The sequence below is a fragment of the Euprymna scolopes genome, chromosome 10 (genome assembly GCF_053919585.1).
Source record: "Euprymna scolopes isolate OS-2025 chromosome 10, ASM5391958v1, whole genome shotgun sequence".
Taxonomy (NCBI): domain Eukaryota; kingdom Metazoa; phylum Mollusca; class Cephalopoda; order Sepiida; family Sepiolidae; genus Euprymna; species Euprymna scolopes.
The window spans coordinates 69,899,148-70,021,043 of NC_136491.1; the positions used below are offsets into that span (position 1 = coordinate 69,899,148).

At 34.0% G+C, this 121,896-nt stretch overlaps 2 protein-coding genes across 3 annotated transcripts in view; one reads left to right on the top strand and one right to left on the bottom strand.

The window, feature by feature from the left end:
• The window catches only part of LOC145286080 (lysosomal alpha-glucosidase-like), a 141,848-nt gene extending 127,671 nt beyond the window's left edge, over positions 1-14,177 (bottom strand). Inside the window, exon 1 of the mRNA XM_080134751.1 lies at positions 14,048-14,177. The gene's annotated coding sequence lies outside the window, so the exon portion shown is untranslated. The remainder of the gene's footprint in view (positions 1-14,047) is intronic.
• A 33,436-nt stretch (positions 14,178-47,613) lies between these two features.
• Positions 47,614-121,236, top strand: LOC145286082 (CTP synthase 2-like). Of its 2 annotated transcripts, none has more exons than XM_080134753.1 (16): positions 47,614-47,764; positions 59,786-59,978; positions 63,440-63,610; positions 66,514-66,614; positions 69,945-70,061; positions 71,187-71,270; positions 74,154-74,240; positions 85,717-85,871; positions 88,985-89,117; positions 89,902-89,990; positions 92,115-92,209; positions 92,330-92,436; positions 95,119-95,215; positions 95,864-95,919; positions 96,762-96,858; positions 120,001-120,607. In XM_080134753.1, exons 2-16 carry the CDS (start codon positions 59,813-59,815, stop codon positions 120,264-120,266), a joined length of 1,821 nt encoding a protein of 606 aa, XP_079990879.1. In that variant the 5' UTR covers positions 47,614-47,764; positions 59,786-59,812; the 3' UTR covers positions 120,267-120,607. The 2 variants fall into 2 exon arrangements, with proteins under 2 accessions (XP_079990879.1, XP_079990880.1); XM_080134754.1 differs by having other exon boundaries at positions 47,631-47,764; positions 74,154-74,234; positions 120,001-121,236.
• Positions 121,237-121,896: the final 660 nt, after the last annotated feature.

The following is a 121,896-nucleotide window of genomic DNA, read 5'->3' on the forward strand; positions in this document are numbered from 1 at the left end:
GTAAACTGCATAAACACTTTTTTTTGCCTACTCCTTTTTAACTCTGTGTGGTATGGAGATGTTGACTTTAATCAATTAAAAGTAAAATATTGAATCTTTCTATTGCACTTGCGAATTGTCAACTGCTGCAATTTTATTGACTAAATGTTTTGGCACCTTTCAATAGTTTACATAACCTGCCGGAATGTACTAACGAAACATTGGTTTTAGCACACTCCATATTTTGCCTAAGTACCTAAAAGAAAAATTAAGACCCTATTTGGAAATGGCGAGAAATGTAGAAATAAGTGAACATCCTGTATTGTCCGCTATTTCTTCATAAAATACTTTAAAACAGCAAAACTATCAATCCTTGTGATGGGATATGGTTTTATCTACTTGCTTCCCAATGCAGCAAAATGTAGTACAATGTAGGGAAAACCATCTCTCCACAAGCACAATTTGTTAGTTGAATGCAAAAATAGCCGCAAGTGGACTCCTCTGCATTTCCTGATAGGGCTGCCTATGGCAATTGGTGATACCCTTTTTGAAAGAAGAGGTATTGCCTAAGAGGATGCATCTCTTAGAACCAAGCCAAACCCTATCCTATTCTACTAAAAAAAATGTCTGTTAATAAGTGAGACAGTCCATATTTGCCAGAATGATGCCAAAGACGTATTTTTGGATGGTATGAAAAACTGGCTAGCATAGAAAGTAGGCCTTGCATTTACTTTTGACAATCGTATAACTCTCACTTCCCTTATTTTGTCCTTTAGTTTTCACATCTCATGAGCAAGGTTTCTGACAAAGGGGGGAAGGATTGCTGTTTTCCATCTTAGACTTATCATTGAATAGTTTTCACCTTGATGTAATATATATATATATATATATATATATATATATATATATATATATATATATGTACTTCAAAATAAAATTATCTAACAATCAACTGGTATGGAAACTTGTGATTATATGTTTTACAAGATATTACTGGCAGTAAAATCCAAAGTGAATGTCTTTGATAGCAGTGTGGTAAAATGATCCAAACTGTATTTTGAGTAATCCACATCACAATGTAATGGTCCGAAGTAGGCATTTTCCAGCAAAATTCCATTATAACTATTTGCTAATATTTTCTTCTCTGAAGAGATGGTAGACATCGAAATCCTATAGGATAAGGAGTTATAATATTTCAAATGTATTCTTTTTCTTACATAGAATAATAAAAATCTCTTGATTTGAAATTCAAACATTTCACATTATAAATTTTTAAATTCATTGAATGACTAAAATTTGATATATTATTTTAGCATCAATTGGCTTGTCGGTCTGGAGCGATTTCCATAAAAATTAAAATAACTGGCCAATGGCCATAAACTAAAAGAGAAATACGAGGGGTGGGCAATAAGTAATGCCCCTGACCCACTTCCAGTTGTCTGATCTAGCTGAAATTTTGCATGTGCAATGGTTTATATCTCTACGGGTAATGTGACAAATTACAGCTCTGAACTAATTGTGGTTTCTGTTTTACAGATGTTTGAACTGAGTCAGGTGTGAAATGGAACCTGTTGAATGTCGAGCAGTGATCCGGTTTTTGTATTTGAAAGGATGCACACCACAGGAGACTTTTGATGAAATGAAAGAAACTTATGGTAATAATGCCCCATCATATGACCTTGTAAAATGCTGGCATTGTGAATTCAAACATGGCTAGAAGTCTGTGGAAACAGTTCCCAGACCTGGTCGCCCCCCCCCCCACCCCACCTTCTGCCATTGATGAGGCATCTGTTCGTCAAGTTGAGGCTGCCATTTTGGAAGATTGGCGCATTACTATTTGCCAAATAGCCCAAGATGTCAAGATTAGTACAGAGTCTGTGGAAACTATCATTCATGGCCATTTGCATATGCATAAGGTGTCTGTCAGATGGATTCCCAGGTTGCTTACACCATTCCAGAAGTGAGAACGCTTCGAGTGCTCGAGGATGAATTTGGAGATGTGCCAAGAAGATGAGTCAAAGTTTTTCAAAAGACTGATTACACAGGATGAAACCTGGGTCCATCACTATGATCCAGAGACCAAAGCCCAGTCAATGCTGTGGAAGCACTTGGACTCACCACCTCCAAAGAAGGCAAGGGTTCAGCCCTCCGCTGGCAAGATCATGCTCAAAGTCTTCTGGGACCAGGACGGAGTAGTGATGACAGATTTCCTGGCAAAGGGTACCACAATTACAGGAGCCTATTATGCTTCACTTTTAAGGAAATTAAGGGAAGCTATCAAAATCAAGAGGCGGGGCAAGATCAACAAAGGTACCCTCCTCCTGCAGGACAACGCTCCAGTCCACAACTCGCATGTCACCAGATCAGAAGCACGGGCGTGTGGTTATGAAATCCTCCCCCATCCTCCCTACTCTCCTGACTTTGCACCCTCTGACTTTCACCTCTTCCCAGCCATGAAGTTGTTTTTGAAAGGAAAGCGTTTCCCAGATGATGCAGCCTTGATTTCTGAAGTCACGCCGTGGTTGGAGGACCAACCTGGAGTTTTCTATAAAAGCGGTCTCCAGAGCTGCATCAAACGATGGGAGAAATGCATAACTCTGTGTGGTTCCTATGTAGAGAAAGACTAATAACTGTGCCAAATTTCGTTGCTCTACTGCTATGGGAAGTGGGTCAGGGGCATTACTTATTGCACACCCCTCGTAATTGCCATGGTATAATTAGCATATTTTTTTATGAATAAAATCAATGAATCATCCAAGACAATAAATATTTTATGATTTACTTTGTTATAAGGAATTTTGCCAATGACGCATATATACTTATTACCAGTTCTTGTTTTGAAAATTATAGGAAATAAACTGTTAATTTGAAGACTTGTCCTTTACTCAATCTGAAAACCATGCTAATAATATGTAATATTTACTTACTCAGTATTAAAAATTTATATTTGGGGAAATATGTTAACTTAAAATTCATTCATTTTCTTTTCCATATTTTATTAAATTTATGTAAAAAATTAATGCTACATTCAATGTTCATTATTTCCATGAAAATGTTTCTGTAGATAAACATATTAAACAAATGTAAATATAAATGTAAATATTTAGTTTTAAAAAGTAATTTTTGGATATTCTTATTTATTATATTTAAAAACAATATTTTATTTTTGCTTTACATTCCTGAAATTGTAAAAAAATATCGAGTTATCTTTTTACATTTAAAGATTAACCTTTTCTTTTATTAAAATTTTAAATTAAAGAAATAATTTTGTATGCAATAAAAATAATAAAAATAATTTTAGTGCAACAAAAACAAGAAAAAGAATGTCTGCTAGCGATTACAGCATTAAATTAAAGTTTGGTTTTTGAAGTAAATGAACATTTTGTTTCAGAATATAATTTCAGACATTTATTTACTAATCAATTATTATTAATTTTATTCTTATTAAAAAATTGTGGAAAAAAATGAGTGAAATGATGAAATGATTAAGCTTATTTTGAAAATTTTTAATTAAAGAAATTGTTTTTGTTTGTAATTAAATTAAAAACAAGAATAAAATTTTGGTGCAAAAAAAAAAAAGAAATCAGGAAACATAATTTGTTACGGTCTTCAAATTAACTAAGACCATTTACTTCCAAGGACTTTCAAAACAGGAAATGGTTCAGATAAGGAAATATACGTCATTGCCAGAATATTTTAATTTACAAATTTTTTCTAACAGAATTTAAAATTCAATAATTATGTTATTAACATAAAAGGAACTTTTTGTTTGTTTGTTTTTTTTTTACATTTACAGTTATGCTTCATCATCATCATCATCATGACGGGCCCCTTGCCCGGACCAATGTGACTCTTCCTCTCCAGAGTGTCCTGTCTTCCATCAGTTGCCTCAGATCTTCAGGTTCACAGTTGGCGTTGTGTGCTATTTGTTGGTGGATGTATGCGCGTCCGTGTCATGGAGTCCATAGCAATACATCACTCACCAATTCATGTTTGCTCCTCAGACAATGACCGGCAAATCGTCGGCGTCTTTCTCTGATGGTATTAGATATGGCAGGTAAATTGCCATAAAGTTGCTGCTTCGTGGGATGATTTTGCCAAGATATATTTAATATTGTTCTTAGCATACGGGTGTATGTGCCATCTAGTTTTCTTTCCAATCTTTTGGTGAGTGTCCAAGTTGTAGCACCGTAAACAAGGACAGACTCTACCACTGCCCTGAAGAACTGCCTTTTCAGTTTGTCAGCCAGTCTCGAAGTCTATACTGAATGTAGCCCATCCAATGTGGTCCATGCTTTTCAGATGCAAATTCCGATATCTCTCTCTGTGGAAACTATGTTGCTGCCCAGATACGTAAACTCAGCGACTTCTTTCAGTGTCGATCCAACCAAAGCCCTGATCTCTCCCTTCACATTGAAAGTCATAAACTTTGTCTTATCCGCATTTATGTGGAGACCAATGTCATTTGCAGACTTTTCTAGCTTACGTGACAGTGTTTGCGCATCAGCAGTGTTGTTCGCGAACAAAGCAATATTGTCTGCGTAATCTGCATCAGTTATGTGTGCTGATTGATGACGTCTGTTTTTGGATTCATTTAGGGTGAAGCCTAGCATGTTGTGTATATCAACAGAGGTGTGAAGTACGAAGTACAGACAGACAATGAAAAGAAAAGGGGCAAGAGTATCTCCTTGTAGAACCCCAGTGCGGATGTCGCAAAAATTCAGTGTCCCCATCTGGGGACCTGACCATTGCTCGAGTGTGCTCATATAGCATCATGATAGCATTAATGACTTCATTTGGAATGCCATATGCTTTTAATATGCTGGCCATTTTTCCTTTATGTACAGAGTCGAATGCTTTGGAGAAATCTACAAAGATCATGACTGCCTCAATGTTTTTTGCTTTGACTCCTTCAATTAGTCTTCTAACAGTAAGTATTTGACTAGTAGTAGAGCGATTCTTTCTAAATCCATTCTGGTTATTCCTGAGCACTTCTTCGATCTTTGGTTGATGAGATCTTTGGTGAGAAGCATGGCATTGTAGATTTTTGCTGCAATTGGAGTAAGTGTTATTCCTCTGTAGTTGCTTGGTATGCTTAGGTCACCCTTCTTGGGGAAGGGAAGTATGCATCCTTCCCTCCATATATTAATAATTTTTTGATTATATACAGAATTGCATGAATTAAGAAATATGTCATTGAAACCACCTGTCTTCCATACTTCAGGAGGTATGTTATCTAAGCCTGCAGCTTTACAATTCTTGGTCTTCTTTAGTACATTTAGAAGTTCCTCCATTGTAAAATCACCCTTCTCAATATCAAGTTCCTGTACAACAATCGGCTGAATTAGTTGGTCTGTTACTTCTGGTTTGTTTCCGAGTAGCTTTTCAAAATGTGCTTTCCATTTCTAACATGCATTTTCTGGAGTGTTTGCCTTTAACTTAGCTTTGGTAGGTCGTTTGCATCCAGATATCTCATTTACTACTTGCCAAGCCAGATAGGATTGTTTGTTATCTGCTACATTCTGGATTCGATCTATTTGTTCTTGAACATACTCCTGTTGTTCTGATAGGTACATCATACTAAGCTCTTGAAGTGCCTGTTTCCTTAATTTTGTATTCTGTCAAGTGAGGTATTTATGTTGCTTTTTGATTATGTTTTTAACTTTTCTCGTTTTAATATTATTTTATCATTTTCCCACGGTACTTTTCACTTTACCTTAGGCTTCAGAAGTATACACTTCTTTGCTGCTTCTTGGTGCGATCTAACAAAGTTTTCATAGGTGGTATTAGCAGTTGGTTCCTGCTCTTGTGCTTGTAAAGCATCAAATCTGTTTCGCAGTCCGAAGATGAATCTCTGTTTGATCTGATTGTCATGTGACAACGGTGACCAGTTGTAGGGCTATCTAGATGGTTTTTTTAGTTTTGTTCGCTCATAGGCTTAACTTCAACTTGGAGGTTACAATTCTATGATCAGTAGACACACCATAGAAACTGCTATAAGCTTCACAGTTATGACAGCTATTGATCCACTTCTTATTCATAAAAAGATAGTCCAGTTGTGCCTTGTCTCCATTTGGGGATTGATGGGTCCAGAGCTTACCGGGTCTTTTCTGAAAATGGGTATTCATGCATTGTAGGTTGTTTTCAAGGAGAAAAGTTAATAGATACTCTCCATTTCGGTTTGTTCCATGATGGAAAGATAACTTATGCTTGTTGTCTTCCCATCCTATATGTGCATTCATGTCACCCCCGATAACCAATAAATTATGTTTGGGGATTGTGCGCACTATTGCTGAGAGTTCATCATAGAAATTCAGGATCTCTTGCTTATCACTGACGTTGGTAAGGCTGTAGCAACAAATAACAGTAGTAGCAGGATTACCACTGAAGGTAGCAAGAATTATCCTTTGTATTATCTTCTCAGCACTGTTCAATGATTTCAATGCTCGAGGGCTAAGCAGAAGTCCTACTCCCCCAATGGTACTATTTGTTGAATTTTTCCATGCTGATGCTGATACTAGTGTCCAGATCTAACCAATTTCATGGTACTTTATGTCCATGTCGTTGTGGAAGAGACGGTGCTCTTGAATACACACAATATCGATATTGTGTTCTTTGGATGAAGCAACAAGTTCTGATATTTGAGATGTGGGTTGAAGTGTCCGTACATTAAAGGTGGATATTTTGATGGTATGTCTACATTTTGCTAGCTTAAGTTTTCGTGCTGTAGTAAACTTGTCGGTAGCTGTGGGTAGTGCCGGCACACCAAGTAGCGACCCTTGGTTACCCATGTGGCGGTCGATGCGGTATGGAATTCTGGTTTGATTTAGAGTCATATTGAATCTTTCGATAGCTCGGATAATATCACTTGTGTAAGTTACGTCTACAGTTATGCTTAATAAACAGATTTTGCATTTTAAAACATTACAAGAAATCAACAATTACTTTTCAAATTGAAATGATTTTCTTTTTGTTTTGTATTTTGTAATGCAAGTGTTGTTACGTTTTTGTTTTGTATTTTGTAATGCAAGTGTTGTTACGTTTTTGTTTTGTATTTTGTAATGCAAGTGTTGTTACGTTTTTGTTTTGTATTTTGTAATGCAAGTGTTGTTACGTTTCTGAATTTTTGAGATGAGGATTGTTTATTCATATTATTTGGATTCATCGGAATACTGTTCTCATCTTGAGTGTCATTTTTACAATGTTTCGGTTGATGTATCTTGTCAGACTCGGGAATCTGCGTAGAATTTCAAACAGAACTCTTTATATAATTCACAGGGGTAGGTAACATGTTCTCATTCTGTCAGCCTTGACTGAATAGAAGTCTTAGGTAATTCCCAATTGTATTTTTGGTCACCCACACTGAGGATTGAACCTTCAACCGTTAGAAAAATGTCACTTTTACAACTGAATTGTTCCAAGTACTCTAGCCAAATAAATAAATAAAGAGTTCCGTTCAAAATTCTATGCAGATTTCTGAGTTCAACAGAAAGATTCTTGAGTCCAACAAGGTACACCTGAAGATGGTCAGAGGTTACATCGACTGAAGCATTATGAAAATGACATTCAAGATGAGAACAGTAGTCCGAAGAATCCAAATAATATACAAGAGTTGTTAATCCTAATTTACATGAATAAAATTTACCAATATTTTTCAAGAAATCCTTCCATTTTAATTTTATTTCTAAAAAATATATTTTAAAATCCATACTCTTAGTTTAATAAAAAACATTGTAATCGTTACTTCCATCATTATCGTAGGGTGGTTCTGAGGCTTCTAGAAAATTATAAAGAAAAGCTAGCAATGCCTGCAAGAGAACAATTTCTGAGGTTAAGTCTTGCTACTCTCAAAGGATTTGTGACTATCTCATCTAAAAAGTTTTGGCTCTCATGATTTTTGGAGAATCTACAATTGTGATAAGTTTGCTATTCCACGTCTTTTTAATGGTATCCATGTTATTTCATCTGCTAAGGATAACGTTGATCTCTTTGTTTGTATTTTTGCTGACAATTCTTCTATTGATGATTCTGGTGTTGTTATTCTTGATTTTCCTTTGAAAACTGATGTCTCTTGATTCTCACTCCAAAGATGGTTGCTAGGGTTCTTTCTGATCTTTTGGTCCTGATTCAATTCCTGTTGTCATTCTCAAACATGGTGCTCCTGAACTTTCTTCTACCCTCTCAAAAGTTATTCCATCTCTGTTTATCAAAATCATGTTTTCTTTTTGGTTGTAAAGAGTGCTCTGTTGTCCGTATCTTTAAAAATGCTGGTGATCGATCTGATCCAACTAAGTATCATTCTGTTAGTCTTTTCTCTGTTATTAACAAAGTTTTTCTAAGGTTAGTCAACGACCAGCTTGTTGATTATCTGGAAAATCTGAGCCTCTTTCGTGACATTCAGTATAGCTTTCGTGGTTTTTGTTCAACTGCTGATTTTTTAACTATTGTACCTGAGCAGATCTCTTGGTTTATGGATAATTCAGGAGAGGGTAATGCTATTGAACTCGACATTTTGAAGGCATTTAACAGTGTGGCATTCTGGTCTTTTACATAAACTTTGAAGTTATTGTATTGGTGGTAAAGTTCTTTTCTTTCTGATCAAAGCTTGTAACTCGGTATGGTGTCTCTTTATTTTATTTTCCTCTCAATGCTGGTGTCCCTCAGGACTCTATTCTAGGCCCAAATCTGTTTCTTCTCTATATTAATGATCTAGAATATTGTCAAAAAATTAGTCTCTATGCTGACAATACAACTCTCTATGTTGGTGTCCATCTCCCTCCAATCAGTTGAAATATGCATAAGTTGACTTGGGTTTAGTTGCAGATTGAGATACAAAATGGCTTGTTTTATTTAATCCTGTTAAGACTCCACTTGTGTCTTTCAATCGTAGGTGTGTCCCTTTTCTTCCTGAGATTCTCATGATGGCTCTGCTCTTGAGGAAAAATCGTCTCTGTAACATCTTGGTCTTTATTTCTCGTTAAACCTTTCTTGGAGTACATATATTAGATCCATTATTATTTCTGCTTCTCATAAAGTGATTCATTTTATTGTTCTAAACACTTTCTCTCACATGAGTCTATTCTCTATTTCTACAAATCTACTAGCAGACCATGTATGGAGTATTGTTATATTTGAGCTGGTGAATCTCTGCCCCATTTGAGTGTTCTTGATAAGGTGTAGAAACGTATCAGTAATTTAATTGGCCCCACTTTATCTTTTTTCTACTTCTTTCTCACAGATGTGATGTTTCTAGTATCAGTCTTTTCTATAAATATTATGATATGTGTTCTTCAAAATTGTCTGATCTATTTCCTGCTTCTTTTGTTCCGGCTCGTTTGACTTGTTGGTCTAGTGATCTTCATCAAGTCGCTGTTTTGATACCCCATTGTAATACACCTTCCTATTCCGGTAGTTTCTTTCCAAGAATCACAGGCTTGTGAAACTCTCTTCCTGCTGACTGTTTTCCCCTTAATTTTAAACTTGAAACAACACTTTTCAATAGCATCTTCTGTCTTTGTGATAATTATTTTTCGTTCTTGTTAACTCCTTACATCAAGTGGTTTCATGCCCTGTCTGGAGCGATTTCCATAAAAAAAACCAATAATGCTTTATTATATTGATTAAATATATAACAGATTCCATGAAATAAATATTAAATTAATGTAACAATATTGATGAAAACTTACCAACTTTAAAGCGTGTCAAATATTTTGTGTGTTGGGCAGCCATTTTCTAGAGAAATGTTGGCTCATAATCGTAGATTTTTATTAACAATGCTCACAAAAAAATTAAATTTTGCTATGTACATAGGATATAAAATATAAATTGGTTGGAGACTTAGTTTTCAAATCACCAAAATTCGTCTATAACTTTTTGAAATATAAGCATTTTAAGTTGAAAAATAATTAAAAAAAACATTTTGAGTCTGTATTTGTTTTTCATTGATAAAATTCTGTCAAAAAATATTTACGATAAAACAATGAAATTTGGCATGTATGTGTAAAATTTGTTAGTGAATATCATGAAACCTTTATAAAAATAAGCTAGCTCAGCATTTTAACATTTCATAGAAGTTTTAACAAATTGACTCCCTAATTAAATGTGTTTACTTTGCAATCGTTCTTACCTAATCTCCCAAAATGAAGTGTTTATCAGGTTTATCATCTACACAAGTGTTTTTTTGATGATGGCGAGGAAAATCTTTTTCTTTTTTTTTTTTTTTTTTTAAGATGGTTATGTGTTGAAAGGGTTAATTTTAGGATGAGGTTTACCACTCGGACCTAAAATTAGCGGTAGACTTAAGTAAGAATTAGACGCAGGGTTAAGAGAGTCTTCTTTTCTTTTTTTTTAGGATTGTAATTTGTCACTCGGGTTTAGTTATAGGATAAGTGATTATAAATTTTTTATAGAATTTTTCAACATGAAAAAATTTCAAAATAATTTTGAGGGCTAACTGCCTTAAAAAGTTAGAATAGTTTGAAACCTGGGGATCATTTTATGTTAAATTTATATGTAACATTCATCCTCCTACTCTAACTTTTATATAATTTTTTTTTGCCAAGTTTTTTAGAATGTTTATGCGTAACCGTCTAAAAAGATAGAATTTTTTTTAAATAGTGGCCAGAAATTAATTTATGATTAGAATTAAAGTTTAAAAATCTAAGCAAAAAAAACAAAAAACAAACAAACAGTATTTTGCAAAAAAAAACACTACTTTATAAAAGGGCCACCAAACTTTTTGATAGTGAATTTATATGAAGAAGGACACTTGAATGCCAAGGAAAAGAAAAGCAGATTTAAGAAGCTTAACTTGTAATTATATGGTGATCTTATTTTGAACTACAATCTCCTCAATGGCCTATTATTCACTCCAGCACCAAAAAGTGGTTTGCACAGGCATAATCAGAAAGTGTTTCACTGACATTTTTGATTGGTTCGGAAGAGAATTGCTTTCTCATTCCTGAACCTTGTAATAGACTTCCAGGAGATACAGTAAATGCAGCAACGATTCAGCAATTTAAGGCAAAATGGGATACGTGTTAGGCTATTGTATCTTTTTCTTTTTTTTTGTATAAATTTTTACCACTGTGTTCCTACATTGTATTTGAAGCTTGTTTTATTTTTACTAAATTTATTGAATTGAACATATTGTCCAAATAATTCCAGCAATCATGTATGGAAATTTCTTAAATGAATATCTGAAACAATTTCAATGTGATAACTTTCCTTTCTTCCTCTGCATGCCTAGTATCAGGCGAAATTCCCATGTGGCAATATGCCTTTTTAGGGATGAATGTGAGTAAAAAAAAAAATGAAACTCATGGGATGGAGACATGGCACATCAAATACACGTGACACAAACGTATTTAGAAATCTGGAGTCTGTTATTTTTTAGGTTATTCATGTCGCTACACGAAGGAGAGAGCGCCAGAAAAAAATGTATATATATATATATATATATATATATATATATATATATATATATATATATATATATACTTGTTTTCACAAGTGATGGCATGGTCCTTAATAAATTCATCCACGCAATTTCAACCACCACCGCCAAATCGACACGCCACAAACAAATACCATTGAATCGACACACACGTTCCCAAGCAGGACCGAACAATCTTGCCTAATCGACACACCATGATACGAAAATGCATACGAATTGTTCTTTTCGTAACTGTTGGGCGAAACCAAACCGTTACTTTGGGGTAAGATGGGTGTAGTTCATTAGTGGACTTGATCTGTAATCGAAAGGTCCCGGGTTCGCTTTTCACTGCAAGTAGGCCCGACTCCTACACTTGTGCGTTTCCACAGATGCTCAGCACAATTCATATTATACTTCTCTTTGTCTGTCCATCCATTTCACTTTTTCTCAGAAAATACTGGACTGATTTAGCTAAAATTTTGTATGGACCTTTGCTATGATAAGGTGCAGTAAATTGTTATGGTATACTTTCGCTGCATAGTTAAGGATTAATAGGGATTAGTTACCACAATACCACAATTACTCTAGAAGTTTGACATAAAGCACTCATTTGGAGTCAACGGGCTATAACTTTTCCCATTTTTAATGCACTTAAAAGTCTAGTTAATGCACAGTTTTTATTTTATTTTGTTTTATTTTTCAGATAAAATGTGGCCTTTGTTTTCAAATGATGCTCACTTTTGTACAATTTGATTGCTCTGAATATCTCTGGCTAATGCTCTCAGGTTGGGAGATGTCAATTTAGTAGATTTAGTCAGCAGTATAAAAATATTATAGATATAATTTGTAAAATATGAGGTCAATGAACGTTGCATATTTGCCGTCTCGTTGTGGTCGCTAAAATGTAGAAATGGAAGACAAGAAGTCTAAAAAAAGCTTTATTGACCATTTTCGTTAGTAAAAATAAGGAAACGGCTAAGTTATGGAAAATGTTCTTGTGTTGCGACGTAGATTAAAGAGTAGAGGCTTGTTGAATGAGAGAGAAAGTTTGTGTGTGTGTGTGTGTGTGTGTGTGTGTGTGTGTGTGTGTGTGTGTGTGTGTGTGTGTGTGTGTGTTGAAGTTATGGTGTGTAGCCATGATATATTATTTGTCTCCTAGAAGTCAGTAGTAGAAACATGCATCACAAAAGATTACAGACAGTACTGTAGGATGGTAAAAGTGTTTGTGTATGTACCGCATTGAAATTCGTGCGCAAAAGTAGCCAAGTTATCTTGTTTGTATTCACGTCTTAGTCAAATCCCAAGCCAAAACACCGGGTGAGTTCTGTTGAGTCCTAAGAAAGAAGTTGGGAGGGTGACAAGTCTCTTTCAAGTGTAGTTGTTGTCAGTCCAAAATCAAGGAAGAAAAAGAGAGTATGTTACCGGTTTAATCTTTTATAAACTCAGTTACGTGACTGAGAGCTGGCTTATGATTGGACAAGCCAGGATGGAAGCATATTCAAAATCTTCAGTCGCAAGAATTTGCTTCTGCTTGTATTCACTGCAATTTGATCTGCTACAAATTTCTTGCTTATAAAAATATAAAAGATATAATTTCTTGCTTATAAAAATATTATAGATATAATTTCTTGTTAATAAAAATATATTAGATATAATTTCTTGCTTATAAAATATAATACATATAATTTCTTGCTAATAAAATATCATAAATATAATTCTTGCTTATAAAAATATAATAGGTATCATTTCTTGCTTAAAGAATATAATAGATATAATTTCTTGCTTATAAAATATAATATATATAATTTCTTGCTTATAAAATATAATAGATATAATTTCTTGCTTATAAAATGTAATAGATATAATTTCTTGCTTATAAAATATAAAAGATATAATTTCTTGCTTATAAAATATAATAAATATAATTTCTTACTTATAAAATATAATAAATATAATTTCTTGCTTATAAAATATAATAAATACAATTTCTTGCTTATAAAAATATAATAGGTATCATTTCTTGCTTAAAGAATATATTAGATATAATTTCTTGCTTATAAAATATAATATATATAATTTCTTGCTTATAAAAATATAATAGATATGTCTTGCTTATAAAAGTATAACAGAATTTCTTGCTTATAAAAATATAATAGACATAAATTCATCTGACAAATTAAGTAATATTCCTTGAATTTAAATTTCTTTTTAAATTTAGGCCTTCAATTCTAGGCATTTTTTTTAGAATAAAAATCATGCAATTGAGGGTTTAGTAGCATTATACCTTGATATCAATCTTCATAAAGAGAAATGAAAAACACTATTCTAGTTTGCTAATATAAACTTAGCGTAAAATGATTTTAATTTCACTTTGATCAGCTTTTTGTCCAACAGCCCTCCCCACGAGGTTGAAAGTCCACATTTAGTGTATGCAGATAATATTTATTTCTTTGACACATGGCTGCTTTTGAGAAGCCAGCAGACTAGAATAAGCACAGTGGCTTTCAAAAAATGCCTAAGTTCTGTTTCTATTCTCCGATAGGAATGTCTCAAACGATTAACAATAAACTAACCCTTTCTCAGAGAAGGTAAAGCCAGGGAGGATGGATATTCTAGAAATAAACAGGACCATACCCCAGTCCGAGATCAGCAAAGCCACTGTCAGTTTGAAGCACTTGATTGCAAGAGGAGAAGGAAAAAAACTCCATTAAGAAAATGAAGCATTTTCATCAAATGATAGTTTTTGGAATTCCAAGTATTTTCTCAGCTGATGTCTCTTTTTATTATTTTATGACTTGTTTTTTTTTTTTTTATTGTTATTTCTCATGAAGTAAGATTGCATTTATAAATATTTAGTATATAAATTTCATGAGTGTAGGCATACGATTAAATTTCCATAGGAATACACAGCTTAACATGCAAGTGATTATTAGACCGTGAAACTATAATTTATAATACGAATTTAGTGCATTATGCATCCTGACTAGATTTATACTTTCCCTTGAAAAATAGAAAGAAATATATAATATACAAAAAGAAACAGAAGCGATGAATGCTAAATGCATTTTTTTTCTAGCTTGATGGCTGATCTTTTTATATGAAGTGATGAAAGCCTTTTCAAGAAAACTGATATTTCAACATTTTGAATATCATGACGACATATGTGTCTGAGATAGCCGAAACAATTGTATGCCAACAACAAACCTCACTTTAACAAATCTGATATTAATTTGCTCGCTAAGTTAACTTGTCGAATGTCATTGTCTCAGTGAGTGTAAAAAGCCTACTTGTGAGACATCGGCCTGGGTTCTTAGTCGTTGGAAGACTATACTTTTTATTGTTGAGAAGAGTAAGTAAATCCCACAGTTAGCCTTCACCACAGTTTGCATGATGCATGTTAGTTAACAAACTTCTTGTATATAATGTGATGGTTTAGATGGCAGACTACTTGTCTCGCATGCAAATGATTTAGGTTTTAAATTTTGAGTCCAGATGTGTCCTATGATAAGACCAAATATTTTATATATATATATATATATATATATATATATATATATATATATATATATATATATATATATATATATATACAATTTAGAACTGTAAATTATAATTTATAAGAATTTATTATTCAACAGGATACTAAAAAAGAAATATTAAGATTTCCTTAGTCTGCTAAGTTTCAAAGAATGCGTTCTTTTCATCAGAGGAAAGATATTCTTTGACTTCTGTGGACTAAGGAAATCTTAATACTTCATTTTGAGTATCCTGTCAGACAATAAATTCTTGTAAAGTATAATTTACAGTAATTTGCAGTCTTAAATTGTGTTCTTTTATGACAAGCTCTATTTCCTATTTTGGTTGTATTGAGCTTTTATTTGGTTGGGATTACTATATAAATATTAATATTTATATTCGCTTTAAGTTTGACCAAACAGATAAAACGGTAATAAAATATATATGAAAAATGAGGAATAAAAGTTATATATAAACAATGACAATAAGAAAAATAAAAAAAATTAAGAAAAATTAAATTGGCCTAAAGAGGTTTTTCCTTAATTTTCACCTTAATTTTTATTTATTGTTCTGATGCTATAATAAAGTTATATATAAATTTTATTTATCATATTTCATTTTAATATTATTTTTTGCTCCTCTTTATAGTGTTGAGCATTTCTTATCTTGATAAGTTTTGCTTTGTTAAAGATTTACTATTTGATAACATTCTATATATATATATATATATATATATATATATATATATATATATATATATATATATATACACTAGCAGTGAAATCTGGTGTTGCTCGGGGGGGATTGAATGATGATCAACAAATATTAAATATTTCACACTCCTATATTTTTATTGTCATTGAAATCGGCGAAATCGCCCAGGAGGAAGCTTCACATGCTTCCATGCAGTAACTTAGTCTAAAATATATGTTATTCTACATTTCACTCTCGAGAACCTACTGTTTCTTTTATAAAATGATTTTATATAAACTTCTTAGTAGTTAATGAAAAAAAATATTAAGAAATTTATGTGTGAGGTTTGAACCTACAGACCACGTCATGCAGAAAAAAACAAAAATACTTGTTATCAACTTACCCACAGTAGAATTTTCACGGCCCGTTATTCTATCATTGTTGCTAAGCGATGACATGGAAAAAATGGCTTTACCGATGATAAATAAATTAAAATAACGATTTCAATTATCGATTATCGGTAATTGTGGGGAGTATTCTGAAACAAAACTTAACTAAGATCACTCCCAGACTTATACACTAAAATTCTGTAAATTTTAAAGAAAATCTGTTCAGCCGTTTCAGAGTCTATAAGAAACGAACTCACAGACAAAGTTGCATTGTTTCGGATATCGTAGATCATTGTTAAACGTTTTCAAATTAATAACTGAAGCCAAAACGTTTATTGCTAAATAATTGCTTTTTCCTCTCAAATGAGAAGATTTGTTTCTTTTGAAAAATCTAGTTTTAACGGATTTTTCTATATTTTATCCTATTCTTTTTGGTACTGCATGAAATTATTAAATTTTTAAAGTATGTAAACTTTCATTTTTATAATTGTTTATTTTCGCTTTCACTTTATTATATATATATATATATATATATATATATATATATATATATATATATATATATATGTATTAGGTTGATTAGAAAGTTCTAGCGGAATTTTTAATTTGGATTTCAAAGGATGTATTTTCAAATAACTTTTTGTTATAATACCTTTATTTTACATATCATTTTAAAGAACGTTTTTCACTCTATCTAATTGTTTAAATTACAATCGTTTTAAAATAATTATGTCTTCTTTTCAGAACGTTGAATACAAGATGGAAAAAAAAGCAAATTCGCACAATTTTCTTATTTCAATTCAAGCTAGCCCGAAAAGCTGCTGAAACAGCTCGCAATGTCAATGAAGCGTTTGGTCCAAGAACCACTACTGAACGCACAACACAATGGTGGTTTAAGAAATTTTGTGGCGGCAACGAGAGTCTTGAAGATGATGAGGATTGTGGTCGGCCATTGGATGTTGACAACGATCAATTAAGAGCCTTAGTCGAAGCCAATCCACACACAACTGTTTGAAAACTTACTTCTGCATTAGACATAATGTACACGACGATTTCCAACCCCTTGAGGAAGATTGGAAAGATGAAAAAACTTGATAAATGAGTGCCTCACGAATTAAACGACAACCAAAAAAAACTCCGTTATGAAGTATCATCTTCCCATCTTTTATGCAACAAGAATGACCCGTTTTTCAACCGGGTTGTGACTTGTGATGAAAAGTGGATTCATTATGACAACTGGCGACACTCAGCTCAGTGGTTAAATACCAACGAAGCTCCATGACACTTCCCGAAGCCAGACTTTCATCAAAAGAAGGTCATGCTGACTGTTTGGTGGTCTGCGACCAGTCTCATCCATTACAGTTTTTTGAATGCAGGCGAAACCATTATCGCAGGGAAGTACTATCAACAAATGGATGAAACGCATCAGGAACTCAGACAACAACACCCAGCATTAGTCAACAGAAAAGGCCCAATACTTCTCCACAACAATGCCCAACCGCACGTTGCTAAACCGACCCTGCAGAAGTTGAATGAATTGGGCTACGAAACTCTGCCTCATCCACCATACTCTCCAGACCTCTCACCTACCGACTACCACTTTTTCAAGCATCACAACAACTTTCTGCATGAGAAATACTTCAAAACCCTAAGCGATATCAAAAACGTCTTCAGCGACTTGATCACCACTAGAACACAAGATTTTTACGTTACTGGCATAAATACATTTGTTTTGTGTTGGCAACAGTGTGTTGATTCTGATGGTGCTTATTTTGATCAATAAATTTTTGTTTGAGCCGAGAAATATTCGTCTGAATTTAAGAATTAAACATCGCAAGAACTTTTGTGTCAACCTGATATATATATATGAAGTTGAAGCAAAGTAAATTTATCAAGATAATGAAAGTTCTACACGGTTAAGGAGAACAATTCATATAATAAATAAAAGATGAGAAATATAAGAGATAGAATTTTACTATATCATCAGATCAATAAGGAAGGAAGAGGATAAAGAAAGAAACCCCACTTTAGGCGATGGTATTTTGAAGCTAAATGCTTCTCATCAGAAGAGGAGAAAAGTTAGGATTATAGATACAAAGACAAAAACTGGCTGAAGAATATTTAAATTGGGAATGGAAAAATATATAAAAAAATATATGAGTATATTAAGGTATTTTTCTGTTTATTGCTACCTTTAACTTTTCTCATTCTTTATTTATGTACTTACATCTTTTTTCTTATCCACCTTCCCCCCCCCAATTATTTTTTTTTTACTCTATTTTAGTAGTCCCATTTTCCTTATTTGCTGTTCCTACTAATATATATCTATAGTTTTAAAAATAATAGAAATAAAAAATAAAAATAGCACCTGCTTTATGTGCTAGATGTTTTTCGAGGAAAATTATGTCAGAGTTTTAAAGAATAGTTCACGTTACTTTAAAATGAATAGATTTTATACCCGAAGTTTTTGCTTAGTAATAAGAATGATTAAAGTGGTAATCAAAATAAAATACTTACACTATTAATTAAAGCATTTGCCTGCTATCCTGATACTTTTAAGTCATATCAAATTAATCAAAGTAGATTAATAGAGAAAATCCAAAACTACATTAGTAAGTCAATATAAAATGTATAACATATATAAATAATACATAGAACATAATATAATATTATATATAAAACAATAGTAAATATATTCATATATATTTTTATATATTTCTATAAATATAAAGATATTATGTAAGTACATGATAATGTAAATATATTAATAACTAAAAAGGGTGTCATAAGTAGTATAATGGATTAATCCGAACCCTATAAAATACAGCGGTTTTGTAAACAACAAACACTACCTTTTAGGGGGCTAAGACGAATAGCACAGGTAAAGAAGACATTTTTTTAATAGCATGACCAAATCTATCTGGAGCTAAAAACTTTTTGTTCTTTTTTTTATGTTTATGATGGTGTTTGATCAACGCTACTGGGGAATCATGATTTAATATACTGTTTTGTCTTTAGATCCCTGAAACAGTATTTCATAGTTCCTTAAAATAATATTATGACTAGTGTGAATTTTTGAAAGCAAACTAATGCAGTCATTGCAAGAGATTAATTGACTTACAAGCAAAATAATTTTCCAATGAAGGACTTCAAACTTTGTTTTTTAATATAGTGTTAAAGGTAAAAAAACTTCCAAGTGTATATATATATATATATATATATATATATATATATATATATATATATATATATATATATATATATATATACTCAAGGAGTTTACTGAGAAAGATGTCCTCTTTAGCCTTTATTAAGGTAGGCATCTAGGAGAAGGAAAACTCCAATATATTATATCTTTGTATGAAGTGACTTCTGGTCATCAGACATTTTATCACTGGGTTCATAGTTATTGATACCTAGAAAATGGTCGTCTTGTCCTTCATGTGTCAGTCACTATAATCCTATTGCTGGTACTTTTTGCATATGTTATCTTTATTTAGATATCAACTATGTGTGCAGCTCATTGTATCATAAATCTTTGAGAAATAAGGCAGTAGGAATGTTGTAACTACAGCCAACATGTAACTAAGTTTGCAGTTTGATAATCCTGTCATATACCAGCTTGATGAATGACCAATGAGTGCATGTTAAGCAAAATCAAATGTAGGCAAAAAGTGGCTTCAATTAGGGCATCCCATACGATGATCACGACACCTGCCACGTATCTGTGATATTATCAGTAAAAGTTTAGTAGAGGATTAACTTCAGCGGATAGTATGAACTCGGTAGTTTATTTGAACCATATGTTTGTGCAGGTTTATGTAACACTAAATAGTCCTAATATAACTTGGTTGGTCGTTCAAAATTCAACACCTCATTGTTTTTGGTGAACGATTTCTGGGAACAATTTTTTACTAACAATTTTTGAGAGTTGATGGAGACTGTGTTTGGGAATACTGATGGAAAAACTTTAAATCTTAAATTGTGTTCTTTATTGCTAAACTCAACTCAGATTAGCAGTGCAAAGGAGACTAGAATCGATTGGAATATATTAAGAATGTTGTTATAGCTTTTAGGCCAATTCATGAATACCATTTTTACAATGTTTTAGCCATAAATAGGGCTAGGACAACAGCATATTCTTTTCATTGTTTTGACTCTTGCGTGTGTATCCGTTGACATCTTATATGCTTTTATATAGAGTGATGTGGTTCTCGGTTGATTAACTGTGTTTAACTGTGTCAGATATGTACTCGAGGGTCAAAACAAGGAAAAGAATATGCTGTTGTCATAGCCCCAGTCATAAAACAATATTGATTATTAATTTTTGCTTTTAAACTTCATTGAAACTTACTTCTTTTTGTATAAAAAGAATGTTCAAAGTTTATTTTTGTATGAAAAAATTCTTTGTGGGCAATAAAATTCTAAAATAGTTAAAATATGGTTAATGCTAGATAAAAAAAAAAGAGGCAATGGCTATTAAATTAAAGTTACATTCTGAACACTTTAAAAATAATTTATTTCAAGACAAAAATAAAAAAAAAAAACAATTTAAATTTAAACCAAGAGAAATAGCCAATAAAATAACTTATGTTTATTTCCAAATTATTTAGAATTTTTTGTATCAACAAGTTTATTACTAGCATTTTCGAAGGTAAGAAAAAAGTTAATTGCAAGGTAAATGATTGGTTATTTAGTTGAAAGCTGGCTACTTTAACTCTGTAATTTAACTGCAAGTAATCATACAGTACAATTGCAGTCCTCTTAAATTTTACAGACGGTATATATGAATGTATATTCAGAATTTGTTTTTCAAGTTTTGCTTGATCATTCATTTAATTGTGTTAATCATCAATTTATATTCATCAAGAGCTGCAATATCCTGTGAGGCTTCAGTTAAATGAATTTTCTTCTACCTATGTGGCGAATACAAAAATGTTACAAGAAAGAGAGAATAGTATTCAAATGAGATGCTAAATGAGATGCTTCAAGGTTCGATACTTTATAAAAGATAAGGAAATCGATCTCAAATAAATTATAGGTTATTCAAAAAGAATTGTTTAGCCCTATATGACCTGAATTATGATGTAGATGATTAAAAAAATATTTATTGTTAATTTTAGTTAGTTTAAAGGGTAATGATACTATGATTGTCTTCAAACTGGAAAAATTATGAAGTTCAATAGTTAAACTACCACTGAGAATTTTGCATCTTATAAACTTACCTTGATTATTATCCATAGTGCTTGAAAAAAGCGTGTTTCTGACAACAAACAAAATCCTCCACTCTTTGAGACAGATGGCAGCATCCTGAATGTAAGCAATGGGCAGTTGCAATCTGGAGATATCTGACTTCTACCCAGATACTGAACTAATACATACTAGGCATGTTTGAATCAATTCCCACTTTATTTATGCTGTTTTATTCATTTATATACGACTGATCATAAAGGGGTAAAATAAAATGTCGACAAGAGTAAATTCATTTTAATTGGGTTTTGTTGTAACCTCTGACCTTTTTTAGATGCAGCTTCTTAATTTCAGGAATCTTTAAGTCGAAATCAGCAATCTGTATGGAATTTCCAATGGAATCCTTTATTTAATCTATGGGGGTAGCTTGCGCTCATTTCGTCATCCATGACTGGGTAGGAGTATTAAGTAATTGTATTCTTAGTATTACCCATACTGATGATTGAACCATCAACCTCCAGAAGACTGTCACTGAGAATTGATTATTACTTAGCACTTATATCCGTTGCACCATGAGTCCTTGCATGGGTTATAAAAAAGGCTGCCATTCAAAATTATGTTCACATTCCTGAGTTTGACATGAAGATTCCATAGTTCAACAAGACATACCTGGAGAAGGGTAGAGGTTATACCGACCGAAACATTTTCAGAATAATATCCAAGAGGAGAACAGTAGTTTGAAAAATCCAAATAATACAAATGCTGCAATATCTTCTTTCTAAAATGTTTATTGTCATGTTGATTAATGATCTTTTCTTTGTGTTTGCCATGTATTAAATATTTCAACTTGGTTTGTAACCCAAGATCAAAGATTATTTGCTGCAATTGAATATCGAAGAACACACATTCTCAAATAACATATGGCATTTATTTTGTTACTAGCAGGTTGAGCAACATTGCCTGGTCATAAGATATGCTAAATGTGATATTTTAATTCATGCAGATTACATATTTATTATTATAGAGACAATTCTCTATCGATTATTATATTGAAAGTAATATATAGTAGTGAGATCAAAACTATATATATATATATATATATATATATATATATAACTTGGGTGTCATCAGCTAGAATCGAAACCAAAACATACAACTTTGTACTCTCATTTCTTAGCCTCTGAGCCACACCTCTATATATATATATATATATATATATATATATATATATATATATATATATATATATATATATATATATATTAGCAAAAGTACCCGTCGTTGACTGGGTTCAAAAGTAGCCTACAGAAAATGGACTCTGATTTATGAAAGTATGATAGGTTATGTAAAGGAAGGGTTGTAATGAGATAGTTTCGAATTTGAGGGTATCAAAACAAAAGCAAAATATGATGAAAGTAAAAATAAAATAGATAAACCCCATAATTTATTATACCATACCTGTTCACACTGAAACACTTATCACAATATTCTGTGGATCTATATTAAAAAACCTTGTTAAACTTTGTGACATATTTCCATTCTATGGAGGTCAGGCGCGACCGAACACCCCATAATTTTATTATACCATATTTCTTCAAACTGAAACATAACTATCAAAGTATACTTACGCAGATAGATATGAAAAGTCTTTATTAAAGTTTGTGCTTATTTCCATTCTATGGCGGCCAGGCGCAAACACAGACCCCACAGTTTTATTATACCATCCCTATTTAAGTTAAAACATACTTATCAAAGTATTCTTATGTACATCTATATCAAAAACACTTGTAAACTTTTTTTTTAATTTTTAATTTTTTTATTTCCATACTTCGTAGACCAGGCACAAATGCAGACCCACAATTTTAATGAACCACTGTTCTGCCAGATCAAACATACCCATTCCTGTGTCTCGATACATCTTCTATCATTATATGTAATCAGTTTTTTTAAAATAGTCAACCACATAGGAGCCTATTCGTGACAAAACACACACACACACACATTCAGCTTTATATATATATATATATATATATATATATATATATATATATATATATATATATATATATATATATATATAGACTTGTTTGTAATATACTGAATTTTACTGGGTTCATATAATTCAGTAAATTTTCATATACCAATGAATTTTAAGCCAAAAAGAGATGACTTAAAATGTAAGCTACAAAATTATATTTCATAATTGAGCATTAATATACTGTATTAACAAAACCAAGATTTCAAAAAAGGAATTTATAGTTTGGTTGCTATCAATTCCTTTTTTGAAGTCTTGGTTTTGTTAATACAATATATTGATGTAAATTATGCATATTACTTTTACTTCGGCGTACCTTATTTTCTCCTTTTTATGTTGATATATATATAGATAATTTTTAACATTTCATCGAAATTTTTAACTACTTATTTCAATCATTAATTAATCATCTCATTTTATTTTATTGATTTTAAACGTTAATCACTTGTTTTAAATGTAATTAGTTTAATGAGTTAAATGATTTATATCTTCGTAGTCGGGTAATATAAATAAAATAATGCATTGTACTTATACAAAACGTAACTTTCTAAACTATGTAATTCCTAATTATTCACTAAAGGTAAGCTAAGCGTTGAATGCCATCATAAGTATCCTTAAAAAAAAGCGCATACATATTCTAAACTGAGTAAAATTAGTATAGTTAACTGAAAGTCATTTTTAATTTTTAATGTTTTTTTACTCGTAAATTAACCATCTCATAGATATTTTATTTACTACTTATTTCAATCGTTAATCAATCATCTCATAGTAATTTTATTTCAAACATTTAATCACCTGTTTTAAATGTAATGTTATGCTTTAAACGTGTATTATCTATTTTAAACACAACTAGTCTAATGAATAAAGAAAGGGATTAAAAATCTCAACCGATGAATGTAAATATTGAATAGTACTTGTATATAATGTACTGAATAGAAAAGAATATGGTCGATTAAATCACTGGGTTTTGTTTCGTACAACTTGCCTGCTAATATGAAAAGATTGCTGGCCAATGGTAACTTTAGCTCAGAAAAAAAATCACTGGGTTTTGTTTCGTACAACTTGCCTGCTAATATGAAAAGATTGCTGGCCAATGGTAACTTTAGCTCAGAAAAAAGAAAATATGTCGTATTTAACTAGACTTGTATGTATGTGTGTGTGTGTGTGTGTGTGTATATATATATATATATATATATATATATATATATATATATGTATGTGTGCGTTTTATATTTATATATGTATAATTTTATCTCAACTTAAATGTTAAAAACGTTAATAATCAATTGAAATGTAAAAAACGTTAATAATTGTTTTTTTTGCACTGGTATAAGACTTATTCTTCTAAAATCTGTATTCCTTAAATAACCATTAAAAGTAGAGCCGGATGTTTAATGCTAACTAAAAAAGCATAACTATGAAATTATATTGGGAGATCCCACATCAATTTGTATAATGTGATCACTTGTAACCCCTTTTACCCTTGCCAATGATATAATCCGATAGATTGGTTTAAATATAAAAAGGTAATGTTTTTGACTGATACTTTCGGAGATATTTTTGGCCTGCCTGGTGATGTGATTTTCCCTAGCAGGGTGGTCACTGAAACATATTTGCATATGTGTAGCCACTAGTTTTCATATTCAACATATTCATATCGCTCTGTCTAAACATTGAGCACTCTTTGGTTGACACATTGTGTTTTGTTAAAACTAAAAAATATTACCACTGATATATATATATATATATATATATATATATATATATATATATATAAAACCTAAATTTTTAATATATTTAAATTTCAGTTATGTCCATATACAAATAAAATCAAAGTCATAATTAATTGACTCAATTAAACTTCATGATTCAAAATCTTCATAATCGAGCATGCATATAATATTTTCGAAAAATCAAGGCAACTAAATATAAAATGAGAACATCATATGTTGTATTTCCTTATGCATTACAATTGTTTTGTAACCATTTGGACAATTTCTAAGTATTATATCATTTAAAAAATATTCCAAAATAGTTACTCTTCAGGCAGCAAAATACATTTCTGATGCATATATGAATACATTCACAATCCCTATTTTAAGTGATTATGCAGTTGGACCCACCTCTATCCCAATTTGTATATTTTATTTATGTTTTTTTTAATTTTTTCATTGACTGCGAATTGATTATTTAACCCACTTTCATATTTCTTTTTTTTTATATGAAACTTCAACAATTCCCTATTTTTATACTCAATTAATCTTTTAAAGTTTTTTTTTTAATTTTTATAATTGTTTTTTTCCAATTTATTTATTTTATTGATTTATTTCTCAAATGCTAATCTTCACCTTAAAATTCTAGTTTCTATTTATATGTTTAACTATTCTTTTTTAATCCGCCATAGTTTTGTATAAATGTTATTTACATGTTACGATCTAGTAGTTGATGTTTTTTTCATCATACGTTATTTCTTAAGAAGGAATTATAATGAAAAAGTTTATTTAAATAATATTAATTAAAATTTATTCTCATACCTTACCGTTTATGTCAATATCCAATTAAATTACATGCATTCTTACTTTAATATCTTGACTTCAGTATTTATTAATCGTCTTTGCTTAATTTTAAATATAGGTCTAATCTTATCCTCTTTATATCAATTTAGGTTCAATTTCTCCTTTAGCTTCGACTTTATATTTTGATCCATATCTCACAATTACTTAATGTTCACTTTTTTATTTTCTTTTGTGTTATCGAGATTACTCAGGTGTTGGTTTATTACCAATAACGATTATCAAATATAAATATATTTTTATTTCCCTTATTTATGTTATAATTAGTTTAGTCTATGTATGTTAATTTGGTAATCTGTTAATTTATTTATTGTACTATTCTAAAATCTTCATATTAAATTTAACATTTCTTTACCCTACTTACATTTCACTCTGAACCTATTCCTTAATTTTTTATTTTTTATTATAAAATGTTATTTTAATCAGGTTTTAGGCATGATAATAGGAATTTATTTCTATGAAGACAGCTTTGTATAACACCTAACTTTTTGTTTAAAATTTCCTCTTTAGAATTTAGTATACCTCAAGTAAGCATAGATTGCATCTTTTTGATCTACTCGGTTTATATTTTCTAGCTTTATCAACTATTGACCATTTTAATTAAATTCTATTTTATTCCTACATAGTTTTCTAACCCAGTCACCTAATGCAATCGTGTTCCTCTTCTTATTTTTAATAATTATTTTTTTCTATCCTTATTTCTTTCATTATCCTCAACTCGATTTGCTTCCTTCTCTGGTCCAATGTTAAATGATGCAAAATGGTTTCGGTATCTGTTTTTAAAAAAACATTCAGACCCCCTAAGTATATCTTTTTACTATTATGCACCTTAACTTCGCATTTGTATACATTTTCAGAAATTAAGCAATTTTCCTCCAATGGACATTCGTTAGTTATTCTACAGTTACATTTTTCTCACTATTTAATTCACCTGATTCAATCCTACTATTATTCACTATTTTGTTTATTTTACCATTATTAGAATATTATAGTTTTACTGAGATTGGCAGTGGTTGAGAATGAAAGTTTAACTGTATTATTATTAATTATTTTGCTTAATTTATTCTCTGAAGGGAAGTTCTTAATCAATTATTTTGCAAAATTCTTTAGGGATATTATTTTGTATATGTTCACTTAATGGTGGATTAAACCACACCTTTTTTTTGCATTTATTTCTCTTATTCTTAATAGCATTATTACTATTATAAGCTTCTTCACTATTTTTAATTTTATTCTTTTTATTCTTCTTGTTATTTTTATACTCATTTTTATTCTTTACATTTCCTCTTCCTTTCATGGATATTGTGTAGTTTGTCCTGCTATCTTTAATACTCCTTTATGTATTTGATCTTTCCTTTATATTCCGATCTAGTTAAAGCTTTATTATTGTAGTTTTTATTCTTATTGATTATATTCTCATTCTGTAATATCCTAGATATTCTTTTTGATATACTGGGGATAGTTGATTTATAGTCTATATAGAATAGTGTTTGGTTCGGTTTGTGATACGGTTCATATGTATTATTGTTAAGATTCAGGGTTATATCCAAAATATACACCACTTTACAATTGCAATTTAGTGTTATTTCTAACTTAATGAACTTTGTTCATTAAAGAATAGTTTAATTTTCTTCCTAGTTTTTTTCTATTATTCGATCGCTTAAATTAACTACAAATAATACATCACGCCTACATAATCCTCCATCTAAGCCTGGTATTTTTTATACATCACCTTTAGTATCTACAGACCTACTAGGTCAGTTATAACAGAGTCCGGACATCCCATCATGACATCAAAATGGTTTTCTCTATCTTTCCTTATTCATAATTAATTATCATATTTTATTAAAGTTTTTCTCGCTAGTTTTCTAATCTCTATTTCTAATCTAGTTACATCTGTTTCAATTTACGATAGTTTAAGTGCTTTCTCAAATAGTTCAGGAGTTATAGATAGATAATATAAGTCAATATCAAACATAATGAATTTACTGTTTTTGTATTTAGGAATTTTCTGGAACCAATCTATCCCCTCCCCATATATATATATATATATATATATATATATATATATATATATATATATATATATATATATATATATATGTCATGTCATGCACATTTTTCATATCTATTTATTGTTATTTTCGAGAACTCCAATCTCTGGTTCCTCCTCACAAGATATTTGAAGCAAGAACTCTTTCTTCTATCACGACTGAAAAAATACTTTCCCTTCTTCCTCCATATGCTTAGCCTCAGGCAGAATTTCTATCAACAAAGCTTCTTTACTGTGAAACTGCTCTCCTGCAGATTACAACATTTCATCTTATTTGCCTTATGTTCTGGATGATTGTTAGGGCACTAAAAATGCCCTGGAAACCAGCTTTCTCGAACCCTCTCGATTTTATGGCTCTCTAAACATCAACACTACCCACTTTCCTTCTTCCTTGTACTATTCTTTGCAAAATTGTCTTTGCAAGATTGTCTAATGATAGTCTTACAAAGCTGTACCACTTCATTTTCCTCTTCTCCACAGTCGTTAGCAGATTTTCATACAGCCCAACTGCTTGTCAGTCTGTTCTTCACCTCCTTATTTATAATGTGGTCTCTGTATGAGATGCTGAGGATCTTTCGGCAGCATCTCCTCTTTGTGGCATGTATCCCTCTCTCCAAGTCTGCAGTTAAGGTCCACAACTAAAATGCATATAGAAATCTGGTAATGACAAAGAAAATAACTACAATATAGTTGTCTTCAAATCTAATATTAACAAATACTTGTCATGACTAATTAAACTTAGTTTGTTGCATTGATCAATTTCAGCTGAAAATCGTTTCATCTCATTAATCCTTATCCTCAAATGGTTTTTGGCCTTGATAAGTGACACCAGTGAAAAATTCCAAAAAGTACATTGCCCTCCTCACCTTTTTAACAACGATACTCTTTGAATATGCTCTAAATTTTCATTGGTGTCTTGTTAATTTAACAATTCAAGTATGATTGCTTTAAATGGGCGCAACAAGTCAATATTTTGGCAATGTAGTTGACAGTATTTAACAAAACCTGTTTTTATTTTCACACTTCTCTTTCTATAAAAAATGTTTATTGTAAATATTACATACTGACGTTCCTAAATCACAAACTGTAACAACAACTCAGCCTTGAATTTTGCAGGTGATCATCTACATTCCATTTGAACATCTTTTGAATAATTCACTTTTATAACAAAACACCCATCATCATCATCATCATCATCATCATCATCATCATCATCATCATCATCATCATCATCTATTACTAATTATCACTTTAATATTATTATACATTTTCTCCCTATTCTTCTTGTTATTATTTGTATTACTTTTTCTTTCTTTGTCTTAAAAACAGGAAGGGTCCTGGATATGACCTTAAACTATATCCAGTGGTGAGGCCCCAGCTTGCGGGCTTTGAGAAGTGTGGAGCCACCCTTTAATTGCCATTGCTCCCATGTCCACTCTGACCCGGAGTGGTAGTACCTGTTAGGGTCCCAACTATGGGTTAAACAGAAACCGACTTGAAAACAACAAATATATTTTATTAAAAAAAAAATTTCTTTAAAGTCTTTGGATTCGGCATTAAATAACCTGAAAAGAGTTGATATGCCGTAAAACAAAAACAACCACCCAACCTAAAAACAGGAAGATTAAATCTAGACAGTATAGTCAGATAAGTGCAGAAGAATATATTTTGATGGCCACGTTAAAAGAATGAATGAGAGCTTTTGTTAACAGGGGAAAGCCAAAGAGAACATGTAAAAAAGTTATGCCCGAGAGAAAGAGGAATAAAGAGCTGAACAGAGATAGGTTACTTTAGAAATCAATTTCTTAAAGCTATCTAATTCATGCTAGCATGGAAAACAGGTGTTAAACTGATGATCTTGATGATGATGATGACGCATAGTATTGTTACAGTTCACGTTTAATAAAATTTTTTTACTTCACATCATAAGATGTCAATGAACGTTGCATGTTCAGAATCACGTCGGGAGTCGCCAAAATGTAGAATAAAAAGACATGAAATCTCTTTCTAACATTTAATCAACAGCTTTATTGATTATCTTTGTTAGTAGGTTGCATCGTAAAAGTGTTAGGCATGGAAAGTGTTCCTGTGTGGAGATGCAGAATAAAGAATAGGCAGGCCTGTTGAACGTGAAAAGAGTTCATCTGTGTGTGCTGAAGCCGTAGCCATGATGGATTATTTGTCTCCTTAAAGTTAGTAGTAAAAACATGCATCACGAAAGATTAGAGACAGTAATGTAGGATGAGAAAGAGAGTCTGTGTGTCGAGATAGCCATGTTGGCTTGTTTTTATTCACGTCTTAGTTGAACCACATGTCCAAAGGCCGGATGAGTCCTGTTGAGTCCTAAGAGAGAAGTTGGGAGTGACAGGTCCGTTCCATGTGGAATTGTTATTAGTCCAAGATCTAGGAAGAAAAAGAGAGAGTGTGTTGCCAGTTTAATCTTTTATAAACTCAGTCTCATAACTGAGAGCTGGCTTCTGATTGGACAAGCCAGGAAGGAAGTGTATTCAAAATCTCCAGCCGCGAGAATTCGCTCCTGCTTGTGTTTGCTTCATTTCATCTGCTATACATTCTTTTCAACAGGATTCACATTGTTCCTCTTCAGTAAATATTTCTATTGGTGAATAATTCCTCATGGCATAGCGGAAGACTAATTATCCCTAAGTTTAACTTTTGCAACTCCGTATATCACTTGGCTGTTAGCTGATCTTAATGATGTGGATTGATGCATTCATCCTTCCATCTAGCGGTTTCATGACCATACATATCATCACAGGTAGATCCAATTGAAATTCAAACATGGGTTTCAAGTTTCTTTGCAACTCTATGTGTGCTATGCAGAAAACTCTGCAATCAGCTTTGCCTTTTTTTCTCTCAGGTGAATTGACTTGGGTGAATGGCGCTGGAGTTTGTTATGCCATATATTCGCATAAAGTGCGGTTGATAAGATGCTAGACCTTTTGCATCCTCTCCATACGCTGGCTACCTTGAATGAATCTTCTTTTAGGCACCGTGTCCTTTTCTCCTTATTTTTGGGAAGTGGGATGGCAAATATATATATATATATATATATATATATATATATATATATATATATATATATATATATATATATATATATATATATATATATATATATCGAGACTTCCGCTGGATGAATGAAATAAAGACGAAACTTTGATGAACACATAACTTGGTTTGTTCCTTTTTATTTTTCTATTTTGTCGAAATACTATTTCCATTATTCTCATCATATATATATATTTACAGAAAGAGGGAGAGAGAGAGAGAGAGAGAGAGAGAGAGAGAGAGAGAGAGAGAGGTGAGGGCGGGGAGACTGTGACTGTGTGTAGGTGGGGGTATCCATCTGGATCATTTTCACTAAGATTTAGGCTGTGGGTGTCCAGAAGCCGGGGGTGGGGTGGGGGTTGTCTGTCTAGTATTTAAAAAAGAACGAGAGGCGTCTGGTTTTTCCATTATTATAATTCAGTCGTGATTTTATGCGACAATATTTGCACTGTAAAACTTATATCTCATTTATACTGATGATTTTTGATAATGTATGTCGCATGAACCATATGATAAGAGGCTGCATAAAAAAAGTTTTAAAATTCCAAATTGTAAATGTATCAAACTATCGGTGAAAGGAACTATCTCTAGATCAATGTGACTTTTGTTATTTGTTTTTTATGCATATTTAGTACTGGTGGTATTATTATTATTATTATTATTATTATTATTAATATAATAATAATAATAATAATAATAATAATAATAATAATAATAATAATAATATATGCATATATAACTATGTATAAAAATATCAGTAAAAGCTGTAAACAATTGTACACTTATGTAGTAAATAAATCTGAACCTTTTTGAAATGAGCATAAAAATGAGTATCTGTTCCCAGTGAAGCAGTATCTTATAAAAGAATTTTTAGCTCTAGTATTGTCCTATTGAGCTATCTAAATGAACTTTGTATTATTAATATCTCTATTTGAATACAAAATTGGAAGCGTTTTATTTCAATAGCATAAATATGTGTGTGTATGTGTGCATATATATATATATATATATATATATATATATATATATATATATATATATATATATTTATTTATTTATTTAATAGTATAGAAGTTCAGAAAAACATTGGTACCGTCGGTTTTAAGCCCAAGATAAAGGGGACCAGTTAATAGTAAAACGTAAATGATGTTAGGCTCTCGTCAGCCATGTTGTTTCTGTCTGAGGAAAGAATTTCAGGCCCGACGGTACCAATGTTTTTCTGAACTTCTGTACTATTAAATAAATAAATATTAAGCTCTTATATCGAAAAAGTTTTTCTTTGTAATCGAGCACTTTGTTGGAATTCTTTCCCCAAAAAACAATAAACATATATATATATATATATATATATATATATATATATATATATATATATATATATATATATATATATATATATATATATATATGCACACATACACACACATATTTATACTATTGAAATAAAGCGTTTCCAATTTTGTATTCAAATAGAGATATTAATAATGCAAAGTTCATTTATATATATATATATATATATATATATATATATATATATATATATATATATATACTAGCATGGGTGCCCGGCGTTGCCCGGGTGTTTGGAGGTGTATGCTGAGCAAAAAAAAACAAAAACAAAAACAAAAAAACGGTCAATTTTTTTAACTTTGACCCTTATTATGACCCTTTAACATTTATTGTTTTGGGCTCAAATCAAGTTATTAAGGTAGATCCATGCCCAAGGAATCTATATATAAAATTTCAAGTGTTTAGACCCAAAATTGGCGGAGGAATTTGGTAGAGTTCTCAAAGGTCAAATCGTTGAACTTTGACCCCTTAACAGCCAACTTTCTGGCCAAAACCCAGTCACATAGATTTTCCCAAATCTCAGTACCCTGTATATCAAATTTCGAGTCTGTAGACTGAAAATTGACAGAGTTATTGCATAGGGAAATGTACACAGACACACAGATACACAGACAGACACATACACAGACACGTTCACTTTTATATATATATATATGAGAGAGAGAGAGAGAGAGAGAGAGAGAGAGAGAGAGAGAATGATTCTTTTCTGAGGCTTTTCTGGTGATGAAATGTAAATGTTAAGAAATCTTAATGGTGAAAACTCCGCTTCCACGCATGCATGCGCACACACAAGAAGATCTCTATCATTCCAGTAATTATAGAAGCAACTAGACCCACGAAAAATAATTTCAAAAACTGCCTGGAAAATATACCTGATGAACCAAGTGCAAGAGAGATTCAAATAATTGCACTTAAAGGGACGATCAGAATTTTAATTAAGATCTCTCAGTTGGTATACATAATATAACGGGTGAATATTTGGCCTCCAACAATTAGATAAGAAAAATAAATGTCAAACCAACTACAAAGTACAAAGTGTAATTCTTTAAATGAATAACTATAAGCTGAAGTTCTGCACCTGCTGCTGCTGCTGCTGCTCTACTTCCTCTTCTATTCTAGTTGCCTGCCTCCTCTGCTCTCATAGTCTCTTCAATATTTAAAGTTGAATACTTTTAAGTTTTAAGTTGTAATGTAGAAACATTAGACTTTCTCTATTCTCATGATGCAGCCTGTTCCTCATAGGTTCATACACATTACCATCTGTACTAAAGAGCCTCTCGCCCTCCAAGATGAAGCTGGTACGCTTAAATATTTTGAAGCCAGTTTACTCAGCAGTAATAAGGTCTCCTAGGTCTACTTCTACCACTGAGATGGATCATTACCACTTGTGAGTCATTGTAAAGTTACGTAATGGTCAAGTTTTTTTGTGCACTTAGCCATAAGAGATTTACTCCTTTTGAGTTTAGATTGTGATTCTTGCATTTCTATTGTAGTTGCAGTTTCCAGGTTTAACTTATCTTCTACCTGCTCTAATTTTTCATTTGTTACCGTAGGCTTATTCGAAGCAAATTCATCAAACAGGCTTGAAAGAGATACAGTTTTACTTTCACTTTGATCTTCTTGACCCTCAACAAAGCTTGAAGAAGTGTATCCTATTGATTCTGCTTCATTATCATCAGTAGAAAGTAGAAGATGTAGAATCCAATTTTTAGTGTTTTCCATGTCATTCTTTTGAAATTTGAATTTGAATATTGGGTCTAGGAAAGTAGACACAAGTTTTTATCATTTAGATAGGATGACAATCTTGTTTCTATTGATTCATTGAATTGTTCAACAGTGGTAAGGATTCCACTCAAGTCAGAAATATCAGAATTAGATTGGATAGCTTTTGAAAGCTAAAATTGTATTATTATCATTGATATGGTTGAAGTTGTTAAGGTAAGAATTTTATAGCATTGCTAATTCTCATATGAAAAAATGAACAAATCTCTTATTAAAAACTTCTGGTTTGTGCGAATCATTCCGCTTCACCTATATGTTAAGAAAAAGTCCTTTCTGATTAATGTTTACCTGATAAAAAATATTCTGTTATTATGAAAAACAGCCAAGTTTGTTTGCTTATTTTAAAACTGGTAAACATTAATCAGAAGGGGCTTTTTCTGGGCATTCAGCATAAAGCAGAACGGTCCACACAAACCAGAAATAAATCATTTGTAAACAATCACATTGTTAACTTGAACAAAAATAAGATAAAGATGTTAAAACAATAAAAACCAATAGTACTTATGCAGAGAACTTTTTGGAAACCCATTTCTAACATGTGGAGGAGGGGGTGTTTTTATAACTAGTCTGTACTTTCACCTAACAATTTAATAAACAATGCAAAACAAGTGATTTGTGCCACAAATATTGAAGGACAACTGAAAATTTTATCTATATGTCTTTGACTGGGGAAGGAGTTGAGGGAATCACCTCAAATGGACGAATATGATCAGTGCCAAGCGAAGAATTCAACAGAATTGCAAAGAAATATCAATTGCATAAAGAACTCTATCGTTAATATTATATAGCTCTATCTTTTATTAAAATTAAATTGAACATGTACGTTTACTACATATCATCACGATGATAAACAAAGTGAAAAATGCTACATAAAATTATTACATTTTCTTGAACGAAGCAAACTGCAGCAGGAAATTGTGAAGGACGAAAAGCAGAGAGGACTGTGGCAGAGACCCAGGTTCTCTGGCAGATGCTACCGATGCCAAGGCCCCCATATGGCGAGGAAGTGCAGGGAGCCAAAACCACAAGTCATGTGTTACCGCTGTGGGGAAGTCGGCCACATCAGCAGATTCTGTTTCCAGGGAAGCCACTGCGCCGGTGGCTACCCCACTTATTCGATGAAGGCGCTTCAGGGTATGTCACCACAAGTAGAGGTGACCCTAAATGGACGAAGTGCAAAAGCCCTTGTCGACACGGGCCGTACTTCAACAATTGTCACCAAAGACATGGTTAACACATGCAATGGAACCAGCAGCATTACGGCAGTTGACGGCAGAGAGGTGAAGTGCAATGGCACAAGTATCGTTCGGTTGATGGTACGTGGGATGTCACTAACAATCCAGGCGATTGTTATTAACAAAATTGTCACTGGTGTCGATGTGGTGCTAGGGATGGACGCAATTGCTTGATTAGGGGGCGTTACGGTATATAGGAACTCCGTGAGATTTGGAGGACATCAAGGGGCTGCAGGTGTGCAATTCGAAAAAGGTGTCACAGGAACGGCCGGGTTAGACAAAAGTTGCACACTAGAGGACCAAGATTTCTCTGCACACTTTGATGGTGAGAAATGGACAGTCAAGTGGGCATGGAAGGGAGAACCTCCCATACTGAACAACAGAGTGGAATGCTACGAGCATACGTTGCGAGGAGGCAAAAGAGTTGAATTTGAGAAGGAGGTGGACCGATGGATCTCAGAGGGGATTTTAAGACCATGGACGGAGAAGGTGGAAGGTGTGCTGCCGTTAATGGCAGTTGTTCAGCCCACAAAACAAAAATTTCGGCCAGTACTGGACTTCAGGGAGCTGAACGTACACGTTGCGTGTCACATGGGAGGCGATGTGATGGACGTGTGCGGAAAGACCATGCGAGAGTGGAGGCAGATTCAGAAGGCTGCGACGATTGTGGATTTAAAATTTGCATACCTACAGATCCACATTTCACAGGAATTCTGGAAATACCAGCTGGTCAGATACAAAGGCCGAACATACTGCCTGACTAGGTTGGGTTTTGGCCTGAATTCTGCACCAAAAATCATGGCAGCGATCCTCAAAACGATGCTAAGCAAGGAGGACGCAGTCAGAAGAGCCACCAGTTCCTACATTGATGATATTTTGGTGGATGAGACGGTAACAACTGTGGAGGACGTAGTAAAACACCTCAACAGCTTTGGGCTAATTGCAAAACGCACGGAATCATTGGAGGGAGGAGCTGTGTTAGGGCTCCAACTAAGAAAGGACCAGATAGGACGGTTAGTGCTCCGGAGGGGAAATGAGATCCCGGAGGTGTCGGAAAAATTGAGCAGGCGAGAACTCTTCTCAATATGCGGAAGACTGGTGGGCCATTACCCTATTGCAGGATGGCTACAGACTGCATGTAGTTATATCAAAAGGCTAGCTAGTGGAGCGCAGTAGAAGGATGGAGTTGATAAAGAGACTGTGGACATTATGAGAGAGATTATTGAAGAGGTGAAGAGGGAGGATCCAGTAAGAGGTGTTTGGCATGTACCCAACAGTGCAGAAGGTGTTGTGTGGTGTGATGCAAGCTGTATAGCAGTGGGGGTCACCTTGGAGATAGGTGGTGTTACTGTAGAAGATGCTGCTTGGTTGCGGAAGAAGGACGACGTGGCTCACATAAATGTGGCGGAACTGGATGCGGTTATGAAGGGCATCAACTTAGCCTTGAAATGGGGGCTACAGAATGTTGAGGTGAGGACCGACTCAGCTACTGCGTTCTCTTGGATCCAGTCTGAAGCTACAGGAGAAAGGAAGGTGAAGACGAAAGGCGCTGCCGAGATGCTATTAAAGTGATGTTAAGGGAGCTGATTAGGGAATTTGATCTTCAACTTAGGGTCACTATCGTTCCTTCAGCGAAGAACAGAGCAGATGTGATGACGAAGGTGCGGAAGACCTGGCTAAAGGCGCCGAATGAGGCGGCTGTTGCAATATGTTGTTTGAATGAAGACACTCTGAAGGATTTGCATGATATGCACCATTATGGAGTGGATAGAACCTTGTTCTTGGCCAGGAAGGTGGACCCCAGAATCACAAAGGAGGCCATTAGGACAGTGGTTGAGAGATGCAGCCGGTGTCAATCAATCAACCCTGCGCCGAGTAGACACGAAGCTGGTGAGGTTCAGGTGGCAGAGAACTGGAGCAGGTTGACGATAGACATAACACACTATTGACAGAGGCCGTATCTGTCAATGGTCGACGGACCAGGAAGAGTAGCCATTTGGAGGGAAATCAAGGCGGAAAATGCACGTTAAATTGCAAAGGTCTTGGAAGAGGTGTTTTTGGAGAGGGGTCCAGTGACGGAAGTGCTAATGGACAATGGAACTGCCTTTCGCTCAGCTGCCATGGAGAATGTGTTGGATAAGTGGGGAGTGTGGCGCTATTTCAGGGCTGCATATAGACCAGGCGGAAACGGAATTGTGCAGCGGCATCACAGGACCATTAAGGCTATAGCTGAAAGGGGCCAGATTTCGCTGCCAGAAGCTGTCTTCTGGTATAATATGGCTCCAAAGTCAGGGCAAAAAGTGGAGTCAGTGCCGCAGAGGGCAGTCTTCAAGTACGAGTGGCGGCATCCCCGAACTGCACAGGTACCCGCGAAGGAAGGCGAGAAGCGAGCGGCTGTGCGAGTGGGAGAGGAAGTGTGGATCAAACCGCCTGATGCTCGCTGTACCACGCGCTGGGGGAGGGGCATTGTGACAATGTCCAGTCCCCGAACAATGTATCTATCGACGGCATCCCTCGACACATCCTTGATGTGCATCCAGTAGTGGCATCATCAGAGGAAGACAGTGACGTCGAACCAAGTAGCGACGTTCACGAAGAGGCTCCGCGGAGATCGCAGCGAGAGAGACGGCCGCCATGTTGGTCGAGCGACTACGTGATGGGTTGACATGTGATGATCGTGTAGATCAAGGGGGTGTGTGGTTTGAGTTGTCCCCCTTTGCAAATTGGCTGTTTGGAGAAATGGAAAACTAGATGGCTCTGTGTGGTTTGAGTTGTCCCCCTTTGCAAATTGGCTGTTTGGAGAAATGGAAAACTAGATGGCTCTGGTTGATAGTCAATTTGCATAAGTGGAGAAATGGGCAGCATATAAACGGTACTTTTTTTTTAAGCCGGCATGAAGAGCGCAGAGAGTGAAACGATGGTTGGAAGAAGTGACGGCGAATTCTTTTTGTGACGGTGAATTATTTTTGGATGTTGAAGAGCTCGACCTTTTGGAAGGAACAGCTGTGTCTTATATGTTTTTTTTTTAAATTTCTTTTTTTTTTACTTCACTACATTTAGTTAATTTTTTATGTATTTAAATTACTTATGTCTGATATCTAATGAGTAATTTATCAATAAAATATACATTATCAAACGAGAAAAATAAAAATATATATGTAATGGTAGCAAGAGTCTGAAAATGAGGAACAAGGACATGACTGATGAAGAATGCTTTATTTTTGGTTTGCACATCGTCACAATTTGAAAAACTAAAAGGTAAAGTAATTTTCTTTGACAATAATTTAAAGTACAAAATAATAATGTTAATGCGATAGGAAGAGAAAGGAGGGAAATTCTCCACATGTTTACATCTAGTTGCTTCAAATTCAGTTCACTTGTAAAAGTCTACATGTTAACAGCGCATCATGCCTGTTATTTAATAATACAGTTTAGACAATGCATGTCTCTTTGATAAATTTTCACTGGCAAGCAAAAGAGTGAGTTAACTTGTCTTTTTTTCCAATATAATTAACATAAGTATCATTTATGGCAACAAGATTTGCTAATAAATCGGCATTAGAAAACCTATTAATCGGCCGATTATCAAAAGCCGAATAATTGGTAATCGGCCAATTTGATAATCAATACATCTCTAGTCTAAATACACTATCTGAAGCCAAGAGTAACACCACAAATTCACGTCCCTGATATATCACAATTACATCTGGCTTCAGATAGTGTATTTTTTGTGATAGTAAAAAGTGCCAAGAACAACACTAACAATTAATGTACATGTAATTAAATAGGCAAATGAAAGAGATGGATAAAAACATGATTGTCATGAATAGGTCACCAGTTAGCAAGTACTAACTCAACAACTGGAATCTGGGAATAAAAGTAAGAAAACATGAATTAACAAACATATTTGTATCAGCAATTTTACAGAGATTTAAAATATACTTTGAAAGACCAAAATTTGTTGAGAAGTTTTAAAGTTTTAGAATAAGAAGTAGACAAAAGCGTTAGAAAGTTTGTTTCAAAGTTGCGTTGTGTGCATGTGTGTGTGTTTACTTTCTAGCTGGCTGTGTTCACTGGAGAAATAGCAGCAAACATGGCACATTCTAGTCTTTTAGGATGGGCGTTGTTGGTGTTGAGAGATGAGGCATGCTGCATTACATCACAGGTATCCCCCAGAAGAACTTTGATTTCAGTTGATCAAGTCACTGTCTTATAAGTTTCGTTAATTTCACACAGGATTTTTACATTTTGGGTTTGAAACGATTTTTATTGGTTGGAAAACATATTGAGTTCATACGTTTCTGTAAAAACCGACTTGATCTCAATAAAGTAAAGAAAGAAAAAGAGTAGCAATTAAAGACATCTGATTTTCAGCATTCATTCGAATTACATGTAAAAAATCCGATGCTAAACAGACATAAAGAAATGAAAAGGAATGAAGAAAGAACGAGCAAAGAAAAGGTGTGATTTATCATGCTTGTTCGTCTTGGACATCAATTTCTAATCTATCAGACATCAATTCAATTATGATATTATTTATATTGTAGCAGTTAACAAACTATTTACTATAAGCGGATCAATGCTCGGTGCCAAAGTGATTCGGCCACACTGACCAATCGGTTGGCAGGGCGCATTGATTTGAGCTGTCCCCTTAAGGACTTTTTAGCCCTTTGGGATCTCAGCTGCTATCGCCAGAGAGACGCCAGCAAGCGGCCTATACAGACCTCTCTCACTCACCCCTCCCACTGCTACTTGTTGACGACTGCAGTCTGATGGCAGACGACACCTTCAAATAGATATTTACACTTTCTTTCTTTCTCTCCAGTTTGAGATACAATCTCGACTTTTTAAATTTTTTTTTTTTTTTTAAATAAACACTTTATTATTGTTTTATTGGCCTTGTGTTTATTTAAGTAATTATTAGGAGAGAAATGTACAACATTTCCCTTCTTTAAAATGGTGACCTGAAATGAACACAGACCTTTTGATTAGAAAGCGGCATTTCTTTCTTTGAGCAAAATATAATAAAAACGACTAGGGACCAAATCACAAAGACAGAAAGACTGAAAGAGATTTTTTTTTTTTTTTTCACGAAAAGAACTTTGAAGAAAACAAGAAATTTATTAATTTTCCTTTTGTTGCCATCGCCAATACAAACAGCGACAGCGCGTTCAAAATCGAAGAAGAAAACAATAACAAAAAAACTTTGAAACGGGTTTCCTGTCTCTCTCTTCTAAAAATAAAAAAAATAATAAAAAAATAAATTAACAAAAAAAAAGAAGAAAAAATACTGAAGAATTTTGTTTTATAAAACCCCGGAGAACAAACAAAAAAACAAACCCAAAAAAAAACAGAAAGCGAAAAATATTTTGTTTACGAATAGTTTGTTTTTCTGTACGCACTCATCAACCATGGGCAGACGACATTTTGCCTTCCATTTTCTTAACTGAAGAGACCAGCTACTACATCCTTCAACGCAACAAACACAAACTATAAAAAAAAACCCCAAAAAACTGAAGAACTTTGTTCCAAAAATATTTATTTATTTATTTTTTAACGGACACCTACACTGTAAGTACAGTATTCACTTCGTTTTTCACACACACACACACACACACACACACACACACACACACACACACACACACACACACACACACACACACACACACACACACACAATTCTTAAATCTTTCCTTTCCCAATCCCTACTATTGCTGTTATTTATTTTTATCTTACTTGTAATTCTTCTGACTTATTTTCCTTCGTCTTTCTATCTCTCATTCATGTCTCTTTGAAGAAGTTTTTTTTTTTCACTTTTCGAGTTTTGATTTTTTGGTCTGTTCATTTTACTTATTAATCTAATGTCTACCACCTTGCCTGCTTATGCGGGTGACGTCCGAGTTTGGTTCGCTCAGCTCAAGTCATATTTTTCAGCAAACGACATTAAAGAGCATCGGCAATTGCAGATATTATTTAGTGCATTCCCTGCATCGTTGACGCCAGTGGTCAAAGACTTAATCACTGACACCCCTCCTAACTCCACATACGACTCGATAAAACGGGAGGTCCTGCTCCGCACATCAGTGTCAGCGGAAAAACACTTCCAAACGTTAGTCCACGACGAGCTCTTAGGAGACCGTTTGCCTAGTGAGCTACTCCGGTGAATGAGAGTTAGCTGAAGATGTCCCCACTGACAGTGCCCTTATAAAACAGCCACTACAAGAGCTGTTCGCCATCCCCACATCACCGCCGTCACTCTAGCAAGCCAGGACTATGCTTTTATCATAGTCGTTTTGGCAAGGACGCATGACACTGTACAATGTCTGGTTCATATTTGAACCAGGGAAACGATCATCTGGAGAACTGAGCACGGCACATTCTCCACAGACCTCCGACAACCGTGCCTATTTTATCACTGACTCCTTATCCCAAGCGTGTTGCTTGGTTGATACAGGAGCAGCTTGCAGCATTTGGCCACTGAAACTCCTCACTGAGAAGCCACCGGTTTCACCCAACACACTGCAAGCTGTAAATCACTTGTCTATTCCCGCGTACAGTCAAATTTCTCGTTCCCTTGATTGGAATTACGTAGAGACTTTACGTGGGTTTTTACGATAGCTGATTTGCCCTATCCCTTTATAGGCGTGGACTTTCTGCATCACTTCAACCTATTAGTTGACATACGCAGACAACAGCTGATAGATGCTAATACGAAACTTTCCGTCATGGGTTCAAAATCAAACTTCACATCTATCGGCCCTGTATTTTTCATCGCTTCTGCCGATGATCCATATCATACATTATTAAACTCCTACCCGGAGTTAACTAACTTGAATTTTGTTGTGAGTGAACCACTTCACTCAACAGCTTACCATATTGAGACCGCAGGTGCTCATGTATTCTCAAGACCTTGACGCCTCCTTGTTGACAAACTTAAAGCAGCGAAGGCAGAGTTCAACCATATGCTGTAACTGGGAATCATACGCCCCTCGTCCAGTAACATAAACTTCCAGACATTACATTGCCTTGTGGTCTGTATTTTTCTAAAGACTGCTACCTTTTTATTTTTCTTCATTGACTTTTCGCCTAAGCAGGGGGTGATGTAGCAGTTAACAAACTATTTACTATAAATGGATCAATGCCCGGTGCCAAAGTGATTCGGCCACACTGACCAATCGGTTGGCAGGGCGCATTGATTTGAACTGTCCCCTTAAGAACTATTTTTAGTCCTTTGGGATCTCAGCTGCTATCGCCAGAGAGACGCCAGCAAGCGACCTATACAGACCTCTCTCACTCACCCCCTCACCCCTCCCACTGCTACTTGTTGACGACTGCAGTCTGATGGCAGACGACATCTTCAAACAGACATTTACACTTTCTTTCTTTCTCTCCAGTTTGAGATACAATCTCGCCTTTTTTTAAATAAACCCTTTATTATTGTTTTGTTAAAAGCAATTTCGTTTGGCCTTGTGTTTATTTAAATAATTATTAGGAGAGAAATGCACTACATTTCCCTCCTATAATATAAAGAGAACACAGAGAGGGGTGAGGTCAATGCTTGAAACAAAACTAAGTAAAAGTTCATTTTGCTTTTTAAAATTTACAATAAACATTTATTTAAACAAAAGTGCTATTTTGTTATTTCATAAACTGAAGATTTTATTAAAATCTGTCCAATAGTGTATTATAACTGGATTTTTGATAAGTTCCTGCGATCCCCTAATTTTTTGGCATAGCCAATAATTGGTCTGGAAATTGGGCAGACTTAACTGTATAACTATGGGGCAAACATAATAAATAAACACAGAGACGAATAATTTAGAGTTAAGATTAGGAATCAAGATTATATACAGATAGAATAATAATCTATACTAGCTTGCCACCTGGCATTGCCTGGTCGTAAAATATGCTTACATATAGTATATTAATTTATGCAGATTTCGTATTTATTATTATAGAGTCAATTCTCTATCAATTATTATATATTATATTGCACCTAATATAAAGTAGTGATTTCAAAAGTTAAAAAAAAAAATATATGACTTGAATGCCATCAGCTAGAACCGAAATATATAGTGCTCCAGCCATTACCATTTGAACTATTGTCAGATGGATGAGTTAAAAAATAAACTGACTTTAATGTATATATTTGCGCAAACATACAAATAACATGTGTAGTCGCCTTACGCCTACCAAGTTCCAATTTTTTTTAATTTTGACCTCTTAGCATCTATTTTTACCGGCTAAAAACCAACAAAAGAATGGTTCACATTGTTGTGATATGGTGTGTAGTCACAAACTTGTAAGGGTGTGAATCGGCGTCCACCAATTTGTAATCGGGATTTATCAATTTTTAGGTTGCAGGTGCAGGAATCTCCAGAAGTCGAAAGTAGTAGAGTATCCGCAGGACCGTTAAAGGTAAATTTAACGAGATCTCCGATTAACCAAATCTCATCCTCACATACATTAAATAAAGATATGCATATATCAGGGAAATAACGACACTTAACAAAGAACTTTTAGGAAAGGTAATTTTTTACCTTCCTTATAAAATATATTTAAAGAACACCACACAAAAGAACAACAAACTTCTTTTTAACAATAACATTTGAAATATTTCTTTGTAGCAGGAACTGGCAGGTTGGGCTGCGAAAAAGGAAAAAGGAACAGAAAGTTCTTTTTGAGGTTAGTCGTCAGTCAGCCAGTACTGTGTCATCCCCAGCTAATAGCAGTTGTCTCCAGTGGAGGCCATCAATGCTAAAGCGAGATGTCCAGTGGACAGGGGACAAGAGAGGATAGGTGTTGCTTGGCTGAAGGTCCGATCCTGACTGACTGATATTTCCTCAAGACTTTTTAGGGAGCAGATAAATCAATGCACTCTATTAGCTGATAGGTCAGCCTGTGGCCAAAGAACTCAGAGGGAGGGCATTGATTCACCAGAGAAAATAGTTCTCTGTAACTGCTACAAACTCAAGATCGTTATATTGAAATGAAATAACATTTATTTACATGTTAGAGAAATGCTAATTCAAATCAACCCAACATTAGTTTTTACTTGTAACAAGTGTTCATTAAGCAGGCTTCACTAAATGTGTATCTCGTGAAAATGGCATGAAGCTTAAGATTACTGAGTGTCACATGTAGTTTGGATGTGGTTATTTTCTGAAGAAAAAAAAAAGCAGTCATTAAACCTGTGCGAGCCCTTTTCTAGTCTCACACAAAAACACGTGTTCACATCTCAAGCCATATTTCTTGTCATAAACATACGTGCACACGTACACACACGTACATATATTCACATTCATGTACATACACTCACATTCACATGCATACACACACACGCTAACGTACACACATGTACGCTCACATATACGCACACGTATGCACACATGGGCAATGTCATTTCCCCTTTGAAGGAAATCCACACATGCGCAAAAGACCACCAGAAACAACTATAAAAGCAAGAGCCATAAGCTGCTTCCTTCTTTTCGAAGTAGCTCCCAAGCTGAGCGGTCGACGGACCATTCGCCTCCTTTTCGGGGCCCACGCGCCTCACGTCACCTGCTACTATGTGTGGGGGCAAGACCCAACAGACAGTACGTACACCTTACCCGTTTTCTATCATGAACTGGATTGACTTTCTCACTCTTTTTTCTCTTTTGCTTTGGTCCATCAACCAGACAAGTTCGCGTCCACAGCTAGTGGCCTGAAGACATTTCCATGTGAACAAGTACCAACATGTGCGCACAGATTTACTGATGTCAACCCTCTATCTTTTTCTTTGTCTACACGCTGCACTGCCATTTCTCGTTCCACTACATTACTCACTCCTCTTTCCACGCGCGGACATGAACACGAGTTACACCTAAAACATTCATTTTCAACAGAAAATAAACGACATGTTTATTTTATCTAGCAATTGGGTTTTGTTTCCTTGTTTCCATTCGTTTCATTATTTTCTTTTGTAGCGAGTTAGGATATTTATATCTTGGCCCGCAACAAACCATATAAGCCTAATGCGGGTGTGTGTGTTCATCACATAAGAAAACAGTAGTTCAATAAAACATTGTTAAAAAGAAGATGGAAATTCTCATTCGATGTGGTAATTTTCCATGGTGAGAATTTAAGGTTCATTTGCTTGGCATGCATATTCAAGACAGGGAATTTTAACGCACTCCAAGGGCATAATTATTTTGAGATCCAGTCTCGGGAGAAAACAAGAGAAGAAACTGGAACAAAACTAAACTGGTGTAGCAACTCACCACAGACATTAAAAGTGGCTAGACAAAGAGCGTTCCAGTTGTGCATATATCTGTTATATACACTCACGCAAATCCTGCGAACATAAAAACTAAAGCCTTGTCTTTTCGCAATTGAAAGCACGCCACATGACAGAGGTCTTGACTTTTCATCCAATCAGCATTCAAAGAAAGCGAATTTCAAAAAGATTTTTCAAACAGCTTTCGCTGGGAGCTATAAAAAAGGGTACTGCGCATCAAACCCAGTCAGTCGAAGCTAGCCAGTGTAAACAACATTAGTGGCTCCATCGCGGTTTGATGTAAAACAACCAACATAATTTCACGCGAATCACGCATCTAAATTCTCCACATGGAAGTAGCAGATCAGTGAGAATTAATATTTTCCCTTCTTGCTTCTTTTTGTCACTCATTAACGTGCAAATCACCATGGATTAACAATACTGAACTAACATAACAGATTTTAATACCATTAAGAAAAGACAAGAAATAAATATTTTATACCAGAAAAACATTTTTGCATGCTTTGCAAAGAAAGGAAAAAAAATATATAACTTTAAATTGCATCAAAGATATTTGTGGAAATGTTTAAAGCACCAAACTAATCTTTTCTGTTTGGGTTAAAAAAAAAAAGAAAGAAACATTTTCTGCAAAAATGATATCCTGCCTCAGTCAGAGAAAGATTTCTCTCTCTTGCTTTTCATTACATATTTTAATTCAAATCCTATCAGACTATTTAAAACATATATGCAAAGCCCTAGAGCCTATATACACCAGTTACAAACATTGCTCTTGTGCTAGGACTCTTCCTTTTAAAAACATTTCCATATTTTCACAAACTTTGGTGATTTATTCATTAATTACTTTCTTGCCTCGTGTGTTGCATTGGCACACATGTTAAAAATATGACAACAGTAAAAACATGATTCATTATTTCTTTCTATTGTTAAATAAAGGCACATTATTAACTTTTATATTCAACTTCGTTTTGATGCTGATTTTGATAACCTTTTATTCTTTTTTTGTTAGGGGTTGGGAATCATTTACCTATGCTCATATCATGACTGTGATACCAGGCATCGGTCAATGTTGACCAAAACCCCTACACTGGTTTGATTTTCGCGGGCGAATCGTTATATACAAGTGTTCTCGAACATTCTAGCCTATTTGCTGTATCACAGCGCGTAGAATGTGTGGTGTGCGTTCCCATTTACGTGGGTGTTGAAATGGTGATTTCTATGGAATATTCCTGCTGGAGATTTGTTCCGGCTGTATGTATCGGCCGCTACAACATAATTATTTGACCAGCCTCATGCTGCTTTGCAATATTGCGTCTCAAAGAAGATGCACTTTGAAAAAAAAAACAGAGACAAACAGGCAGACATACTGAGTTTAATAAATTAAAGAAGATTATATTTCTCTTAGTGTGTCTATCTGTCCATTCCAATTTTTCTCGGAAACTACTGGGTTGAAATTTTGTATAGACTTTTGTTATACTAACATACAGCAAACTAAGTATTATGGTATCTGTTTGATGCACAGTAAGGGCTTAATAGGGATTAGTATTTGATGCAAAAAATAAGCACAAATTTAACCATATTCATTCATTAATTTGCCATATAAAGCAATAAAGCATTCATTTTAAGTCTGCAGGCTATAACTTTTGCGCGTTTTTAACGGACTAAAGTCTAGTTTTATTTATAATTTGATAAACTTTTTAATATCTTCCATCTTCCTTTTATGTATTGTATCCTAGATTGGATAAAAGCCATTGCGATCTTTTCATTTGTATTTCCCCATGTGCCATTTTTTTTTTTTTTTTTTTCTATTTACTACTTGTGCTATTTTTACCTGTGCCATTATTACCTAAATTCGCCGCAGTCGTATCAAAGCGAAACAAAAACAGTAAAAACAATAAACGAATTTGGCGGTAAAATGTTCATTTTTTTTTTTTTTTCTTTTTTCATTAGGGAGGGATACTAAAAGATAAGAAATGAACGTTGTGTCACGACTTTGTGTAACGACTTTGTTAGATTTTTGTTTCAAAAGTGAGTTAGGGTTCTTTGCATCCCATAATGCAATTTGCAAGAGCCATGTGTTTCTCTGTCGCTCCTTCTAAACAGTCGCTAAAATAACTGAAGCCTTTCCACTAACAGCGCCTTACTCTTGTCGGCGGCTTTCAAAACGATTTTTTTATTTATTTTTAGGTGAGTTTACGTTTAACAGTTGTATTTTAATTAGTCTTGAACAAAAATTATTTATCTGAAATGAAATTATATTTTTTAATATTTTTTTTCTCTTCGCAAAATGAAGTGCAAATATATCTTGTTCTAAAATGGCGCGAATATTATATCGAAATTATTTGCGGAGTTTATTATTTATTTATTTACTTTAGATATACAACTTAAATCAATTTACAATGGAACAATCATATTGAAGACTCCCAAGGTCTAAGTTACCGCTATTTAAAAAATGTTTTTCTAAAATGTAAAATTATTTCGAATAGCTAGTAAATGTTATCGACTTCCAGCCACCATGTGCACTAATGATTTCGTTTTTGTTTTTGTTTTTTTACATTACATATTAACAATTAAAAAAATACTTGTATTCTTCACAAACCAGCTGTTAATTGTGAGCGAAATATGATGGTCCGTGGTCCGATTGTTAATTTCACTACCGTCTCGTTTTATTACCTTTTTGCTTCTATTGTGTAACTTATCAAAAAAAGAAAACATGTTGATCTCCTACGTCGTATTTTTACCTTAAAAAAAAAAAAAAAAAAAAAAAAAAAGAATCTCGGCATTTTTTTTTTTTTTTTTTTAATTGTTTTACACGTGTTTCGGACAAAAAAAATCTCGGCATTTTTTTTTTTTTTTTTTTTTGTAATTTGTTTTACACGTGTTTCGTTTCGGACATGTCTGACCCAGCAACTTAATTCATTCGGACCCATTTAGTCATCAGGATCGAAACACTAAAAAAGAAATTCACTTTTGTAAATTAAATTTTTCAATAATTTACAAAAGTAAATTTCTTTTCTAGTGTTTCGGCACAAGGTTAACTTCCCTGATGACCGAGTCCGTCCTGTTAATTACGGTAATTTTCATTAGAATTCTTGAAATTGAATGTTTAGATGTGGCCGGACAACAGCCACGTTTTAGTGCGTGTTTTTCCTGTTCCCCAGTTTGTGCAAAGCTTCGGAACAAAGTCCGCATTTTTAAAAAAAGAAATATTAATTTTAAACTGTTAACGTTTCGAGCGCAATAAAAATATAAAAAGTAAAAGAATAACCGCCGTCTCCAGTCGAGTGCGTATGCGTTTTTTTTTTTTTTTTACGAGGGGAGGGGGTATAAATCGCTCTCTGCGCTCTTGAAAAATCTATAAAATCACCCAATTTAAGACTAGAGTGATTCTGTAAAATTACCTATAAAAATAAATAGAAAAATACTTCTACAGAATATGAACCATACTGTTTGTTTTAAACCTTAAGTGTTAGATTTAGTTCGACAAAAGTCTTCTTGAATCTGTTCCAATTCTGTATTAATCAATCGAAACGCTAAAATAAATAATGTTGCGCCCTTATATAAATGCCGTAAAAATGATAGTCCCATTTATTTGTCTCCCAACGATAGCAATTCAGACAGGATTGGTTAATGTGGAAATATCCGGCTGCTCACTTCAGAATGGGGGTAGAGGCACGCTGGATTGGGACAAAACTGAAAAATAAAAATAAAAATCTCCAGCCAAGAAGGGTTTCTTTTTCCATGTGTGAGGACAGTTGTACGTAAAGTCGGATAGAAAAATGGGCTCCCCCCCCCCAAAAAAAAATTTTTGGTGCTTGTGAACTTATTGAGCCGCGATATTTTTAAATAGTATTATCAAGTTACATTAAAGTTTTACGGTATGTTTTTTTTTTAATTAAATTGTTTAATGAACGCACAGAATAGTTACAAAATGCCCTCTCCCCATGTTAAGAATAGCTTTCTAAACGTTATTTCAGCACGGTCCAATGTACTTAACAATTATTTTGAGAAGGTAGCAAAACGATGTGCGTATTTAAAAACAATAAGATGATGCGCTTTGGTTAAACGTAAAGAACAAACAAATCGTCGGTCGGTAATGAACGCACATGAAAGCCAACGTGTAACGAAAACTTACGGAAATAATCAATCTTGATGTATAAACTGAAAAAAAAATACAGAAATATAAATTAGTTTAAAATATTAATTATTATAAACTATGTAATATTTTACAATTTAAATCGTATTTTTATAACATTTTTTTGTGCTCATCCATTTTGAACCAATATATGGAATATTGCGGTTAAAAAGAAAATAGCACGATAACCTATGGTGTAAGTTGTCTGTTATAGCAACAATTACAGGGTAAATTTTCATGGATTTTGTTGATCCATGAAAATTTATCCAGTACTTTTGTTGGTGCTTGTCCAGAATGTCTCCTATATGTTAAAAAAGAAAAATCTGACGTTTGTACTTGTGACTGAAAGAAAATATCGGATTCCAAAAATTATGTAAATTGATAAAGTAGTTTTATTTTTATAAAGAAAATCATTTGGTAATTTTTCCTCCTCTTTTTATTGGGGGGGGCGTATTCAATTATAGAACTTGTGTAGTTTAATTAACCGTTTTTCCGTAAGTAACGCGCCGACATTTATCGAATATACCGTTTAACATTTCACAAAAATTGTTTATATTGGGGTGCTGGTGGTGGCAGCGGACCCTCCACCGCCCCATCCCCAATGTAAACAGAATTTTTGTGAAATGTTAAACGACTCGGTAAATGTCGGCGCGTTACTTACGGAAAAACGAAGCAGTGAGTGCACCTCTGTTAAACTACACAAGTTCTATAATTGAATACTCCCCCCCCCCAAAAAAAAAAAGAATGGAGAACACAAATCTGACGTCACGGAAACATGCGGTCCATTTTTCACAATCGTTTGGCAATCCCTAGTGATCAGTAGGTATCACCAAAACAATGTTCCTGTAACGTCAGATTTTAACTATACAAACTATGAAAAAGCAGAAGCGACTTAATGATTTTTAAAAACCTTTGTTTATCTTCTTCAAACTGCAATTAATAATTAATCTTTGTTATAATTTTGTTAAGTTTTAAGATTTACAGTTTAACGATTAATAATAAACATTTGTATATTAAATATGAAATACGGTTTTACTGAGTGTTCTTTTGGTTACCTACGGGCTTCCATATTTTGTTTGGTAAAAAGAGACAAACAAAATATGAGGGAGGGGGGCTCTGACAAGAGCCATGTTTATGTAAAAACTTGATATTTAAAAAAAAAATTTCAACACAAAATCTATGTTGTAACGGAATATTTTGAAATAATGGAATTTTAATAGTTTTAATCTTTTAAAAATTAATTAATGCTTACAAAGTTTCTTTTTCTTGGCAATTCAACTGATTATAGTATATATTAATAAAAAAAACGCTATTTAAAAAAACCCCATTAAATTTATCTTTTTTTTTTTTTTTTTTTTTTTTTTTAATTGCAACTTCAAGGTATATTTTTGTTCAATACGTGTATTTAAACTTTTAAAAAATAAATATTTTTTACTTTTATGTTTCATAATAAATAGAAATTTCGATAGATTTAAATATATTTTGTTTGAATTTCAAAAAAAAAAAATAAATATGGGGGGTGGGAACACGCACTAAAAATATTTTCCCTCATATATTTTACGGAAACTGCATTTTATATGTAATTTCATTCTAAAATGGATAAGTATCGAAAATATCATGAAAATCTGACAATTGATTTTTGCTAGATTTATTAAACACGGGTATGTTTTCACATTCAGAATGTCTACTACATGGGAACGTTATTTTAAAGCACCAATTATGTAAACAGGATTTTCATCTCGCAATTTCATTATTTTAGTTCAATGAAAAATTTTTTTTAATTATTACTGGTTTATTTTGCCCTTCTTTTAAATGGTACAAAAGTTATACTGATAATATTAATTTATAATAAAGTTACATCGTGTTACATATAGGGTCGGGTATCCTGTGATGAATTTTGGCAGTCCCTAGTGATCAGTGTTCTGTTGTAGCGTAAGGTAACATTTATCTCTTTTTTTTTTTTTTTTTTTTTTTTTTTTTTTACAAGAGTACCCAGCGTAGTATAAACACCTCCAACTTCCCCATGTTAATAACGGCTTTCAGAATACCCCCCCCTCAACCTCGAAAGCCGTTAACATGGGAAGGTTGGGGTGTTTATACTATGCTGGGTACCTTGTAAAGAAAAAAAAAATGTTAATCATTTTAAGCGAATTTGAGTTTTTCCAATGTCCCCAAGTTATGAATGCCTTTTAAAGTCTCGGAAGTTTGAATTATTTTAAGTTCTCCTTTGTTTTTAGGGTGATGTCGCAATAGGTGTATCAGAATTTTTGGGCAAGTCGCCATTGCGAACATTTGATTAAATAGACTCTCCATGTCTACAAACTTATAACAATATGAAAATGTAATTTCAAACCCTAATTTTTATTTCCATAAAATGAGCAAAGACTAAATTTTAAAATCATAAAAGGTTTAATCGAAAAATATACAATTTTTTTTTTTTCTCATCGGTTTTCTTTAAGAAAGATTTCATGAAAAGCAACAAAATTAACTTAAATCGAGATCTAATATATATATATATATATATATATAACTGCCAAAAAATAACTTACCTGTTCCAAATTACTAAGCTATGGATGCTTCTATTCCTGTATAAGAATTTATCCATATTTATATTTTATATTCCATGTATTTTTTAAATGAAAGGATTTTTCAACCAAGAGCCACGGTAAGCCGTCTTTTCGACAATAGTTTATCTACCATTAGAGAACCCAGATGTTCTTCGATTTGTCAGTTTATGTACGGAAGCATCAAAGTGACAAAAATAATTATTTCAAAAACGTAAAAACAACACATTAGTAATCTCGATAGGGTAGATATGAAGAATTACTCCACCCTCAAAAATTCCTTTAAAATTTCCACTTTTATAGGTTTTCGGGGGCGCTGAGTTGTATTTTTGACATATTTCACTTCAACTACAATGTGGCCAGTATGTGTTACTATACTTTCAACATTTCATTCATGCATTTTGCCTGATTACTAAAAAGTGGCTCGACCAAATGTCGATTTTATTCTTTATTCTCTTAAAGAAATACATGAATTTTTGATTTAATATATTTTAATTCTACTTTATCGAGTGAATTTTTTTTTTTTTAATATCTAAAAAAAGAAAACATTGAATGAAATAGAAAAAATTGTTGTCAGTGTCTAATATTTAGTGGACAATATAAGCAGAACATAAGCTTTCACTTAAAAAAAAAAAAAAAAAAAAAAGGTTTTACACTTTGGACTTTACAAGTAAATTCCAAAAACACTTTTTTAAAATTACAATATATTATTTATTGGTCTTTTATCTTCAATTTGTGATATATAAAACTTTGAGTAAATGAATTATTTTAATAGACATTTCAAAATGGGGGAGGTGAATTTAAAAACGTTTGTCTAAAATATTATATTCAGTTTATTGGAAAGAGCATAAAATTTCACATTGACCCTGGAGATATCGTAAAAATTGAACCAATAGAAAAATTTTGATAGATTTTTAAAGTTTAAAAATTGAAAATTATTTAACTCGTAAAATTCAGTTGACTTCATTACGCAAAAAAAATGGTTGCATGAAGTCGCACCGGCACTTTGTAAACACTGGTTTTTAAAAAATAAAAAATATTTCTATTATTTTTTAAACAACTTTAATAGTTCATTTTGGAAGTATATTTCATAAAGAGAATAAACAACACACTTTAAAAAGAGAAATTACAAGTTTTTTATATTTTATTCGCAGTTTTGTGTTAGGAGAGTCAAAAATTCCTCCAAAATTCTGATACACCTAGTGTCGCGATATCGTCGGTTCGTTTAGCTGCAAAATTTGATTTTCTTACCTAAAAATAAAACTACTTGATCAATTACGTGATTTTTGGTGTACGATATTTTCTTTCTATTATGTGTACTAATGTCATACATTTTTTTTTCATTGTTTGTCTAATATGGGAGAATGTTAATCATGCTTTTGTTTTTAAAAAATAAATTGTCTTTTTATAAGTAGAAAATCGTCATTATTTTGCCATAAATGTCTGTGTATTAGGGGGGGAAAAAAAGTAAACATTACTATTGGCAACTTAAATTATTTAAAATATAATATCACAATTGTATGTATTTGCTAGGTTAAAGCAAGAAAAAAAAACATGCGGCTAAATTCTTGCAAATTCATCCAGTATTGATTTTTTTTTTTTTTTTTTTTTTTTTTTAATAAAATCAAATTTCACGGGTTTAAGTTCTTGGCTGCCATTTTCAGTATAATTAAAGTCAAGGGATATAACCCTAACTTTTAACTTCATTAATACCAAAAATGGTTCCACTGATAAAATTTTGTTTAAAAACAAAAATATTTGAATTTTCGTAAATTTTGGTGCATAGAAGAGCAAAAGATCTAGCTAATTTGCATATTCTTTTGAACATTCATTTTAATTAATTCCCTATTTTTCAGTTTTTCTTGATCACTTTTAGTTAATTATTACGTGTAATTATATTCATGCAGATATTCTACATGGTTTATACTTGTTTAAAAAGATTATAGTAAACAAAACTCTTTCTGTATATTTATGTATGCATATATATATATAATATATATATATATAGAGAGAGAGAGAGAGAGACTTATATGCAATATACTGAGTTTGTGTAATTCAGTAAATTTTCTGGGATAGAAACTAATAGAGATGGCGTAAACGGCAGCAGGAGAGTGGGCACAAAAATAAGCATTAGAAATAAAAACAAAAAGAAAAATACCACTGTATTAGGGGATTGGATTAGGGAACTTAACAGAAATAATGAAAATTTTGAATTAAAATGGTCAGTAGTGGACAGGGGGAGGAAGTACAGCCCTGGGAAATCAAAAAGGTGCAATCTGTTTATTGGAAGCCTTCTACATTGTTAATTCCAAAGAGGAAATTTTTAATAAAAGACTTGATGCCATACAGGGATGTTTTCATAGAAATAGATTCTGCTATCACGCCTTAAATGTAACTGAGGCATAACCTTTCTATAACAATAAGGATCATTGGATGCCAAAATTAAATTTTAATGTAGAGTTAAATAGGTAGAATTGTTACAATATAAATGAAGGATCCAAATCTAACATGCGAATATAGTTTCCTTTCTTCTTAACCGGGTAAGAAATACAAATAAAGTATATAGTTCATCTATGAATGTTTTTTTTTCTCCATAACGGCAATCATTCTTGTATTCAGTCATAGCAGTATCAACGGTAAAATAAGTAACACCCTCTTCAAATCAATAAAACAACTCAGCAATTAATCTAGTTATTATTAAAAATTAAATTAGCAACTTGGGCTGTTAATCCATTTCAATTGATTTTGTCATCTGACACCCTAGGTTGGTAGAATCCATGCTTACTTACTTATTCTCCTACTTCACTCCATGGTATAAGTGTTTTTCACCCATAAATGCAGGAGTAGACATCTTCCCACCGGAGTAAAACACACTTGGAGCCATGGGTGGTTTTGCTGTCAGAATAATAGAGGACATACAATAATTTATTTATTTAGACAACTCAAGAACACAACGCATGAATTATATGACAGGAGCAGCATAAGTGATTAATAACAGATGCGGCTTACACAACCCATTCCTTTAGATCAAAAACTTGATTTGTTAAATAAGCCAATGTAGCACGTTCTGGACCTATCTGATTAAATTAATTATTAAATCATAGTCGCCTTCAAGTAATCAATGAACCGAAAACACAAACGGCCTGAATTACCTCCCTTTAACCATTCTAAGAAACAAAATCGATCCAGTTTCAAACAGAATTAACTAGCAGTGCTTAACAACTTAATTGGATTATTTCCCTTCAAATCATCCTAAGCAATGACATAAAAACATTTTTCAAGTAAAATAACTATGAATCTTCAGACAGTAAATAGATTAGAACACTTCACGTGAAATGTCCTACAAGGTTTATATATATTTAATACACCCATTTTACTTTAATCTCATATTCAATCAAATTCTAAACTGGAAATGGTATTATATTCATGTACCAATAGAACGATAATATATAAACATTACTTGCCACTAATACGAAACTAAAACTAACCGTAACATCTTTACAAGGTTGTTACGGCCATAATATAAATATAGATACCAAACCTTTAAAAAATATTTTTACAAAATAATCAATCATTGGGAAATAAAGGAATTTAGGAACCCAACAAATGGGATATATTTAAAAAAAAAAAATGTTCTTTTTTAAACGGCTTAAGGCTTCCCGTAAAAACTTCACATAACTCTGTTCTTAAATAAGGATACAAAAATTAGGCAATACATTAATATTTAAATGGGCTAGGTAAATGTTTCTCGCATGCTTTTCCCTGTCAGGTTTCTTCCCCTCCCCCCCCCGTTTTTTCTTTCTATTAAAAAAAATGCTACATTGCCTAAAATGTGTTTATTCATAAAGTAAAATGAAATACACTTTTTGCCATCAACACCTTGTCTTGAAATCTTAAATATGCACACACAGTATATATATATTTAAAAGATTTTGTTTACCAAATTCCTGTCAGTTTTTGGTCTACATGCATGAAACTTTATATTTGGGTTTTAGCCAGGGAAAATCGGTACAAAAGTGTGAAAATTAAATAAAAAAAAAATTTGCCAGGTGACGGTCGAACGACGACATTACGAATATGCATGCGTAACGTAATAGCTATTGGTTCATGTTTTGATTTTTAGCCTTGCAGTAAACCTGTCTTCATAGCTAAGGCATATGGAACCCAATATATTAGTAATAATTTCAAAAGATATTGAACCCAATATATTAATAACGATTTCAAAAGATTTTTAAGAAATGACTCCTGCACCACCACTGATAATCAAAACAATTTACTTTTTCCTTTGACGTTACGTCGAAGGAAAAAGTAAATCGTTTCAATTATCAGTGATGGTGCAGGAGTCATTTCTTAAAAATCTTTTGAAATCATTAATATATTGGGTTCAATATAATATGAAATCTGCATTAATCAAAATATATTTAAGCATATTTTACGACCAGGCAATGCTGGGCAGTCTGCTAGTAATTAATAAATACTAAAAATTTAATTAAAATTGTTTGATTTCCTGAATTTTTTAATGAAAGGAGAGCCATTTACTTAAAATGTTTAAGACTAGTAAATGTGAAGATGGCGGTTACAATGGCTAAGTGATTGATGGCAATTCATTCTACAGAAATGCTTGCATTAAACCCATGCTTGACCTTGTGCCTAATTTGTTGGAAATGAGGTAAAGAAAAAAAAAAAGCTAATTTGGTAAATGTTGGCTTGCGTTTATAAATTTGAAGTAGCCACCATAAAGTTTATAATATAGCACTTTTAGTCTAAAAGTTTATGAGAAGAAATTTTCTTTATTCATTTTAAAATTTAGATTATTTGATCGAAAAGAAACTAGAAAAAAATGTTGGTATTGACAAAAGATCATTTTTATAAAAAAGACATCTTGGTTCAATGAAAGCAACATTTCTAAAAGTTTGATATCAATGACTGCATGTATGAAAACAAAGTTTAAAAGTTATTTCTAAATACGAGTTTTCGTTTGCTTTTTTTTTGTATGTAAATATTTTTAAAAAAATGCTAATAAATTTTATTCAAAGCATGTTAACTCATGTAGAACTAGATATGTTAGACATTTTTAAATGTTTGGCAATCCATTAATTTCTAAATGTAGTTAAATTAAGTAAATAATAAATTATTTTAGCAATACACATGGATGATAGAACGGTTTGGATAGTCACTAATTTCAAGCGGCTTCTGGCAAAAGTCATGTTTCACAAACCAAAACACTTCAAGTCCTCAAAATATTTTGTTCAGAAATGAATATTCTTTCAAATGAATTAATCTATAATATAAAAGCAAAAGTGTGTGTGTTTTTTTTTTTCGTATGTCCGCTAGGTCATTGTTTCTTAGAACTTTTTATATACTTCCTAGATTATAATATGTCCAATTTATGAAAGGCGGTCGTCTGTATCTTATTTCAGCGACTTTTATGTTACAAAATTCGCGCTGTGATTTCATTTTCTCAATGGCGTGATGTTTGACCTAGAAAACCACACGTTGACGTTCGTTTAACCACCTGCTTTTTAAACATTTAATTTCAACCATTATCATTTCTCTCCCCTCGTAGCATTGTGGTAAGTTATCAGGCTATTCGCCTAAAGGCTTTGAGTTCGAGCCTACCTTCCTACCAAAACTTTATGCATGTATTGGGCACTAGTGTCAAGGGAGAGTGCTACAACTATGCTGTCAGAGATCTGATTGATTATAGTACAGTTCTGGGTTGATGGAGAGCGATAAAGAAAATACAGGTAACTAATGCTATGTTGTAAAATTTCTTTAAAGCATATGAAGGCCTGGTCACCTGATTCTAGCTTAGATTCCCTAGACAGGGGAGGGTGTTACAAATATAGACTCCAAGTCCCTGCATGTGTCTGTCAGAGTCCTTATGACCAAGTGGAAGATAACCAGACATATTAAAGTGGTTAGATGGTATGGAGGAGTGCAAGTTAGTTTCACTTAGTGCTAAGATATCTGGGAAGTTTGCTAGGAGAAATAATTCGACATCATCAAAATTTTTAGTCCTCGGATATTTGTAAATGCAAGCCTCAAGGGAGGAGGCAAATTCTTTGAGTGTGTGTCTGGTTTGAATGTTTTTTTTTGGGGGGGGTTTAGCTGTTATTTTATTTTGTAGTTTCAGATCTAGGGTTAGGTGCTAGGCAAAACAGATGTGCATAGCCACCACCATGATACAGAAGTAGACCATCAGCCAGCTTCTCATCTACAGGAATGTGGCCTCGGAAATGCCCACCAGAGATTAGTGCAGGGACGCTTTCCATGCACGACATTGCACTACAAACATCCCGATCTTATACAACTGATAATAGAGCAGCCACTCTAAGCGCTACCAAAGAGTTGGGGCTTCTGTACTGTCAGTTGGAAACAGCAACTGTCAAACCGGTTCCCTCAAACCTGTCTGATAGCAGTCCAATCATGTTAGCATATATGATAAGCAAGCACCCCCAAGATGCCTAGCCATAGGGGAAGGGAATGAGGCAAATGTGTGGGACGGCATTCATTGCCCTAGTCAGGAAACCAGGCTAAGCACTGGACGTCTCTAATGAGTACATGCGGCCGCACCTCTGCTCCTGGCTAATAGGCAAAGAAGGAGTATGGAAGCTGGGCGATAAGCAGAGCCTATCTACTCCTTAAGCAGTTTAGGTTTGCAAACCGGTGATTTGATCAAGTCACCAGCTCTAGGGAGGTTGTCATCAAGGACTGAGGAGACCTCCCTCCCCCATTTGGTGCCTAGACATATGAGGTCAGAGGCACATGTTTACAAATCGGAGTTTTCCTTCTAGATGGATGACCTGACCAGATCTACGGGTCCCTCAGCACCAAAAGGGTTTTCCCCATGGCTGGTTTCAAAGCCAGGTATTTCTATGCCTCTGAAATGATAGTTTGGATTAATAGAGTAAGTATCAAAGAATTAGTATCTGCTTTTAAGTTACACTCCTCAGAATAGGATTAAAATTGGAAGATGTGGTTACGTTTTGAAAGGAGGTATCTATGAGTATGGAGTGTAGATTTAAGTTAATATCTACTAGGATTAAGAAAAGATCAAATATAGTTTGTGGATTAGTGACTAATTGGAAACTATAGTATAAGGGTTAGGGTGCGTTTCGAAATGTGCTTTAAGTGTTAGCTTTCATGTCAAGCTAATCACTAGTACTTTATCCCATCTAATGAAAGAAAGATATAGTTGCTAGTAAATATAGATCACTTATAATCTGAGCACAAAGTAAATAGGTATTTATTTTATAGATATTCTATAGAGTATAAATATAGGGTAAGCTAATGCATGCCTTAGCAATAGAAATCTATAGATGTTTAGTATTTATTGATTTTTAAAGAGTCAGCCTACTAAAGTTTAGGACTGGAAGCTATACCGAATGTTAATAACATATTAGGAAATTTTTTATTGCAAATGTTTTATCCCAAAACTTTTTTTTAGGAGAGAAAGATTGCTGGTCACCTGATGACCGACATTTTTGTTTTTCTGTCTTGTTTCAGTTTGAAAACATTAAGCATTCTTCAATCATGAAGTACATTTTAGTGACTGGAGGAGTGATTAGTGGAATTGGTAAAGGCGTCATTGCAAGCAGCATCGGAACTTTGTTGGAGGCTTGCAAAGTTCGAGTAACATCAATTAAAATTGATCCCTACATCAACATTGATGCGGGAACATTTTCCCCTTATGAACATGGTAAGTATTCTTTTGTCCATATTTTTTAGTCTTTATATCTTTACTCTAAGACCATGGCCTGTGCAGTGGGGACACACAAATCCAAGTTCACATGTGTCTCCAGTTAAGTCATAAACTACACACGATACACTTTCTAAATTTACATCATTAGATTCAATCAATGACTGATCAGACCATGGTAAAAAGAAAATATTTTAATATTCGTTCCTTGAGGAGGAGGTGGGTACCAGGGATCAAATTATTGCACTGAATGGGGATTATTTATTTTCATGCTTACTGTGAAACATTTAAATTAGGTCAAAACATCAGTTTTCTATTGAACCAGTTGACAAAGAGAGATAGGTAAAAAAAAAAAAAAAAAAAAAAAGTTACATAAATTTTTAAAAACACTTATTTTGTTGCCTGCAATGCTAAATAAACTTGCTAGTTATTCAAACAACTCACAATTGGATTTGGGAGGGAGAGAAGGTGGTTTGATTATGAAAACCTGAAATAACTTCCTCGTTAGCTAACATTTTGGCTGCTTGTTGAGTACTTATTACAATGTGTTATTCAGAAGGGAAACAATGTTTTGGAATGTGAAAACAAATCTGGTAATAAAACATTTTAAAATGCTTAAAAAAAAAAATGACTAAGAAATAAAGACATAAAACAAATTTGTTACATTGCTCACCCCCACCAACGGGATGGGGACACCATGTCACTTATAAATGTTTGATGTAGAGCTACTGAACTTGCCATGATGACCCCACCTTGAGAAGGGTGGGGTGGGGTTACGGGTTACATCGTTCACTCACATGAACAGTTGAGACCCAACGTGGGGTCAACTTATAATGGGGAATTTGTGTCAAAGATTCTCCCCCCCCACCCCCCAATGTTCGTTTGAGGAGGTTGCTTTGGTTTTGATACCCCAAAAGCTTGAAGTCATCTCTTTACATCTACTCCCCCATTTCATAGCCTTTCATAAATCAGTGCATTTTTTTTTTTCTTTTAACCCAGTAAGTAACAGGTATTTCTGCTAGTACAAGATAAGTTCTGTGTATTTTTATTTTAGACATTTACATGTTTTATAAGGGTTTGGGAGTAGGAGCTAAAAATTAAGGTTAAGGAAATAGTTGGGAGAAAGTCCTTAAGTTAGTTGTAATTTTTTCTAACCCCCCACCCCCAATATTAGAATTCTGTTCGAAAAAGCAGCAATGGCTAAATTTAACATGTGAGATACATGATTCCTGTGTTCATCCTGCGTCATATGGGGCTAGCTCTTTCTAATAAGTTCATCACGTCCTGAACACTGGCTGACTAAGCACGGCAATTCGAACTTGTTTCTGTTATGAGTGCAAGCCATTTGCGTTTCCAGCGACGAACCCCGTAACGGTGAGGGCTCAGAATCAGTTCAGCATCTTGCTTCCCAGATTAGGAAATTCATTTTGATCTCAGTCCTTTTTATTTTCTATTGGCCACTCAATCATGGTATATAGATATTGGTGTATATCACTCATTAAGACCACTTTAGAATCGTAGGTTGTTTTATCGTTGGACAGAACTTAATGGCTCGTGGATGGGGTACATCTGAGATGATTTTAACTTATTTAAAGTCTCGAGTGGTTCACATTCACAGCATGGAACTTCGGATCCAAGATGTTAATTCAAAGAGCCAGTTGATTTATTGTGTTGTCTTCTCTTAGATAAATATTTCTTCTATTGCAAATTTTGTATGTAGCATGCATCTAGGCATACAACATTCTGCACATTTAGACACTCACACATATGCACTTTTTTCCGATAAGGTATGGAATAAGGACTCTGGAAACCGTGAGACTCAACCAGGACACATTTCAATCGACATCGGTTGACTGCCAACATGTATCATTTGGAAACAAACATGCATAACCTGAGTTGTTTATTTCTTTTTATTTTTTTTTATATAAAGGAAAGATTTATTTTTTTTTGTTAGTTGAATTTTTTTCTTGGTAGGGGGGTTCTTTTTTTAACAAAACATTTCAATAAACAAACATTTTTTTTTTTTTTTTTTTTTTTTATGAGAATTTTGGATACTCACCTTTCACTTTTGGTGAGTGAAGAAGAAATCCTTCTAGACTTGGGCAATTTTTATGCATCAAATATTAAATGTTTAGTTTAATTTACAAAACTTAATAAACTAACAAAACATTGCAGAGATCAGTTTACAAACTTCATTTTTTTTTTTTTTTTCTGTAAGCAACAAGTGAAATAGGATGTAACAAATACATAAATTTATTTTAAAATCTTTAACTTTTATTGAAAAAATATTCTATTTATTTACCTAAAAAGTATTTTCTGAGTATCTTTCCTGCCACAGAAATTCCTTTGAATAGGAATTTAAGTGAGTGTTGATTTAATAAACCATTTATGACGATTCCAATAGCTTTCTATTTCTGTGAATGGTTTACAGTATGAAAATCTCATTGTTTTGTCACACTATATAATTTTCCACTCATCACATATCATGCGATTAAATTTAATATTTTAAAAAGCTATTTAAAAAATATTTTTTGTTGCTAAAGTTAATGTTTTAATAATATTTAAATACAGACTGAGGTAATTAAAAAAATTTTATCAATCCAGAGTACCTCTTTCTTGGGAGGCCAAAAGTTATTGTATTTTTTTTTTTTTTAATTTGTGTATTTTATAAATTTAAAATATAAACCACATGATTGTAGAGAATGAACTTAATAAAAAATATTTTAACAAGATAGACACATGATTTTTTTTTTTTTTTGTTAGTTGAATTTTTTTCTAATGAGAATTTTGGATACTCACCTTATTTTTTTTTTTTAATTTTTGAGTATCCAAAATTCTCATTAAAAAAAAAAATGTTTGACACATGGCAAATGGTATCTGCATTTGTATATTAATGAGTTTTTTTTTGTTTGTTTTAAAAAGCAGAATACCCTACTAAGAAAAAAACACAACCTACATAAATATGTTCCTCCAACTTGTGTTTAAATCTTTCTTTTTATATTAAAGATCAACAAATAAAACAAACCACCCAGATTGTCTGTTTGTTTACAAATTACACGTGTGTTGACAGTCAACCGGTATCAATTGAAAAGTGTCCTGGTTGTTTCTTGGTTTTCGGTGTCCTTATTCCATATGTCATCCGATTTTTTTTTTTTTTTTTTTTTTACATAATTTAAATAACTATATATTGTGAGATTTCTGCATGGAGGATCTATAATTTGAATTTAAAAACAGGTCATATTTCTGTTGATGTTATTCATGTTAAATTCCAGGACATTGTCAATCCATGAATGGTGATAATGTTGAAAAGCAAGGTGAGAAAAATATGAGAATGTGTTTTGTTATTGAAAAGGATTGATTTAAAATATTTTTGTTGCTGTCATTTAATAGTAGCTTAATGTATCAATTGAAACTTTGAAATTATCTTTTTTTTTTTTATTTTATTTTTTTTTTTTTTTTAGGTGAAGTATTCGTACTTGATGATGGTGGAGAAGTTGACTTAGATTTGGGCAACTATGAACGATTTCTCAACATTACTTTGCATAGAGATAATAACATCACAACTGGTAAAATTTATCAACATGTTATTAACAGAGAAAGAACTGGAGACTATTTGGGCAAAACAGTACAGGGTAAGAGTTTTTAAGTTTCTTTTCTTAAATTAAAATGTTTTTTTTTTTTCTTATATATATATATATTTAGTTGAGCATATTGGGAAGTGATACACGATATACTATTAGTGTATTAAGCGATGCTCTTTGTGTAAACAAATCGAGCTTAGGTATTTGGACAATGTCAAAACACAGTTAATTCACTACCCACACGGCAGCAGCCAATTCAGCATAATGGTTCAAAGCCTTTACTGTGGCATGGGCGGTTGGGTTTTGATCCTGGTTTGAGGTAGTTGCCTGTCTAGCCACACTGATGAGCTGTGATACAGAACAATACTGTATGTGGATGACTATATTGTGGCAATATTGAGATATGTCCATATTGTATTAATAAAAATAAATAAATTTAATGGTTAAAATTCCGAGATGCAAAGGAATTAAAACCACCAAATGAACCGTCACCATGACGACAGTGACGAGAGAAAAAAAAACAAACCCAAAAACGCTAATATACTTAAAATACAGAAAAATATAATCAGTGTCCCTTCAGAAGAAAGTTAACCCTTAAGAATTGAGTTGCAGAAGAGATTCCAAGGAGAGAACACGTCTAAGCAATTCCGCTGATAAAAACAAAAAAAGAAATATGAAGGAAAACATATTTGATGTCAATCAGCGTAAAATGAAGGTCGGTTTGTCTTTTACTCTTTTCATTTGTCAGTTATAAAGATATATCGGACCACTTTAAGAGAACTATTAAATGTCGAAAACTCAGAAATGTCGCTAGAGTTTGACATAAAAAAAAAATATCGCTGGAAAGAAAGAAAAAGGAGAAATAAAATAAAACAAATAACATGAGACAGACAAAATAAACAAAAGGGAAAAGCAACAGAAGTAGTATCCCTTGTTCTATTATATAAAAAAAAAAAAAAAAAAAAATACTGATCTAAGGGGCGCAACTCCGTAAATTATTTCTGTTGTAAATTTTTCTTTTTTTTTTTTTTTTTTCTTATTGGGAGTTTGGTACGCGAAATATATATATACAAAAAAAAGAGAAAGGAAAAAGAAAAGGACTTATGAATTTATATTATCATCTTTTGAAATTTGTATATATTACCTATTCGTTCTTTGATTCTGTTCATTATATATAAAATAAAAAGATAAACACAAAAAAAGAATATATATATATATATATATGGTGGTTGTCACTTCTTGACAGAAGACCATCTTTCCCTTGCTTTATTTTTTGATTACTCATTCATTTTCATGTATTTTTTAAATATATATATATATATTTTAATTATATACACATACATATATACATGTGGAGATGTGATCAAGATGCATCAATTCCTATTTTCTGTGGGAACGAAGGTGGCTCTTCAGACCAGCCCTGCTCTTACAGTCTGTTGCAAAGGTTAGACTTAAGCTGAGATTGAAGGATGCCAACTCATGCTGCTCTACTGTGGACGCTCATGACACTTCAGGCCTCCACTCGATTTACAGACCACAGCAAACAGAACATCTGTGCCCTGCAATATTTTCCCCATCAAAGAAAGATTGATCTCTTGCTTATGTGCATGTGTGTGTATATGTCCATATATGTATGTGTATATATATATATATATATATATATATATTACATACATGCACGTTTAATTGGTTGTCTTTTCATGTTAAAATATATGCTGAAATTTCTCTGGCCTATCATTTCTTACAGCGATAGAACAGCCGATTGCTCAATACATCCATTCATCTGTCATCTGTTTTATAAAACTACCGTGTTTCAAGTCGAGAAGAGCAGATAATTATTACCCCCATTTAAAATGCTCTTTTTGGCAGAGGAAGTCAACAAAATACGGCCTGGCGCATAGCTCCTCTCGTCCTTCCACACAACCTGAGGAAATTATTATTATTTTTTTTTTAATTAATTTATCACAATTGGTTAACAAAGCTAACCTCAGAGGGAGCATGTCACTATATATATATATATACATATATATATATACACTAGCAGGCCGCCCAACATTGCCCAATCGTAAAATACGCTTAAGTATATTTTGATTAATGCACATTTCGTATTTATTATATTATATTGGACCCAATATATTGTAATGATTTAAAAAGTTTAAAAAAAAAAAAATGACTCGTGCACCACCACCAGTAATCGAAAAAAAAAAAAAACCAAAACATTTAGCTAACAATTTTTCCTTTGACATTAATGTCTGACCTATCAAGACATGTTTAACAAGACTAACTTTTTTATCTAAAACTGGTGACTGAAGTATGTGTGCTCAGAGCAAATTTCCTGAGTTGAGTGCCAAGCAAGATGTGCGTCCAGCTCAAAATCTTCAATATCATATTGAAAAATTAAATTTTAGGAGTTATTTTCTTGTTTAAAGCTGAAAGTTTTGTTTTTCTTTTTTTGAATCTGAGTGATTGAATTTAGTTTCTTTGAGTTGAATGACAGACATTATTTCCAACATGATTTCAACATGGTGAATAATTTTGTTTAAAGTGTTGGCACCTTCCAAGATTGTCTTCAACTGATGAACAAACCTCCTACGATTTCTGGGTAGGTTTTAGTCACATAATGAATCAAATGGTTAATCTTGTATCATGCATAGTTTCTCCTTGTATGGTCAGGTTCTGTAAAATTGAAAATGATGAAAAGTTGGCAAATTATATATAACTTGATAGATTTATTTACTGAGGTTGTAATCTATGCCGAATTGGGAGATTTTATAATTATAGGCTTAAAAATTACATTTTATGTAATTTAGTGTCATTAGAGTAAATATTAATTTTTTTTTTCTCTCAAAAAATGTTTAATATTTTTGTTTTATTTTAATAAAAATGAATAAAAATTGCCAATAAAGTTGCAATGATAGATTTTCATAAATAATTTACTTTTTTTTTCTTTACAGTGGTGCCACATATAACCGATGCTATTCAAGAATGGGTTGAAAGAGTTTCTAAGATCCCGGTGAATGCTACAAATGAAACTCCAGATGTTTGCATCATTGAGGTACTCCTTATTCCTCCTTCCTCCTGCAAAACATGCATACACAATAAGACTGGAAATAGAATGGTTATGATAGTTGAGGTTTAACATGTTAAATAACAGTACAAAATATTTTTTTTTATTTTTATTTTTATTTTTTTTCAGAAATTAACCATGGTTTTAAAGGTTGAAAATTAAAGCATTAGTGAAAAATTTTCTATCAAAAAAACAAACAAACAATCTGTACTGTTGATGAAAGATACTTGTAAATATTATTTGATAGAATATATATAATATATATTTTTTTCCTCAACATCTCAGGCCTTGATGGAGGGAAGACAAAAACTTGGTGATCTGAAATAACAGCAAAGGGGAGACTTGATTCCAAATATTTTTCATATGTTATACTTCCCCTCTTTGGTTTTCATACATGAAGTAAATTTCACAGTGTATAAGGATTATTTGATACTGGAGATATTCATAATTGTACCCTATTTCCAAAATAGAGGAGATATATGAGAAATATTTGGAATCAAGTCTCCCCTTACTATTATTTCAGATAATTTGAAACCATAACAGCAAGTTTTTGTCTCCCCTCTGTCAAGACCAGAGCTTTTGGGGAAATATCAGATATTTTGTAATTCATATGCAAGGCTAGGAAAACAAATGACTATGATTGAAGTATTGGTAAAGGTGCAGTATCTTTCCACACACAAAAAATTCATTAAAATTATCACTATTATAGGTTTTTGAGCGTGCTGAAAATGAAAATAACAGTAAAAATCCCAGGAAACGAGTAGTTTCCAAGGTATGAAGAAATTAAAAAGAGGAGGATCACTTTTCTATATTAATGTACGTCCATTTTATAAGCCAAGGTGACCATGAAGTTTGTCTCCCCTCATTTTAGCTCGTTTTACGTTAAATTAATATAGAAAAGTGATCCCCCACTTGAAACTGGAATGTGCGACCTTAAGGGCAAATTTCACATAACTCTATTTCCTCTGAAACTAAAAGTCACAGAGCAATGCTAGGGGTCTTTACAGACCGTTCCTTTATAGGTCTTTAGCCAGTTAAAATAGTTTTTAAGAGACCAAAAATGGGTGAAAATTGAAAAAAAAATAGTTATACATTTTGTACTTTTGTCTTAGTTTATTTTTAATTTTTAATCAATTCGTATGTATGTCGCATTAGTACAGTGGAAACGTCATCAGCTTTGAATGCTATAGTTTTGCTTTTGGTTTCGATTCTAGCTTATGGCACCCGAATGCTTTTACTTTTAAAGTCCCAACTATAATATAATATATACAAAATCTGAACAAATTAAAATATTATATTTAGTCGTGTTTTCTGACTGGGTAAAACCCTCCCTCCTCCTGCTAGTTATCAATAAAACACAAAGATAACTGAGAAATATTTTTATTTTGATAAAATAAAAAATAATTTATTGATACGATCTCCTGAAAACTCTTTGTTATTATTAAAGTTTACATTATTTTAAATACATTAGTGTTTATTATTGTATGAAATATTGGCTCTTGTTCATTGTAAAAATAATTTTTTTTAAATTTTCAAATGTATTAATATTATATATATATATTTTTTTTCTTTCAAATTAAATTTTATCTTAGAAGTTTATATTAGAACTAGATTTTTTAGCCTGTTAAAAAACAGGCAAAGGTTATATATAGCCTGTCAGTTAGAAAAAGTGCTTCATGCCAAATTAGTGGTTGAATATAGTTAAACGTGCTCATTTTTGCAATAAATATTGATCCTAATATCATTGAACGGATACCATAGAAGTTCACTGCACCTAATCTTAACAAGTCTATACAAAATTTCAACCAGATCGTCCCAGTAGTTTCCAAGGAAAGTGGAATGGACAGGCAGACAGAAATATAATAAAGATACCATAATGTTCCAGTTTTGTATTAAAAATAAAGCTGATAAAATTTTATACTCAACATTATTAACCTATATTAAAATACCATAATGTTTCAAAACTGATATAATTTATGCTTGACAATCTTAATCTAATTTATAAAACTCACTATGTCTGTCTGTCTCCATTTTAAACTCTATTTCTTCTGAAACTAAAAGTCGCAGAGCAGTGCTAGGGACCTCAAATGATTGGATTTTTTATAGACCATTCTTTGTGTCTTTAGCCGGTTAAAATAGTTTTTAAGGAGTCAAAATTAAAAAATTGTTATACATTGTGTACATTCATCTTAGTTTATTTTTAATCGGTTCATATGCGTGTCATATTGGTACAGTGGTAATGTCACCAACTTTGAATTCTACAGCTTTGCTTTTGATTTTGATTCTAGCTGATGGCACCCAAATACTTTTTAATCATGACACTATAATGATATATACGGAATCTGGGCGAATTAAAGTCTCATATTTAAGCATATTTTATGGCTGGGCAGATGCGCCTGAAGGCAAAATGTAAGTATAACATCCTATGTGGGAACAGTAGACCAAATAATACAAATATATAAGTGTAAGTCTTTTAGATAATTAATAAAAATGTTTCCATAAAGTTACCTAAAAGAATCAGTACTTATGCAGAATACGGACCGTGCTGAAATAATAGCATTATTTAGAAACCCAATCTTAACATCGGGGGGGGGGGCATTTTGTAACTATTCTCTACTATTACCTGACAATTTAATAAATAAAAATACTGTAAAGATATTTCATAATGGATATGTGCACACTTCTTGATTAGGTATATATAAATAAATAAATTTGACCCATACAATTTTTCAAACAAAAAAGGCATATCCAATACACAATATTCCCAAAATAGTTTTAATAAAAAAAAAAAAAATTACGTGTTTTTGACAATTCTTTAAAAAGCACACAAAGTATTTGCAATAATTCTTAATAAAAACTAATTTCAATAATTCTTAATTAAAATAAGATTGAAAAAACTTTTCAATGATTATTAAATAAAGAAAAAAGTAATAAAAAAAATATTACATGCACAGGGGGAGATATAGGTGTGCAAGGGAAAAAGGCGAAGGAACTGATTTGACTTGTCACTGCTACACTGGAAGTTAGAAAGTATGTTAGCCGACTATAACCAAACTTTCATTTCATAAATCACCAAAATAAATTCTATTTTTAATGAACCAACCTAAGAAAAGTACTACATGAAATTTTATTCAGAGTGAGTGTTTTAATATCTTGGACATCAGGTTTGATTCTATCGAAATTAGGAATTGAAAACATTTTGCTGCTTGTCTATATATTTGTACCTTAAAAGTAATTGCATAAATTTTTCAAAACATTTTTAATTATTAATCATTCTTATAATAGTTTATGTCTGATTTGTTTTTGTTTTTCTTATAGTTGGGTGGCACAATTGGAGACATTGAAGGTATGCCTTTTGTGGAAGCTTTCCGTCAGTTTCAATTCAGAGTAAAGAAAGAAAACTTCTGTAACGTCCATGTGAGCTTGGTACCACAGGTAGATATGACATTACTTGCATAAATTCAAATGTATTTTTGTAAACAAAAAAAAAATCATTTGTTCTTGTTTCAAAATAAATTTTATCTTTGAAGTTTTTATATGGTCTGTATTTAACTTCCAGTTTTGGATTTAATTCAAGTTTTGAAGAAAAAAATCTTAGAACTGTATGTAAAAAAATGTATGCTTAAAATTTGGGTTTCATTAAAAAAAAATAAAGGCTTTCCTTTTGTATATTGTAACTATAAAAATAGTAATGCTTGTTAAGTTTAACATTTTTTTAATTATTATTAAAAAGAAATAAAAACTTTTCAAAATATTGCTGTAAATATTCTCACGATCCCATAATTCACTCTATATAAATAAGTTCAGATTTTTTATTTCAAATTAGTTTGAATTCAAATTTTATACTTGGGTCAACATAATCACAAATTAATGACAAAATTGAGGTTGTGGCTCTATTCACAATAAAAATCTAAAATTCTGATTATGTATCAACTACTGATACATTACTGAGTGTTCTATTATCCAGTTGATAGATTAATAAGTCAAATTATGTCAACGTTTCTTTATCATTTATATTTATAAACATGTGAACATATTTTTCAAATAATTGAAATAAAATTCTATGAACATACAAGTGTGCTTATATTTTTCTTTATTTTAATCTTGTTTATCTTACAGTGTGTGTGTGTGTGTGTATATATATATATATATATATATATATATATATATATATATATATAATGATCATCTGTTGATGTTAATACATATAAAACATTTTTTTTCTATTTTTAATTTAAAAAAAAACTGTTCTGCCCATGCTCCCTTGTAAATTTGAAAATATGAAGTCTCTCCACATCTTCATTTTTTTTTAATTAAAAACAGCATTTATTGCCAAGGAAGTCTCTTGATTAATAAAGATGAAATCTTTAATAAAAAAAAAATATTCCCATTAATTTGATTGTTTGAACGTGTCTACTTTTTCCATTTATTGCTGTATTTTTCAATTTAGAAATGTTCAATTCTTTTATGATATATTTTTATTTAATTCATATTCATATCAAAAATAAATTGTCTTCCATTAATTATTTTTTTTTTTAAATATTTTTTTCAATTTGATAGCCTAAAGCTACAGGCGAACAAAAGACCAAACCGACCCAGTCAAGTGTCAGGGAATTGAGAGGCCTTGGATTGTCCCCTGATCTGGTAAATTGCTTTGAACTTTTATGTGCATCATTTTTAGCAGAAATTGAAATTTCATAAAGATTATATGGTTGTAATATGTCTTTAAGTATTAAGTGCATTAAAAAAACATTAAAAACAATTATTTTTTAAAATTTTTGATAAAAAAAAATTTCCAACAAGTGCATAACAAAATGAACAATTTTACCATAAATTTATTTAATGTCAATTTTGTAACATTTCAATAGAAACAATGTTTTTGTTTTGTATCCTCACATTTTAAATTTTGTACACGAGTTTGATTCTGATGTTAGAAGTAGCATCTGTTGCTGTGAAATAGAACAAAATCTTCTTTCACATCTTAAGTTGATGGAAGCAGAAGGATAAGAACATCTATGATCGTAATGTTCATGTGGTACATTTTTTATCATTAGTATCATAGAAAGTACTTGAACCTGATTATATGTTCAAAGATGCAACACCATCTGCACTTTCTTATTTGTGATGAATGAACAGCGGTAGCTTTGTTTTGATTTCTTAAAAACAAGCCAAAACTATATGGTCCCTCCGCAGCCAAATTTTTTGCCCAAAAACTGATTAAAAAGCTTGCTGCATGTCTGGCTACCCTTTATGTAAAATTTCAAACGTTTAGACCCACAATTGGCTGAATAGTTTGCTAGAGATCACAAAAGTAAAAACTTTCGAACTTCGACCCCTTGACAGCCAAATTTTCAACCAAAAAATGATTAAAAAGCTTGTCTTATGTCCGAATACACTTTATGTAAAATTTCAAATGTTTATACCAAAAATTGGCTGAGTAATTTGCTAGACTGCAGAGGTCTAATTTATTTTTAACTTTGACCCTTAATATTGTTTTGGGCTTAAATCAAATTAAAGTTACAAAGTTATTAAAAATGTACACACAGCACGCACACTTTCACTTTTCTTGATATATAAATTATCTAAGAGTAATCCAAGTCACAAACAATATGGCACATAGCTACAAAATGTTGCGGGAGGGGTGTCTATAATCCCTAGTAATAAGTCCTGTTTGTTGACCTTTCTTTCACTTAAATTTAATAAAAACAAAAAAACAGAATTTCCCCATACTAAAAAAATAAAGAAACATCTGGTGAAATAAAAATATCATATTCTAAAAATCATGTAAATTGATCAAGTAGTTATATTTTTATAACATTTTTAAGCAATTAATGAGAATTTGTAGGCATTACAACATAAATCTTACAAGTTTGAATTCTTTAATTGCTTTCAAAATAGCAGAGAAAACACACTTTTTTTTATTCAGACAATTTGATCTCTTATTTAAAAACTAGCGGGGGGGGGGGGGGTACCCGGCGTTGCCAGGTGTTTGTAGGTGTGTGTATGGAGGGGGATAAGTAATAACCCTGAAATGATGTTAAGAAAATCGGAAAAGCCAAGGAAAAAAAAAAAGCGTTGTGTGTATGGGGGGGGGGTAAACTAATGAATAAGCGAAAAAAAATAAATAAATAAAGAAACGTTGCCCGCGTGTCTAAAGATGTAAAAGAAAAAAAAATAGTTTTGGTCATGAGGCTGGATTGAACCCGGGAGCCTTGACGCGGAGGTGAAATGAACTCCAACCACTTAACCGTGTAGGCCAAGAGTAAGAGGAATTGATTATTGTGTTAAAATAAGGCTTATAAAGCGAGTGAAAGAGGTTTGATTGACAGATAGCCACTAAATGAGGTCATCGCGGGAGCGTTACGAGATGACGTAGCAGTATTTTATTTTTTTGTTTTACTTCACATTAGCGTTTATTAAATTACGTATTTCGTTTCCTGTCTAGACATCTTTCTATCTGTCTCTATCTCTCTCACTTCGTCTTCCTTACTCTAAAGACTTACTAAAAAAGAAAATAGTGTCTGACTTTTTTTTTTTTTTTTTTTTTTTAAACTTCGATTGTTAATATTTTTTGTAAGCATATTTTTTTTTTTTTTTTTTTTTTTTTACTTCACATTTTTGGCTTGTTATTTTTCGTTTAACTATCGTATCTAAGTATTTTTAATGTGCTAATAACTTTGGTAACGTTGTCATATCGTAGAAGTTCATAATTTAGCTTGTGTGAGGGTTAAATTTTTTTTTACCGATAACATTTTTAAATTTTAAATTCAGACTGCCATTAGAGCTTGCTGACGTCAAGATCACATGACATTTAAAACGCGGGTTTTAAATACAAGTTGACCCAAAATAAACGGCCCCGTGTATACTTTATGTAGAATAGTTGGCACCCGTATTTTTTGGGGCAGTAATAAATCGATTTAAAAATATGTAATGTTCAACATTAAAATGTAGTCATGTTTCGGTTTTTAGGAAGAAAAGCTAGTATTTAAGATGGGGAGGGAGTGTCGGCGCTTTAAACTGAATTACTCCCTGTGGCGTGTTCAAGAAATTCAAAGATGGCTACCTTTATTGCGTTCTCATAAAAACGTGTTTTTCAGCTGTAAAAAAAAAAACAAAAAAAACTATTCGATCAAATGAAGTGAAAATTTTTTTTTTTTTTTTTTTCGGAGATTTTCAGTCCAATGAATATGTACAATATACCCTTTTTTAAGATATTTTAATTTTGTAATGTCTTGATTAAACTGTATAAGTACCGACTTCTCTTTATTATAAAGTGAATTCTGTACATGCATCAAAACAATTTTAGTTTAGTCCTTCAGATATGCTTTTTTATAGTGTTAATTTGCTTTACCAAATATTTTAATTTATAATAAATTTAATTGCATGACTTTTTTACAGTGGCATTTATACCTAGTTTAAAATTGCAAAACAAAAGGGACTCATTTTCAAAAAGGACCCTTAGTTTCGTTGGCAGTAAATGTTAGCATTCTCTTTCTTCATGCAAAATCTTCTGTTGTGTTTTTTAAGATTGTCTGCCGAAGTGAAGGAAAAATACCTGCTTCTATTCGAGAAAAAATCTCCCTTTTTTGCCATGTACCCCCGGATCAGGTAAGTGTATGTGTTTTTTTGTTTGTTTGAATTCCTGGTATTTACTAATTTGTATTGCAAGAGTTGCTGTTACATACAGGATTTGTGTTGGCTTTTTAAGAAGCATCTTTTAATTGTTTTTACATTGTGATAAGTGTATTTGTTTCTATGATTGAAAATTTTTACACACTGTGCAATAATAGATTGGTGTATACTTGTACAGTATAATTTGATTTAAAAAAAAAAAAAAAAAAAAGTGATTTTAGGTAAAATCACTGCTTGTGTGTCATGTTGAAATTAGTAAAAATTCCAAAAATGATTAAACTATACTTTATAAAAGAATAAAAACCTGGATATTAAGTATGCCATTTTCTATTTTGAGATGGCAGATTTTCAATAATATTTGGTCAAAATCATAGACTGCAGTTACCTCCCTTGGATTTTAAGAAGTCTTCAACATTAACAAATACATTAAAACTATAAATTGATAATTTTAGTTTTACTTCTAATTATTTTTAGACATTTTTGTGTAATTTTTACTAACTTCACTATGACAATAATTACATAAGCGTTTTTTTTTTTTTTTTTTTTTTTTTAACCTAAAATACATTTATTCGAAATCAAATTTTATTGCACAAGCACTGATTTGTCATCTTTGAAACATTAATAAAATTGATAACTAATAAAACTGCTCATTTTTTAGTAAGTTCTTTTCTAAAATCTTTCAAATCCCATTTATGAAAAGGGTGCTGTGGAAAATTCCAGATTTAGACAAATGAAAATTCTGATTAGCTAATTGGATAAATAAGTCGCATGACCTCACTCTCAACTAGGTTCATAAAAACGGCCAATGACCAATTAAAAAGTTAAGTGTTTATTACTCAATAAAATATAATTATATAAGACTTGACTTTTGTGGTTATAAAATAGGCATGAAAAAAAATTGTTGCAGATGAAAACATTCTTTCTATTCAAACTACTCTGGTTCTAGTGAGATTGTTTATTACACAAAATAAATCAAACAGATCACACAATGTAATACACAAAAACTTCCCTTTTCCCTATGAACTTTACATGAAATGATCCTATTGAATTAATGATTACTCACTTCCATGTTTCTATTCAGATTGTTTTGCATTTACTGAATAAATTTTGTATCCTTCTGTCTTGGTTTTCTGTTTTATATTTGTGGTATTTATAATATACTTTTATTATAATAGCTAGAATACCTGCCCCAGGATAGGTAAAATTAATTCCCCAAATAGTTTTGTACCACTTTTATTTTCCCTTACTTAGATTAAAGTCTAGATATAATTGAAAACCTTCTGTCTAGAATCCTTATTCCGATTTTGATACAAATTCATTACATGATTTTGATTCTAGAAAATGTTTAAAATATAAAATTCTGTTTTAATTGGTGTCTAATGACAAATTTAATGCAGATCTAAAATATTTTCATTTTCAAATAGGAGGTTATGCACATATTATGCCTCCTCAAAATGCTAAAACAATCCACTGAAATTTGAGAAATATTTATTGATGTCAAATATATATTGTCAAACTTTCATGAACATCTGAGGCATCTAAATTTTTACAAAAGGTTTTCCACTCCTACCTTGTCGCCCATTTAGATGAAATGAAATATAACCCACATTACAACCTCTTCTACTAAGCTATGTTCCAGTATTCATAATGATTTAATTTAAGAGTGAAGACAAAACAAATAATCACCATAAACACATACTTAACTTTATATAGAGATTATGGTTCCACAATAACGTTAGAATCTAAAGCGTTTGTAAACATTTTATCAGATATATTGAACATGATGATAAAATATGTCACATTAAATTTTATTTAAATTTAAAAATTATTCCTCTGAAGAATGTTATTTGAAAAGAGATCCTTTTAGGAAACAATTTCCTAAACCACACCCCACCTGTCTCCCTCAGCCTTTATTGATGGATTTTGTACCCATCAGCATTTACCAGATTCTAATAAAAAATCATCCGAATCTATCCTTATGTTCTCCACATATTTCATACCCAAAAGTTAGTTTTCACTGTCTGTCTCTATACTGGTAGAATCAAATTACAAACACAAAAATTCAGCACTTTTGCTTTCTAGTGGTAACAAAATTAATCACAATTGAAATTCTTATTTCAAGTAAAACTATTTTAATGTCTTTACGTCATGATGTAATAAGTATCCTCACCAAAAGTGAGAAAAAAAAAAATGATTGCATAAAACTTATTAAAATGAGGGGAGATAAATCAGTCTTTCATTTAAGTAAAAATTAACGTAATACGATAAAACTGCAATTTACAATAAAATTGGTTGTTACTTAATCTACTAGATCATTTTTTTTTTTTTTTTTTAAATAAGTTTTAGTGAGAATACTTATTTCAGCATAACATGTAAGTACATCAATGTGTTTTTACTTGAAATGCAAATTTCAATTGTGACTAAGAAGCACCAAAATTGTTATACCAAAAGCAGCTGCATTGATTGAGTTGTATACCAATCATCTGACCTTGCATTGTATGATAGGACATGGTGGGAGTAATTGATTGCCTTAAGATGGCACCCAGCAACTTCAGAGATTGATGTTTCCTCTTAAAAGGAAGTTTGGATCTGGTAAAATAGGTCTACCCACCCCAATTTTTACACCTGTGTGGAAGAGGATGTACCAATCTCAGTTGTGATTGATTGTAAGGGCAACAATTAATAAAATTGTATTTGAACATATGATTGATTACTGTATTTCAACCAAGTCATAAGGTTACACTATTCATAAAAATCTATGCTGATTAAATATGACTGGAATCTCATCTCAAAAAATATATTAATATGATCTTTCTCTTGCATGTAAAGCTTTTTCTAAAGCAAGTTGAAAAAGATTTAAGAAAATTTATCTGAATAATATTCAGCAGAATTACTTAACCCAAACTAAAAAAAAAAAAAGTTTTTATCTTCTGCTCTTTTCTCAATCAAGATTCTGACCATATCTAACTGCATGATTAAAAACCAATTTTTTTAATTAAAATTTCAATGAAAATTTTTTTTACAACTGTTTTCAGCTGATGCTGTTACATTGATGCTTGATCGTTGTGAAATTAATAATCGCATGGCTTTGCTATTGGATTGGTAGATTGCATACTTTATTATGCCTTAAATTATAATATGTTTTTTTTTTTCAACCATTTTTCTTTCTAAAAGCAAGCTTTCCGGGCTTTCTTTTTTTTTTTTAAACTTCTGCTGCCTTTGTTGTATACATTAATATTTGTAGATAGTTTTTATTCTGTAAAGCAATGCCCTTCTGAAACCGACTTTCTAGGAAGCTACGTCAAAAGATGGGACTGTTGAGCTTCTCTGAAATAAGAAAGAAATGATCATCTTACAGTAGAATAACAAATTCTTTTATTTTATATAATTTCATAAATTTATATTAAAAATTAAGATGCAGAGAAAAACTCAAAACTAATAAATCTTGTTTGAAAGGAAATGTTTTTTGTGTCTGACCCACTCCCACTCTGTAACAGATTATATTTTCATAAACTTAGATGAAATGTTTCATATTTTTATTTTTTCATTTATGCAGTTATTCAAATTATTTCTTAAATTGTTTGTTACTTTCATTATCTCTTGTAATAGCTCAGCAATCGTGATTAATCTGATTAAGACTTAATGGTATTTTTTTTCTGTAAAAGTGAAAAAAAATCCATTTATTTCTTGGATCTAGATGATTTCTCACAACTGCTACCAAATCAGGCTGCACCAAACATTGATAGTATTTTTTTTTTTTCCTTTTACAAAGTTAAAAAAACAAATACCATGGAAAAATTTGAAAATATAAAGAAGCATAAGAATTTTTACCAAAATGATTGGATTCAGCATTCAATGATCTGAAGCGGGTTGATTTTTTTTTTTTTTATATTTGATCGCATTACCCCAAAAATAATTTGTCAAAATTCATTAATATGTTTTAAGTAATTGATAATTTAAATTGTCAATTTAAATGTTGCTTTCTTTTTTAATTTTACATAGTTTCATTTCCTTAAGCATTAGCTAATCTTTTCTCCTAATAAAATAATGAAATGCAATTGTGACTTTTTCTGTGTGATTTCTGATTTTGAAATCTTAATTGAAAAAAGCTTATACAAACTAATTATATCTAATTACATAAAGTAAAATATTTTTATAATTGCTTTCAGCTGATGCTTGATTGTCAAATCTATAATTGCATGGCTTTTCTATTTCATCAATTGATTATTTCATGAAATGTAATGAAGCATGTATCTATATATTACATCCCCTACCATTTTATTAAATTATTTGCTTTAATATGATTTAATGTATTTAAGAGTATGAAAATTTTAATTGGTAGTTATTTTTCTTTTTTAAAACTGCTTTGTCCTGTATATAATATTTTGATTGCAGAAATTCCCTCTCTGAACCAGATTACGTATGTTTGCAACAACAGATGCTACATACAAATTTATTGTCCACTACATTATGTGGTCCTGGATATGACCTTAAATTATATCCGATGGTGAGGCCCCAGCTTGCGGGCTCTGGGGAGTGTGGAGCCACCCTTTAATTGCCATTGCTCCCAGGTCCACTCTGACCTAGAGTGGTAGTACCTGTTAGGGTCCCAACTATGGGTTAAATAGAAACTGACTTGCAAAAAACAAATATATTCTATTAAAAAAAATTTTCTTCAAAATCACCGGATTTGGCATTAAATAACCTGAAAAAGGTTGATATGCCGTAAAACAACCAACTACATTATGTAACTTTACAACTTCATTATAGACAGATTTCGGCCTTATAATAAAATCCTATAATTTATCCTAAGAGAGAAATCATCACTGTCACCAATATCATTAAAGGAAATAGTTCTTATTTTTCCCTCTTAATTCATAACTGCTCCCACTGCCCCCACTCTACACTGCGTAAAATTACACAAAGTAGACTTGTATTGCCCTGTCACCCTTATTAACTGAATCATAAACTTATAGAAATAACGTTCACTTTTGATTCGCATATTCAGAAAATGATTTCTCCCTTTGCCAATTCCACCCATTCTCATTGGATGGCAACTGTAATTCTCTTATTCCAGATTTTAAACAAAAACAAACTCTCACTAATTATACAACAGACTAGTATTACACAATATACACACATAACACCAACATTAAGTGTAAATTGTTTACTTCTTGGCCGCTCGCATATATTTAAACAAAACTAACAATAAAAACTTACCGAATGGCTAAGTGTTTTTTTACTTTTTTATTTGTGAGGGAGGAGCCTTAGTTTCGCTAGCTGCTATAACACAAACCAAATACGACGTACTGTTCCTCTCTCTCGCTTTCTCAAAAAAAAAAAAAAAAAAATTATTCCTTACAGCATTATTTATTTATTTATTTTAGATAGTGCGGTGTTTCAGTTTCGCTAGCTGCTATAACACAAAACAAACAAAATGTATTATTCCTCTCTCTCTTAAAAAAACAAAAAAAATCTTGAATTATTCCTGACCATTACTAAGGAAGAACAGGAAAGAACAAGATTTTCACGTTATTCATTTTAGAGGGGGTGGAGATTTCCATATTGTCTGCCCAGGGTTCCTTTTCAGATAGGTATGCTTTTTTTTTTTTTTTTTTCAGTTCAGCGTAAAGAAGCTATGATATTTCTTTTTGTAGATCTTTTGTTAAAACTGCAAAAGTATTTATCTAAGTTAGCATGGATGCCCAGGTCATAAATTACACTTAAATGATATTTTAATTCTTGCAGATTTTGTATATATTATTATAGGGTTAATGTTCTAGCGATTTTTTTTTTTTGATTTTTTTTTTTTTTTTTTTTTTTTTTTAATATTATAAAGTTGCAATTTCCAAAAAATATATCCGTATGGCTTGGGTGCATCAGCTTTAATTGAAACCAAAACTTATGATATATATAGTAGAGGTTTAAAAGGCTATCACAATGCGAGGAATGAGATATAGTCGGTGTTGGTGAGAGAAGACGAAAACAAGTGGTGATTTATTCAGACATAACAAGACATTTGTATTTAATACAACTGAATAAATATATGTATATATAGACATATGTATGTACTTATTGATTTGTAAATCGCCACTTGTTTTCGTCTTCTCTCACCAACACAGACTATATCTCATTCCTCACATTGTGATAGTCTTCTAAACCTCTACGACCTACCTATCCCACACAATGCTTCAAGCAAACTATATATCAATTATATATACATATATATCTTTGATTGCTGTCAGTTATAATCGAAGCTGAAACCAAAGCTTACAAAGAGTTCACAATAAATTATTTTTAAAAAGTATAGATAACTGGAGTGCCATCAGCTATAATTGAAATCGAAACGTGTGTATAATTGTTGGTAAAATTATTTATTACAAAAGATGGAAGTCCATAACAATTAAACGACTAAGATGTAAGCTTGACACAGAAAATAATGCCCACACTATCGTATTTATATATAGATTATTATTATATCTCAAGAAAGTTGTCTTTTTGTTGTTTTTGTTATTGTCTGTCTGATTTGAGTGTTTTACTTTGTGTTTCGTTATGCATGGTCTCCTCTCTCTTCATCATACACTTGCATCAATCCTCTAAAAAGATATATGGCAACCCAGCATTGAGCATATAACTGGGCACAATTTTTGTCAATTATATTTACTTCCATTTTTTTTGTGATTATTTTTGTTTTGTAAGTGAAGTCTCAAAAGATAATGGGGCCCCCCACCTTAAGGGTAGCTGCGCATGTAATTATGAGGGAAGGGTTGCTCACTCTCCAACCACACCTCTCCTGAATCTACTGCTTGTCCAGAAGCAAGGAGAGGTCTAGGATGACTGGAGAAAATGCTGATAAGCGGAAAGCACATACAGCACCTGAAATTCACAAATAGTCACCAGTTTTAATATTGACCAGGTTCAACATTGTTTAACTTCGGTGATCTAATGGGAACCAATGTGTCAATGTGATTATACCGGATAGTTTTTTTTTGTTTTTTTTTTTTTTATCTGCACATTTTAAATTTTGTGCAGATTTCTTAGTTCAACAAGATACACCCGAAGAAGATCGAAGGTTACATCAATCGAAACATTAATGAAAACAGTAGTCCAATTAATATGAATCAATCTTCATCTAAAAAATTCAGCAATACTGCAAAATAGTCTGAATTTATGGATGACGCATCTATATTCCATATAAATGTAACATTGTTAAAAAGTGAAACTAATCTATAGTTACCTGTTTCAATGTTTGATTTCTTTGATAATCTTATTTGTACATTTTTGTCAAATAGTTGTATTTTGAGGGGAAGGCGGTAAAATTGAACAAATTTGCTGTTCTTTAAATTTGATCTAAAATCAACATGTATTTATTTTTTAAATAGTTTTATAAATCTAATTTGTAAAACTGTCTTATTTTCATTGTTTTTTGTTTTTTTTCCCCCAAACTGCATCTCCTCTGAATGGTCCATGTTTTTTGTTTTTTTTTTCTATTTTTTTTTTTTTTTCATTCATCTCCATTAGAAATAAGTTTATCACATCTAATGTTAACTGGAATCATTTATGAACATGTGGATGGATTCTAATCTAAATTTCACAGATTAATTTTTAAATGATTTTCCTATCAAAAGTGAAATCAATCTTTTAAAAAATATTGAAACAAATCTTTGTTGGCTCAATTTGAGGAAACTTTCCTAAAACACAGAATTCAATAAATGTTATGTACTCATTTAAGTATCACTTATTTATTTTTTAAGGTTCAAATGATTAATCACTTTCCAAAATATCAATAAGCAACTCTTAACTAATAAGTAGATCTATGATTACAGAATATTCTTATTGTTTTCACTCTCGAGTATATATCAGACACAGTTAATCAATCACTCCATATAAAAGCATATACGATATCAAAGGATATACACTAGAGTAAAAACAAAAGAATATTCTGTTGTCTTACCCATACTAATAAGCAACCATTTAAAACTGTTTCACATGTTTCTACTTTTTTATGGTTGCTGTAAATTTTTCTAATTTATCCATTTTTTTCTTCACTTTTTTTTATTTTTATAATGCATAAGTGTTTTCCAGCCCCTTTGCTCCCCTAAATATGCAAATCTACTCAAATTGATTGACGTGTTTTGATATATATTTGGCTTTCATTGTTTTAAACAAATCGTTTATTGAATCATACAGAAGAAAAAATAATTAAATAATGGATCATTTGTGTTAGTTTTGATATTTTGAATTGCTTGTTAGATTTTAGAACAACTAATAGATTTTCATAACGTTTTTCTGCTCCCGTTGCGCCTCTAATATAAAATACCCCCCCCCCTCTACATGTTAACGTTTACAAAAAAAAAAAAAAAAAAATGTATTCATGTTACTTACTGGATTATCAGTGCATTATATTCCCAAATTCATAATCACTTGTTCCAAACTTCCAAATATTATTCATCCTGCCAATCTTTTTTTATCAAAATCTTCACATTTAAAGATCTGTTTGATTCATGGAGAAACAACTGATATTTATGTCAATATTTCCTCTGGATTCCTGAGAAAGAAATTAATGGTTCTCAGGAAAAAAAACTATGCATAACGATGTAACAGATATCTTATCTCACCCCACCCGAAAACAAACATGGAATCCATCTCTGTTGTGGGAGAGTTTTTTATCGCTACTGTGGGCTGCAATTTTGTCTTATAAAGAAAAGATACCAAAGATATGACTATATACCTAATAAACTTAAATTTTAATTTTTGTTACAGTTTACAAAATTGTTTACCTTTGTCAATTTCGAAATAATGATTATTACATAAGGTACTTAGAGTTTAAACAGGATTCCATTTTCAAGTTTGAACTTCTGATTTAAAAAAAAAAAATTGGTATACATAAAGAATAGAGAATATTACTCCCAAAATCACTTGGGAATTGAATGAAGAACACTGTCTTTCTGCACCCATTTCAGAACACCATATTACCATTTTATTTTTTATAATATTAAATTTAATTGGGTGGGCACAAAAATATACTCAGCATTGATGAAGTGAGAGACAGATGTAAGTAAAATGATGTTTATTGAAATAAATGTTGATAAACTTTATCTTTAACACCCTTAAAGTACATCAAACATTTTCCAAGAATGGAATCTCGTATATGAGTCGCTCGTTTTTTAAATTTCTATAATTTTTAAGTTATAAAATATAGTAAAACATTTCCTTTTTATAGCTACCAAATGCAAACATGGATCCCACGATAATGTATGTATCCCCCCCCCCTCATCCTTTTGATCAAAATGAAATATAATTATCCAAATATCCTGGATAATGTTAAAGTATTGAAACATTAATTTAGTCTGTTTGTTTGCATTTTTCTTTCATCAATATAAGTTGCAAATTCACTGAAAAAATTGAAAAGTTGAGTAAACTTTTGGCATTTCTACCCTATCAGAACAAAATTTTGGAAATCATAATACTGAATTTCACATCAAAAACAATGGTATCTATATATTCCTCGTATTTTAAGATTATATCCAGAAATTGCGAAAATCAATAAGGTAGAAAATTATTTATTAAAGAAAATAATAGAATTTGAAGGGAGAGTTCAAAAAGGAAGTAATTTTCCGTTTCGATTTTAAACAGGATGGCCACAATTTTTCACCTGCTAACATAGTTTTTTTTTTTTTTTAGTCAGTAATATTCACATAATTTCGATTGCATAATTTGGAAGCTAAAATTGTAATTTACTAGAATTGACAAAAAAATCACTGCTGGTTTTTATCTAAAAACTCCATTTATTGATTACAAAATTTTGTTCTTATAGTGTAGAAGCACCAAATTTTTTTTTCTTAAATAAAATTAAAATTTTTTTTTTTTTTTTGTCAATAAAATCATGGCTATGATTTTATATTTTTAAAATTCATTATATACTATTTTAATTTCTTTTAGAAAGAAACTGGTAAGAATACATGCATATTTGTTAATATATAATTGTTGTTCATAAATTATGACTTGTGAAAGAAATGATACTGATTACTGATCCAAGTTGATATTAATTTATTTTGATTGTGAAATTTCATAGAAAATGCAAATTTTAAATGAATTAAAAACAATACAGATTAACTATATTTTGCTTTTTTTTAAAATCTAATTAAACAGCTTGTTTAAATTTAGGGTGGAAACATTTTATTGAATATTTATCTCTTTTGAGAAAAATATGTTGAATGCTGATTAATTTTGTTAATCTACTAAAAAAAACAAAAAAACTTTCATTTGTGAATAACATGACCCCAGTATCTATCCATAGTGTTGTTGATATTAATCCTCAATAAAGCATTCTACTGAAATTGTTAATATTACCTTTTCACATATCTCTAATGAAGTAACACATTTTCAATAAAAATACTTATTTGTAATGGAATTTATTTTCCTTGAAAATGCTGAAAAAAAATTTCTTGTCCCTTTGACGGATAACTTAAAACAAAAAGTTTGTTATATTTGTGTGTGCGTGTGTGAGAGAGATAATGTCGACTTTTGTTATTTTAGTAATAATTATGTTCAGTATGAACATTTTTTTAATGTAGAGATTACTGCTATTTTTTAATTTTATATTTTAGCATCAATCCCTTTGTTTTTACAAAAGTAATATAATACTAACCCACTATTATATAATTTCTTAATCCTATTATATATTGCACATTATACCTTAAAATGTCTTTAAAAAAATGAAATGGAAATTAAAATTGTTTAAAATTCATGAAATCCAGTTTTTTCAAAATGTGAATTTTCAAAGATTGTCAACTTAAATTTTTTTTTCTAAAATAATTTGATAAATTTCAATAATTTAAGTGTTTTTAAATGAAAAGGGGTGGTTGGTGCCACATTAAAGACAAGTAGCAAAGTTGAATTGATCAGGACTTTCTTGACTCAAACTTTCAGAGGTGTGTGATTTATTTGAAGAGAGAAAAAAATAGTGAGGTTTTCCGATATCCATACATGTTTTTATGTTTTACAATTTTAAAGTAACAATTAAGAAAAAAAAAAATAGCATCCAAACCAACCAAATTTCATAATTGAAAGAAAAATTTCTGTGCATGAAATGGTAAAAAAAAAAATATTCCTAAATGTAACATTAGAAAAAATATAAAATATTTAAAATACATTCTTTTTCTTTCTAAAAGAAAAGCATTGTTCAAGACAGAAATATGCTAATTTTTCAGAAAGAAAAATTCAAATTTCCACACAGAATTAAATTTTCTTTTACCTTCTCTTTCTATTTTATTTTTCATCTTTGGGCGTTTTTTCTAATTATGGCAGCTAGCAAATGACTGATTATTTTTTCCTACTCTTGATATAGAAATAATTTTAAATTAATATTTAAAATTATTTTTATATCAAGAGTAGGAAAATAGCTTCATCTAAATTGAATATTTGATTAATTTTTTTTTTTTTTTTTTTTTTATAGGTTATTGGAGTCCGTGATGTATCCTGTGTCTATAGAGTGCCACTTGTGCTTCAAGACGAAGGACTTGTAGAATTTTTCAAAAAACGTTTGAATTTAGATGTTCCGCCACGTCAACCAAAACAGTTGCTGTCCAAATGGCGCGTACTGGCTGATAGGTGAGTCTGATTTCCTTTTTATAAAAATTCTGAATGTTAGAGATTGTAAATTTGATCTTGATAAACTTTTATACTATTAGTATACTTATAAGTGTATGACCACTTGAGTGTGCATAAATAGTTTTTGTTTCAACTTTTCTCATTACCTACTTATTTTTTATTTATTGTTAATTAAATATTTATGGAAATTCAATAACAAAACAAAATTACTCACACGTGCTTACCAAGACACAAAGCTACTGGGCTCTGACATTTAAAAAAAAAAAAAAAAAAAAAATCTCAATCTTCAATAAGAACAGAAGACTTCATAATCTGTCACATAAAAAATAAAGATAGTGTCTGTATTTTCCTGATAAAGACCTGTATGGGTCGCAAATTAGAATAAATGTTTATTTAAAAAGATATGCATTTTGATTTGTCCCTGAAACTTATATTTTCAAATTTCAATGCTTTCAAACATTTAAAATACTTTAATAGCTTATAAAACAAAATTTCATTCCTTTTTTAGAAGTTTAATTTTATTCTGAAATTAAATCTATCAAAATGTCTTTCTTTGTAAACAGGTTAATGATTTTGTTAATAATTGAAAAAATAAAAAAAAAACATTAGTTTGCAACACCTTTCAAAGTTTTAAAGGAATTTGAAAGCTTTAAAACTATCAAATAATTATTTCTGTCATTTAAAATTTTAACAAATTCTTATGTATTAAGTTTTGGAAGTTATATCCACCAAGATGAGTTCTCCACTTTTTAGCTGAAATCCACACACACACAATTCTTTAAGGAAATTATATGTAATTTCACTGATATTCAACTCTCAAATTGAATAAAACGTTTGACTAACAAATTCATCAGTGTACAATAAAAAAAAAAATATTAGCTCAAAGTGAAACTTTTTGCACAAAACCACAAACAGTTGTTTACTTGACAAATAGAGAGATGAAATTCCAGTATGCATCGTCAGCCAACACCCAAGTTCAAACCATCCTCTTCTACTTCACCACCGCCAATTCAAACATCCACAATAAAACTTTGTTTTTTTTATAAATCAAAATGTTGTCATTTTTCTGAGCATAGCATAATATAACATACTCAATACATTGTCTGTATTTTACTTAGTATTTTATCTGCAATTATTCTTTGAGGCAGGGATCCTTCTGGACCAGGTTTTGTCAGGGAAGGCTCGATTTTCCAGCTATTTCCGATCTATTACATAAAGGAGAGTGGAGTGACTTACATTATTATTTTAAATTGAGAGGAATAAGCTGGGCAGAGATGAAAGGATATGAAAAACAAAGATGGGAGAAAGATAGATAAATGTCATTTTCTATGTCAAGGACATTTCTTTTTTTTTTGTCTTGCGTACAATCCTCAATCTTTTTACTTTATATATGAAATATTAAATAACTATGCTTTTTTGTTGTATAACTGCCTATTTGAAAGCTTATGTTAAAGTAATTTTTTCATTAAATTTTATTTTGTCATAAATGTAAATATTTAGTAACTTGTATAGCTTTTTCTTTATGTAACTTTCCAACAAATGTAGGAAATGTATGTGTGCAATACTTAATATTTAATTTAATTTTTAATTTATTTTCATATAAAATTTGTAAATAAATTTTCTTGAATAAATAAAATACTAAAAAATGCAGTACAAGATTTAGTCATATATTCAATATTTTGATCATCTTGCACCCCCCCTTTTTTTTTTTTTTACATAAAAAACATATACTCAGATTATACATAATCAGTGTTTTCAATTAGATATATCTAGCACCTCGTAAATAAATGTATTTATTGGAATAAAAAAAAAATTGAATTATTTTTAAGGCTCGATTATCCGGGGGGGGGGGTTACATTTACATTTTTATTTAACTATTCATGTATGTAAAGTGGGAAGTCGTTTGCCTATTGCAATTTTTTTTTATTCATAAAAGGGAGTCACCACTCATCAAGGCTCAAAAACCACATGAGGATAAGTTTATAATGGCCACCGATACAACAGCATAGTAATTGTTAGTGATAGAAATTTGGTAGAATTTGATTATTTAAGGGGATAACTCAACAAGGACTTGTTTACATTGGATTGAAGATGATCATGTTGTAGTTAGATGTAAAGCAGGTCTACAGAATAGTTCTACAGGCAGGAAGTTCGTGAACACTTATAACTGATGTGACTTCTAATCGGGGGGGGGGGGAACCTGAACTGGATTATTGGCAACATTCTCCGCTCTAACGTGTTCAGTCCGGTTTTCAAGAACTTGACTCAACTCCCCCCCCCCCCCCAAAAAAAAAAAAACTCCGACCTATTCACTGCTGGCCTTATATTGTCTCATTTATGCAAATTAAGACGCGATCGAACCTGCTGACTTGTCGCCTTTTTGTGTCCTCTCTGTCGGGTTTTGAGTTTGCACATGCCACCCTTAGCAGTCCGCCTCCATGACTGCATTCACACCAATATTTTCCCTACATGACTGAAATGTCTAATTTCTATGTCGCTGAGGAATTTGTTACATTTACAAGCTAAAAAGTAAACCCACCCTCTCTCTATAATTTTTTATCTTAATAATTATGTCCTGGGCTTACGAGCAAATAACTGAGGAAAGGAGGGGAGTCCTATTTAGAGTATCTGCCTCATATTTGTATGCACAGATTGTAGCATGTCACTTACATCTATGTGAAACGGGATATCTCCTTGACTGATCTGCAGGAGTATTTTTTTTAATGGAAATCACCCTAGACAAGCCATGAAGCCATTTGATATAAAGAGCTAAAAAAGAAAATATTACCTCAAGGTCAAAAACTAGCCAATGATAGGTTTTAGATTCTGACCCCTAAAAATAATGTCAGAAACATTGTTCATGCAATATGAGGACTAAAGGATAAAATAAGTGAATCTAAAGTTGTGAGTCTGCCGAAAGTAAACCTAAGTTCTACTTCCTATTCTCATACATTCAATGTTATGATGGAACCTTAAAACCATGACGCCGTTTCATTCAATCCTGAGTATTCTTGTTCATGTGCTATAAAGCCATTTAGATTTTAGTTTGCAAAAAATCACATGGTGTGAATAAGTTTCAATCAGAATAGTCAATTTAAAAAAATCTTTTTCAGATTTGAACGACTCCCCCGTGAAGTGACCATTGCCCTTGTTGGTAAATATACTCAACTTGAAGACTCGTATGCATCCGTGAACAAAGCCTTGAAACATGCTGCACTTGCGGTTAATCATCGTCTCAATTTATGTGTGAGTAATTATTGAACATTTTCTTCAATTTTTATATTTACTCGTAAAAATGTGACCAGAAGGAACATATTTTTTATGACGAACCAACATAAAATGACCTCCTCAGGAGAGGATAATGTCTGAGAACATATACAATGGGACAAAAGGTGTGTATCAGTGATCACACCTTCCAAAAAATGAGGTAATGCCTCAGAGAATGGTATTCTAGCTAATGAACATATACTCCCCCCTCGCCCCAAATACACACTGAAAGAAAGGTGTCGGCTATAGATATAAATTAAACTAAATTGAAGCATCCTGTTAAAGAGTCTAGACATATGGCAATATTGAAGGTTTATAAACAACTGGAAATATGGTAGAGAACAACAAAAAGAATAAAAAAAAAAAAAAAATTTCAGGGGGCCTTTCTTTTTCTTCTTTTTTTTCTTTTTTTCTTTTTTTTCTTTTTTTTCTTTTTTTTTTCTTTTTTTTTCTTTTTTTTTTCTTTTTTTTTTTCTTTTTTCTTTTCTTTTTTTTTTTCTTTTTTTTCTTTTTTTTTCTTTTTTTTTCTTTTTTTTCTTTTTTTTTGTACATGATCCTTAGAAAATTTTGTAGAATTGTTTTATGGTTATGTTATTCAATATTTTGGTCATCTTTATCTGTTCTCTATTTTGATCATTCTGTTAGTAATTTCCTTGATTGGAAAGCTGCCCCCTCTCTATCTCCAACCTTTTATTTTGAATTCATTATTTTAACACTAATCAATTCTCGTTTAAATGTTCTGGTCTTTCATATTTATTTCCAGTGTATTGAAGCTGATGATTTGGAGCCTGAAACTCAGAGAGACAATCCTAGTAAATACCATGAAGCCTGGCATCAACTTGTAAAAGCCAAGTAAGTTTTCTTTTGTAAATCTTCTACTCTTTGATTTTTATTTATTTTTTTCTTTAAAAAAAAAAATGAAATATTGCAATTATGTTTAGAAATGGAAGACTTTTTCATGGTCTCATTTCTCTCAATTAATTTTCTTCCTATTCAAATAAAGAAAATATTAAATGGTCCGAAATTGTTGTGATTCCTATCAAAAAGTAACAATAATAGAGGAACGATCATCAAAACAGCTTAGTAAAATATCACACAAGTCAATAAATGCACATTATTTTCTGTCTGGAAATAGTCAGTTTCTATTGATGGTGGGGATTGACTGGGAGGCGATTATGGTTACTATTTAATCTATATACTTATAAAGTTGAGCTTCTTTCTCGCTCTAACATTGATGTTAAAAACCTACTTTTTCTATTTAAAAATTATTAAACTAAACTTTAATATACTCAGTCATAAATATGCGAGTGACTTCATGAAGCTTAACTAATTTGCATATTCTTTTGAAAAACTTAACGTTAATTAATTACTTATTCATTTTTGTTTTCTTACTAGATGATTGGTTTTGTTTCTTTTTATGCATAGTTTCTACATTGTGCATAGAATTTAGGACGAAAACGTTAAAGTGACCATGTGTGTGTAAAACGTCTCTACAAAACTCCCCTCATAATATTTGGTCTACAGGCTTGAAACTTTATATATGGTATTTAGACCATGGGAATACTTTCAATTTGTTATTTTAGTCTGTAGAAATAACTGCTATGGGGTAAAAATTTCAAGAAATCAGTTAACCTTGACAGGAGTAAATTGACTAACTTGTGAACATGCATACATATACATTTTTAACTTGAAGTAGATTAATTTTTAAACTTTTTTTAGCCATCTGTCAATAGCTCAGATGATAACGACTAAGGCTGGAGCACTGAATGTTTTGATTTCTGTATCAACTGATGTCACCAAAGTTTTTTTACCTTTTGAAATCATATTTGCTCTATAATAAATACAAAATCTGCATGAATTAAAATATATTTAATTTAAGCATATTTTATGACCAGGCAACATTGGGTGGCTTGCTAGTAGATAGGAGTCAGTTCTTCAAGGGAATTTTTCAGCAGAAATTTTTGCAGATTGTAAGATGAGCTAACGATTTAGAATAACAACAATCATGATCTCGGCTGACAAATTATCTGTTATGTTTTAGCAATTATACAGCTTTTGAAAGGTCAGTATATGATGGTTCATCGTATACTAGCAAGAGTATGTTCTGATGTGGATGCTATCATATCTTTTCCACTATGGATTAGAATAAATGTTTTCCACAATGGTGTCACACACACACATAGAAAACAATTTATACACAATGTATTGGAGTTTGTAACTTGTAAATCAGTGTATTCTATGTAATTTAGATGTATCTTGTCAAACTCGAGAATCTTTATCGGGAACCTGTCATGTAGTAGATAAAATACTTGTTAAAATTCAGTTGTAAGTTACGCTCTTTTGGAGATTAAAGGTTTAATCCTCGCTGCAATTAACACTAAGAATATAAATGCAAAAGACTTCTACCCAGTCATGTCAGACGGAACAAGAGCATGTTATCCCCACAGATTAAATCAGAGGTTCCGTTTGAAATTCCATGTAGATTCTTAAGGTCAGCAGAAAGATTAGTTCTATAAGATACACTTGAATAAGGTCAGAGGTTACATTGGCCAAAACATGAAAATAACCCTCAAGATGAGAACAGTAATCCAAATAATTAATCTTCAGCCGTTATTGATGCAAAAGTTTACAAGGTCAGAACAAGAGATAAAACAAGCAGGAAAATACAGGACACAAGTGTTGGGGGTTGATGATTGTTGCGTGGAGTGGTATATGGTGATACATTAACACATCTTTGTATGTTGCTGAGACAAATATTTTTTAATATCGCATTATTTGTTATTCTATTTTATTGTTTTTATATCCTAATGAAATACGTGGGGAGTGGGCTATGAACCTAGAATTTCCTAGTCATATACAACCAATCTTTTATAAGTATTGTATTTTGCCTTAAAGAAAAAGTATGTCAGTTTCTAAGTATTTGTTTAATTTTATTTCATTTTTTTTTTTTTTTTCTCTCCCCTCTGAAATTCTTAGTGGAATTATCATTCCTGGTGGATTTGGAGTTCGAGGAACTGGCGGTAAAATTAATGCAGCGAATTGGGCAAGAACTAATAAAATCCCATTTTTAGGTAAGCAACCAATTTATCTTGCATTATGGCATTTTTGGATTTTAAAACTTTAAATTTCATTTTTTTTCTTAACGCAGATTCATTAATTAATTTCAATTTGATTTTGTTTTTCTCTTCCAGGTGTTTGCCTTGGACTGCAGTGTGCAGTTATTGAATTTTCCCGCAATGTTTTAAATTTAAATGCAGCCGATTCAACAGAATTCAATCCTAACACACCTCATCCTGTGGTAAGTATGAAAGAAAGACTAGAAAATTCTAGTTTATCTATATACTATTAATAAAATTCTAAATGTTTATTTATGTGTATATATACCAATAAAACTGATGCACCAAATTGAAAAATTCTTTTTTTCCCTGAAAAGTGTGAGTCTCTAGATTATCCTTATCTACATATGGTTCTAATAAACAACGCAGTCACACTAAAAGGGTTTCTGGGTCGTTTCGTGCAATTGTCAAAAAAGTTACCTGCCCATGTCAACAGAATTTAGCACTGTCTGTATATAGTCGCAGTAAGGACTTGTGGCGCAATGGATAATGCTTCTGACTATGGATCAGAAGATTCCAGGTTCGAATTCTCGCAAGTTCGTAATAATTTTAACCATCATTTTATCCAACGTTTACTCATTTTCCTTACCTAGGGTCGTTAGGGTATTTTTGTTTTTTTAGTGATTTTGTTTTGTGCATATAGGAATTTCCCATAGTGTTGATGGTAAGACAATGTTGAGTGTACTCGATTTTGTATTCGAATTGGCGTTATGTGTGCCGACGCGACACAGCCGCTAGTTTATAAAAAAATGTGAAGTGAAATATAGAATTTGAGTATTCATGTGCTTCTGTGAAGAAAAAAATTGAAGTATGCCACACTTCCCTTTCTCTTCCCATTCCCTTTTGTTGTTTGTCTAAAGAATTTTTTTTTAAATTTCTTTCATTTTGCATTTTAGCAGACTGATTTTTTTTTTTTTTTAATTCTATCAGAATTGATTAGGACACTAAAAGAAATTAGATTACAATATATATATATATATATATATATATATATACATATACACACACACACACACACACACACACAAGCACATTAGTAAAACCTGTCCACCCTTCCTTTTCGGCGGTAATTAAATGAAAATGAGGTAAAGAATATAGTTTTAAAACCTTGTTTGTACTCAGAATTCCATAATTTTAATAAACTTTAGTTTTTCAGGGTATTCTCCTGTAATCACCTTAAAAAGTCACATGGATGTTAAGGATTAGCCAAGATTCAAACTTAATATTTTTATTTACACTTTGAAAATAATTTATTAAATTAGCTAATTTTAAAGAAATTATTGAATTTTCACAAAAAGATAAAAACAACTAAACAAATATTTAATATTTGGGTCTATTTTAGGTTTTTGTTATTTTTATAAATTAATGTCCACTTTTGAATTTCAGCCGATTTTCATTGTAACTAAACTTGTTCAAGACATGATTTATCTTTTAACTAATTTTTATTAAATTCATTATTTGCAAAATCACTACTAATTTTTCACGTGTTATTAAATGTTACATACTAGATGACTAGTGGTCTGTTGGTTTATGCACATTAGTATATACCTTTTTGTTCTTTTAACGATTTGTAAAGTCAACAAGATTGCTAGTTTATAAAATAGGTATTAAATTTGAAGAAATGTTTTAGCTATTTACAAACTTTAAATATTTTTTTACACGTTTCTCAATTTTGGCACTTATCCTTAAAAATACACATGAAAATCTGTTCAAAAATTAAAATTGGTATCTACACCAAAATTTTTTTTCTGCAGTTTTTATTGATCAGAGTAATCGGTTGATGTTATTTTTGTAAGTGTTCTATAAATATATTCTTGTATTCTGTTGAAGGTTTGTGAATAACTAATAATGTTTGTCAGAAAGTAAGAATGGAAGTGTAAGGGAGCAATGTCTATTCACTAGGGTAGATGTCATAAACGAAAAATAAAAATCCAGAAATTAAAAATGGTATGTTGTCAGTCTTGAAAATAACTCTAATGAAATGATTTCTCGGACAGATTTTTGTGGCAGTGAAATTCATTCCTACCGCCTCAAAGTATAATTTTTTTGAGAGTCAGTTGGGTCGGATTTAAAGTAGGAAATTAGGAAGTCAAATAAAATTGTGTAATAATTTCCGGAAACGCACGTCCGTTATTGGCAAGAAGAGTAACCCTATTAAAAATTTTTAATGTTAATTTAATTGGAGCTGTGGTTTTCACCTGCATATTTTTATGGGATAAGCACTATTGTGTTTCTATGAACTCAAAAAAGATACAGAGCTGAATTATGTGTATGCGTGTAAAAACTCTAGGAAAAGTGTTTTTCAATTTTGTGTAAACATGATAGTATATTGATACATAGTTTGCAATTCAAATCTTTTATTTACTTTTTTAACTCAAAAATTCCAAGCTTGCTTTTTAGTCTCTCAATCCTAACATATGCAAATTAATTACCAATAATTGATTGTGGTGATGATGATGGAGTATATTGTACAAATACTTAATCTAATGCTCTTATTTCGTTTAATGGCAGAATGTATGAAAAATATACAAATTAATTTACTTCTTTATTTTATCAAATTTGATATTATAATTAGGTTCATTTTTAAATGTGAATATATTTTTTCTTACTCATTTTTGTTTTTGATAATCGTGCAAAATAAAGTTTAGATCATTTATTTTTAAAATTCAAATTTTTTTTCTTAAATGTTTTTAAGCCATCATAAATCACTGAATTTTTAATATAAAATTCTGCAATCAATTACTTCATATCTTGTCACTCAGTTTCAAGGGTTTTGAAAATCCAACATGCACAATCAAGCAAAAATGATTTTTAAAAATGAAAAAAAAAAGAAATAAATGGAAAATAAATTTGATTTCTTTCAGGTCATAGAAATGCCAGAACACAATCCAGGACAACTCGGAGGCACAATGAGACTTGGAAAACGAACAACCATTTTCAAAGATGATAATTCTCTTCTCAGTGAGTTCTTTATCAAATATCATTATTACATATTACTTAATAAGTTCAGCTTTGTTGTGTTTACATTTTAAATGTAGAAAGATGGTTGTATCACTTTCCTCTTAAAAACAGATTTTCTAACTTGAAAATCTCCCTTGAATACAACTATTTAAATCACAACCATTCCATAATTACGCTTTTTGAAATTTAACAAGGAAAACTGATTTTAGATGTATCTTTGATCATGTTTGTAACAATCTCAAAGTCTCGTCCAATTCACATTTGCTCATATTTTCTTTGGAATAGAACTATTTATTATATAGGGTTTGGTTTTTTAATACCAGATCAGTCAGTTAGAAACTTCATGAAAATCATATGACTAAATGGGATGGGGCTACAAAAGACTAACTTGCACACCTATTTGATGTTATCCCTTAAATGCAAAAAGAAAAACCTATTTTAAAAAGAAAATAACTTTCATATGAAAACTGGAACTTTTCTGTAAAAAAAATTTAGTGTTCCTCTTTCTATTTTATATACTATGTAATATTTTCAATGTTATTGATAAAAAAAAAAAACAATTTTTACAGACATAGATAGGGTTTAGTGAATAAAATTTAAATTTAACAATTCATCTTTTTATTGTAACTTTTTTATTTTATTCACTAGGAAAACTATATGGTAATCGTGAATCAGTAGAAGAAAGACATAGACACAGATATGAGGTAAGTATTTTGATATGCCACGGCCATTCTTAGATTTATTTTCTCTACAATACCATTTCTTTCCATCATAATTGTTACATTCAACGACACTGTTAGACTATGTAGTAAAATAACTAACAATATTGAAAGGACTTCAATAATTTTTATATTTCTTTCTGAACAGTGTCGCACAAGTTTGTAGATGTGAGTTTCTCAAATATTTTCGAGAAAATTTCTTGTCAGCGGGGAAAGGAAGCATAGACAACTCTAGAGCGCTGTTACATTTTGTATTTTTGCCAGCTCTGCAGTAAAATCGACTTGTATTTGCTGTGTTGATTTCTGGAATAAGATTCTGAATTTGATAAGTTTACAGTTGTTGTCTAAAGTTAATATAAATTTTATTTATTTTTTAGTTAAACTTTTTTTTTTTCTAATTAAATCATTGTTGCAGTGGAAATCGACAGCAAATATGCGAGCCAATAATCAGACCATTTCTATAATTACATTGTGATAGCCCTCAAACACAATCGGTCACATCTATTTATGTTATGGTTACATAACTTTGAAACTCCAGTTTCTGTCAAATTACTGTGATTCATTAGGTTCTTAGCAGAATAACCTCAAGAATGTTAGGTTGTTGGAAGTTGTGAACTTATGTTGAATTTGCATTTTAGCCTTTGGCTAATTCAGCTTTGCCCACTTTTAGCTGACCATTCTTGTGAGTTTTAACTCTCAGACTATGCATGATAGTTCCAGAAACATTGTTGCTTCCTGTTTTTTTTTAAATAACTTTCAAATCCAAAGTTTTTGTTACATAATTGTTTGTAAAACTTAAAACAAAAAAAAATACTTTCTTTTTAAAGGTAAATCCAAAGTATGTTGAAATGATTGAAAAACTTGGTTTGAAATTTGTTGGACGAAGTGAAGATGGCGAACGAATGGAAATCATTGAATTGCAAGGTAATAATTAAAAAAAGTTTTTTTACTTTGGAAAAAGTTTGAAAAGCAAAAATAAAATGGTCACGTTTTGAACAAATGGAAAAACTTTATTATTGCGTAACAATCTATCTATATATATATAAAAGGCAAAATGTGTGTGACCATTTCGTGTATGTCTTCAAAAGGCTTCTTTCGCACGCGTTCCCGGGGTTGTTACTATCGCTTAAAACTGTGTATATGGGTCCTATATAATAATATCTAGGAATTAGAAAAGCGCATAGCGTATAGATTTATTTACGTCGATTTTTACAAAATTATTGCTATTTTGGCTTCTCGTGTGTTGATTGGGCTTTTTAGTATAAATATGTGAAACTAAACTCAAATGACGTCTTACTGGCATCGCGCCGGTACTTGGCCCTCGGGCAAGGATCAAAGTGTAGTATCTGTTCTCTGATACATACACAGCGCTAGGCAGTGCTGTTCTGGCAACACATTCTCGTGCCCGGAACACCTGAGAAACAAGGCTTCCAAGTAATACCAGCACAGCTGACATTTAAGGAGGTAACTATGACGGTGGTGGTGGAGGGGCGTCATCCGCACTGCTGGTTCTGCCAAAAGCAGGGTCACATGGCCAAGAGCTGCCCTCAAAGGTCGACTCCTACTCGAGTGACACTAAAGGCGATCCCAACCTCTGAGACAGCACCAGTGTCCAAACAGGCTGTCACAACTCCTGCAACCGGAGCACCAACCCCAGCACCGAGGAAACCCAAAACTACGCAGGAGGCCAAGGGGGAGGAATGGATCACTGTAATGAGGCGGAAACGGAAGCCCACAATCCCATCTGCCACCGTCTCACCACCAACCCAACAACCGAGGCAGCAAAAACAACAGCAACCTCCACAACAACCGCAGCAACAGCCACGGCAGCAGAGCAGACACAGCAGCAGCAGCCAAACAAGCTGTTGAACCAGCCACAGCAACATCAGCTGCCGCGGCCAATTCCACAACCAATGCCACGAAAACAGCGGCAGCAGCAACAGCCAGAACAGGAGCAGTAACAACAAAAACGGCTGGCAGAACCAGCAGTGCGGACGACGCCCCTCCACCACCACCGTCATAGTTGCCTCCTTAAAGGTCAACTCCTACTCGAGTGACACTAAAGGCGATCCCAACCTCTGAGACAGCACCAGTGTCTAAACAGGCTGTCACAACTCCTGCAACCGGAGCACCAACCCCAGCACCGAGGAAACCCAAAACTACGCAGGAGGCCAAGGGGGAGGAATGGATCACTGTAATGAGGCGGAAACGGAAACCCACAATCCCATCTGCCACCGTCTCACCACCAACCCAACAACCAAGGCAGCAACAACAACAGCAACCTCCACAACAACCGCAGCAACAGCCACGGCAGCAGAGCAGACACAGCAGCAGCAGCCAAACAAGCTGTTGAACCAGCCACAGCAACATCAGCTGCCGCGGCCAATTCCACAACCAATGCCACGAAAACAGCGGCAGCAGCAACAGCCAGAACAGGAGCAGCAGCAACAAAAACGGCTGCAGCAACCAGAACAGCAACAGCATCAACCAGAGAACCAGCAATTAGAGGAGCAGCAACAACCAACGGTCCCCACACCAATTGAGACGGGGACCAAGCGAAGAAAACACTGCTCCTCTGAGGATGAATCTGCTAGCGAGAGGGAGAGGAACTCAACCTCACCACTCCCTGGTTCATTCAAAAGAATAAAAAAGAAAAGCAAAAAAAGGAAAGGGGAAGAAAAGGCAGCCCCCACTCCCTGTGAGCATACACCACCTCTAACAACAACACAACCCACTTCCACCTCCAAACCACATACTGCACCAACACTAGACACCGCACCAACACCAACACCAGACGCCACACAGACACTCGTCCCCACACAAATGCAAATTGAGCTGCCATCCCAGAAAGAAAAGAATGAACCCGGGAGGGGGAGAGACCCTTCAGCTTCTCCCACTTACGGACTCACTCCAACAGGGACCCTCGCCCTCGAAACGAGGAAGGAACTTTGTTTTGTAGACCCCCAGTCTGTGGCAATGGACTTACCACACCGGCAGAGAAAAAGTTTAAAACCTCTGCTGGACTGCCAACAGATAGGGGGAAAAGACGTTAATGTCCCCTCTAATTTCCCGGACGCCCCACGGCTAACAACTTTCGTCAGGCTTTCTGAGGCCTGCAAGACCAACGTGTGGACAATGCTGGAGGCCGCTGAAGGGGCTGGTCCGGGAATTGAACTGATTAGGAAAAATGATCCTTCCCTTGAGGAACTCGCAAAACAATGCAAGGGAAGGGTCCCAATGTTGGTCCATCCGTCACTTTATAGGGCCCTTAAATTGACTTACCCTTTGGATGTCGGCGGCATTGTGAGAGAAGGTCAGGACATGAAAAACCTGACCACCTTGAGCATTGCATACAACGTCGGTGTCCTTTCCCCGGCTGACTTCGGAGCTGAGTGTAACACACCTTAAGGTAGGTACCATGGCTTTGAATTTGGCTAGTCTGAATGCGAGGGGCTTGAGATCATCGGGCCAGGCGGCTCACCTCCGTCACGACCTCTTGTCCCTGGGAGTGGATGTGGCTGTGATTCAGGAGACACATTTCGTTTCTTCTGTGGACTGTCAGATGCTGGCCCGAGACTTTGAGGTTTTCTCAGCATATGGCAGCCCGCGGGGGAAGGGAGTCTCCTTGCTAGTTAAACGTACCCTTTCCGCGACGGGCGACGTTGTCTATAGAGATGCGGAGGGCAGGCTGGTCGTGGCAGATATTGCCGTAAAAGATTCTGTGTTTCGGGTGATTGCGGTTCATGCGCCCAGCACCGCTCGTGAGAGGGTCTCATTCTTCAGTCAGCTTGACGCGTTTGTAGATTGTCGGAAGCGGGTAGTGCTAATGGGGGATTTGAATGCCATCTTAGACCCCGACATAGATAAGGTAGGAGGCGGAGCTAGAAGGTCGGAGAGGTGCGAGTCCAGCCTGGCTGATCTGATGGTTAGATGCAGACTGGTCGACAGGTTTCGGGTCGAGCATCCAGGGCGGGAAATGTGGACGTGGACCAATAGCATTTCCTCCTATCCAAATACCTATTTGGACAGGATGTTAGTTAGGAGAGACGAAGTAGACTTCCTATCCTGTCCCACGTTCACTTGGCTAGGCCAGACGGACCATAAATTAGTTATGGCCCGGCTGAAGCTAGGAAATAGGCCTAAGTTAGCGGGGTACTGGAAGTTAAACACCTCCCTTCTGGAGATACAAGACTTCCGAGATCAGGTAAGAGAATTGATTAAAAAGGCACTAGTGGGGCGGTTACCAGGAGTAAGTGGTAGTTAGGTCTCAAAGCCAAGATCAGAAGCTTCTCCGTCAAGTATGCCCAGCGCCTCGCACTAGATAAGGCCAAGACGAAGAAGCAGCTAGAGCAGAAACTAGCCCAGGCTACGGGGGAGGGTGATAAGGTTAGTCAGGAACTAGCTAAACAGGACCTTCTACGCGAGACTAGCGAGCGTTATGAATGCCAAGTAGTTAGAGCTAGGCTTAGAAAGATAGACAATGAAGCAGTCAATTCTGATGCAAACGTGCGCTGTGAGGTTTCTAAGCGTGGCTCGGAAAATACATTGCGAAAGTCAGACATCCGGATGAACGCACCCTGGAATCAACTCGGGAGATCTGCGAGGGGTTTTGAGAACATTTCAAGGAGCGTTTTACGCAGCGGCCCGATCTTCCGGTCCTTGAGTTTAGCGACTATTTGGCCGACTCTCCCCGCCTCGAGGCGGCTGGTTGCGAGGGCCGGGTGACGGAGCGGGAGGTCTTTATTGCGCTGAAGCAGGTCAGCTGTGACAGATCGCCAGGACTTGATGGTCTGCCATACGAACTGTACTTGAGGCTGTCGCCCATGTTTCTGCCTCTTCTGACGGATATGTTCAACCATTGGTTTGCTCAGGGATCCATCCCAGGCAGGTAACCAAGGGAGTGATCACATTGCTGAAGATAGGTGACGGGCATGGAGGGGAAGAGTTAGACGACTACAGGCCCATAACTCTGCTAAACACAGAGTTGAAGATTTTGGCCAAGGTCCTGTCGAATCGGCTGCAGGTTGTTATCGACGAGTTGGTTGAACCGGAACAGAACTACGCTGTGAAGGGGAGATCAATTCAGAACAACTTGCACCTGATCCGCACGATCCTAGAGGGGGGAATAGATGACGACACAGAAGCCGTGCCAATCAACTTAGATCAATCCAAAGCTTTCGATAGGGTCGACCATCGTTTCCTGGCATCTGTCTTAGAGGCCGCCGGTTTTAAACCGGACTTTTGCAAGTGGATCTCCATAATGTATCGACAGCCCATGGCTGTCGTGCAAGTCAACGGAAAGCGCTCGAAACCCTTTGTTATCTTTCGGTCGGTTCGTCAGGGTTGTCCGCTGTCGCCCCTGCTCTATGTCCTGGCTTTGGAGCCTATGCTCCGCAAGATGTCACAGTCTTCGTGTCGGACTTCAGAGACATTGAGGTCGTGTCGGAGGCACTCGCACGGTACGAAAGAATCACGGGGGCCAAGATAAACCGCAGCAAGTCGGTAGGACTGCGGTTGGGCACCTGGAGTGGCAACGCAAACCTCCCGGTGCCCTTCAGCTGGACAGATGGCCCGGTCCGGATCCTCGGCGTGTGGTTCGGACCGGGTCTCCAGCTTGACAAGAATTGGTTGGAGGTACGGTCAAAGGTGGAGGCTGCAGTCAATTCGTGGCTTCCTAGGAAACTTTCCTTAAAGGGTAGAGCTGAGGCGTGCGCTACTTACGTCTTTCCTCTCATCCTTTACCGACAAGCCGTACTTCCCTTGCCTGCACAACACCTAAAAGCTCTTGTCAAACTCTTGTCCTCGCTCCTTTGGGACAGAGGAAGACACTGGGTGAGCAGACAGGTCTGTATTCAATGTCCGTGTGAGGGAGGCTTGGGAATGCCGGACTTGAAGTGTCATCGAGATGCTGAGAGGCTGGCCTTCCTGAGCCACTATATGCAAGATGAGCAACCGTGACACCCCGTGGTTACTGCCACCTTCCCCGACCTCGTTCTCGACCCTTCCATCGAGAGCCGTCGCAGGCCGCGGGGAGAATCTGGCTACATGAAAGAGTGCCGAGCCGCGCTAAAACGACTACCAAGGTCCAGTGACCTTATGACTGCTACCCGTAGGGAACTCTACAGGGATCTAGTGAAGGGGGCCGCCGACGACCCGCTATGTACGCGTTTGGGGTGGCAGCAGAGTGAGATTCGCTCCGCGTCAGGTTCGAGTCATCTGAACAATTCGGAGTTCTCTCTGACCTGGCGATTGGCCCGAAATGCACTTCCACTCAACAACATACAATTCAGTTCCGGGTTTTTGGAGTCGCCTGATTGTCCCCGTTGTGGGACAACGGCTGTAGAAACTACTGATCACGCTTTCTTCGATTGCCGCGAACTCCGCCAGTATTGGTCGTATGTCAGCGAGGTGACGGCTCGCATCGATCCTGAGCATCCTCGCCCAATTACTGTATCCAGTGTTGTGGACAACGTGAGGCCGCCGTGGGACCGGGAAAGGCAAATGGTCTACGTTACGATCCTGGCCGTGGCGAGAATGGTGATTTGGACGTCGCGTCTGCAAGGTTGCCGAGAGGGTGTTGTCTTTTTCTGATCAAGATCTGATCGTTTTCTTTAAACACCAACTACGGGTGAAGATCAGATGTGATAGAAGAAGGCTGCATCGCGCGGCATTTCACAGAAGATGGATACATGTGGCAAGTCTGTGTGTACGAAGAGGAGCAAAATTTAAATATGTGTTCCCCGCCTAGGTGTGGAACGCGCAGTTCTGTAAAGTAAAATTAAACAAGTAGCCTCTCAGCTAGCTGAGTGTGTGTTCCATCCCTCCCCGATTAGGAAGCATCCAAGATCCCCATCCCCTCTTACCTGTAATTTTTGTTTTCACCCCTTCCTCTAAATTTTACCCATCTTGGAGAGAAAGAATTACAAACTAACCCCCATCCCCTACCCACAAAATTTTCTTTTCTCCATTCACCCCCATCTAGAGGGCATCCCCACCTAGAGACTGACCCGCAGAAGCCAGGTTCCTTTTACAAACCTAGTGGAACGGGCAGTCTATCAACTAGACGGGGTTGGGAGGGTCCTACTAATCACCTTTTGTTTTTTGTTCCCCCGCCCTCGACACAAATGAATTATTGTACCATTTTATTATCTTTTTTGTTTTTACACGTCAATTAAAAATGTTTTAAAAACTGGGAGTTAAGTAGGACGTCCCCCAATATTAAAGGGTGAATGCGGCATTATGGTGAAAGAAGATACTAGCTGGGAGAAACTTTTGATTTTGTTTAGTTCTGGAGTGACAAGGATGACCAACGACCCCCAATATCCCCCCTTTTGAGTTGGCCATGTGCCTAAGTTTTTTGTTCATCGTTGATTTTGACTGTATTTTTAACATAAATAAAAGATTTAATATCTCAAAGTGTAGTATCTGTTCTCTCAGCTACAAAACTTTGAACGAACCACCACCGGGCTTTCGGGCTAGGTTAAGGTGTTTTTTCATACTAACTTTTGTTAGCAAGGACCGACCCCCTCCTTTGGGAAGTCAGGACCTAAAGGACCGACTTCACATTTGTGGGAGCTTGGACCCGAAAACCGATCCCCTTTTTTGGGAGACTGGAATCTCGGGACCAACACCACTAGCTGGTAGTTGAGACCTGCCTTTGTTGTTTTTTGCATGTTTTTCTTCGTTCCGGTCTCTTCCCTCTAGAGACAGGGGATGGTCTACTTTCTCACCACTTAATTGCCTGAGCAGCACTCTGACCTGCCAGGCCAAAACTTTGTCTATTTTCGCTGCTCTCCCATTTGATCGAGCAGACAGGGTTCTCTTTCTCGCTTCCGTTGAGGTAGTTAGTAGGGTGACGTGGGGTAGGGCGGGTGTTTCGTTTTTGCTCCCCTCTGTGGGCAGAAATGTCTATCCCCTCTCTCTCTTAATTGCGACGTGGCACTCTGACCCGCTAGCACCCACTGCATTTTTCTTCTCTGCTCTCCCCCCTCGCGGGGGGATTTGAGCTGCTAACCCGACATCTCCATGAGGGTAGGTCAGAAACACTAATTTCTTCTGAGTCCCCTCCTCCCCCTCCACTCCCTCAATTCCCCTGGGTTTTCTTTTCTCCCTACTATACTTTGGTCCGCGTCAGCGGCCAGTGCTACCGCCACGATGCCAGGCAGGAGGGGTACGTCACCCCAAATGCACAACATCACCCATGCAGACGACTCCCCATGTGAGGGAGCTAATGCATCTCCCGGCAAGACGGCGCCAGAAGACAAGGTAGGGCCCCAGCGCGCGGCGACCTTGAAAATAGATGAAGGGGTCGGGCCGCAGCCCGCGGCGACCCCTGGAAAACCACCTGCAACTGCTGCTCCCCACGAGGTCAGCCCATCGAAAAACGCAGCTGCCGAAAAAATGAAGGGGGGAAAGCAACGGAAGCTGCACCTACAGCATCCCAAGTCCCCCAACTAGCGGACGGGTCTGCAAGACCATTGTCACCGGCTCCCCAAGAGGGCAACTCCACTTCACCTGAAGAGACAGCGGAAAAAACAGAGGAGCTAGTCAAGGCAACCCTAGCCTCTCTAAAAGCGCCGTTTGAGGAGGAAACCAAGATCCCACCCCACAGCACTCCCCAAGAGGGCAATGACGGGAAAAGGAAAACCCAGGTGCAGGTAAACGCGTCGACCAGTTCCAACAAACGCAAACTGGTAGCAGCGCCCCCCCCCCCACCTCTGCGACCGCAAAAGCCGCTGCTGGGAACACATCCCCAAGAGGGGAGGCACCTGCAACCCTGAAAGAGAATGCCACCCAGCAGCAGAAGGGGAACGATCCGGAAAGCAGAGAAATCCAGCAGGCGATGGCATGTGCGGACTGGCCAACTCTGACTGGTAACAGTCAAACCTCTGGCACCGCGAGCCCAAGAACAGTCACTGAGCAGCCAACAGCCTCGCCTACGACTCCTGTCCTTGGACCAGCAGACACCCAACCGGAGGGAGGATCAGCATGGGGTCCTAAAGAGCAACAGAACAGGATGAAGCCAGAAGACTACAAGGAGCTCTTCGACTCCAAGTACAAACAATACATGGAGGGGAACACCATCCAACCTCTCCCGGGGCAAGTCGAAGGCTTGGAGAAGAGGATCCTCTCCTTCATCACGTCAGACACGAAGACGAGGGGTCTGACGGGTGTCAACAAGGACACCATGCTGAAACTTCTGTTGGAGCAGAACATCCCAGCCAGTTACGTCTGCAGACGGAGCTACGCGCAATGGGATGTGCTGCTTCCCACCCCCGAAGCCGCCGACAAACTGTCCAAGACCACCCACCAGAGCAGGAACATCAAGCTGCAGCCGGTGTACCTCAACAAAAGGAGAGCAATCGTCTCCGCCTTGAACGTCCCCTGTTACATGGAAGCCATCCTCAGCCAGTACGGGGATGTCAAGGAGGTAACACCAGACCGGGGACTACAAGATTCAGATGGTCCTGGACAAGGCCGGCTTCTATGGAATCCCGGCGACACTCAGGTTTGGGGACTGGACCTTTTCGCTAATAGTGGAAGGGAGAAAGCCCCACTGCTGCCAATGCCAACAACAGGGGTACATGGCCAAAGACTGGCCCAAAAAGCCCAGGAATCCACCCAAGACAACGGGCAAAGAAGCAGCACCAGTTAAAGCCTCCACTCCCGCTCCGACCACAAGCCTCCCAGAAGCATATACAGGTTGGGTGACGGTCACTAAAAAAGGGAAGACACCCCAACAGTCATCCTTACAGTTACAGACAGTGACCAGAGACCAACCCGAAAAACCAGAGGCCATGGACACACAGGCACCCCCCTCCTCAAACAAGAGGAAATTACAAGAGTCTGAGGAGGAGTTAGTGTCTGAGGAAGAGGAGGTAACGACAGTACCGACGAAACTGAGCGCCACAGAAATCAGGAGGGCCAGAAGGAGGAAGAGCAGGAAGACACGCGCCGACCCCCCTACCCCTACTGAGAAAGATAATGCAACAGACTCACAAGTTGAGCTCCCCCGTCACCCCACTACGTCAGCAGCCCGAGCAACTATCCCCCTCCCCAGATCTCGCCAAAACCCCCAGAAATCCTTCACCACCCTCATCCTGTGAAAAACAACCCCAGCAAAGAACTGTGCCAACTACTCCCACTCCACCCCCCTCTCCCCCAACCTAAAGGCCCCCCCCCTTCCCCAACAACGGCGGTTCGCACGGAGCGAACCAAAAAACTACCATTCCTGCCAGGAGGTAGAATATGCGAGCTAGACCCGCACCAAACAATACCGGATCTCAAAGGACAGCAAAAGGTCCGGTATAACAAGCTGAGGGGTCTCGCCTACGTTGATGGCGACAGCGTAGCGGACCCAACAAAATTCAAGGACGCTCCCATGTTGACCACTTTTGTCAGGGTCAACAAGGATGCTAGGACTCGAGCCCTCTGGGCTATGATCAAGGCAGCAAAGAATGCGATCCCTGGCCAGCAACTGGTGGACAGGGACCATCCGTCACTGAACAATTTTTTCTTTAAGTGTGAGGGCAGAGTCTCTGTGTATATCCACCCCTCATTCTACAGGGCACTTAAACTAGCCTTCCCCCTGGACGTGGGAGATGTGGCCAAGGATGGAGTACCCTCAGCAGAATTACTTACCGGCAGCCTCGGCCAGGCCTGCCACGTCCTCACTGCCAAGGATTTCAGACCTGTCTGTGACACTGAATAAGGTAAGTGAACATGGCTTTGAACTTGGCTACATTTAATGTGAGGGGCATCAGGTGTCGAAGCAAGGCCTCGTGTGTTGTGAGAGACTTGGTGTCCCTTAAGGTAGATATTGCCGCTATCCAGGAGACCCACTTTATTTGTGACGAGGATTGTCAGGTGCTGGTGAACGATCACGATGTTTACTCAGCATATGGCAATACTTATAGTCGTGGCATCTCCTTGCTAGTGAGTCGCACCCTGTCAGTGTCGGTGAATGTTGTTCACGCAGGCGAGAACAGGCGGCTAGTTGTTGTTGATGTTGCCGTTAATAGTGTTTTTCGGATTGTCGCTGTTTATGCTCCCAATTCTGCTGTAGAGAGGGCATCCTTTTTTCGACGGTTGAAGGGCTTCTTAGTGGATCCGGAACGGTTAGTTTTAATGGGTGATTGGAATGCAATCCTTGATCCCAAAATAGATACGGTCGGGGGGGGGGGGGTAGTGGGTCGGTGCGGTGTGACAGCACTCTATTCGACCTGATGGCCTCGTGCGATCTCGTCGACAGATTCCGTCTGGATCGCCCGGGGCGGGAGATGTGGACGTGGCATCCTGTAGTGCCTTCCTATTCGAGTACTTACTTGGATCGGATGTTAGTTAGAAGAGGCGACATAGACTTTCTATCGTGCCCCACGTTCCACTTGTTAGGACACTCGGACCATAAACTTGTTATGGCCCGTTTGAACTTAAGTGCTAGGCCTAAACTAGCCGGATACTGGAAGTTCAACAGCACCTTGTTGGAGTTGGAGGACTACCAGTTGAAGGTTACAGAATTAATTCAGCGGGCTTTAGTGGGGGCGGTTACAGGGAGTAAGTGGTGGGTTAGTCTTAAGGCCAAAATTAGGCGCTTCTCTGTCCAATACAGCCAACGCCTCGCGTTAGATAAGGGTAAGGCAAAGAAGCGCTTAGAGGATAAGCTGATCCAGGCGGTGGAGGGGTGGGACCCCCTAGAGGTAGCACTAGCTAATCAAGACCTCAGCTGCTTGGCCAGCGAGCGGTATGAAGGTCAAGTAGTTAGGGCTAGACTAATGAAAGTTTCCAACGAGGCTGTGAATGTTGATGCTGTTGAGCGTAAGGCTGCTTTAAGGCGTGGTTCGGACGGGTACATTCGTAAAGTACATAACCTGGAAGTACACGCCCTAGTTTCGACTCGGGAGATCTGCAAGGGGTTTCGGGAGCATCTATCGGAGCGCTTCACCCAACTCAGGGTCGAGGAGTTTGGCAGCTATTTGGCTGACTCGCCTCGCCTCACGGCGGCTCGGGCGGCTAGCTGTGATGGTCTTGTTACTTAACATGAGGTCATTACTGCGTTGAAGCAGGTCGGCTACAACAAATCCCCAGGGGTTGATGGTTTACCCTACGAGTTCTACTTGAGGCTGTTGCCCATGTTGGTCCCTATTCTGAAGGATATGTTCAACCATTGGTTTGTTCAGGGTTCCATCCCTGGACAGATGACCAAGGGAGTGATCACATTGCTGAGGAAAGGTCAACGGCATGGTGGGGTGGAAAATTTTGACGATTTTAGGCCCTTGACTCTGCTAAACACAGAGTTAAAGATTTTGGCAAAGATTCTTGCAAATCATTTGCAGGTTGTCATCACTGACTTGATCGAACCAGACCAGACTTATGCTGTGAAGGGAAGATCGATTCAAGACAATTTGCATTTGATACGCTCGATCATAGAGGGGACAGAAGACGACGCCGAAGCCGCGCTGATCAGTTTAGATCAGTCCAAGACATTCGATAGTGTCGACCATCGGTTCCTGGGAGCTGTGCTATAGGCCGCCGGATTTAATCCGGACTTCCGCAAGTGGATCTTTGTCCTGTATGATAGGCCGACGGTAGTGGTGCAGATCAACGGTAAGCTGTCGGAGTCATTCGCTGTCTCTCGGTTGGTCCGTCAGGGTTGTCCGCTGTCACCTCTGTTGTACGTCCTGGCGTTGGAACCCCTCCTTCGCAAGTTAAGGGACGAGGCGGCTACACCAGTCCTGCGCAGAATAGCTATCCCTGGAGGCACACGAGCCAGAGTTTCCGCGTTTGCTGATGACGTCACCGTGTTCGTGTCTTGCCACATGGACGTTCAAGCGGTGGTCGAGGCGCTCGCTCGATACAAAGAAGTAACGGGGTCCATCTTCAACCGCAACAAGTCTGTCGGCCTGCAGTTGGGGGCCTGGAGCGGGATAAACTCGCTTCCAGGTATTTTCAGCTGGACCGGTCCGTATTCTCGGTGTCTGGTTTGGACCGGGACTTCAGCTGGAAAAGAATTGGTCGGAAGTATATGGCAAGGTCAAATCGTCGGTGAAGACTTGGATTGGAAGGAAATTGTCCTTGAAGGGTCGGGCGGAGGCGTGTGCTACATACGTCTTTCCGCTCATCCTTTACCGATTGTCTGTACTTCCTCTCCCTGCAGAACGACTAACCCGCTTACAAGGGCGCCTCGATTCACTATTGTGGAACGATGGTAAGCATTATGTCTGCAGAGAGGTTTGTGTCCAGAGTCTGAGCGAGGGAGGCCTGGGTCAGCCCAGTCTCTTGTGTCATAAAAATGCCGAGAGATTGACTTTCCTGGGTCGTTCGCTTGAAGAAGACGCTCCTTGGATCCATGTGGTTGAGAACTCGTTTCCCAATCTCAAACACAACCCCTCAGTAGAAGGTCGTCGTAGACCGAGGGGGGAGTCTAAGTTCTTCTCCGAATGCCGGACCGCTCTTAGAGCTTTGCCGGTGACCAGTGTCCTCGATCAGCCAAGAAAGAAACTTTATCGGGAGCTAGTGGAGGGGACCGCGAAGGATCCACTTTGTAGGCGGATGGGTTGGTCGATGGAGGTTGTCCATTCTCGTTGGAGTTGAGCGCTGGGACAGGAGATTCTGAACAACTCGGAATTTTCCCTCACCTGGCGACTGGTCCAAAACGCGCTGCCCCTTCTTGACGAACTCTGCCGGTATAAAGAACATACAAGGGGCTTCTGTCCGCGCTGTGACGAACGCGAGCCCGAAATGATCGGGCACGCGTTTTTTAGTCGCAACCGGATCCAGCTCTTATTGGAGTACGTCCGGGGGGGGGGGGTAACAGCTCCCATCGATGCCGAATGTCCGCTCAATCTTGACAAAGCCGCCATTCCCTAGGGAGGAAAGAATGGTTTTCCTGGCGATCCTGGCAGTAGCGCGCATGGTGATTTGGATCACGCGCCTCAAGTTGGTCTGCGAAGGGACATCTGTTCCGGATCGGGATCTGATCATTTACTTTAAACATTTGCTTAAAGTAAAGATCAGATGCGATTGGAGAAGGTTGCCTAGAGTGGAATTTGACAAGAGGTGGGTGCACAGCACTAGTTTGTGCATCCCGCTTAGGTTCTAGCTAAGTCATTTTAAGAAAACTCTTGACTGGTGGTACAAATGAGATCCTGTTCCCGATTTTATTTTTTGGTACTAGAGAACCTCTGAGTCTGCCCATTCCCTTTGTGCCACATCCTTGTTTTTTCAACATACCCGGTCACTCCCCTACTCAGAGGTCACCTTCCAACCCCCCTCCACCCGTTGCTTTGTTTTCTCCCACTTCCATTAAGGTATTTTTCCCAATCCCCATTAGGGATCGCCCTGCTTGTTTTCGGTTCCCCGATTAGTACAGGGGGGTGTAACTAATAACCCAGTAGGATTTATTTTTTGTTTTTGATATGAACAATTTTGATTAGTTTTCCCCACTCCACGAACAATCTTTCACTTAATTCAAAAACTTTTTATTTTCTAATGAAATTGAATTTTATTTTTTCACACATGCACACACACACACACACACAAAAAAAAAAAAAAAAAATGGATACACAAACACACAGACAACTGTTTATAAATTGTAAATATGTTTTTGACTCTTAAATGCTGGGGATTTATTAGTTAGATTAAGATCCATAGAGTGAATGGGGTATTTTGGTAAATGTTGCCAGTCAAGAGTAATACTCCAAAGTCTACATTTCTTACTTTTAATCACTTTAGTCACAAAGACCCTGAACCCTTCCCCTCCCCAATTTCTTGTAGGGCTTTGTGCCTAATTTTGTTGTTTAAAAATCTTTTGTTTTTTACTTAATTGTATTTTCAAAATTTTAAAAGCAATAAAATATATAAACAGGATCAAAGTGTAGTATCTGTTCCGGCCGATACTGCAAGCCAAGATCATATGTGGGGGCGACCTCACATATAAGACCTTGGTCAATGAAGGGGCAACCCTTCATACCAATTGTCACTATCCAACTCCCCTACTCCCCGGGGAGTTGGTCCCCATTTCCCCTTCACTCCTCACATTAAAAATCGGCCTTGTGCCTAATTTGCTCGGTTGGGGAGCAAATAAATACCTTCTCGGCATTGCGCTGGGAAAAACCTCCAGAAGCAATCAGCTTTGATCAGACACCCCTCCCCAACATCTGTTGGGGGAAGAAACAGTTAAATTTGGGTAAACAAACCCAAACGCTGCGTGACTTCTATTTGACCTTCTTAATTAGGTCAAATGGAAGCAGCAGAGTTAACTTTTATTGCGCACGCCTCTTTTTATAGTTAAATAACCTGCTTAACATTGTCTGTTGTTGCCGGTGGCACAATGGTTAACGTAGCAGGTTTTTTTGTTTTTTTTCACACATTAATTTCCGACTCAAGGGTACATGTTCGATTCTCATACTTACCTACCAAAACATTTTTTTTTTTTATTTAACCCCCCCCCCCCCCCTCCGGAGTTTTGATTTACCTCAAGACACCCGGGCATCGCTAGTTAATTCTAAATGACAAATTTTCTGAAGGTTGAAGATTCAATCCTTACTACCATGAAATAATAATTTTACCTAAATAAAAAAATTGTTTATGCATTCTAATTGGATATAAAAAAATTGTATTCTCAATATTACATACTGACATATTATAGCGAAAAAATAATTTTAATTATAAAAATAGAAAAATAATTTTAAGTAAAATATCAAATTTATTAAATAATGCAGTTTTATTGTATTTTTTAATATTGAAAAGTAGTTAGACTGCAGGTATCTTCCCTGGATCCTATCATTTTGACAAATTCTAATTCTGAAGTTTGAAAATTGATTTCTAGTATAATTTTATTTTTTCATGTTTGCCAAGTTCATGTGGATGCAGAAGTTCAAGTTTTAAAATAATTGCAGAAATTTACTTCCTTGATTATGAAAAATAATTTTAGAAATGTAAATATGTATATTTTTTTATTTATTTTATTTAATTAAATTATTAAATTACTTTTTTCTTTTTTTTTTTTTTTATTAATAAAAATAATTAAGAAAAATATGTGCAAAAAAGTTTTTTCGATTGTGTGAATTCTGTATGACCTACTGACTTATTTCACTTGTCTTCAGTTATGCTATTTCATATTTAAAAGTGCCCTGTCGGTGGGGCATTAGAATACGCCAACTGCCCCCCTGCAGAGGGTAAAAGTCCCTCAATGGGGCTACCTGTTGGCCGTAGGTAGCAACCCATGATGCCTAGGAAAAGAATCCTGGTGGCTGAGCAACTGATGCCTAGGGAAAATAAAGTTGCAACACCCCGCTTTGGCCTTGTACTAGTCTAGACGGGCGGTCAGAGAGGCCCGATCCGATCAATCGGCTAGTCATGTCAAGCCCTAAAACTTACACCGAAAATGTCAACTATAACATTTAAAAAAATAAATAAATTTAATCTAAAGATAATACATCTTATTACTACAAACATAGATAAACCAGGTAAGTGTTAGAAGGCGATGACAAGGGTCAATCAATTGATGGGACAAAACTACACAACTGCTCCCTAACCAATGTTTCTATCAAACTGGGAAAGAAGAAACTAAAGGAGAAAACTGGAAATGATAGAACAAACTCAATCGAGTATATCTCTTTTGTATCCCTGGGATGAAAGGGCGAATGGGTTTTCCCCCTAACATCTCCCAGTTTCGGGCTCCGAGGAGGGTGGGGAGCAAAAGAGATGAAAATCTAAAACTTCCATGGATATAATAAACCCAAACAAAAAACCCAGAAACCAAAAAAATAAAACAAAATCGAAAAAAAAACCCACTCTGACAACCAGCTCAGACAGTGAACAAGAACATAACTATGAAATAATTGATAAAGAAAAATACCCAAGATTCATAGTAATCAAAACCTTAGAAGGAAAAAAGATCAGCGATCTGTCTCTATTCTTAATTGAAAAAAATACTTTCTCAAAACAGCAACCCAAAAACAGCAAAAAAAAAATGAAAAATGGCAATCTACTTGTCACAGTAGACAACTATAAAGACGCAAAAAACATCTTAGAGATGGAAAAATTCCATATCTATAAATGCAAAAGTTATGCCCATGAAAGATTAAACACATCAAAAGGTGTTATAAAAGTGAATGCCCCAACGAAACAAAATGCTCAAATTGCCAAGAAAAACACCCAGCATACTCTAAAATATACAAAATCTTCAAAAAAGAAATAGCTGAAATAAAATACAAACAAAACGTATCCTTTCCTGAAGCAAGGAAAATAGCAAGCTCTCGACAAAAAATAAACACTTATGCAGACATCACAAAAATTTCAAATCAAACAAACCAAGACCTACTTTAGCTAATCTCCAAACTCCAAAATCTAATTGAAACTTTAAAAACTAACGAAAACAACAAGAAACAAATACCAGTATCTTCTAAAACTCAGTCAAATGATCTAAAACAAGTCCCAAAGAACAAAAAAGAACCCGAACAACAAAAACCACAAATAAACCGTGAAAGATCCAAATAACGAACAAGGACAAAAGCAGAAGATAAACATACAATATCTGGAAAGATGGAAACAGAACGGGAAAACACAAATCCTCTTTCCAAAAACCAAAACAAACAAAAAACAAATAATATTAATCAAAAATGAAAACAAATTTGAATTGATTGAAATCGAGTCACAGGAAAACGTCGAGCTCCAAAAACAGAACTGACTGGGAAGAGAAAATGGAGACTGAGGAACCAAGCAGTTCAAGTAAACACAAAACAAAAACCACTCAAAACACAACAAATCAATAGAATACTAGATATAAAAACTTAACCAAAAAGAAAAAAAAACGAACTTACTTATGGAAATGAATAAAAACATCGTACAGTGGAACGGCAGAGGCATAAAACCAAACTACGAAGAAATCAAACATATAATAGCACAATATAAGCCCAGCATAATCGGCCTACAGGAAACTCTTCTAAAAGAAACGGACATCATCAACTTCAAAGGATACCACATTTACAATCAAACAAATAGATCACAAATAGATAACCGACCAATGGGTGGCACCTCAATTATAAAAAAAAAAACAGATACCACATATAAAATTACAACTCCAAACAAACCTTCAAACAATAGCAATTAAAGCTACGCTCCACCGACCAACAACTATTTGTTCAATCTACATTCCACATAAACTAAATAAAACTTAAATTGAAGATCTGATAACACAACTCCCCACACCTTTTATATTAATGGGGGACTTCAACGCCCATAACAAAATGTGGGGACGTGAGAATATTAACCAAACTGGGAAAATCATTGAATCATTACTGGAATCACCCGAAATAGCTATATTTAACGACAAAACACACACATACCTTCACCCAGGCACAGGAACAACATTAGCTATCGACCGAACACTATGATCCCCCACAATATTTATGGACTTTCAATGATAGGTACATAACGACCAGTGCGGCAGCGATCACTTCCCAATTTTTCTCAAAACCCAAGAACCTGCAACAGAAGAAACAAAACCAAAATGGCAAATCTATAAAGCTAACTGAACTGAATTTAACAAACTTTGTACAAACCTAATTAATCAAGAAATAGTTAACAAACCAGATCCTATGTTAGCCTTCACCAATATACTAAACGAAATAGCAACCAAGACGATCCCAAAATCTTCCACTAAACCACACCCAAAATCAATGCCATGGTTCACAACAGAATTTAAATAAGCAATAACCAACAGGAAAAAAATGCTAAAACACTTCAAACAACATCCTACAAAACCCAACCTCCAAAAATACCTACAAGCATGAGCAAAAGCACGCTATATTATAAAAAAAGCAAAAAACCTGGCAAAACTATATTTCGAAATTGAACAACACGCCATCAAAAAAAAACATAGGAAATAATAAGAAAAATAACTGGAAAAAACTTTTAACACCAATAAATAATATAAATACACCAAATGGTAGACAAATTATAAACAAAAAAGAAATAGCAAACATAATCGCAAATGAATTCAGCCAAAACTCATCATCCAACCACTACTCCCCCAAATTCCAAAAAGTATAAAAACAACGCAGAAAAAGAAAAACTCAATTTCACATCCAATAACAAAGAATACTATAACATCTCTTTCACTATAACAGAACTAAAAAATGCAATTCATAAAAGTAAAGATACAGCTACTGGTCCAGACGACATCCACTATTAATTTTTAAAACACATGCCAGACACATCTCTCAACATCTCTTACAGATAATTAACATATGGTGGACTAACAATTTCCCAAAACACTGGCTCGAATCCAATATCATCCCAATTCCTAAAACAGGAAAAGATCACTCCAACCCTACCAATTATCGTCCCATCGCCCTAACAAGCTCTATATGCAAAACAACAGAAAGGATGGTCAATACAAGACTAATTTAGAAAAATATAATCTCATCTCTACACACCAAAGCGGATTTAGATAAAATAATGACCAACTTATTCAACTAGAAACATATATTCATAACGGTCTAATAAGAAACCATCACATGGTCTCAATCTTTTTTGATATCGAAAAAGCGTATGACACCACGTGGAGGTACGGAATCTTGAAAGATATTCATAACATGGGAATCAGAGGAAACCTAGCAAAATTTATCCAAGAATTCCTATACCACAGAACATTTAAAGTATGCTTAGGAAATATAACATCAGATCAATACACACAAGAAACGGGGGTACCACAGGGTAGTGTACTATCTGCCACCCTTTTTCTAATTAAAAGCAACGGTATAATCGAAAATTTAACATGGGATTCGAAAAAACACTATTTGTTGATGACTTTTCAATAACTTGCTCATCACACAATATGCTAAGACAAATGCAACATTGTCTTAACAAAATAGATTATCGGGTTAACCAAAATGGATTCAAAATGTCCAAAAACAAAACCACATGTATCCACTGTTGTAAGAAACGAAAATCCCACCTTGACCTACAGCTCAAACTAGCTGGGAAACTAATACCAGTAGTACAACATACCAAATTTCTAGGGATCATTTTTGATAATAAACTAAACTTCAAGGAACACATTAACAAATTAAAACAAAAATGCTTAAGAACAATAAATATCTTAAAAATAGTATCAAAACTAGACTGGGGAGCAGATCAAGCTACAATGCTCAAAATATACCGCTCGCATATCAGATCCAAGCTGAACTATGGTTGTGCCATATACAGCTCTACTTACAAATCCTACAAAAACAAATTACTAACAATACAGAATCAAAGTTTAAGACTTAGCCTGGGAGCCTATCAAACTTCACCAATGAAAAGCCTGCATGTAGAAGCCCAAGAACTACCCCTGCATTTAAGATGGGAAAAACTAGCGTTACAATATGCAACAAAATTACAAAGCAACCCCGAAAACCCAACATACAAAACTACCTTCAACCCACAATGTACAAACTTTTATTCAGGGAAACCAAAAGGTATACCCTCCTTTGGACACAGAATTAAAGAAATAATACATCAAATCAATGAAAACCCAACAATATAATTACTCAAAAAATAAATGACAGACCACCGTGAACATTACACAAACCAAAAACCGACCTAACACTTACTGCTTACAAGAAAAACATTACAAGTAATATAACAAACAGAAGCAACTTCGGAGAAGTAAGAGAAAAATACACAGAAATACATAGAAATATACACCGATGGGTCTAAAACTATAAATGGAACAAGTGCAGCATGCACAGATGGACAAAATCAATATCAAATACGACTGCCCAACGAGGCTTCAATATATACAGCCGAGCTGCAGGCCATCAAAATAGCTCTCTGACACATCAAAAACATCAATGAACAAAAATTCATAATATATAGACTCCCTATCCTGTATCATGGCCCTTGAAGAAAAATCTAAACACCCTTTTATCACAGAAATTATACAAGAATACAACGAAATAACCGAAAAAAACAAAAACAATTATAATAGTCTGGATACCAAGCCATGTGGCATCCCAGGAAATGAAAAGGCAGACAAACTGGCTAAAGAAGCCACAAACCACCAAATTAAAAAAATTAAAATACCACACACAGACCTAAAATGAAAAATCAACGAATATATAGAAAACAAGTGGCAAGAGGAATGAAACAAATGCACTGCAAACAAATTGCACGAACAACAACCGATAATTAAAAACGAAAAACAAAAAATTTTTAAGGGAAGAAAAGAAATTGTGCTAAACCGAATACGACATGGGCATACAAAATTAACTCATTCCTACCTAATCAAAGTGAAGGAAACACTAAATTGCACACTCTGCAACCAACAACCAACAATTAAACATCTACTGACGGAATGTAGAAAATACAAACACACTCAGAAGAAATATTTTAAAACAACAAGCATTAGAAAAGTTTTCCAAGAAGTGGAGCCCCAACAAATCATAAACTATTTAAAAGAAACAAATGTATTTAAACTCCTATAAAGTAAACAAGTAAAATTCAGTTTAGAAAAACAAATCTCTTACAACTAAAACAATTTTTCGGAAAACCTAAAGCATCTTGCTTCAAAAAATAAACTTTTCAAGAAACTTAAAATATTTTTACAAGAAACTGAAAACCTATTATATCAACAACTTTTTTGGCATTAATGACCCTTAGAGGTTGGAATGCCGTTAAACAAACACTCACACACTCAAATTTAAAAATTGTCCACCAAGAATATACTATAATAGACATGTTTTTTGTAAAAAAAAAAAAAAAAATCTATCTATAAAAGTGAACGTGTCTGTCTGTGTACATTTCCCTACGCAATAACTCTGTCAATTTTTAGTCTACAAACTCGAAATTTGATATACAGGGTACCGAGATATGGGAAAATCTATGATCGGTTTTTGGCCAGAAATTTTGCTGTTAAGGGTTCAAAGTTCAACGATTTGACCTTTGAGAACGCTACCAAACTTCTCCGACAATTTTGGGTCTAAACACTTGAAATTTTAGATATAGGTTCCTTGCACATGGATCTAACTTAATAACTTGATTTGAGCCCAAAATAATAAATTTTAAGGGGTCATAATAGGGGTCAAAGTTTAAAAAAAATTGGGCCTGCAGGCTCTACTAAATTACTCAGACAATTTCTGGTCTAAACATTTGAAATTTTACATAAAGGGTATTCAGAGATAGGGCAAGCTTTTTAATCAGTTTAGGTCAAAAATTTGAGCTACTAATATATAAATGTATGTATGTATGTTTGCATGTCTGCCTAAAACTTTCGACAAAGGCGACGAATTTTCACAAAATAAGTATCGTTTTGAAGCTCGACTCTTCAGACGAAAAATACCGAAAAATTGGCCAAAAACATTAATTTCTTCACCCTCAACTCGGCACTTTTCTAGGGGGGGGGGGTCTTTCAACGATATTTTCGAAAGTCATCCTCTCCTTTGTATTGTCTTGCCTTAATTAAAACCTACGTCACTTCAACAAAGATGTTGGGTTTTTTCCCCATTCTTTTCCTCCTTTGCAGTATGGGTTCGAACCTGCCTTTCTACTACAACTGTTTTTTTTTGCTCAGCACGCACCTCCAAACACCCGGGCAACGCCGGGCTGAAATGCTAATTTAAAAAAAAAAAAAAAAAAAAAAAATAGTTCTAGCAGATCTTCAACTCTTTTTCTGTAAGTTTTGGATGTTTTTCTATTTTTAACATGACATGTCAGTACATAATGGTGTTATTTAAAATGCAATTTTGGATATCCAGTTATAATACACAAGTACCAAAAATATTTAAGATTTTAATTCCAATAGACATATATGAACATAGAAATATTTAATTTCTTATAAACCTAATTTTGCAAAACCATTGCTAAAAACCTATCTTTCTTTGGAGATGCTATTTTCTCACTTGAAGAACCTCAATGTGTTTGTCTTACCCCAATTAACATATGTTGATAAAATGTTAGTACTAATTTCACACATAAAATCTTATATTTTAATTTCCCAATTATGTCTCATGAAACTTTTTTGTATATAAAGGTAATTTATAAAAGACAGTACAATGCAGAAATGTAATAGACACAAACCGAAGCAAATTCAGACATAACTATGGAATGAGTTATGCAAATTTGCTTTTTTTAGCTTAACCTATATAAGTATGTTTTATGTATATTATAGAAATTAAGAAAGCCAAATAACAATGTATTTTTCTCCAAAAATAAATTGTTTATCTTAATGAATAAACAAGCTTAAAAAGTCTTCCTCACATTTGATATTTTTTTGTAAATCATTGGATAGTAATCCATGGAGGTCTTAATCATGTTTGGTTTAAATGTCTTTTTTGCTATACGTGGCTACATGTTATGGGTCAATAAGAAAAGTATTTGCACTTGGAAAACATTGTTTCGTATTTGAATTATAGAAATTGGAAAGTTAAAAAGGTTAAACTTGAACATTTTTATAAGTCGAAAGCTTATTTATTCTTATATAATTCAAATGTGAAACAATGTTTTTCAAGTGCAAATACTTATATATATTATTTCCTTACTTATATCACTGTGGAATGGAAGTATATTTTGGGATCATATGTTCAACTTTAATTCAAATATGTATATAGAAGCTGTTATAAACAATAGTTGAGTACGCAAAAATTGAGATGAATTATATATATATATATATATATATATATCAAATCCATGGTAAGTTTATAATCCTAATGTAATTTCAGTATTATCTTATTTTAATGTTTTCATCATTACATGTATTTATAATTTTATTTTGAATTCAATTTTGCTTATTCTCTGCATTCTAGCTGAATCTGTTTTTTTTTTTTTTGTTTTTTTTTAATATACCTAATTAAGGGTGTCCCCCTTAATTAGGTATACTAAAAAAACGGATTCAGCTACTCATACTTTCATTTTAAATTTAATCTTACTGTGTTCTGGCTGGATCAATTGGTTTAATTTAAGGGAGACAACAGTTACACCTCTACATTGTATTGCCTTCTATAAATTACTTTTCTATACACTTGCTAAACAATGTTTCCAGCAAACTACATTGACCTTTTTTTATTTATTTTTTATTTTTTTCAGATCATCCTTATTTTGTGGGAGTGCAGTATCACCCAGAATACATATCACGTCCCTTAAAACCCTCACCACCATACTTAGGTTTGTTATTAGCAGCTACAGGAAAAATAAAATCCTTTTGCAATCGTGGGTGTCAACTCTCGCCAGAGATATCCTATTCAGAACCCTCATCAGATGATGAAGAGGAGGAAGAGAAATTGGTGGCACCAGCAGTTGAATTAAATTCATTATCGAATCTTGAAAATGGTTTAACAGATAGTGATTCTTAATTTGAATTATCTATTTTTATTTAATAGGTTAAGGAATTTAAATTTGTTTTCCTGTTACTATGATGAAGTCATAACTAAATTTCAACTGATGGTAGGATCTTAAAGCATAACTTGAAAGATAAACATTCTCTTTAAAAAGTTATAAATTTCTTAATGTCTATTTAGAAGTGCAATAGTTTGAAATAACATTAAATAATGATGGCATTTCCTTTTTTTTTCTTTTTTCTGGGGAATGTCTTTTTCAGGTATAATTGGATGAACATCAATTATATTTGAAAAGGAAATTCCTTTTGATTTAAAGACTTTAAATGTTCCAACATTATTCACGTAATCTAACCCTGTGTCCTCCCTTTTCTTTAATGATAATGTTTTTTTTTTTTTTTGTTTTTGTTTTTTTGTTTTTTTTTAACTATTTTCACTCAGGATAATTATTGAACACATTCTTCTATGGTGAAAAATTTGATAGATATTTCTCACCATTTTAGAATTAAAAAAAATGTATTTCATTGTTTTAATAGAACGGTCTTTTATAAAATCTACTTAAACTGATAAAGATGATCCAATTTAGTAAAACTGAAAATAAACAAAAATAAACAAATTTACATTTTTAGAAATCCATCTAGTTTAAATTTCTATAAACCTACCTACATAAAATTAGAATTCTCATAAAATGTAAATATTTTGTGAAAGTGCGATGTAGCCTGACATTGAGTAGAATTCTCAAAAATGTCAAGTGATCTCGTGCCACTTTCTGCAAACTGGAATTTTTCAGATTTAAAGTCTTCATTTCATTATAGTAACATTTGAAGAGTAAATAACTCTCTCCTCTTCAATATTATCTCAATATTTTGCAAATTGCTTTCTTTTTCTTCTCCCCCCCCTCTCAACACATGTACCCATATTTTTATGTAAGATAAAAAACTTTTTTTTTCTTTTTTTAATATTCTTCAATAAAATTTTTTCAAAATCTCAGATTAGATATCAAAATATATTCACTTTATCATTCTACATTCACAACACTTGAGAAAATGTTTGCATAAGAACATTGAAATATCTCTAGTTTTTTTTTTTTTTTTTTTTTTTTTTTTTTTTTTTTACTTTTATTACTGCTAAAAAGCCTTTTGGAGTCAAACGGGTATGGAAGTGTTTGATCTGCAACAACTAATTGAGAATTGGAATTTGTAATAATTGCTCAACTAAAAAAAAAATTCCAATTTTATTTCCAACATATAATAATATTAGTATTAAAACTTGGTTACCGACTAATCTTTATACTTTGGATGAATTCTGAGATGCTATAAATGTAATGCCTTTCTTTGAAAAAAAAAATAAATAATAACCAGTTTATTACCTCCAACAAAGCAGAGGTTATGTTTCAGTCAAGTTTGTGTCCACATCACTTAACCAAACTAATCGTCACCAAACTTGGTAAAAATATTGTTCATCGTTTAACTGAGAACAAATTTTATTTTGAAATCTCAAAGTCACAGAAAAAGTGAAAGTCACACTTAGTGATAACTTTGGTTCTCTTGTAAAGACTTGCGCTACCTAGCCCATGTTGTAGCTTGAAAATTCAGATTTCAACTTTGGATTTTTCCAAATTTGATGTATGAATCTGACGTTCTTTGAT

Coding starts and splice junctions, on each gene's coding strand:
- LOC145286082 (XM_080134753.1), top strand. CDS start 59,813: ATGAAGTACATTTTAGTGACTGGAGGAGTGATTAGTGGAATTGGTAAA. Junction 71,271..74,153: donor TTGGATTGTCCCCTGATCTG/GTAAATTGCTTT, acceptor GTGTTTTTTAAG/ATTGTCTGCCGAAGTGAAGG. Junction 74,241..85,716: donor TACCCCCGGATCAGGTAAGT/GTATGTGTTTTT, acceptor TTTTTTTTATAG/GTTATTGGAGTCCGTGATGT.